At 40.8% G+C, this 144,179-nt stretch overlaps 3 protein-coding genes and 1 long non-coding RNA gene across 4 annotated transcripts in view; 3 read left to right on the top strand and 1 right to left on the bottom strand.

Moving 5' to 3' along the window:
• LOC137273644 (neuronal calcium sensor 1-like) overlaps positions 1–7,767 on the bottom strand; it is a 69,504-nt gene extending 61,737 nt beyond the window's left edge. Inside the window, exons 1-2 of the mRNA XM_067806424.1 lie at positions 7,573–7,767; positions 1,317–1,341 (exon numbers count right to left, since the gene is read on the bottom strand). Coding sequence (XP_067662525.1) covers positions 1,317–1,341; positions 7,573–7,636 — 89 coding nt within the window. The 5' untranslated portion in view covers positions 7,637–7,767. The remainder of the gene's footprint in view (positions 1–1,316; positions 1,342–7,572) is intronic.
• Positions 7,768–16,569: 8,802 nt separating this feature from the next.
• LOC137273636 (uncharacterized) lies at positions 16,570–41,799 on the top strand. Its single transcript, XM_067806402.1, has 23 exons — positions 16,570–16,651; positions 17,672–17,734; positions 19,039–19,198; positions 19,411–19,604; positions 21,403–21,612; positions 24,142–24,286; positions 25,419–25,627; positions 26,590–26,703; positions 27,612–27,695; positions 28,113–28,254; positions 28,698–28,811; positions 29,463–29,551; positions 29,822–29,878; positions 30,730–30,868; positions 32,089–32,202; positions 32,764–32,852; positions 33,025–33,228; positions 36,434–36,575; positions 37,092–37,205; positions 37,778–37,869; positions 38,076–38,774; positions 40,414–40,540; positions 41,399–41,799. Exons 1-23 carry the CDS (start codon positions 16,618–16,620, stop codon positions 41,601–41,603), a joined length of 3,540 nt encoding a protein of 1,179 aa, XP_067662503.1. The 5' UTR covers positions 16,570–16,617; the 3' UTR covers positions 41,604–41,799.
• A 9,012-nt stretch (positions 41,800–50,811) lies between these two features.
• Positions 50,812–80,929, top strand: LOC137272495 (uncharacterized). The gene is made up of 8 exons (XM_067804879.1): positions 50,812–50,986; positions 61,058–61,253; positions 68,522–68,639; positions 71,251–71,430; positions 72,077–72,163; positions 72,962–73,078; positions 78,720–78,803; positions 79,362–80,929. The coding sequence occupies exons 1-8, from the start codon at positions 50,953–50,955 to the stop codon at positions 79,458–79,460; spliced, it is 915 nt and encodes a 304-aa protein (XP_067660980.1). The 5' UTR covers positions 50,812–50,952; the 3' UTR covers positions 79,461–80,929.
• A 6,839-nt stretch (positions 80,930–87,768) lies between these two features.
• On the top strand, positions 87,769–124,994 carry LOC137273646 (uncharacterized). Its single transcript, XR_010956145.1, has 3 exons — positions 87,769–87,922; positions 118,209–118,346; positions 122,961–124,994. It is a non-coding gene; the product is annotated as an uncharacterized lncRNA (long non-coding RNA).
• The last annotated feature ends 19,185 nt before the right edge of the window (positions 124,995–144,179 follow it).

The following is a 144,179-nucleotide window of genomic DNA, read 5'->3' as shown; positions in this document are numbered from 1 at the left end:
TGTTCAAGGTTGCAAGTGTCATGTCAATGTGACTGCATATGACTGTGGAATAAAAATAATAAAACAAAAAGAAAAAAAATTATTTGCAGGCCACCACTATGTAGCAGGACAATTGTAAAGGTGGACAGGGTGTAAAACTTAACTCAGTTAATGCCCTGCCTCATAAACATTTATGGGTGTCTAAATTGAAATACTGTATGTAGAAGCAAATATCAGGGACCCCTGGAATTAGTTCTTGAACTACTCTGCAGTGTGGTGCTGTAGCCCAGTGGCTAAAGCGTTTGCTTGTCCTGTCAAAGACCCTGGTTCAATTCCCCACATGGGTATGATGAGTGAACATGGTGAAGCCTGTTTGTGGTGCTCCCCTGCCATGATATTGCTGGAAAATATTGCTTAATCAGCATACTTTGCTGGAATATTGCTGAAAGCAGCGTAATACATAGAGGATACTAAACGACCTTCCGTGTAATACCAGTTTTATTAAACGAGTTAATGATTTGGTATCAAATGAGCGAAAGCGAGTTACTAAATCTTTAAACGATTATTCACGGAAGCGAGTTTAGTATTCTGTTTATTGCTCGCCAACATAAACTGACAGAAACTGTGGCGAAGTTGCCTATAGTGTGAGGATACTCATCTTTCAAGTCAAGCAAGGTCTAGTAAAATCGCGACATCAACATTAGCATTGTGACGTCACAACTTTCAACCATTTTGATGTAATACGTCAAGCAGTATTACACTAGTGTAATTATGAAGTGAAAATATTACACTGCAGTATCTTCAACGGGCGAGTAATGATATAGTGTTCATGAATAGTGTCTGACCATCTGACAAATCCGGCAGATTTCCCAACGGTCAGACAGAAGTCCCCAACCTGCTGGCCTCAGTGTCTGAATATATCACAATAACTTTGCCTGAAGTTGTTATTTGAGGCATGTGACTTTTGTTCACTGTTCAGAAATTTATGTTTATAACGTTTGTTGTTATATAATGTTAATAATTTGCCAATTATGAAAAAAGTTAAATCTGAAATGTGTCTTTAATTTTTCTCTGTGGGTCCAGTGAATTTTCAATGGGTCAGATAGACATCTGAAACTTACAGGACCCAATGTCCAGTTACTTTGAAACACCATTCGTGAACACTGAACGAAACTCACTCAAACAACCTACTTTAGTCTTCTCCACAAAAACACCTCTAGGAGCCAAGGGACCTGCTCAGTTTCAATACTGTGAGGGTCTTATATTACTCGCCTTTAGCTCAATATCCCCAGGAAGCCCATGAATTCTTATAAATGATATTTTCCTTAAGTCCTTACCATTGCTGGAGTTCCTTTCTTTCAACTGAAACAGAAATGTTTGAAAATTGAGTGTAAAAGATTTTGCAAAAACAGCGTGTATATTTTATGTCTCAACATGTCTGCAGAAACAGGAAAGACAGGACTCCAAACAACACAAAAAAGTGTTTGCCACTAATGTGGCAATGCCCTCCGCTGCTTAAGAAGTCATCCCTCACAATAACGCGTGTCTTGGGGTCCACGGATGATCCCCCGGATTATGGTACCTATTACATGATGTGGAACAAAGGCCAAGTAAAATCCTTATTTCCAATGACATAACAAAACTGCTATTTCGTGTATTGTGCCTAGTCAAAACTATATTGTATCGTTGAAGGTGACACTAAACAAACTTTGAAAATAAAAACATATATATGTACGGGAAACTTGCAATCAGAAATTGCTAATTAATAACTTAATTGTTGTTCCTGTAATGCTGCATGTTATTCAACTAAGCCGGCAATAGCGATCAGCTGTGTACAGAAGTTTTCGTTCAATGTGCAGGTGATTCAGTTAAAATTGATGCAATAATATTACATTAAATAATTTCTATGCCATTATCAGGATATTTTATATATTAAGCAGTTATTGTAACAGATATATTATATATTGCTATCAGACTAATATATAATGCATTTTTCTGCAAACGTATTTTGCATAACAATGAACGCAGACCGTTACTTGTTTGGTTACATTTTATGTAGGAGACAATTTGACACATCACCGCTGACTTCCCGTGGTATGTGCAACTTTGCTTGTGAAAAACAAAATGTTGGCCATTTAATTGTTAAAAATGACTTCAGTGAGTCAATAACGCAGGTCTTGCAGTCCATGGATTATCACACTTAATCTGTTCGTGATTGCTAAGAATAATGTGAACTTGGTGCTATCGCAGTAGGCGCGAAAAATGGACCCTCACAATTGTGGTAAACAGAAGTTGTACGCACATGGAATGAGGTAATGCCATGGTGTCTCCGTTGTTTCTGTCAACATGTTTAGGAATAAAAATGGGATTGAATTAAATGAAAAATATGTGTTTTCTGACACCATTCATTCTCGGATGACTGTTTACATGCCCTACAGCATGGTGTGTTGCTTCACAGCAAACACTGTAAGTACTTGACTGATGTTGTGTCTTGTCCTTTTAAGTTAGATTTACTACAATATTTCGCTGTTGGTAGAATTATTATTGAGAAAACCCTGCATGTTTTAAGCATCTGAAAAAAAATGGATATGTACGATAAACAGTCAGTTGCCTTCCCCATTGAATTTCACTAGTTTACGCTATTTCCTGACATAACAGCGGATTTGTTGCTGAGGTATTTTCGATTTTGTAGAAGGGTGTGATCGCAGTTCAACTTTTTTATGGGAGCCACAGATTACCCCACGGTTTAACCAAATCCGCGGTATCGCGAAGCACGTTATTGCAAGGGATGACTGTATTTAAAACATATTCACTACTTTTCACTTTTGGTCATACAAAAGATGCACGAAATGACTGGTATCTGCATAATCACCCAATGTAGGCTGTCGACTAAATTGAAGGCATTAGTTGCAATGTTTTATGAGATATCGTGTTAACGTAACTTTGAAAAGTGAACAAAGTGTCATGGTCACATTGAAAATAAGATAAGGTCACCAAAATCAACTGAAGGCTGTGTAATCCCCCAATGTAGGCTGTCACATTGTCAATTTGAAGAATTTGGGTATAACAGTTCATGAGATGTTGAGTTAACAAGAGCTTAAAATGTGGTCAGAGTCGTGGTGACCTTGGACATAAGGTCAAGGTCACCAAAATCAACTGGTGCCTCCATACTCCCCCAATGTAGGCTGTCAAATTTGAAGACACTGGGTATAACAGTTCATGAGATATTGCATTAAGAGTCATGGTGACTTTGAAAATTAGGTCAAGGTCATCCAAGTTGATTGGTGTCTATGTAATGCCCAGTGTAGACTGTCACCAAATTTGAAGACATTGGGTACAACAGTCCATGAGATATCATGTCAATAAGAGTCTGAAATATGGTCAACAGTTCATGATATATCGTGTTAGCAAGAATCGGGACCGAGAGACGCATGGACATACAGACAATGCTGAATACATAGTACCCTGTTGCGGCAGGTGACAATAAATACCAAAATACAGACTTGAGGTCTGTATAGCAATTGTAACTGGTTAAGATCAAACATGTTTAAGGTAAAAGTTCAAATGGTATGTGCGAAAATATATCTTTCTTGATATGGTAAGCTGTGATCTCAGTGGTCAATTCAAAAGCTTAGCTGACACAACCTTCTACTAGTTCAAATAAAGGAAATGTTGTGCTTCTGATTACACCTCTTTAAAATAAAGGAAGGAATTTCTTCTTTACACCTTTTTTCACAAGTAAAGTTGAAACTGATAACACATTTATCAATGTGTAATTGTTCAAGCATGCAGCCACCAAGTTGACTTTCTCTGATAGAATGACCGATGTCCCTTAAGGTTGAAAAAAAAAGAATGGCATCTGGGAGGTTTTTTCATTCTTACCCCTTAAAGAAATTGGGTCAGTAACAGAATAAAAGGGTTGGTCAGGTAATCAGAACCACAACATTTTTTATTTTTTCTCAGGCCTTAAAGTTCGCTAGACTCTGTACAACGGTATAGAAACCAATAAGTTAAATGGTAAAAATTGTCAGGTCTTCCTGTTTTTGCTTTTTCTTTGAACACTTAAGTGTATTAGTAGCATTTCAAAAAGCTGTGAGTATTTAACTCAATATTGAAAGCAAACATTTCTATATTTTAAATAAAAATTTGAAGCAACAAATACAAATTGGGACTTTAAACCCTGAGTCTTTCTGCCTACAGTAAACGGTAGTGATGGCCTACATGACCAAGCCATCCATCATGTTTTCTCATAATCAAACACAAACAATTTTGGAACACTTGTTTGGCTTTAACAATATTTTTCACGAGGTTGTTTTTTTTCTGTAACATTTCATAAGCACAGGATTTACACCAGTATATAATTTATCGTAAAGACTCCAGGAAATATATGTTTATAACATACTACTGGCTAGTGACAAGTTATTGCCATGTACAAGTTATCACCAACACCTGGCTGTAGCGCTTGCACAGACAGCTTGACTCATACTACTGAAGCACATCACACATTGACACATTACAAAAGCGATAAAACCACTGTTAGTATTTTACATTGTAGACGTTACAAATACAAATCCCCTTGGAAGATTAGGCCCAAACACATCGGGGGATGTCACGTGATCATTAGTGTGTTGAGATGAAATTTCATAAAAGATGAGAATTGAATGAAAATCTTCCTGGCTGTGTTGTGAATCAATTACATTAAAAGTTCAGTCCATAAAAGTGCAGATCTTAATTGGTCTAGACATACCCATATTGCCAACACGCATTCTCTAAACACTGAATTGACCTACATTTCCATTTAAGGGACTCATCAGACGCCATGCAGATGATACTGACAAAATATAATTGTCCGTTTTCATCTTTCATCAGAGAAAACAAACTTTACCAAATTTGCAAAAAACTACTCAAAAATTCAAATATGATAGGTTCAACTGCGAAGTAACATATCAGCATCCATCAACATTCACAATGAAAGCAAGTTTTGTTCTTTTAAATTTCTGTTTTTACACTCAAATTAGAATCATGAAATTTCTTCAGTATGTCAAGGCTGGAAACAAATTAGTTTTCTTACCAAATTCATGTCACATTTGGTGAATAACATGAAAAATTCATAAATGGTGATAAACTGATTTGGTTAGTTGTTGGGAAAACACAACCAGGAAAATTTGATAAAAGACACTAACCAATTTTTTCAATGATTGATAGGTTGTAATGAACGAATAAGCAAATACCATCAGAGATTTTAACCAATTCCTAACACTAGTAAACCCATCTGACATCAAATGACACAACATTCTATGGAAATTATGCTAAGCTCCATGTTCAAACCAAAAGACTCGAACATTTTGCCCAGACCGTAAATACAGCAAGTTCAAATTCTGCCAACCAAATGCTTGTCTTCTGTATCATCTTTCAAAGTAACTTTCCACTCTAACTTCATATAATAGTCTATAATGAGATATGCCTTTAAGAGTAATCAGTTCAAACAAGCATAACCAGCTAGTCTAAATTCCTTCTCACCGTGAGTGTCACCAAAATGAGAGGATAGAACTCCTTTTTCTCCTTTGGTTAAAGAAAACAAATGTAACTGTTATTTTTGACTTCACAGTTGAGGAGCAGACATAAACTATGATAAAGTAAACAAGCCACCAGTGCATGAAATGCAAACAAGAGCAGCAGTGAATGCATGCATGATGACCTAGACACAAGCAGGTTTTGTCAGTCTGGCAGTGCAGTAAGTGATTCTACGATACCAATCCTCACAAGTAGGGAACATGTTTACAGTGAGACTGGAGCCTGTGATTTTTGCGATGGAAACTTTGCGATATGTACGATTCTTTGATAAATGATCATTTTATTGTGACAAATGATCCCATACAAAAAGTGTAAAGAATAATACAAAATGTTCCAGCAAGGGTTTATCTTCTTTCATCATAAGGAATATGCTGTTTTGTCTGTAAGCAGAACCTTACGTATCAATTTCCATAAATTGGTCAAACATCACAGAAATTTTACAAAATTAATGTAACAATAAATTCTTTCATTCTTACAGATAATTCACAATCCCAAAATATAGCTGACGGAGTAAGATTTGTCCAGTCTGGTCAGTGAATCGAATCTGGACATAATGTTTGTAAATTTTAATTCAACTCTCTTGTAGTACAGATTTCCTAGGTATACAGGCCAATTTTTGCCTTACTCTTCCCTTGCTGATACTAAAAATCACAAACACTCTGTGACATATCGTAAAGTTTCTGTCGCAAAAATCACAAAGACGCCACTATCACTGTAACCAAGTTCCCTACCAGTGATACTTGGCCCCATGACATTTTACTGCTGGTGGCCTTGGACAGCAAGTTGATATAATAACAGTAATTGTTTGTACATGATGTCTGGCACTAATTACTTTGAAAATGACAGCTTGTCAAAACACGTCTTGTAACAAGTCTAAAAACATGTGGTGCCATGTAGTTTATTTCGGGCAATCTGACAATCGTGAAATCTGGCTGTGTTATTTTTACGCCAAACACAATTCATCTAGACTACTTAACTGGAATTGACAAGACCTTGCAGAAGTGATTGATGAATGTACTGGCAGAAAGATGAGGAAAGGGGTGAGGGTTCTTCAATAATGATCCATGACAATGACACATATTGTACCAGAATTGACAAATATGGCCTTTTGTAATCTGCCTGACTGCCAGTATCCACACACTAGTGCATATTCATGACGCTACAATAACATCAGAGAATAGAGTACATTAAATATACAAAGTGGATTTGAAGAGTAATAGGTTCTATTGAAGAGAAAGTTTTGCAAACAAGAATCGTTTAATGTTAACAGGTAGAGAGTTTCACTAGAACTGCATGTTTGAAAGATCTCTCGACAAGAAACTGAAAGGATTTTGTCGACTGTTATATTTACAGGATCAAGATAGTGAAAAAGAAGAATAATTTGTCCAAATCGATTGATCATAAAAAATCTGTTGGAATAATCTCTATATAAGACTAATGATTACTGATGGAGTCCGTCACAGACTTTTACAAGTTTTCGCCCTTAAAACAGAGAGTGAGCGTGTTGGAGTGTATGTTAGGGTTGTGTTTCTTTTCTGATGACTAAACACTCACAACTTAAGAAAAAAAACACCTTTGAAAATTCCTGGATCCGTTTCAGACATGGTAGTATTTTCCATATTTCATAGGTTACTTCATGATGGTGTTTACCGCTGATTGCAAATGAAATACATAAGGAAAAATCATCAACACAAAGCTCTGCGCTTCTGTCAATTCTCCAGCTGACAGCGCGAACGATGATCGTGCCTTAGTCACGGATGTTAAAACCTTTGGCTTTGCCTTTGTAGACCGTATCTGTATCATAAAGCAGATACAGTTTGATGCATCTACAGCTTATTTAGGTAGATCGAGTAACGTGATTCTCAAATACTTATTATGATACAGCTGACAATCGATATGCGTCAAAGACTACACGTGCCTCGGCCATCAACACGAGCTTGTCAGAGCATCAAAACATAGAACCAGCTAACTGTCTGACAATGCGCGGCAACTTGTCACAAGCGATCAGTCGATACTTACAATATGTGCATGACATGAGATCCTTCACTTCGTTTGATGTTAGCTTGCTTCCGCGTTTACCCATGATGCTTCCAGGAAAAAGAAACGGCAGCGATTTCTTCGTCTACAGCGGCATCACCGCGACGATGTTTTGGTATCCGCCATATTCTGTGCCGCACGCGCCACACAGTCCTGAAATGAACCAGGCCCTACATCGCTGTGACGTCATGGAACTGTAGGTGACAAGGAGGCAGTGACGGCCGTGCAGTTTAGCTGCAAGTCTACATGTCATCTGATCGATATTGCAACAATAATTTGTCTGGTCTAGTTTGTGCTGGCATTGTGGTTAGAGTGAGGACATTCTGTATCAAAATGAAATATGTTTGAAAAATAATAACGTACTTTAAGAGTCATCAGGAGCAGCTATGCCAACAAGAAATATATACAAGTATACGGGTATATGTACAGTTCTCAAGAATACTTTCATTTAGCGAAGTATAATGGTAAAAACAAAGATACAACTCGATGTTGTACATGGTGTGCTTGCTGTTAATCTTTTTTTGTTTTTGCATGTTCACTTTCTTGAATGACATTAAACGGGGAAAACATTGCAGCTGTCCTGGTATTCAAGGTCAGAGATTCAAGGTCAAAACTTACCCCCAGGATATAAATCCCGCCGTGTTTTGTTTGTTTGTTTTGTGTTTAACGCCACTTTGAGCAATATTCCAGCTATATGTGGTGACAATATGTAAGTAGAGGAGTCTGGATCAGACAAGCTGTAGTGGTCAACAGCATGAGCATCAATTTGGATACTCTGACGTCTGAAGTCAGCGAGCCTGTTCACCCGATCCCGTAAATCTTGGTCAGGCCTGCATGGTTTGCTGAAGACCTATGCTGACGCGGATCTTCACGGTTGCCTCTGTCTATGAGATTGGTGGTACAGAATATTGATAAGATGGTTAAAAATGGTTTCACGCCTATGGTCTCAGTAAAATAAATGAGGAGCCCCACAATGAAGTTTGTTGACTAAAATGGTGATTGGGCGTCCATGTATACTGGTCGTATGCTGCGTTGCTTATTGTGTTTATCAACATCCTGTCTGCAGCCTAAACCAATTTAAGCTCCCTTAACTTAACTCAAGATTATTCGAGTTCGCATCCGTCTTCAGAGACCTATGCTTGTCGTAAGAGGCGACTAACGGGATCGGGTCATCGACACATTTCATTGTATCCCAATTTTGATCGATGTTCATGATGTCAGTCACTGGATTGTCTGGTCCAATTTCTATTTTTACAGACCGTGGTCATACAGCTGGTATATAATGCTATATCGGCGTTAAACAACAAGCAAACAAAACATACACATCTTTTTTTTCCTTTCGCAGAGAAAAAAATGCTTTAAACACATCCTATTCACCATCATGTTTCGTTGGTATTTCAGAATTTGACCTATTTACCGTCCATTTAAAATATTCATTTGTCGGGAAGTTGTTCACAAGTATCATTTAACGTCTCTAGTAAAACTGAGAAAGGTTGTCATATCCCTTTGAGATTACTGCAATGTTGGACTGTAAGGGTTTCTTTAACACTGATTTACGCCATGATTTGATAGATCGTTCGAAAATTTTAAAAATCAGATAAACATATATGTGTATAATTATTTTTTTTTCTAAATTCGTCTTTTTTCAGTAATTACTGGACGTTAATTTGTTTATTCCATGGGTGCCACTTTTCTTCAAACTTTACGGATCGTTTCCCTGGCAACTAATGAATTTTTAGGATGATCCAGCTCACGGCGACACTCCGTATAGCAAACCTAATTGAAATCGCGCCGGGGTAAGAACGTATAGACTTAAAGATCGTTGTCGCTGAACCTGTGATACTAGAACCAAAATCGTACCAAATTCAACCCAAACATTTCCGGTATTCGTATACGCAACGGTACCGCCTCACAGGAAGTCCGTGTAGACCAGATTGTTGTACGCTGGGGCTGTGCTGATTACGAAATCAACAACGAACAAATTCGCTATAATTTTCATCTCAAAGGAACATTTGCCTGGTTTCACATAACATACTCAATGGCGTGAAGTTAAACTCTCAAAACATTAACACAGAACTTGTATTTACTCGCATTCAGGCTTTACTCGTCCTACGGGTTAGGTGCGCTGGGGTGGTCTAGTGGTTAACGCGTGCACTCGTCACGCCGAAGACCCGGGTTCGATTTCCCACATGGGTACAATGTGTGAAGCTCGTTTCTGGTGTCTGACGCCGTGATATTGCTGGAATGTTGCTAAAAGCGACGTAAAAGTTAACAAACTCAACTACGCGTTAGCGACTAGGGTGGCTCAAGTGTCTGAGGCGCCTCAATACTCTGTTCGGAGTTGCTTCCCTAGGGAGCACCAGAATCCTATGACCGTAGGTTTGAATCCAGGTTCCAAGTTCTCACTACTGGCGCCATTAAAGGTGCACTGTCCGCTTATGGAGATTTGGAGATATTAAATAGACGATATTATGTAAGTGCCCGTGTCATCCTAATATCTTACCGACACGAGTTCCCAAATGTTGGTATTTTCCGAGCGAGAGCGAGGAATACACCGATATTTTACAGGCACGGATATAATATTTTCTTTGTTACGGAAGTCGTCAAATTGAGGAAAACACGACACCATGACAAGGCGACAGTTTGCATTGTTAGGCATCGTCTGAAAAATATTAACCCTTATATTTTGACCCTCGTACTACATATACATCTTTGACCCAATCATCACTATAGCCTTTGAGCAAAGGTAAGTTACACTTACTCACTCGTACAGGTTTATTGAGTTCAGGTTTGACATGTTTGTCAGAAATACTGTATGTAAAGTGAATGTGGACATGATAGTGTTTATTTATAGTTCAACGACAGCATAACGACGGTGTGAAAAAATATCGAGGACCAGACTATCCAGTGATTGCAAACATGAGCATCGACTTGCTCACACGGGATACGATGGTATGCATCGTCCAAGTGACCTAATCTGACCACCCCATCCCGTTGGTCAAATCACACACCAACACCGTTGCTGAAGGCAAAGTCTGATTAAGCATTCATTAGTGTGTACTTTAATTGAGACTGTCTCCGTGGTCGATTGATTAGTGTGTGGTTGGATCGATGGCCGGCAGCGTCGTACCTGAAGACGTTGCAGTGATGATTCCCAGAAATGGCGTTCTCTCTCTCTCTGTGTGTGTGTGTGTGTGTGTGTGTGTGTGTGTGATTGTGATACATATTTTGTATTTAAAAGTCAGATATTCTGCGTAGACTACCTCATGCTACCACCATAAAATCGGTGTTAGTCCGGATAATAAGCGCATGCCAAGGTGCCAAGCTAGTGATCCAGTGATTTTGGATTCTCTCTCTCTCTCTCTCTCTCTCTCTCTCTCTCTCTCTGTGTGTGTGTGTGTGTGTGTGTGTGTGTGTGTGTGTGATTGTGATACATATTTTGTATTTAAAAGTCAGATATTCTGCGTAGACTACCTCATGCTACCACCATAAAATCGGTGTTAGTCCGGATAATAAGCGCACGCCAAGGTGCCAAGCTAGTGATCCAGTGATTTTGGATTCTCTCTCTCTCCCTCTCTCTCTCTCTCTCTCTCTCTCTCTGTGTGTGTGTGTGTGTGTGTGTGTGTGTGTGTGTGTGTGTGTGATTGTGATACATATTTTGTATTTAAAAGTCAGATATTCTGCGTAGACTACCTCATGCTACCACCATAAAATCGGTGTTAGTCCGGATAATAAGCGCACGCCAAGGTGCCAAGCTAGTGATCCAGTGATTTTGGATTCTCTCTCTCTCTCCCTCTCTCTCTCCCTCGCTCTCTCTCTCTCTCTCTCTGTGTGTGTGTGTGTGTGTGTGTGTGTGATTGTGATACATATTTTGTATTTAAAAGTCAGATATTCTGCGTAGACTACCTCATGCTACCACCATAAAATCGGTGTTAGTCCGGATAATAAGCGCACGCACGCACATACACACACCCATGCGTGCACACCGCTGTATTAGTGCAATTAGCTTGAACCTTATATTTAATTAAACCCCATTTCACCTCTGTACCAATTAGAAGATACGGGTTTAAATCATCTTCCGTATCCTTTGATTGTCGTAAAATGCAACTAACGGGATAGGATGGTCACGCCATTTTACCGATGTTCATGATGTCAGTCACCGGATTGTCTTGTCGTCAAATAGCTAGAATACTGCTGAGTGCGGCGTGAATCTACAAAAAGACATTCTACACTTCCAAACAAAATGGCCTTACAGTCATGAACATAAAGACGTTTTTGCATTACATACATCTTCTTTTTATTCTTTGATGCCATGTTTCGGGGCCTGTTCCGGTCTCATCATGAGGTAAAACTTATGAACTGTGAATCGTAATGAGGCAGGTCGAAATACTAACGCGAATTCATGCAGCAACGCAAATATACAGTACTTTTGTTTTGAGATTTGTCCTGTAATGACGTCTTGCTCACATATTGCAGTATCGCACTCAGACCTCGTGTGTTTTGTCCTCCCGTATCAACACAACATCGACCTACATGCTGTTCCTGCAGGCACGGAAATGAGGCATTGACCGCGGTGAAGAGCGCTCTGTATTCCACCAGTAATTGACAATCACGACAGACAGCCTTATCTAAATAGTGAAGTTTACTGGCCATATATACACAGTCAGGTCGCTGCTTCAGATTGCGATTGCCTCAGCAGTGCAGTTTGGATGTGCAACATTTACGTGAACTTTGAATAGTCAGGACCCCGTGAATAATTATATTTTTAAAATTACAATTGAATATTTATATAGCGCACATATCCATGCAAATATAACATGCAAGCTCAAGGCATCTGATGCTATTATCAGTAAAGCATTGCGAAGGAAAAATCCACCATTATCCCAATATATGCGTGTTAACCGACGAATCAAGATTAAGCGCCCAGTTCAAAGATGGCGGCAGACCCGGGTTAGAAATGGTCTTCAGCAAACTCATGCTTGTCGTGTTAGGGGACTAAGAGAATCGGTTTGTGAGGTTCTCTGACAGTATTCTAGCCGTATGACGGCGGCCTTTATATAATCGAGTCTGGACCAAACAATCTCCATATTGTCAAGGATAGGTTCGACGTGAAGGCATACTGACACTGGACTGGCCCTTTAGGTTCATGACATATCGGGGGCGGTGGGGTAGTCTAGTGGTTAAGCGTTCACTCGTCACACCAAAGACCTAGATTCAATTCCGAACAATGTGTGAAGCCCATTTCTGCTCTCCATCGACGCGATATTAACTGCCTACAATACTGCTAAAAGCGGCGTAAAACAAATCTCACTCATTCACTCCTTCATGACATATTCCCAAGACATCATCGGCATGTTGCCAGGGTGTACGCCAGACACAGGGCAGCCTGTGGCTCAACTGTGGGTGCTCTTAAGGCATAGATCCGCGAAGGTCCAGGGTAGAATAGGCCTTCAGCAATCTATGCTTGCCATAAAAGGTGACTATGCTTGTCGTAAGAGGCGACTAACGGGATCGGGTGGTCAAGCTCGCTGACTTGGTTGACACGTCATTGGTTCCCAGTTGCGCAGATCGATGCTCATGCTGTTGATCACTGGATTGTCTTTTCCAGACTCGATTGTTTACAGACCGCCGCAATATAGCAGGAATATTGCTGAGTGTGGCGTAAAACTAAACTCACTCACTCACTCACTCACTCTCTCTTAAGGCATAATGGCGGGCATTACTAAGAGCAACCCGAGAAATGAACACTATGCCACGTGACGTCCATGCATCACCCAACCTGGTTGACACGAAATATCGACCTACGTACACGCCCGTAATTAATTTAACAGATATTTACGTCACAACATTTGCACTATCATTTCGTCCTCTCTCCTTTTTATCGGAACTAGATACAATTACCGGAAGTACGTAATGGTCTCCGTGTAAAATAACTATTCAATAAGTGATAAATGTCGGATGGGGTTTGACGTAAAGCACTCCCTGCTTCCATCTTTATGTTTTTAAGTTTAAGAGAAAAAAAATAAAATGCGTTCTATATTTGTTTTCACTTCCTTTATGTGCTTCTGATGTATTAGAAGATACTCTTTTCATTATAATTCTACCTTTTGAGGTTTCTACGTCAACATTTGTTTCTACTGTTGCTTAGTAACGTGGCTGCTAGACCATTTATGGGTGACATTGTTTGAATCTAATGAAGGAATCGGTCCAACACCAATGTTAACGAGAAAGAACAAACGATCAATAAAAATATTTTTATTTGAATGAACATAATTTGTGTGTTTATGCCAATGTAAAACCTCACTGCTATTTACTGTCGTCCGTTTGGCTCCAAAGCGGACCGATGAATTGCAGTCTATCTCGAAAACTAGTAAACATATAATACTGAAACGCTGATCATAATAAAAAAACAACATCATATCAGCTCTGTGAGGGTTTGCATAATGTTTGTGCTAAAAATATAAAAAAAAAAAACATGTGGTTTAACAAACTATCATTAAAATATGGACACAATTCACTACTGGTTACGGGAAAGGGACAGCCAAGGCCTAGATTTTCGAAGCTTTCTTAGTGCTAAGATAGTCGTAAATTAATGTTAATTATAGTACTTTCTTAGCGCTAGGAGAGCTTCGAAAATCTAGGCACATGTGTGGAAGAAAGGATAGAGAAGGCACAGAACAGGTAATGAATCAATGATATGTCGGCACCTGTGAACGTGCCTCTTTAAGACGTGGCTGTCCCTTTCTCCACGAAGTCGCTTTGGCGTGACGAGAGAACGCTTTAACCACTAGGCTACCCAAACGCCCTTTAATCAAATGGAACCAGTCTGTTAGGAATACAATTAATACTTCTGACAATCTTGGCAGACACTAAGACCATGAAACAGCATTCCACAGGTAAATGAATCAGTAACTTGTTGGTACATGTGCACGTGTTTCTCGAACGCCTGGCTGTCCCTTTCTCACAAAGGCCCTATGGCGTGACGAGTGAACGCTTTAACCACAAGGCTACCCAAACGCCCTTTAATCAAATGGAACCAGTCTGTTAGGAATACAATTAATACTTCTGACAATCTTGGCAGACACTAAGACCATGAAACAGCATTCCACAGGTAAATGAATCATTAACTTGTTGGTACATGTGCACGTGTTTCTCGAACGCCTGGCTGTCCCTTTCTCCACAAAGGCCCTATGGCGTGACGAGTGAACGCTTTAACCACAAGGCTACCCAACCGCCCTTTAGTCAAATGGAAGCATCTGTTAGGATTACAGTTTATCCTCCTGACAATCACGGCAGAAACCACGACCACGAAACAGCATTTCAAGTTCATCAAGATCTGCCAATTAATAGTGAGTTAGGGGTGAGTGAGTCAGTATTGAATATCTACCACTATCATGACTAGTCAAATGACGCTATATCACGGTGTGAGGCGACTAACGGGATCGGGTGGTCAGGCTTGCCGACTTGGTTGACACACGTCATCGTATCCCAGATCGATGCTCATGATGTTGATCACTGAATTGTTTGGCCCAAACTCGATTATTGACAAACTCTCGGGGAATAGGTGAATTATGTCTGTATGCGGCGGTAAACAATAACCAAACAAACCAGAGTAACGTCCCGTGGGTACACTAAGAACCTAAGTTCCTGGGTTTGAATCCCGATTAATCTGACTACTGTCAGCACCATACTCTTTTGGCAGGATTCTCCGATGTTTGAGACATCATTGGTTCGGGGTTTCTTCCCACACTGAATAACATCTTCAGGCTCATTTCAAGCTAATAAAATCAAAATAGACTACACTGTGCACTATTACACTGTTTATACAAAATCAATTATCGAATCCTTGACCCTAATATTTTGTAAAGACTGATGTTGACATTCGTACGCGCAAAGCGCTGAACTACCAGGAAGTGAAGCTGTAGCTTATCGTGACATGAAGAATCATGGATAATTTCCAAACGTTAATAAAGAATAAAATAAGGAAAGATTCCACCTGAAAAAGATGACAGATACTTTTACTGAAGGTCACAAGTACCTGCAAATGTTTGAAACTTTTGGCCCGATACGGCAACAACCGGCGCCTGGCCTCCGGGTCGGCGATTAATGCCGCGTAAAACTACGCTCACTCACAAAGCGGATGTAACCCAGCGCACTTGATCATGCGTTAGTCGTTAGTTGAAGCAGTCTTAAAATCACTCGATGACGAGTTCCTCCTTGTCGGTTTAGGGTTGTCAGATGAATGTGATTGCGTAAGTGGAAAGTGATTTATCAAGTGGGTGATTTTCGTTTTACGCCGCTTTTAGCAATTCTCCAGCTACATCATGGCAGGGGACACCAGAAATGAGCTATACGCATTAGACTCACGTGGGGAATCGAACCTGGACCCTCGGCGTGACGAGTGAACGCTTTAACCACAAGGCTACTCCTCGTCCCTGGCTTATCTAAACCGGCCGAAGAATTCTAACAACTAGTACTGATATATGTTCAGTTCATTCATCTAACAAACATGTTTTAGTGAAGTGTTGTATATCGCTGAGTTGGTGATTCACCGTTTTGTTGATTGATGTCGATATTTTGCTGAAAGGCGTGCAATTCAATACAAACATTTCAGAAATAAATCAAAATGAATCTGTGCCAGACCCAATGGGATAGGATCCGTGCTGTCTCTCACTGAATCCTAGAAGCCGATGTGTCTTTGTTATTTAACACACTTATTGTACTAATAAATAATGAAATCTGTATCAGACAATCCAGTGACTGACATCAGGAGCATCGATTATTTTCGGTTTGCTACGATGACGTGCATCAATAGCTCAGCGATCCTGTAAGTCGCCTCTTACGAATAACCTGAAGGACCTGAAGGAACAATGACCTGAAGAACAATGACGACAGAGGCATTATCTGGTGCCATTAGGCCATTGGTCTTACACCGTGGCGTTATCTTACGAAATGGTGATAAGCGACACTGGAATTTTCGTCACGTTTTGTCACATTACGCCTGAACGAAGCTGATCACGACACTCTATGATGATTCCAAGGATATTTGCCTGCATCCTCGGTGAGTTATGTTCATTTTATCAACATGCCACTGTCGCCGAGAGACGTTCAGTTAACCACGTGTTTTCTTAAACTGAAAATATTACATATATATGTCTAAAAAATAATAATAATAATATTCACGTTTCGAAAGGTTTGCGTTCTAATGGTAATATCTTGAAATTTTGAATTCTTGAACTGTCAGTATTTTTTTCAGTCGCATATGACATAATAGTATCGTACTTGTTTTTTATGTGAGTTTTTTACTCACGCTGAGGTCACGGTGACCATGAAACATGTCATTCAGTGCACACCGATCCTATCTTTCTGGGTACGTCAAACGCAATCTATTTGTCTTCCAACTCGAGGTTTTTTTTCGAGCACAGGCCAAAAGTAGATGTATATCCACTGTGCAAAAATGTTTTACATGTTACAGAGGTTTCAGTGTCCAAATTACCTCACTGGATTGTCTGGTTCAGACTAGACTATATACAGATTTAGCTGGAACATTGCTGAGTGCCGAGTTGAACAAGAACCAAATCTTACACCTCTGTACAACGTTATAACCACATGGCATAAACTCTGCTCTATAATTATCTCCCCTTGTCCTCGTTAATCGCCTACAGTGAAAAATCGGTACGTTGTGACTATTTCATGCTACTTGAATTAATGCGCGTTCTCATTGGTGAATCGCACACATCTTTAAGTTTGCATTTATATGTTTTTAGCTGCGTTTATTTATTTTTTTTATTTGTTCACGTTTCAACAAGGAACTATTTTGTGCACATGATGTTGATAATTGTAACGACCGAATACTTGGACAGTCGTCAGAGTCACTTTGGCATCAAGATACAAAATAAAAGCGTATTAAAGTATTTTTCACTATTTCACCTGACGAAGTCAATATTTTCATGAATCACAGAGACACAGATGTTACCTTTTCTTCTCTGTATAGCTCTGCTTAGTTCACTATTTATTATCGGTCTTAATGTAGTAATGTAGCATTGAAGATGTTGGTATATAAATACTCACCTTGTTTCAGCTTGCAATTTGATCCCCTCGGTAGATCCCTTCTTACTAGGAGGCGACCCCTTGAACACCAGAGGTAACAATATTTACATAATTATCATTGGATGTACAATGGAACCTTGTTAATCCGCGCGGTGTCCGGTCCAAGCGAACACAACTGGATTAATACATTGCCGGATACAACACTCGTCGATTGCCTGTAATCATATACAATCATTGCCGTCAGTAATCGCCCAGGTCTGAAACTTTACGTGTTAACGTCGTCCTTAAAGACACAATGTCACATGTTCGAGAATGTTTTGGCGTATATTTTATATATATTGGGAGCATATGTGTTCACTTTAGCTTTCTACTGATACAATAAAAGACATGTTATTTATTACGACTTGCCGGAAATTGATATCTGAAACATCGAGAACAGCTTCCAAACAGATAACTCGGAGCCTGTCAGTGGGACCCCGTGAAGGTTCGGGTCTTCAGCAACCCAAGCTTGTCGTAAGAATCGACTGATTTGACTGGAGGATTTCAGATGCGTAGGTCGATGTTCATGGTGTCGATCACTGGACTGTCTGGTCCAGTCCGGACTATTTACAGACCCCCACCATATAGCTGTTATATTGCTCTGTGCGGCGGTAAATAACAAACAAACATACAAACAAAACCAACACAGAGTGAGTTAGTGAGTGAGTTTAGTTTTACGCCGCACTCCAGCTATATTACGACGGACTGTAAATAATCGAGTCTGGACCAGACAATCCAGTGATCAACAACATGAGCATCGATCTGCGCAATTGGGAATCGATGACATGTGCCAACTAAGTCAACAAGCCTGACCACCCGATCCCGTTAGTCGCCTCTTCCGACAAGCACAGTCACCAACACAGATGGTTGATGGTATAGAATATTAGTGGGATTATATATCACTAACAACTTGCCGTTTTATATTGCTGGAATATCGCGGAGTGTATATGCTGCATATACAATAGGAATACATGATGACATGCATTCGTGACCATTCAAAGCATGACTGAGAAACTACTCATACATGTCGAGTATGCTTGCAGGGTACAAGCCGTAAGGGGCGGTAGGGTAGCCTAGTGGTTGAAGCGTCCGCTCGTCACGCCGATGATCTGGGCCCGATTACCCACATAGTTTCAGAATCCGTGAAGATTCGGATTAGAGCTGATTTTCAATAACCCATGCTTGTCGTATGAGGCGACTAACGGGGTAGGGCGGTCAGGCTTGCTGGCTTGGTTGACACATGCCATCGCACCCCAACTGCATAGACCGATGTTCATGATGTAGATCACCGGATTGTCTGGTCCAGGCTCGATTAATGTTAATCTTAAAGCAACAAATATATGTTCTATTACTTTCCAGCATCGTATTGCCGCATATGTGACGACAATGACCCAAGCAACATGTGCAAGATGCATAGAGACGACAGCCGTGCATCCACGATCTGTACAGTTAATAAGGGGGCCCCTTTTTGTATGAATACAATAACAGCAGATGGAGGCGGTGTAAAAATAACAAAACAGTGAGTCTGTTTCTCGTCTCTGTCAGCAGTAGAGGGTAGGCATAGTGAGCGAGATGATCGAGCTGTCTAAGGTGCCAAGCTAGTGATCCAGTGATTTTGGATTTTCTTTCTTTCTCTCTCTCTCTCTCTCTCTCTTTTCTTTCTTTCTCTCTCTCTCAGACTGAAGTCAGAAAACACTATACAATTGAAAATAAATGTCTGTTTCATTTTAGATGTGCCTCTAGAGATACCTGCCATAACCTTTGGTGGGAGAGAACGAGTCAAAATTCAGCCTGCAGCCAAACGGCTGTCGGATCTGGTCGCCTAGCAACAGGTACCACGTGCAGCATGTGTTGCGCGGGAAGACATTGTAATGATGACAACTGGCCAACAGGTCTGCTCCAGTTTCCTGACACTGTTGTCGTAGGTGAGTGAATGAGTGAATGAGTGAGTCTTAATTAACGCCACTTTCAGTAACACTCCAGTCACATCGCGGTAGGGAACACCAGAAATGTGCTTCACACATTGTACCCATGTGGGGAATCCAACCAGGGTCTTGGGAATCTAACATCATGCCTGGTGGGAAACCTGTAGTGTCCTGGTTTAGATGTTTACTACTCTGTGAAACTTTCACTCACGGTGCTTACTAAAGAAGACCAGGGCAGAATCATAGAAAGCTGTCAACTCCGAAAGGCACGGTTCTATGCTGTGAATAAATTGTTAGCCAAGATGCGTATATTCTTTGACCGATGTAACTGGGTTATGAAAATAATATTAAAATACACAACGATATAAGACGTGGCTCGATGGTAAACTGGTCACGAGGGTAACATTATATATTGTTCACTGGACACGATGTTTGTCTACGTTCCTGGAACATAAACAAATTAACATGGAGGGTACATCAACCCCTTCGCCCCGAGGGACCAGTGACAAATATATTATCTTGTCGAACACCTCAATGTTGATTTAGAAATGTTTGAAAAACGGGCACAAACCATTTTGTAACCATCGCCACATTCCAGGCGCGGTACATAGAAAATGTTACTCACTTGTAAGCGGGGTACATTGACTATAACGCACACTCCGGCGCAGCGATGACTTAGCATAACATCACTGCCACAGACTAATTTGTATATCACATGACCGGACTTTTCTCTTGTTTGTAAACAAATGCGCACATTCAGTCATATGCTGAGACTGACATAAGGTAAGCGATTCGACGAGGTTTTCATAATGTTTTACACTGTTACGTTAATATTTTTCTACAACTGCATCAGTAAGGTTTATGACAATACATATTTATATTTCAAACCGGCCGCATCGTTTGCTATCCACTAGGCTTCGATGACAGCACGTGGAGCCATACAACCCATGTGAACAAAGGGTCGCTACGCAAATCGAAATAGTGTTACAAGTTTTAGGATAATTTCACAGTGAACCTGAACCATTTTAACAAAGATGTTTAATTAGATATGTAGACTCATAAAAAATAAAACAGCTATGAAATCTGTACATTATGTTGACTGAACTGTGTAAGATATGACGAATACTCACATCTTTCTGGCCTGTGGCAGAGATACTATGCTGGCTCGCCGCATGGATCTTTGGGTAGGACAGTGACTATATATAACGTTGACTGAGGAGCGGTCAGCCAATCAAAAAAGGGCATTTATATGCGCGGTAAGATGAGAGTTTATGCTTATGTCCCCTATGTTTGTTTATGATATAGAGGGTTCATCAACCCATGGTCGCCTCAATGTTAATTTTGAAGCTCGGGTATCGGATCATAACAAGGGGTACCGGAGTAAGGCAATTAACCACTACTGACAGAAAGAAAAACGAATTTAGAGTTATCTCCCTTCGTTCGATTTGTATACGCCATCTGTAATTCACAGTAAATCTGTAACTCATACGTGACTCAGGTATTCGGCATAAAGAATTACTAACACGAAGCACCAAATGAATTTCCACAGTAATCTTGAAAATGTTACTTGTAAGCGGTTACATTGAAAGTAATAGTTGAACGCTCAGTTAATCAGAAAACGACATTATGTGTGAGGTAAGATGGTAATTATATATTGTTTTAGCCTGTAGGATTCGTTTGATAAAGTTGAAAAGAAAGTTTCCACTTCATTGTTCGTAATAGTCGGCTAAAATATTTTACTGTTGAAAAAATCACACCTAATATACTCTGAAAATGAAGTCAGTTCTCATTTTGCAAGTCCCTCAAACAACTGCTACAACGACAGTAGCGCCAACAACTTCAACAACACCAAAGCCAATATCTACAACACCGAAGACAACGTCAGCTGCAACAACAAAGCTGACAACAAGAAGTGTACCATTTACCCCGCATCATCCCGTGACGACGTACCACCCCCACTACCACCGGAGTACACATGGCGTACATCACCACACTCCACTTCCTAGCGGTGAGGATATTAATTGGTTGGTTGTTTGAGTGAGAGAGTATGGTTTTATCCCGCTTTTAAGCAATATTCCTGAAATATCATGGCGGGGGACACCACACGTGGACTTTAAACAGTGTATGTACGTGCGGAATCGAATACTGGAGTTTGGCATGACGAGCGGACGCTTTAAATTATGACGCTACCCTATCAAGCCCACGCATTAGTTGAATGTCATATAAAACAGAAACTCATTTAGCTGTTTGCTGTTTAACGCTATACTCAGTAATATTTAAGCTATTTGGCAGTCATATTCGAGTCCAGACAATCAGCGATTAACTGTACAGTGAGTCGCAGTAAAATTTCATTTATACACAGGCACAAAAGTTAAGCACCACTATTTTCATAGTGTCTTGATTCCACCACTGAAAATCAGAAATACAAACTATAAATGTTTATGACTGAATTAGCCTTCCATAGATTCTTGAACCTAAGATTGTCAAGATATGACAAGGAAAACATTCTCCATGTGCAACTCCATTTCAATACCAACTGAATCTTGAAAATCGAGTTTCGCACACTTGTTTCTCTTTAGAGTTAGAAAATCAGTCATGGTAAGGAGAAAGTTAACTACCGCTGAGAGATGGCAGATAATAGGCATGAAAAATGTTGGCGTGTCATGCAGGGCCACTGCAAGGCAAATGGGACGTCATCACACCGTCATCACCCGTTTAGGTGCCTTCCATAATCAAACCAGTGATGTCAATGACAGGCATAGATCTCGTCAGGACAGTTACCACTGAGTCTCCGTAGTAGCAGATCACAAAACTAATGGGTGGCGCTGAACTTTTGTGCATGTGTATATATCAGTTCTTTCACTCTTGATACAGTACCGACAAGGATTCTGAATCCCCGATACAAGCGAATCCTTTAGGCCGGCATATCTAAGTTTTCGAAAAAGAAATATCTAAACTTTAGTGGACCGCGACATTACACTTCAGTGGGTGTTTTATACACCTTGTCGTTTCTGACCTTCATGGCATCTTCACTTTAAGTAAACGTATTAGCTCAATCGGTATTATTCCTTACGCTGCTACACTGAGTCTAAGACCCTAGTAGACCGTCGCGTCAGGTAACCTTTGAGTGACCTATGACCGCCCAATCAAATGCGAGCAGAACGGATTTAACCAATCTGACGAAGGCTACTGTTTAAGGTTCGGCAGCACTAACAAGAATGTCCGGTCTCTGACACTGATCTCTCATCACACGAAAATCTGCATCCGCTTGTTAGACTCGGTATAAGCAGTGTAACGAATAACACTGAGCCGAAGTTCACTTCGACTGGACATCTAAATTTGTTTCAATATTAATATCTTTACACAGTAAAATACACCATGTAATCAAACTAAATCGTACAAAAACTCCAGCCTCGTGTGAATCACCCTTATGGACAGCAAATGTCAAAGGTGACTTTGTTCGTCAGGTGACTTGTAATTGTCTATCTATATATAAATAATGTCACTGATCTCAGCTAATGTAATGCAAAAAAGTGATTTATTACCAAATGCATGTCCATTATCGCACGCACTAGGTGACTGAGTATGCTTTCGCCGTTTTGTGTTTTTTGTAGATTTAAAAAGTACATCAACCATGAGGTTCACAAAATGTTTATAGTTAATGGTTTGCTATTTCACGGCGGCATGTTCACATATAATAGGATCTGAGGCAGACATACCAGTCTTTTACCTTTTATGCAAGTTCCAAGAAGCATGACATGTCTTGTGCTGTATTCTCATTAGCGTCTTGGTTGTGATTTCCGGTGAAACGTGTCGGTGCTTCCGGCGAGATATGTCGGAGCTTCCGACTGAATGTGTCGGAGCCTCCCGCGAGATATCGTCAGCCTTCCGGCGAGATGTGTCAGATCTTCAGAAGTGAGCCTGGCCCTCGGGTCAGATGTATGATTTTAAACTGAAACCCACAAGTGTCACAGAAGTGAACACTCTCGCTACAAACACATCGGAGATGATGCTGGACACAGAAATAGAATCCAATAGGGATTGGTGGTCATCCTCTGTGATCTGACTGACCACGTGTCATTGTATGCTAGCGTGGCTGCGTGTTGATCATTCTAGCAGTGGCGTATCTGTCTAACTATTCTCCAAACGTTCGTAGAACTATGAACTTCTTAAGACCATTCTCAACACATTGGCTACGATCGAAGTTAGGAATTCGTACGGCTACGAATCTTTCGAGAATAAGGGTCTTAGTCCAGACTCGATTACTATTATTGCGCCGAGATAAAGGTGTGTTTCTTGTTTAACTCCACACTCAGCATTTATGACGGCCGACTGTAAATAATCGAACCTGGACCAAACTCCAGACTTAACAGCATGAGCATAGACAGTGAGTCAGACCACCCGATCCCCTTAGTCGCCTCTTTCGACAAGCATGGGTTGCTGAAGACCAATTCTAACTCGGATCTTCACAGCTGCATATATCAAAGCAATATAAGAGATTATATGTATATTGTGCTGCTTTCACTGTTGTTCTCAGCGACGGTGTGTATGCAGTGCGTGGAGGACCCCACCAAGGGCTTGCACTGTGACCCTGGAAGTCAGCACCGGGTCTGCGGGGGGACAACGCCCTACTGTATGACGTCATACTACAGTCAGGGTAGCTCGTACAGGATTGAAAAGAGGTGAGCTGTGTCTTTAATCCGGACAACCTCGTGCAAGTTTGAAAGGAGGTGAGGTTTTCTTATTCTTTAACCCGAACTCGTGCAGGGTTAAAAACAATACGGAAAAATTCAATTCAATACGGATGGACGAATGAATGAATGAGTGAGTGAGTAAATGCTGCCTTTAGCTACAATGTTGCTGATATTCGTGGCTAGGGTTGAAATGTAGTGAGGTACTATTTTTCCAAATGAGACAAACTCATGCAGGCTTAAAAGAGGTGAGGTTTTTCTTTAAACTGAGCAGTCTCTTTGGAGGTTGAAAAGATGTATGTACTTTTTTCTTTAACTCAGACTCACACAGGGTTGAAAAGAGGTGAGTTTGGCTCTCTTTCTCGCTGATGGTTGAAAAGAAATGTGATTTTAAAGAGAAAAACAATGTAATGGATTCAAAAGAAGTGAGGTATTGCAAAAACCAGACTCACTCTATCAGAGTTGAATATAAGTGAAGTTTTCTCCAAACTGGTCAGGACAAGAACCCTTCAGATATTTTACTAACCCGAAAGAACTGATACAGATGTGATAAATGCATAACAAACGAAACGAACCGAGTGGAATTGCAACATAGCTGAAATAACGCGTATGATAAATCCACCCCACGCTTGGCTGATATAACTATTTTGGTTCACATGTATTAGATTCAGATTGGGTTGGGTTTTTAGCGCGCTTTCAACAGTGTTCCAGTTATATTACGGTGTCTGATAGTTCGGTTTGAAGGCACTCAACACCACTTTTGTTTAACCCTTCACCACCCGAACCATAAGCAGAACTTCTAAGCGCTCCCACATAACATGAAAAAACCTCCACTGATTCCTGTTAAATCAAGAACTGACGTTACCTTATTGTGCTTTGTGTACAAATGCCACAATGGCGAAGGTTCGGAATACTTTAAAGAACTTCTTACCCCATGCACTCCAAATAATTTCAAACGATTGGTCAAGATTCATTGTATATATGTAAACTATCCACCCACTTTGTTAGCGCTTTGAGCATGGGCCTTGAGCATGGAAAAGGCGTATAACACGTTCACATTCAGCATTTATTATCATTATCATCTACAAGTGACCAGTGTAGGAAATGAACGTTGTTTCCACAGCTGCGCAGACCGTAGTGAGTGCTATAAACTTTGGTGGCAACAAACATCCACAAACCAGGAGTGCTTCCGGGATGACCTTTTGACCTCTACCGGAAGTCGACCCTCTTCTTGTCACTATTGCTGCCGGGCAGTGGGCGTCAGCGCGTACTGCAACAAACTTCCGGCACTAGTACCCTCACATCTTGTCATGTTTGCTGCCCTGCCCACAGGTGAACCTTTCCCTTTTCCTTAGGCAAACACTAAGTGTATAAATTTGATAAGATATAACTTAATTTTAATCTAAAAGCTGACCTAGTGTTAGATCGGAGATTCCAGCGAATTTACACAACCTAAGCCACCATCGATAAATGAAGGTTAGTTAGTTTGGTTTCACACATTGTACCCATTTGGGGTATCTAAACGGGGCCGTCTGCGTGACAAGCGAACGTTTTAACCACAAGGCTACCTCATCGCCCCGAGTTTGGTGTTTCCTCCTAGTGATCTCAATTTAAGCATTAGGTTATTATATTATTATGTCATTGTTATATATCATGTCATTTTCCAGACGGATTCTAGTAGAACTGATACACAACTGGCAATAAGTATGGTGACTGAACTGTACAGGCAATAGGGCTTGTAAGTCTTGCGAGGTGCAACTTCCAGTACTAAACTGGTTCCCGGCTCCCTTGCGACATGCGAGACGGACCCAGCTTACTAGCGGTACCAGTTTTCCGGTGACAAGTGAACCAGTTGAACTGGTTCAAAATTGCCCCACCGCTAGATATGACCTTACAAGACCGGCCCAAGTGTACATCCATGCTTGACTGGCACAGCTGTTGACAGTCATAGTAGTTCGGGTTGGTTAGGTCTCAGGTTTGTTATACCTGCAAGAATTATCGGTTCCTTTCTGTCAGCTGACAGCCACGAAACCATTCAAAAATGTATGAAACGTTGTTTGTCAGCGGAAGTACTAAGGTTTCGCGAAGTGCTGTCGACTACTTATGGGCCCTGTATCTTAATGACAGTTTGGAAATCACGATGTGGATAATGAATCTTGAGGCCCGAAGACGTGGAACGACGACGCCGAGTGTGTGCAGATGTATTTTAATATTTGCAAGCACCGACAGTGATGCACCATAAAACGTTTACCGTTTCTATTAAACTGTTGAAAGAATAAACCTCTATTTGACAGTACCACAAACCTCCCTGACAACAACACCTTCTACACCTACAACTACCGCAACAACACCTTCTACACCTGCAACTACGACAACAACACCTTCTACATCGGCAACGTCTTCTACATGTGCGTGAGTTGTTAGGTTCAAGTACACAGGGCAGATAGGTTTTGCAAGCAGGGGAGATCTATGCCCCAAAATATAGAATTTGCTCAATATTGGGAAGCTTAAGACTAGTATAGTATAAGCAATGTAACCTTAAATATTACCTGTAACATTATGTCTTTACAATAATCAACTAGACTTTGATATAGTTGACATAATGATAAGATGACGTTAAACACGACTCTCTCACTAACCCCAGACGTGTCCTCTTGGGGATTCCAGAAAGAATGCGACTTTACTACTCCGTGGTTGTGCTCGTACAGCCCTGGCGGAATCAAGTGATTTTACGACACAATACCCTGTCACGGTGTAATCGTTCCTCGCACTATCAGTCACCAGTTTGCTAAACTCCATCATATACACTCTGCATCATTTACATTCATTCGGTTACATGCCTGAAGTGAAATCACTTCCAACCGTGAAAACTGAGTTTCTAACTAACACAATCACCTTGCATAAGGTCCTCTGCAGTGTAAATTTCAAATGTTTGAATCAAACTGTAACATTGTTCGAGGTGTCAGGTTACAGAAGCCAGACCTTGATAATGTTTATATAAATGCAAGCCTAAATTGGTGTTTCCTTTATATTATATTTATAACTCCACCCACATCAAGAATATTTAATGATGAGCCCCTTGAAGTCATTGTGAAGAGATACGTAACATGATTTTCAGTTATCCCCTTATACAATTATTCTCACCGTTTGCGTTCTGTATTAAATGCAGTCTGTTTTTGAAGGTAAACCAGACTAATTACCCTCTTGGTAGAGGTTTAATATTTTCATCTCGATGAAGAAGACATTCGTTAATCGCCATTCAAGCAGGGCAGTTAGTACAATTGAGTATACGATATGAATATTTGTTAAACCTTAGCGAGTACGACCAAGAAGAGCACATCTGAATCCACATCGACTTCACATTCAACACTGACAACTGCTGGAACAACATCATCAACAGGTGAGCAATGTGTCACTTACCCCACAGCTGCGACAGAGTGTTCATTGTAGAAAGGAAACAAAACTGGTATTTTCAGAAAAAGTGCCTATTGCATTTCATCTATATCACGATATAACTATTTAAACCACATCAGATACATACAACATATGCCATATTTGGGATTTCACTTTTTTTTAAAGTAAAGTACAAATTCTAGTACTTTTTGGGGTTGAATCCGGGATTGGAACCCGCACCTTCAGAGTTAGGCACCTAATCGTCAGCCGTCTAGCCCGCTCAGCCACCGCGAGTCATGTAACATTCAAGCATGCTAACAAATGCACTGGCTAAACAAATGGATACTATTTCGCACAATGAACGTGAAACATCAAAGCTCTCTCTCTATATATATGTACAACTGAGTGACCTTCTGTTCCTAAGGAAAGAGCCAGTGTCAAGTATGTGTAGATGACGGAGTGACAACATGTGACGTCACAGATTTAGCTGACTGCCCGGATGACAGACCCTTCTGTATGAACACGCTGGAGGTTGACGGGAAGGGGAACAGGGTTGTCACAAAAGAGTGAGTCGAGTCACAAATAAATGGTAATGTCGACTTTAGCATTACTCCAACAATACACCGTGGAGACACCCAAAGTTAGCTCCAAACATTGCAGTCATGCAGAGCTGTCGACACCAGCCTTGTTCATAAGTACATGTATACCATTCATATACTGCCTACCTAAACATAACATTAGCAGAAAGTCATCACAGATATAATAGCTTTGATCAACAATACGACAGCCGTAGGCATCACATCAAGAAAACTTCACCTCATGGCAGCAAGATTAACATCAACGTCATCACCCGTGTTTTTATGTACTCATTTCAGTCCATACGTTTATAATATGATTCACGTCGACAATCCCTCCAACATTTACCCTGCCTGTTGTTGTTGAAACTGAACACGAACTTGTGACGTGAAATCAATAAATTGCAATCAACAGTGTGATTTCTTTTACCAAGGTGTGTAAGTGACACGGTGTGTTACTCGGACTGGTGGCTCCAGACTCGAACCCAGACTGTGTGTATGGCCAACCTAACCAACATTCCCACCACTAGCCACGGGCTGCTCTGCAAGTAGGTTCAGTGAATACTGATTGTTGTTTTACATGTCAGTTAACTGTTACCACTTCACGCTTTCATTCTGCTCATTTCGCATTTCAGCCGTGGGTGCGTGAGTATGATTTTAGGCCGCTTTTAGCAATATTCCCTCAAGATCACGGCGGGGGACAGAAATGGGCTTCACACGTTGTTCCTACGTGGGGAATCGAACCCGGTCTTCAGCGTGAAGCGGACGTTTTAACCATTCTGCTACCCCACCGCGCCATTTAAGTTCTTAGTTTGGCGACAACTTCGTGTTCGTGTGTTTTTGAGACGAAGAATCAAAATTGGAAATCGAAACCCATGACTAGCACAGATCCTGGGATATAACTACTAATTAAGCTACACGTTATCATTTCCTACCTATACCGCTACGCACACATGCCACTAACACCGCCGCTATGACATTGGCTGAGTGTAGTTCTACGCCGCCTTTAAAACTCGAACTCGGGTCTTCGGCGTGAAGGGCGAACGTTTTAACCACTAGACTGACTACACTGCCCCTTACGAAAGACAAACATCATTGTTTCATGGAGCACTGTTGTTGCTGCTGCTGGTTTGTACTACTATACAAGATCTGACAATAGTGTAATTGCGTCTATCCGAGGTTTCATATCTACTCTCCAGGTGGTGCTGTAATGACACGTCAACGGGGACGACCTGCAACAGCAACGTAAAACCAGACAAACTCGTGCAGTACGACATCCCAACAACATGTAAATCTATCAATGTGTTTACACGTTCACGAAACATCATTTCATGCACTATTGCATGCCCACAAAACATTTTGAAATTTATCAACTATTTTAACGAATCAATGTAGCGAACATATTTTGGCAAGCCACGATCAAAAGAACCATTATGAAACATGATTCATAGAAACAGATGAGAAAAAGATATTGTCGGCATGATCTGGATTTCATCATTATTCAAGACAAATATTCTCCTTCTAAGGCATATCCAAAAATTGTTGTCTGTTGTTGTAGCGCCTTCTACAACCACGGCATCAACAACAACAACAACAACGACAACACCGAAGTTGGGTACGTGGTTATTTTCATAAACTCCATCTTCCCAAGGTAAGGAATTCAAGTGTCTACAAAAGACCTGTTCCCGCACTTATAGTTACACTAACCGAAGTTAGGAAATGCATTAATTCCGAGGACTTTTGCTGTACGTTATTGAAAGGCTGACATCCTAGGCGTAGAGCTCAGGTCACGAATCTCCGAGAGCTCGGAGTGTCATTGGATGACAGCTTAACTCCCGAGAGTTTCCCGGAGTTCACTCCTTCTGCACAACGAAGCACATGTGATACGTGTGATCTCACCATAGGCAAGTGCGTTTTTTTTTCAAAATGGCCTCCACTGACCCAGCAGAAAATGTCTAAACAGTTGGATGAAGACCCAGCAGAAAATGTCTAAACAGTTGGATGAAGTCAGGTGACAATAACGTTCAGGCAGCTTGGGTTATCTGGGATAATAATAATCAGATTCTGAATAGAGCGTTCAGGTAGTAACTTTTTCAGATGGCTACTATGAGGTGTGTAAAGGAATTATTATATAATAGATAAGGACAAACTTTATGGATGAACAACTTCTCTATTTAATGTTGGTACAATGCGTGAGCGAGTGAAGGAACGAATGGGATAGTATGCCGCTTTGTCAATCTTTCTTCCTCGTGAAGGGAACACAAGAAAATATATGCCCGTGTAGAGATCATACCACGAATCGACCCTGGATTCAGTTTCAGAAATTGTTCAGATTATGGAAGTTAAAACAAAACCTTAAGTTGTCCTCACAGTATATGACAAATCTGCTCTTTTTGTAAACAAAAATCGCAAAAGGTCATTAAAACAAAGGAAAATAAATAAAAATATACTAATCATAAATTTCAGTGAACCGGTGTCAGGTATGTGTGGATGACGGCGTGACGACATGTGACGTCACAGATTTTGCTGACTGCCCGGATGACAGACCCTTCTGTATGAACACGCTGGAGGTTGACGGGAAGGGGAACAGGGTTGTCACAAAAGAGTGAGAAGAGTCCAATATGCAATCAAAATTACAGTGCAAGATAAGGTTTCTAGTGACATACAGACAATAAATATATCATGTAAAATATAGCCGAAGTTCGACACACCAATAGCCAGTAAACAGCAATTAAAACAAACTCCAGAGGACCGCTAGAATTAGGTCTTAATGATCGTATTCGTTTCACACATTTCGATTGAAATATAGAGTCAGTGGCCGAGTCGATAACAAAAACCAAACAAAAGTTCGGTATATCCGTCAGTTCGTAATAAGTGTGTTAGATATATACGTAGTGTACGGTATTGGTCCCTTCCGAGAGGGTAACGAATGTATTGCTCTCTGCTATGTAGGGCTGTACATTGGCAAATAAATTGTACTACAATATTTTGCGATTCAAGCACCGTATTACGATACGTACTGCAATATATTGAGACCTAATAAGTGTTTGACAGTTAGTGACACTAATTGAACATGTCAATCCGATTTTCTACACTATAAGTCCGTAAACATACAGGTTATGGTTCTAATAAAAACAATCTCAAAGTTAGGTTGCGTAGTTATTTTATTTTTTTTATACAATTTATTGCATTACAGTATGTCGTCATTGAATAACGAAGGAAACGATTAGTTGTGAATGAAAGAGTTAGATTTTAATTCAAACCATGAAGATAATCCTCCAAACTTCATGTATGTTCTTTGAATATACCTGTTCTTAGAGTGAGTGAGTGAGTTAATATTTAACGTCACATCGGCAACATTGCAGCCATATCGTGAGTCCTGTTCTTAGAAAAAAACATAGCAATACGTATCGTCTGAAAAGCATATTGCTATATACCGGTATACCGGTAAAATCGTCCAGTCCTAGTTCTCTGTTACACAAACAGACGCATACCTTATACAGATTCATCTCTGTGTAACGAGATGCTGTATTTGTTAATAAATCTAATTATAGCTGACAGCAGTGTTGGGAGTGCTGTAAGGAGAACTTGAATGGGGCTAATAGATAACTTTGTTTACAGTTATATGTAATACTCTCATGTCAATTATAATTGGGATGAAAAAAACATTATTTCCACACCTGTAAGCTGATAAACTTTTATAAAATCTTTAAGGAACTATTACAGATAAGAAAGTTCAACACTTTCTGGTTCAGTCTACGTAGCGCTCGACATTGATATATTGTGTATATGTTTCACATGAAGACTTAAATGTTAATCATACAGGTGTGTAAGTGACACGGTGTGTTACTCGGACTGGTGGCTCCAGACTCGAACCCAGACTATGTGCATGGCCAACCTCACCAACATACACGCCAGTAGCCACGGGCTGCTTTGCAAGTATGATTACAATCATTATACATATGGCTAAATGTATTGATGCAAAATCTAACCTGAAAAGTGATAAATGGAATGTTTGATAGACTGAATACGAGGCAAACCTCTCTCATGCTCTAAATAAGAAAATAATAAAGTTATGTTAATGCTGGCATTTTATTCGAACGAACCACTGCTTACTAATCATAAAGGTATCTCGAAAAGCACTTTTTTTAAGGGCGGCGGGTTAGCCGAGCGGTTAAAGCATTCGCTTGTCACACCGAAGAACAGGGTTCGCTCCCGCATGGTACAAAGAGTCAAGACCATTTCTTGTGACACCTTTCCTAATATTTCTGGCGTGTATTAGCTCGAATATATTAAAGGGGCATAAAACCAAAGACATCCTGTGAAAGGGACTTGTGTTGTGTAGAGTTAAACATGTACTAGGTATTCGCGGATTATGTTCCTTGATGTGTCAGTATCACTGCGTCAGTATCATTTTGGACGACCTTCCCCAACTATATTCCCATTTCCCATGACAAATATGATTTGCTGATGTTTCACTGATCCACTCACTTACTCTAGATGGTGCTGCAACGATACATCTTCCGGTATTTCCTGCAACAGTGACGTTCAACCACACAGCCTCGTACAGTACGACATCACCACGACAGGTAGTGTTACATTTTCTTTGTGTTCATATTGTTAAAGTGACTGATGTCATGAGCAGGGAATAATTCACATAAGACCTTACAGTGTTTAGCGTTTAACACATGCATGTTGTACCTACAACGCCAGTGTCTACAACACACGCAACTACTACTACAGTGTCATCAACAATTACAGTGCCCTCGACCTCTACTGTGCCATCAACGACTACAGTGCCTTCAACGTCTACAGTGCCTTCAACGTCTACAGTGCCATCAACGACTACAGTGCCTTCAACGTCTACAGTGCCATCAACGTCTACAGTGCCATCAACGACTACAGTGCCATCAACGACTACAGTACCACCAACATCTACGAAAACAACAACTACGCAAAAGCTAGGTATGTCTCATGTGACAGTTTATAACAGATTTACTGAGTAATACTCAATGATGGGCAGTTTATAATAGACTTACAAAATAATACTCTACGATGGACAGTTTGTAATACACTTACTAAGTAATACTCTATGATGGACAGTTTATAATAGACTTACAAAGTAATACTCTATGATGGACAGTTTATAATAGACTTACAAAGTAATACTCTATGATGGACAGTTTATGATAGACTTACTAAGTAATACTCTATGATGGACAGTTTATGATAGACTTACTAAGTAATACTCTATGATGGACAGTTTATGATAGACTCTCTAAGTGATACTCTATGATGGACATGAGAGAACACGTATTACAAAAAATGCTTTAGTACAGGTTTAACGCACCAGACGGTATTCTGACAATGACATCCCGTAGCCGATCGGTATCACTCACACTATATTCATCAGTGTCATAAGTTAAAATCGTTTGTATACACATACACGTTTGTAACAGAATCGGGCGTTGGGATAATCTAGTAGCTAAAGCGTTCGCTCGTCACGCCGACGACGTGGGTTCGATTCCCCACATGGACACAATGTCTGAAGCCCATTTCTGGTGTGTCCCGCAGTGATATTGCTGGAATATTGCTAACAGCGGCTTAAAACTAAAGTCAGTCACTCATTTACTCATAACTGAATCGGAAGATGTCCAGGTTAAAAGAGCCCGGTTCAACGAGATTATCACAGATTAGCTATTAATAGCAACGAAGTTAAATAGCTCTCCACATGTGGCAGTTCAATAAATCCAGTTAGATGTATCTACTTCTCTTAAAGTCCTTATCTTCATCGGACCCGTGAAGATCTGGACCTAGGTTTTCGAAGCTCTCTTACCGCTAAGATAAACGTAAGTTGACGTTAACGTATGACACATACATCGTAGCGCTAACAGAGCATCGAAAGTCTAGACCCTGGTTTAGAATTGATCTTCAGTAACCCATGTTCGTCGTAGGAAGTGACTAACGGGATCGGGTGGTCAGATTCGCTGACTTGGTTGCCACGTGGCATTGTATCCCATTTGCGTAGATCGATGCGCGTTGACTGATCACGGGATTGTCTAGTCCAGACTGCCGCCATGTAGCTGGACTAAAATGAAAATAGTGATAACAGATGGTTATTCCATTGCTGTGAATTTGATACGGGGATTGCAGATTTGCGTTGGACAGCAAATTCACCTACATGTACGTGAAACAGGGCCCAGAGTTTCGGACATAGTCGTAAGTGCCATACGTTAACATTAACTTATCTTTGTACTAAGAGAGATAAGAAAATTTAGGCCCGGTCCGATGAAGTCCAATGGCAAATGAAGTCACCGTTTATCAGCATCACCAGAGATGTGATATTGCAAGGGGAATAATTCATGGTGTGTTTGTTGTGGAAATAACGCGGTAAATGGTAAAAATGTAAACCAACAATTTTATGCAAAAATACTTTTAATGTATGTATTTTGATCCTTCGAGTGATCCTGGGTAAATACCCAAAATAATAATAAAATATTTTCTATATTTTTATGTAAGTGTGTCCTTTCGTTGACAGCTTTCACACGTGTAACGTTTGCACATTTGGGTCAATGCAATTTTCAAGAGAACACTTTCTTTTGCCGTACAGTTAATAATTGTGTCCATTACCAGAATCATCAAACTAAACCACAGATAGATGTGGACATCGCTAGTGCTTGATCTATATAAGCAATCTGTGCTACCGAGGGAGTGTAAAGTTTTGTTCCTGCACATTTACAGTCAGTAACCTACGATCGTCACAGTTATGTAACACTTTCTGTGGTCGTCAAACCATTGTCGTTTATGTAAAGGGACCATACAGATCCAGGGATTCCTGTTTACTCTATCCTACAGGCATCAAGACGAACCTTATTCTAAAGTCAAGGCTGACGTGTATATAAGTCCAAACATACTGCTAAATACAGAGAACGAAATCTGAAACTGTCTTCAGAATTGTCCAAACGCGACCTCTCTGTTGAAGTGGTGACAATTTACACTTCATGGGACAGATCATTCACAATACGTGTTCGTTATGGGGCCCAACCGCACCGAATCTCCACGCGATGTCTTTTTAACATTATTCCCATGACGCATGCGTGAGAGTATGACATGTACGTACTGTTCAGATAAGTGGTACATTTTAATTCCAACTGGCATATTGACAGTCCACTTGAAAAAGTGGAGCCATATTTGAACCTGGAGAGTTTTATTTTGGACGAAAGTAATTGAAACAACAGCCTCCGCTCACATAATTCGTATCAAATCAATTTTAATTTAACAAATGCAGGGAGACTCTCATTTTCTTTCTAAAAAGAGATCGCCATTGAGTACTAACTGCCGTTTGAGCGCTGCCAACGAGAAATAGAGTAGACAAGGACCCAGTTTTACGTGACAGTTGCTCCAGTGGGAGTTTACAGACTGTTATCGCCTTCGCTTACTGCAGGCCCGTAGAGTGTTGCAAACCAAATTTTGGGTCCTTTCATAATCATATTAAAAGCTGAACTGTTTTAAAAATAATTCCGTTTCCAATACGAAAACAGACTGAGTACATTTGGAGTGTTTGCCATACAGGTTTATATTGCTTTGGCAAATTTTCAATGTCATTCTTATCGACCTCAGCCGAAAATGTTTTTTCGGGCATTTTTTGTTTTTGAGAACACTGAAAGGTGTGTTGTTCAAGATCGGATACACATTCACCGTGTTTTGCACGTGCCTAATGTTGTGTACATGTATAATATGCAGGTCCACTACCCATAACCACTGATTGCACCGGCGGGCTGTCAGTTGCATTGGGTTCGAACTAGGCACTCTTGGAATTCTTTATCCGCCGATTGGAGAGGGTCGACTTGGTTTGACTGATTTTTAACCTCGCACCAAGCACTATTCCAGCCATATGGCGTCTTGACCACACACAGCCGGTGATCAACAGTATGAGCATCGTTCTGCGCATTTGGGATGCGATGAAATGTGTCAACCAAATCATTGTGTAAAAAAGTAGAAAGTGTGACGTTAATAATTATTTTCCTTTCTACACCCAGATTGATGTTAATGCGTTCGATTCCTGGATTGTCTGATCCACATTCGATTATTTACAGATCGACGCTATATAGTTGGACTATCGCTGAATGTGGCGTATTAACTAGTCTCACTCACTGTTTCTGCTCCCTAGTAAAGACCCGGTGTCAGGTATGTGTGGATGACGGCGTCACGACATGTGACGTCACAGATTTGGCTGACTGCCCGGATGACAAGCCTTTTTGCATGAACACGCTGGAGGTTGATGTGAAGGGGAACAAGGTTGTCACTAAACAGTGAGTAGAGTTATCGCCCTTTTGTGACGCTATATGTAACTCGAAACCTCCGGGATGGGTCTATCACAGCTGACGTCAAGATGAGGTCGACCGTATGAACATTACGCAGCTGCCATGTTGTGATTTTCAGCTTTCCAGATTCTTTGAGAACAATTTACTAACCTTTACAAGTTTCGAAATTGTTTTATTTTTTTCACACTTTGTTTTGTTTGTTTAACGCCGCCATATTCCAGCTATATAGCGGCGGTCTTCAAGTATTCGAGTTAGACAATCCAGTGATCAACAGCATGAGCATCGATCAACGCAGTTGGGATACGATAGCATGTGTCAGTTAAGTCAGGACCTCATCACTAGACTGTTTTAGAGGTATTTTAGAAGTTGCTGAGCTGAATTTGTTGCGTCACCTTCACCTCACCACAAGGTCTCGTCCGTCGCTTCTAAGGACAAGCATAGGTTGCTGAAGACTGGTTCAATTCTTCTATTCTGATTATTCACGACATACTATGTTAACTTCAGATGCGTAAGTGACACTGTATGCTACTCCGACTGGTGGATCCAGACTCGAACCCAGACTGAGTGCATGGCCAACCTGACCAACATACACCCAAGTAGTCACGGGCTGCTGTGCAGGTATGTGGATCACAGATCAGTTCTGGATGTTAATGTTGATGTTATAACAAATAAAGAATACTTTTGTGACATTTTCGCTACCTTTCGGCATTATTTCATCAATGTGGCTATGGGCGGCGTAAGGAACGTTTCACGCATCGTACCCATGTGGGGAATCGATCCAGCTCCTAAATTTTCAAAGCTTGACGATACATTGCCATACATTAGCATAAACTCAAAACCATTGCCGGCTCTCTTAGCACTCTGAAAATCATGACACAGTGTCTTAATCGCAACATGACCCTGCCTCACTGTATACAGTGTACACTGTGTATGTGTCCGATAGCCGATCTCTGCCCCCGAGTGAGCGGGTGAACAAAATACCGTTTGATGTCATCAAACAATATCACGTTTGTGGACATTAGAAATGGGCTCTTAACACGGTGCTATCCCTTCACAGCCTGACTTTTGACCAAGCGTCATTCCTGTGACGACGTTGTCTGTTGGTTAAATTAATGTTTTGCCTCTTTGACTAGCTGTTTTCTTACCCTGGACTAATATGTCGTCTCCTTTACAAAATCCATCCCCCGAAGATGGTGTTGTAACAACTCGTCTCCGGCTACACCCTGTAACGAGAACACCACACCATCCAACCTCGCTCAGTACGACATCATCACGATAACAGGTAGGCCCACATATGGTTGAGTAAGTCAGTTTCGCCGCAAGAGTTTCAAGTTTTGATTAATTTTAAGTGCGTACTATTTCTTTAACAAAAACATCATACACCACACACCCACCACACACCCACCACACACACGCGCACACACGCACACGCGCAACAACGTTTCACAACGTCTCCAGTTTCATTACCTAGTAATTTCATCAACATAGCTCCTACATCACCGTCTACTTCGGCGACATCCAGTAATTCCTTCAACACAACGTCTGCGGTACCGTCTACTACGGTGACGTCCAGTAATTCCTTCAACACAACGTCTGCGGTACCGTCTACTACGGTGACGTCCAGTAATTCCTTCAACACAACGTCTGCGGTACCGTCTACTACGGTGACGTCCAGTAATTCCTTCAACACAACGTCTGCGGTACCGTCTACTACTGTGACGTCCAGTAATTCCTTCAACACAACGTCTACGGCACCGTCTACTACTATGATGTCCAGTAATTCCTTCAACACAACGTCTGCGGTACCGTCTACTACGGTGACGTCTAGGAATTCCTTCAACACAACGTCTGCGGTACCGTCTACTACGGTGACGTCTAGGAATTCCTTCAACACAACGTCTTCGGTACCGTCTACTGCGGTGACGTCCAGGAATTCCTTCAACACAACGTCTTCGGTACCGTCTACTACCGCTACATCCACAACGTCTTCGGTACCGTCTACTACACCACCTATTACAAGTGCATCAACAACACCATCACCATCTTCAACCATCCACGAAAAATCCACGAGTGTCACGACATCTAAAACGCCAAAAACGTCCACAACAACAAATGCTCCAACAAGTGTGACAGCAGCGAATACATCAATTGCAAACTCCTCGGCCAAGCCAACATCAAGTGGCAAAGGTAAGTATAATCAATAATCCGTCAAGCTGGCAAGCAGGTCATGGGTTGTTGTGCATGATATCAGCCACTGGTTTAACTGATCGGGATCGAACAAGCCTCCCACACCCGGCGACACGTTGTCATGGGACTGTCCGATACTACATGTTTACTAATCTGGGGCCCCTTTCACAAAACTCTCGTAAGCCTAAGGTCTCGTAACTTTTCTCGTAGCATTCGTACCTCCTATACTGTAACATAGGAAGTAGGAATGCTACGAGAAAAGTTACGAGACCTTAGGCTTACGAGAGTTTTGTGAAACGGGGCCCCGCCTCATAGTCCTTGTACTATATTATGTTCTGTAAAGCCAAGATCTCCCGACAATGCTAAAGCCCTAAATGAAGCAAGTCTAGATTTCTCCGAATCTCGGATCAGCCTGGGGCTCCTTTTCAGTTTAAATCGGTTTATTTGTTACAATCAAAACTGTGCGTATTCGGAGACTAAGCGTTAGTCTACGGGCATACCGGTGAACCACAATACGCTTTTAAAACGATACGTATTGCAATGATGTTTTCTGGGATGCTGTATGTTGGGTAAAAACGTATAGTAAGTAAGTACGTTTTGTAAATAAGTCAATGTCCATGGATGACGTGAAAATAATATATTTAGGTATAAGTGTCAGGAAGTACACACAATACTTCGCAGTGTGTATCACATTATAGGCACGTCAGTATGTTGCAGCTCAGTTTCCCAATATACAGTCTATTCTTTCTAAGGGTGGGTGATAATTACGGTGAACCGGTAGATCGCTATTCAAACTTCACAGTACGATATATTGCGATACACGGAACCGATCACCCGATACCATCGGTTTTTTTGTGATTTCGTCAAAACTGTGTATTTATACACTAGTAGTGTTCAGAATGTTTAGTGGTCATATGGATTGCATTTGTGTGGTTTTTAAACCCGATAAATAAAAAATACATCTACATTACTTTCAAAACTCGTTTTAAGGATAAAGAAACCAAAATGGTGGACTCCGCTGCAGATACTTTTTCTCGAGTTCCAAACTTCAAAGCAAAGTCTACAATTTGAAAAAAATATTCAATGGTTTTCTTGTGCAATTAAGTCCTGATAGTGACCAGTGGCGTTAGTTCAAAAGAAAGCAAAGGGTATATCACATATCACAATATATCGCAGTTTGAAACTTTTGGCATTACCCAACCCTAATGTTTTCCTTATAACTGATATACCGTTCCGCCATACTCAGACACAGCTCCATTCCAATCTTACGTTCGTGTTTGTGTGTGTGGATAGTCACAATATAGCACCTCAACCTTGGTGGGCTCTGCTGGAGGTTTGGAATTCATTCGACGGAGAGACTGATCTTGAAGCCGATTATTTATTTTCCAAGTACAGACCAAACAAGAGTCTCCAGAAACCTATTCTTGTCGTAGGAAGCAGCTGACGGGATCTGGTGGTCAGGATCAACTTGGCATAGATAGATGCTCATGCCGTCAATCACTGGGTTGTCTGATCCAGACATGATTGTTTGCAGACCACCGTCAAATAGCTGGAATAATGCTGAGTGTGAGTGTTAAAGGACAAGCACAATCGACCGAAGTAACATCATGACTATCACCTACCCATTCTTTGATTCTAGGTCCTACCACGTGCTGGGACTGCAGCAATGGTTGTCCCTTCATTCAGCATCCCATGACGTGTGCATCCGGGTACTGTCTGACGACGATCACAGACGACATCCAGTATACCAGGACAATTAGGAAGAGGTGAGTGCATCAGGGCCATTCTGGTTTTGGAACCCTTGTTCAGCGGATCCCAGCCGGGATATGATACATAGTGATTGATGCCGTGAAATATCACTGATCTGGGATAATCGCAGCTTTGACTAGTCTGTCAATGTCAACCAGAGCACAGTGTAACGTCAGGCATAGTGGAACCTGTATGGTGAGGACAGGCCAAGAATCAGTCTGGGGACAACTCGTGATAGTAGGGCCTGTATACCTCACGAGAGTTACTTCCGGCACTAAGCTGGTTTACGGCTCCCTTTGCGCACGTCAGCTTGCGATATGCCAGACGGGCCCAGCTTACTACCGTTACCTGACTTCCGGTGACAAGCGCATATGCAATAACCGGTTCTGGTTCAAAATTGCGCGACCGACATACATGACTTTATTAGACCGGACCAAGTGTACGAATAAAACCATATGCTGTTACTAATTCACTGTCATCATGCTATATACAGTGTCATCTACCCGTGAAGATTCCTTTTTAGAATTGATCTTCAGTAACACATGCTTGTCGTGTGAGGCGACTAACGAAATCGGGTGGTCAGGCTCGCTGACTTGGTTGACACATGTCATCGGTTCCCATTTGAGTAGATCGATGCACATGCTGTTGATCACTGGATTGTCTGGTCCAGATAATATTTAATTTAATCACTATCTGCAGATCACTGCCATATAGCTTGAATATTGCTGATTCAATAAAAATACGTTACATGTATTCACACATTATTTACCTGTGGTTTATTGATGGACCATATATGGAGATATGAAAATAGGGATGGCGTTTTAAATATTATATGATACGTACAAATATATAAAACTCACTCACTCACTATTCAGCTGTGTTGACGAGGCCACCTGCTACAGCAAGTGGTGGCTGCAGACATCAGACACGGATCTGTGTCTGAACATGCTGGACCACACGTCTGCTCCATCTGGCGCCAGCATAATCTGCAGCTTTTGTTGCGACTCGGACAACTGCAACAAGGGCGACTTCCCACCTAAGAGTACACTGTTTGATGGGAAACACAGCCAATTTGGATAGTTCTCACTGAAGACGGGTCTGTACTGAGTGCATCCAGGCTATAACTAGCCGATAGTGATTGTGTACTGTACTGCATGAGTAAGTTGTTCATAAAAATGTCTCTCTTACTCTTTAGTTGATTTATTTCTGTGAAATGGGACAGTTTCAGTGATGAGAGGCTCTAAAATGTGTTTTCAAAATAATATTTTGCGTTCTATTGATATTTGTTTTTAATACCTTAGAGAGCAGTGGGTACCCTTGTGCGTCTGCTCGTCGCCTCGAAGGCCCGGGTTCGATTCCCTTCGTGGGTACACTTGTGAAGCCCATTTCTGGTGCCAACCGAGATGACAGTGCTAGAATGTTGGTAATAGCGGCGTAAAACTATACTCACTCTCTCATGCCTGAGTTTTTGCTTTGACGATGAACTCATTAACCGAAAGGTGGCGAATCTTTCTGTCGAGATCCTACAAAACTACAAATCCTTATTTCGTTTTTAAAAAGCCGTTATGGAAGCTACAGAACGACCCGTTTGATATGTCGTTCCACGTGCGCTACAGGGTTATAAATCATAAGCAATTCTTAAGTTATTACTGAAATTTATTACCTCCAAACACTATATTTGCCTGAAAACAAACAACGACCCGTTTGTTCCACGTGTGGTACAGGGTTATAGATTATACGCAGTTTATAAGCTATTATTGAAGTCTATTACCACAAACACTATATTTTTAGTGTATTTTTAACAGATTGAATAGAAACACATACCGCTATCGCATAGTTTTTCACTTCCAAGGGACACAACTCTGCAGGGTTTCGTGGACTAACCTGAAAGGGACGAGCAGCTGCGAACTGGACTTGAGAAACATTCGTCACCACTCGACTCTCAAGATCACTATCTGGCTTGTCCCGTGAAAACACGAGTTCGTCACGAATGTTGGAGAAATAGACTTCCAAGGGACACAACTCTGCAGGGTTCCTTGACCATTCCTTTGCGAGTTGACAACTCTCAGTGGAAATGATTTCGTTTGAGTTGGGATCGACAAAACATTGACGCTATACAAGTATAGACTGGTGATGAGGTCAGTACCTGTTCTTATGGACCCGCAAAAAGCAATATTGACCGTGGACGAAGTATTTGTTTTGGCCGAATTCACCAGTCTATAATTGTTTTATTATGTAATTACAGAAAAAAAACTTCCAAAAACCAAAACATATTCATTTAGTCAAGAAAAGTTTGTTTACATTCTGCCATCTCAGCGTTACGAATGAAGCGTAGCGGGAAGTCTGTCATGCAAAGCTATCTCAATGTTTGAAGCACAGGGAAGTCCTCATCCGGGTCTCTCAAAATCTATTTTTAGTAAAAGTCAATATGACTTTTGGTCGGACCTGGGTTGCAGTCAATATGCTTTTCTGTTGACGGTCTGGACCAGGTAGCCGGAAAAATGTGCTTTCATTCGAAATCTGTGACATGCAGATCTTGGGTTTTGAGTTTAGAGATTCCAGATAATCGCAGCGATACAGCGTGAGCGGTTGGTTGGTTTGGTTTGTTTGTTTGGTTGGTTGATGTTTAACGCGGCACTCCTCCAGATAATGGTGGCTTTCTGTAAATGATCGAGGACCAGACAATCCAGTGATCAACTCTATGAGCATCGAACTTGGGATACGAAGGCATGTGTCAACCAAGTCAGCGAGCCTGACAACCCGATCCCGTTAGTCGCCTCACAAGCGTGGGTTGCTGAAGATTCTAACCAGCTGAGCCTAGATTTTCGAATCTCTCTTAGCGCTAAGATAGCCGTAAGTTAAATTTTCAAATTATGGTACTTACGACTTTCTTAGCGCTAAGAGAGCTTCGAAAATCTAGGCCCTGAATCTTCACGGGTCAGCGTGAGCCATGGTATTTGGTTCAGTATTTAGGTATTATTATAATACATCTATATAGTTGCACATTTACTAAAGCCCTTATGATGATAATAGCTCGAAAAACATTAAACATTGATGCGAAAACAGCCGATCGGCAGACATAGCCTCCAGACAGAAAGAAATATGACGTCAAGATGAATCAACCAATCATATGACGTCACAAACAGGCGACGTCACAAGTATTATGACGTTACTATATTGTTATATACAGACAAAATGCCATGGGAGGCGGTAGCAAAGTAAAGACCAAAAGGAGAAAGAAACCGCGTAGCAAGACTAAAAATAGTTGGTTAGAATATGAAAACTTTGTTGCAAGGGTGTTTCAGCATGAAGTGATCGTCGTGAAGAAACCGCTGATGGGGTAAGTGCGAAGGTTATGCATTGGAGACCATCTGGATTTGTGAATGTATGTTTACATGGGACCCGTGAAGATCCGGTTAGAATTGATCTTCAGTGACCCATGCTTGTCCTGTGTAAGCCCAGGCTTTTTTCTATGATGGTAGCTACATCCCTGACATTCCAATGATCAACAGCATGAGCATCGATCTACGCAATTTGAATACGATGAAATGTGTCAACCAAGTCAGCAAGCCTGTCCACTCGATCCCATTAGTCTCTTCGTATGACAGGCATGGGCTGCCGAAGGCCAGTTCGATCCCTGATCTTCATCGAGTCGAATATTTACACACTGCCGCCATGTAATATATATTTTTACGCGCAGAGGTAAAAAAAAACAAATAAACAAACAAACAAACAAACAAATACATTGATATTTAACGTCTTGGCAACAGCCATTTGCGCTCAGTGCCATCCAGTTGTCACCGGCATCACTCAAGTACAAACTGGCTGCACGCAAGAATTACAAGAAGCTCTCATAAAATGAAAAACGTCCGCCCAAGTGAGCCAACCAGTTATCTTCAGTCAGTTTACAGACATGTATTCATCTCTTTTCCCCATCGTACCTACTTGTAATATTTCTACAAAAAAATCTCAGAAATTCTCGCTTTATGTTCTATATAATACATATTCCTACTCTCATCCCACTCATAAAAAACACAACACACGCAAAAGAAAAATGAGCTTGGTCTTTCTTCATCTACATCAAATCATTGTTTCCGACGCAGAGCAGCTCGATCTAAACTTTAAAATATTTTGTTGAGGATGAATTTCAGAATTCCATAAATATACGTTACGTGTATCTACACATTATGTAAGTGTGATTTAATGGTGGTTCAGTTTCGAGATTTAGAAAAACGAAACATGAAAATTGGTGATTGTCCATAGGTGGGGTTAAGTAAAATGGGGTTTTAGGTCACACTTAAGAATATGTCGCTCGTATTATATGTCTCAAAATGGCATGACCACCCGTAAATGTATTATTTGTAAATTGTTATGGCATGTCGTTTACTTACCCAGTTTAATTCCCCTTAAGGATTTATCATATCTCAGCTGATATCCCAATCCCTCATCACAATCCCAACCACCGTCTACGACACCCGTCCTGGTTTTGCTTTTGAGACCACCCTTTCTACCTGCTTCTTTTCACAGTCATGGTGAGATTGCATGGTAGCTACATCCTTCATAGTTTCAGTATTAAAGTTATTATTTTCTAGCTATCGTTTAGAATTAGATTAACTTCAAAATGGACATTTAAAAAGTGTCCTTTGTGATAAGATATCATCGCACACTAATTTACATATAGCCATGGCCTGTTCCAAACAAGACGCCTTGGACTTAGAACAAACCCTGAAAGATTATTTCTGCACTAATCCCTCCTCAGTAAAGTCCTTTTTCAACGTTTCGTATCTCCCTACCACTGAGACTGTTTTTGAGGCGAACTTAGTTTATGAGATATTGCACACTTTCACAAGTTAACTACAAAATTATATATGTAAATGCGAAAACACAGTTTTATTCTATTTCCGACAATACTTTAGGCATTTTCATCTCCGTGCCGATTTGCCTTAAACAAGGCCAGTCGTGAACATAGCCACAAAAAGGGTACGAGTCTCCATGCGGCTTATAATTATAATGAAAAGTAATTACGGCTGCTCTCAGATATGTCGCAATTGATTACAACATTTTATCCCTCGGATGTCGTCTCCAGCTGGAACATAATAATCAACATTTTATAATATGACGTGTGTGTGTTAAAGAACTGCAAGTATTCACGAATCTACCTTGGTCTCGCTTTAGAATACAAGAACTCGTTTCATAAAATCAATTCGACACATGCTCGTACAACAAACTCTGTATCATGTTGTGCATGTTTTCAATAATATATATGTTTCCTCACGGAGGTTCTCAGTTGTTAACCAATTAGTCGCCCATATCCGTTTGAAGCGGTATAAAGTTTAACAGCCCCCGCCGTAAACACCCCTCCGTCTCACAGGGTAATACATCAAGACAAACGAAATGATCTATATATGAGGCAATAACCCGATAACGGCAGTTAAAGCTGTCTTTGAGGACGCACGTAATCCCCGTGCAGGGCGTGCCTGTTATTTATTTTGGGGATATCTCTTTCGCCCGTCCCGTGAAACTTGTCCGACTTGATAGAGTCAAAACATGACAATTGTTTAATATATATTTCAAACACTTGATCTAAACGTCCCTCGTCTCTTTTCTACAAAGGTTTACATTTGTGTTAGACAATGGAGGATGAACGTATTATTTATGCAAACGCAAATATGTATAGCCAAATACAACAATGGAAGTTTAGATTTACATTGCAACATCTCTATCAATTTCAATTCATTTGGAGGTTCCAAGTAATATTTATCTATATATTTCACTATGTTTGCATGGTGATCTGGACACACAAGCAAGAAATGACATTCGCCCACTATGACGTGTGCCCGATGACAAACAAAATTCACAATGTATCTCAAATTTCTATCGATGTTTTGTGACGTCTTATTTCATGACATTATGCCATGATATTCAATTCTTTGCTAGATACCGTCGTAGATTCTGTGGATTCAAATTAAGAGTCATATCCAAACACCCATTTAACCTTCGAATACAATAAAAGTTTACCAATCTTCTTTAAATCACTTCACCATTTGTACCAGTCTAAGGAAACTTAGTCTCAGTGCATTTCGTTACACTCCACCACTGAGTCCAACAAAACCTAGTAGAGGGTCGCGTCAGGTAACCTTTGGATGACCAATGACCGTCCAGTCAAACGCGAGACGGTTAAATAGATTTAACCAATCAGACAACAGCTACTATTTAGAGATCGCAGGGACTTTCAAAATATTCAGGTCACTGACACAGATCTCTCCACAGACGAAAATCCTCATATAACACAGCTATTTGACCTGGAGTTTATACGCTTTGGGGTTTCTGTTGACATGTATGCAAATTTTGAAATTATGAATGTTAATCTATTTACATAATGACATTCTGGTGAAATACCAATATGTTTAACCTATTTTGTCCAGTATATTTTGAGATACGTCCCTTATATAAAGATGAGGTGACGTGTAATGGGGTTTAACGTCGTAGTTGAGAATATTTTGCTAATATGACGACGTACACGCGTGTGTATATGTGGCTGCATGTACTAGCTCAGACTTTAGCTGGTTTTATAGCGCCAGCTCACTCAGATACCATGCCGCAGTTAATTCAGCATGAATACCCTACTCAGAAACAGTATACTGACCGTGGCGACTTGTACCCATTAAAGCTTAGCGCCAGGCGGGGACCATCAAGTATTTTAACAACTATTTATCTTTTGATATGATGCGGTCGGAGATCGAACCCAGGACCTTCCGCTCCACGGGCGGAGGCTGTAACTGCTACACCACGGCCCCATATATAAAGACTTGGCACAGACTGGTAAAATGATAATCACACTCAACATCTTAACATTTGCGACATTAAAGGAATCATTTTATTTCGTCGATTAAACGAATAATTTTATTTCAGCTTCTTCAGTGTCCTCAAACAAACAATCGTTAATGTTTATCAAAGAGCCGCAATATCTGCAGTTGTATAAAGACTGATTCATAGAATACATAGAATATTCTGTTCACTACGTAGACAATAGACAACACTGTCCTTCCGTGCCTTATATCTAGTCATCGGAACCATATAGGAAATCGATTTCCCTCGATGTAACACGGAAAAATGGAGCGTATAAATGTTTGATCATGATTCCCAAGCACCAATCCCCCTCGAAATAACGCGTTGCATCTTTACAGGAAGTGAAAACGTAGACAGTTTTGATTACAGGGGACTGAGGTGCTTAGAGGGTAAATGAAGCAGGCCAGTTTGATCGCTGTTCGTTATCACCAGACCCTGGGTGGAATATAGCTTCCAATCAGCTTTGAAAACTCTCCAATTACTGTTACCAATGTGAGGTGTATCTATGTCTGCTGGCCGTGATGATTTGGCGGTGTTCAAATATCATGACCTATGCGGCATATCTCTGACATTTCATCACAAGACATAACGGTGAAATAGTAATAGGCAAAACAGTGTGGGTCAGGTTTTGAGACTTGAATCAAGCGGGGATTCACCAAAGGGGACGGCGCCACTGTACCGGGTTTATTTTTTTAATCCTAGAAGGTGTACAGCAGGGAATGAGATACATGGACGTATATTCATCATTTGTCAATAATTTATCCACACTTTTAAGTGATCTAACAATAGTTAAATATATGCATTGGAATAAAAACTAGGATTTACTCTTCCAGGCTGGGAGAATATGCATCAGTAGGCCAATTTGTGGAGATAATCAAAATCTGACCACAACAGGCCCTCTGTCAGCAGCTGCGATAACACTTATCTGGCCTTGAAATATCGTTCCTACCGTCAGGGAACGTTTGTGACATAATGATAACAAGATGCTCACAATGACGTCATTTTTCATTACAGAATGACGTCATTTTTCATCAGACATAGATGACATTCATCTACTAAGACCTTCGTCAGCTGTATAGTACTGTCGGTCAAAAAAAAAAATAAATAAATAAAGAGAAAAAAACCCTGGATTTTTCACGTTTATATCTACAATTTGTGTAGTTGTTTTGCGACAATGTGAAATATATGCTAAATTAAGTTTAGCCTAACGTAAGTTCCAGTTAGGAAACGTTTAGGAAACGGCCTTGACGAGGAGAGATTAGTGCAGAAATGAGCCATGCGGAATTTTACCAATTCCATTTATTTGGAACAGACCATAGCTTTATGCAAATTAGTGTGCGATGATATTGTATTACACAGGGCACACTTAAAATGCCAATTTTGAAATGAGACTTAGCTTCACTATAGACGATAGCTGACGTGAAAAAATAATAATAACATAATCGATAAATTCATCATAAACAATAGCATAAAATTTAAACAACGACTTAAAAGGTCGACTTTCCAAGCACCAAGGTCGCTCTGTAGAAAGGTCCCTGTAAATGATTTGAACCAAAATTTGTACACCTAGGCTTTACAGTTTCTCAGCGTCTGGTTGTAATAGTCTTTTGTACATATATGTATTTGTTTATAGGTGAGTGAGTGAGGTTAGTAATGTTTAGACAATATCTAGGCAGGGAACTCCAGAAAATGGGCTTCACACATTATACCCATGTTGGGAATCGAACCGGGGTATTCAGTGTGGAGAGCGAACGGTTTAACAACAAGGCTACCCCACCGACCCCTTATTTGTAGATAGTGAGTAGTGACTGTTATACCGGTTCACGCCCGTCCCTTCTGCCATCCTCCCAACCCCAATCACGCTTACAAGGCCCCGACAACTGCAACACTGTTATGTGTTCAGCTTTAAGAGGCTCTCAAATAGGCTTACATATCTATAGCCCCCATATCTGTTATGAGTACATGCTCTTTAAACAATTTTGACTCCGAGCACGTTGCCCCCACTATTCGTTATAATGGGGTATACGTCAGTGGCACTTGACTTCCAGTGAAATATTTATGTGGGCTCTTCACAAAAAACAGAGCATGGAACAAGAGTATTAAAGAGTATCGTATATTTTTCTCTCAGGTTCCTATGTGTCACATGACTCATACGTCATCTTGTTCAGCAGCAGGGTGATCATGATACTAACCACTGTTGTTGTTTTTTTTGTTTTCGGACTATGTTATGTTTATGTTTATATAACGAGGCCTGGCCACCGGTCACGAAGCTGTCCCAGGCGCTGAATTTCGCTATGCAGAGTTGCGTCCCTTGGGCACTCCAGAATCCTGTGATCGTGTGTTCGAGTCACTTTCCTCCCTGATAATATTACAAGGTTTGTCCGTATTATACGTGTTTGAGGGTTTCGCAAGTGCCAAAAGGCCCTTATGGATATATGCGTGCATACGTATGTATGAATATTTAACCGTGTTCCAATTAGATTATCAAGAGGATTCTACACCCCTCCACCCCAAGCCCCCCCCCCCCCCCCACCCTTTCGAAGTCCCAAACAGCAAGCAAATAAACATTCGCCAACCCCAAGTACAAAGGATTAAAAACCCAGGGGGCAGATTCTCCGAATTACGTTTACAGCCCAAACTTGACGCCATGAAGAGTTTTTGTGAGTGTCCCTTCCCCGCCCAACACAGTTTTTGTCCAACGGTGGGTGCTCCCCGACATCTGCGGCAGCGTCGGCACAAAACATCCACAACGACGAACCATACATGCATTCAAACCAACACACATGCCCATTCACTGCAGTTCATGTGCACAAATGTATGTTTCCACTTAATTGTGCACTCGACAACAACCGAGACAAACAGTATCCCATAGTGCTAACGCAGCTTTTACCTCTTAACATACATATCTTATTACAAATAACGATTTGTGTGCCGCACTTAACATAATTCTCAGCACCTACAAAGGACTGCGCCTGGTTGCCATTCCGGCCCACGGGTGTGACATGCAAATCTCGTCTCGTCAACGACTGTGGTTGAATACAACTTCACTTTTTTTCACGACGTTGTCATCGCAGTATATTGATTATTAGACCTCGACGGGTTGACTTGAGGTTTCCTCCACAAAACGTTTAACCCTGATTGCCTACACATTTGACCCGTGTTAAACCCCAGTTTAATATGTTCAGATAATGTCTCGAGTTTCTATCCAAGTCACAAAAGATAAAATGAATTCATTTCACTTGTACCACAATTACATGCTGCGCGATATGCCAGTATATTGTCGTACCTTTCGCGTTATAGTGAGGCGCTGAACATAAACTTGGTGATTTTAATACACGATGTTGAATAAATAATAGAGCATATGGGAACTGCTTGCACTTGAAGACGTGAGATGTTCTGTGGTGTGTTTTGCTGCTCTGCTGTTGATCACTGACTGTGGGATGTTTTGGTGTGTGTGTGCTACAAGCCTACTGTCACACTCGAGCTGTTGGGGTCATAAATATTATATCAATATATCCTCTTCACTGTCGGTTGACTCAAATGCTAGGTTTGTTTTGACGATGGGCATTTCACTGATGTGATGAGCGACAGGGAAAGTGATTCTAACAGCCAGGGTATGTATTATTGATTTCAGTCTTAAGATTTGATACTTTTCCTTTGTAATCATGTTTCAGTGGTTGTTTTTAATTTAATTGCTTGGTATATATCTTAACCTGAGAGGCGTTGTTAGGACCAGGTTATGTAACTAGGTTGTATCGATGGGCGTTTTGAATCATGTCATGTCATATACCCATGTACCGTTATGGCAATGCAAGCATTGGACATTATCTTTGTCATGATGTCTTCGATGTCTTGAAGTGATTAGGTGGTGTAACATTGGCTCCTTGACCTGAAGTTCACCAGCGTTGAGCTGACGGAGTTATGTCAGATTGTGATGGGTATTACGAGAGAGTGAAATGTCAGGGGATTACAGAGGGGAAGTGGGTGGCTTGGGGGAATTGGTGTGGGAATACATGTGTGAAAATTAGTGATTGTGTTGGACTATATGGAAATGGGTTTGTGATGGCTTGTGGGGGTGGTTGAGTAGAGGCGGTGATGGAAGGGTGATGGGCAGTGCGAGGGTAAGGAAGGGTGTTGGGACCGGTGTAGAGATGGATGGGCAGGGAAGGGTGGACCGGTGTAGAGATGGAAGGGCAGGGAAGGGTGGATATTGGCACAGAGACGATATAGGCAGATGGTTGTGGGTGGGGGTGATAGTCAGGCAGGGTGGAGGGGGAAAAGGCTAAGTTGGGTGGTGGGGTGGGGTGGAGGAGGAATAGAGACATGAGGTATGCGATTGGATGGCGGAGAGAGGAGTACGGAAGGTTTGGCGAGTAATAGGAAGGTGGAGTAAGTGATGGAAAAGGTGGGAGTGTTGAGTGAGTAATAGGTAGGCCGGGTGAGAAATATGAAGGTCGGTGAGTAATGGGAATGTGGGTGAGTAATGAGAAGATGGGGTGAGTACTAGGAAGTGAGATAAATGATATAAACGCCGGATGAGTAATAAGGAGGTGGAGCGAATGTGGGTTGAGCACTAGGAAGGCGTGGTGAGCATAAGGAAGGTAGGGTTAGAACGAGGAAGGTGGGGTGAGAACTAGGAAGGTGGATTGAGAGATGGGAAATCAGAAGCACGGATGGAAGGATGGATGAGTATTGGAAAGGTGGGGTGAGTGAGGGGAAGGTTAAGTGAATGATGAGAAGGTGAGGTGATGGGCAGGTAAGGTAAGCAATGCGAAGGTGGGGTGGAAGGTGCGGTGGGTTACGGCAAGGTCTGGTGAGTGATGGTTGAGTGATGCGAAGGTGGGGTGGAAGGTGCGGTGGGTTACGGCAAGGTCTGGTGAGTGATGGTTGAGTGATGCGAAGGTGGGGTGGAAGGTGCGGTGGGTTACGGCAAGGTCTGGTGAGTGATGGTTGAGTGATGCGAAGGTGGGGTGGAAGGTGCGGTGGGTTACGGCAAGGTCTGGTGAGTGATGGTTGAGTGATGCGAAGGTGGGGTGGAAGGTGCGGTGGGTTACGGCAAGGTCTGGTGAGTGATGGTTGAGTGATGCGAAGGTGGGGTGGAAGGTGCGGTGGGTTACGGCAAGGTCTGGTGAGTGATGGTTGAGTGATGCGAAGGTGGGGTGGAAGGTGCGGTGGGTTACGGCAAGGTCTGGTGAGTGATGGTTGAGTGATGCGAAGGTGGGGTGGAAGGTGCGGTGGGTTACGGCAAGGTCTGGTGAGTGATGGTTGAGTGATGCGAAGGTGGGGTGGAAGGTGCGGTGGGTTACGGCAAGGTCTGGTGAGTGATGGTTGAGTGATGCGAAGGTGGGGTGGAAGGTGCGGTGGGTTACGGCAAGGTCTGGTGAGTGATGGTTGAGTGATGCGACGGTGGGGTGGAAGGTGCGGTGGGTTACGGCAAGGTCTGGTGAGTGATGGTTGAGTGATGCGAAGGTGGGGTGGAAGGTGCGGTGGGTTACGGCAAGGTCTGGTGAGTGATGGTTGAGTAATGCGAAGGTGGGGTGGAAGGTGCGGTGGGTGGTAGGAATAAAGCGCGAATGTTAGAAAGGATGGGTGGTGATATGGGGTGGTAGAGAGCTCTGTTGTCATGGGACGAAGGGTGGTGATTGGCAGTCGGTGAGATGAAGTAAGTTATGGAAAGGTGTACATAGTGACAGAGCGAAGGAAGATACACATAACGAACAGTTGTGTGTGAGGTCAACGAACGGTCAACTGTCACACTGATCATGCCAGTCTTAAGCTCCGAACAGCGTGTAACCAGCGTACGATGCCTGTTAACGCAGGAGACCCTTATCACGGTTAGATAACTCTGTTGCGTGTCCGCTACGCATTGAGGTGAACAAACAATTGATTAGCCTAATCTTACCTGTCCCGCCCGTGCCACCCTTGTGATAGGTATTGGAGACTTACGTAACACGCCAGAGGTCGCTACAAACCTTCCCGTAGTATGTCTCCCCGTCCCTGAACCACAATGTTTTCTCTACTGCTCATCCCCCAGCAAAGCAAAAGCCTTAAATGAAGCAGTCTAATTTCCCTCTGGTTCCCCATCTGAGTTGGGCTGCTTGCCAATTTAAATGGAATTATCCGTTACTATCAATATTATATATATTCAGAGACTAGCCTTAGTCTAACCTCGCTGCACTTGGTATTGTGTCTGCCACTCCAAGGATCTTCACTGTTTCTGTATATTTGCTTTTGGCACAATAGATCTGGTGGGGCTCATTTCACACCACAAACCACCGCACGCTGATTTATGTGGTGAAAATATGTACTTTCAGACATTACGAGCGGAATTTCAATGGACTGATTCATTTTTGCTGGGGATGACAATTTAGCTGAGGTTACTCTCCCTTTAAGGCTCAGAAGACGAGCCGAGGTCACCGCAGGGTTCCACAGACCCTCGAACGTACTGCAATATCGATAAAATATCGATAAAACTTAATAGTAGTGTATATTACTTACAGATGTTATTGGTGTTTTGTCGGAAGGGTTGTTTGCAGGGTACAACAGTATCTGTAGTGTGAGCATATTCATAACCTAACATTAAACCTCAATGTTGACGTTACACTTCAGTCCAACATTTCATGATTTAACTACGCTTTATGTGTCATTAGACATACATTTCATGTTAAACGGCAATGCGTATCTCTCCATCAGTGAAGACAGTGGGGGTAGCCTTGTGGTTACAGCTTTGGCTCGTCACACTGAAGACCCGAGTTCGATTCCCTACATGGTTACAAAGTGTGAAATTGCTGGAATACTGCTAAGGGCTGTATAAAACTATACCCACTCATTCACTCCCTCTTCGGCGACGAAAACCGTAATGTTTGTATGTATATGCTCTACATTTAAATGATATCTCTGATTGTAGAGTATACTTATTATTCCTTACTCCCCGTGCGTAATTCCCGTTTCTTATATCCTGCAAATTTATCCTTGTGGCAACTGGGCTAGGCCTTTTGTAATTTGGACAATTCAAGCCTAATTCTCTTCTTTCATGAGTATAACATGTGTGAATCAAACCCGCATGATTTACCGGTAATTACGAATCAGCTATTCTCGAAAAGGATAATTATAAATTTGATGCTGAAACAAGCTGTTTATATTATTATAAGAAAGAGCTCCAGTTAGACGTGAAAGTGCGGGAAATCTTTATCTATGTCATTTAGATTGACTGCATTATGGTTGGAGTGGGGTCTAGGGAAAATAATGCGGTTCAAGTGCAGATTACGCAGAATTCCTCTGGTACTGTTGCTATATACTTTAGCTCACAGGCATGCGTAAGAGTATCGTGGCTGTGGAAAGATTCGTACATGATAAACAATTAGACAGTGTGGTTTTGTGAATGGTAAGACAGCCTGGTTGTATAGTTCTTCCACAGCAGGAACAAATTTGATGAACTCAAGTAAGGCGTCTCTACCTGCTAAGCATAATTACGTCCCTCTGTAGAGTCAGGATACGCTGAGAGCAGATTCAAACTCCAGCATGTTCTTTGCCTGATGTGTGCCGCGTCTGGAATATACATTGTAACTATTAAATGATAGAATTTAGACCTGGCAAACAAGTTATTAAACGCACGATCAACGCTCTGGGTCCAAGAACACGAACCTGACCAAACTAATCCGATTTAATCTGTTATTATGTCCAGCTTGTCCAGGATAGATTCGTTCTTGTTCTAATTCCTTGGCTGTCAGCAAAATCAGTGTCTCCGTGGCCAAGCAGATAGAGGTCTGGCCTGAGAGGGGAAATAATTGTTTGATGATACAGAAAGACAGAAAAAGCTAGTTGCTGTTACCTTGCCTGACTCGTAGCTATAAAGGGTTTAACTGGAAGTGGTCGTCTCGGAGACGGTATACTCTGTGGGAGTTGGGCATCGAACTGAGACATGGTATCTCAGTGGGATTTAATAGGGCCATATGTCGCTGTATTAGAGCAATAACACTGAGATGCACCAGCAGCCAGTGTGTGACGTATTAGGCGACTAACGGGCCCGGGTGGTCAGGCTCGCTGACGTGGTTCACATATACCGTCGATCTACATATCATGATGCTCATGATGTTGATCACTGGGTTGTTTGGTCCAGACTTCATTATTTATATCGTATTCCAATTATGCAGGTCTATGCTCATGATGTCAATCACTGGGTTGTCTGATCACTGTCCTACCGCCGTTATATAGCTGGGATAATGCTGAGTGCGTCGTTAGAAAAACAAAACAAAACACAACACAAATTCAACAAAGTCGTCCCTTTCTACATCATATACTGCCCAAAGAGTTAATCATTCATGCATCTGAGATGCGATATTTAGCCGTTATAATGTTAAAAGACATTAAACCCAACACATGCACTCTAAAAATGCAACGTGCAATTAATACTGAACTGAAAAACCCATCGTTTCGACTGAACATTCAGAAATTACCATACAATATTTCACTGGCGTAATTGTGTTGTCAAGATTATCGCTTAGTGATATTTTTGACTGGTTAATATTTGCTTTAAAAAGCGTCCAATTTTCAACACTGTGATGAGATATTTGATGCCCCTGACAAACAGGACTAACAGTTAAGGAGCATATCATGCGGGTCTACAGTGATATATCATGTTCAAGGACAGTGTCAGAAATACGAAGAGAGAGTACATGTCAGTTTCGTCTAATTTGCTTCTTCACTCCGGTGAATTACAAAATATGACACTATTTAGTTTACAGTTATTTTCCATAAGATGACGTGTATAGTTTTTCGAAGCCTAATTACAGACTGGTAATATATCATTTGCTTGAGATGGGTGGTCGGATGAGATTATAGTGAGTGAGTTTAGTCTTACGGCACAATATTCCAACTATATGGGGGCGATCTGTAAATTACCGAGTTTGGACCAGACAATCCAGTGATCAACAGCCATCCATGAGCATACAGCTAAACAAATGTGAACCAGTGAATGCGATTATGAAGTGGCGGTGATTTGTTCATAAACAAATCAAATGCAATAATTATTATTAGCGCGATATCTGTCACAAAATGTGAAACTGTGCATGAAAAATATGTTGTTTATTTATATATGAAAATATAATTACACATTTCCTCATTATACAGAGAATGCTTATATACTGGGGTAAGAGTGAGAGTTTGGGGTTATGTTGTATGTGTGTATTTGTGAGTGTGTTTCGGCGGCTGTAAAAAAATGTTACGTAAAATGCGTCTTCTCTTATTTTGACGACGTCACGGCGATGCAACATCATTCAACGTAAAAATCACCCAGCATGATTTGAAAGACTTTGGTTGTATGTAGTCTATATTACTTACTGAACATTGAGGCTCAGTATTGATAAAATTATCTTTTGTGGCGCAAGTGGAAGATAGGCAGTGTGGGTGCTTAACATTTGAAACGCGTCATGCCCTCTCAACGCTTCGTACACCTGGTACGGTATCAGCTTCACCAACTGATCAGTGAAGCAGTGGCCATGTCTTATCAACTTATTACTTTCAAACATTTCTGAAACAATAGGAATATATGGTGAAGAATACTGTCGACTGCTCTTTAACAATTCCCATTGTCCTGAGAGTCTCCTCTGTGAGAGTGCGTTATGGCGTTGATAAATATAACCCATAAAACTGCATGTCAACATCGTGCTATCTATAGAGGGGTGGGGGACTTGAGGAGATAGTACCTCGCTATAAGAAGATATATGTGTGTCTTTTTATATGTCAAGGGACTGGTGTATTGAGAGTGAGTATTTGAAATGTAACATTTAAGGACATATTATATGACATTGTGATGTAATGTAATTATGAAATGGAACTCGCAGAGTTTGACAAAGGGATCTCTTTGGTCCACTAGAATGCATGTTAAAAATGAGAGAGTTTAGTTTTACTCTGCTGTTAGCAATATCATACAGCTAGTGATCCAGCGATGTTGAGGTGTCGGGATCGAGCCCATCTGTGATCGGGTGTAAAAACCTTGGAGTCCGCTTTGTTTGTAGACTTTTTCTGTGTTGTCAAAACCACCAGTGTGCAGTACACAACCCTGTGCACTTAAAAGAACCCATGAATCCGTTGGTAGATGACCAGGTGGTGGTCACATGAACACGTGCACACACCTAGTTGCGGGTGCAGCAACGTGCTGTAAACTTGGACAAAGTACTGTGACTATGTGTCCACCCAGATGAGAATTGGGTGTTTCGTTAGGATGAAAGAGCCGCAATAAACTTGGTGCGCCTAGTGGCAGCAAGAGTTGTATACTCCCCACGGAGTTGAGATTGCTAATGTGGCATTGAGACGGACAACCAAGGATCGAAGGAAACTAATACCAGCGCCTTGAGCACGCGATATAAAAATATCCTAAAATAATAATAAAGGAAGAAATGGCTTCATAGATTGCATCAGTTTGGGGAATCGAACCCGAGCTCTTGACGTGGCAAGCAAACACAGGCTACCACCAAGTGTATTTTAAAGTGTAATGTATTGATCGTGACTTGGCTAAAACGTAATATTTGGGTACTTATTGTGACACTGTGAAATTGATGTGGCTACGAAATGGAACGCACAAGATTTGACGGTCCCGATTTGACAACCTCGATTTGGTCTGGATATGCATGCTTAAGAAATGAGCCAACCTTATAGATATATTTAGAATGAAAACTAGACATTGTATAATTCAAACAACAAACGAATACGTTAGCTGATAATGTGGCGTTAAGGGAGTGACTGAGTGAGTGTTTTACGTCGCTTTTAGCAATATTCCAGCAATGTCACGGCGGGAGACACCAGAAATGGGCTTCACATATTGAGCCCACGTGTGTAATCAAACCCCTATCTTCGACGTGACGAGAGGGCATTTAACCACTGGGCTACCCCACCGCCTCTGCTGTGTTAAGAAGTTTGGATCTACAGTGGAAACAGGCACTATTCAAAGTCTGTCAAATGGATCATCCAGTGAACGAGTCCGAACATTTCCAGACGTTCTCCAGTGTTGAAGGTTCTAAAAAACGGAATATAACAGATACATCAGATCTTGTTGAGCTACATGGTTACAATGCATGAAGACCATTTCTGATTCCCACGTCGTGACATTGCTGGGAAATTGCTAAACACGGCGTAAAACCAAACTCGTATACGGTGTAAACTCGTCTACTCAGACATAAAAGGGAGGTAATCAAGTGGTCGAAGGGAGGTAATTAAGTGGTCGAAGGGAGGCAATCAAGTTGTCGATATATACATTTGAAGACTACTTTATTCTATATTCCCATGTGGTTATCACTGGGGTTTTTTTTGCTTTGTTTGCCAAAAACGGATCTTTTGAAGAACCTTCAGAAGCATAACATAAAGCTCTCGTTTGTAACAAGTGGTAGCAATTACACGCAAATCCAGTTATGTTCATGGGTCGTAAAATGTAATTGTTGGCCATATTGATTTGTGTAAAGGGAGATAACCGTGTTAACATAACATGATTACCTATCTTCTAACATGAGATAGCATTTGCAATAATAGCCCTTGCGTGGATGTCATGTGTATTGTGTTGTGTGTGCTAAAATAGACAAGATTTATCATATGTGGAGTTAACTGAATAATACTGACAGTAATTATATCTCGTGATCTGGACTGACACCGCCTGTGGCTGAAAGAACTGTTTCCCTTTGACTTGCGAATTAGCAGATCATTTTGCGTCACTGAGAGCGTCGTTTTACAGAAAGTGATATAAATATATTGTTTTGCAAATTCACCATGAACTGACTGAACCTGAAGTTGATCCAGTGTTGCATACGAGATATGCTGTTTAAAAACATCACGATTTATTCATAAGTTGGCCGCCATCACCCTGACAGTCCCGACACCACGCTTTCCGACCAATCACTGTTTAGAATATCTGCACGAATATAAAAGGTCACTAAGCCAAAATAAACCGTTTAAACGGGGCACCACTATATACGAGTGTGATCTCTGTTGGTTAGAGAGACGGTGGTTAAAGCGTATGCTCGTCACGCTGAAGACCCGGGTTCGATTCTCCCCATGGGCACAATGTGTGAAGCCTATTTCTGGTGTCTCTCACCGAGATATTGCTGGAATATTGCTGAAAACGGCGTAAAATTAAACTCACTTGATGTTGCTTAGACACAAGTACAAAGTCTTAAACTTAGTCGGAGTGTCAGGGTATTTGGCAGTGTTGTGGAATATGAAACGTTGTCAAAACAAATTAGAGGGTGGTTGACCTCGTTGACTTGGATGACACATGTCATCGTATCCCATAGGTCGATGATCATGATATCAATCATTGGATTGTCTGGTCCAGGCACTATGTACAAACTGCCATCATATAGTTGGAACAGACGACGTTAAACAATAAACAGACAATACATAGCAGGAAATGTTCCTGTCTCATATGTCTGTGTGTACAAATTTGCTGTAATGGAAAAAAAAATAAAACACTGAAAAGCAAAAAAAGATTTGGAAGTGGACCAACTTTTTTCGTCTTCGCACAGCGCTTTTATACTCTATATTATACTCTATATTATACACTATATAAACTATCTGAACCTTACTAGGCGATCAATGTCCTCTATTACAGCAGCGGTTACAAGATAGCGTGTTGCAGAGTATAGTTACATTAAGGTTACATTATGCGAGCTTAACAAGGTAATCAATGGCCCAGCCACAACATGTTTCACCCAGCCTAATTGTCAGGCTAGTGGAAACAGAGTCCTACAAGCAATTACATTTTATCTGAATCTGGCGAGCACGCAAGCGGAACAGATTGGCCTATTCTGGAACACTCTCCCGCGAATGTTATTAGAAACTGAAACACATATATACAGCACACTGATCAAATGTCCGCCCAATTACCGCAACATATCTAAAGCACCTGCTCAACCAGATTCACACACGGTTACTAGGTACGCCGTGTCAGTTGCTAAGGGACGCCACGCAGGATGGGTTCATTAACGTAAACTTGAAATGTTCTTAAAGTTCTTTCATCAGTTATTGGCTCGGTTGGTGAAGGATGTTTGGATGTGATGTGGACTCTGTGATATTCATTATGAGATATGGATTCTTTGGCTTGAACGTCCTGGATTCCCTGACCTGGTTCTGAAGAACAATAATTTCGAATTGATTTAAGGGCGGGGTGATAAACCATGTGTGTGAGTTTTGCAAGACAAACCTGGGATAATTGACAATAGCAGTTATCAAAATGAACCCTGTTAATCACCCATGGAACAGACCAATGTGGCAGTTCAACAACTGATTGTGATTTACTAGTTTCTGGCAGGTTGTCCTCGGGTTTGAATTTCAGGACACAGAGTGCAACATCTAGCAACAAAAATAGGAATTCCTGTTTTGACTTTGAATGATTCGCTGCCCTTAACGGCTGCAGTACTTATTTGTTTTCTTACTGTTTCTTATTCATTTTTAAGAACCCATGACTTAAAGGAAACTGTAACGCATCAACTGGCACTGTTTTGAAAGCAGTATAAAAGAATCCTTGTATTTTGCTGTGCTAATTCTGCCACGATCAGCTTGTAGATCAACAAATTGTGCAGAACTATCTGTGTAAACTGTATGTAAGGGATAGGTTGAAGTAACTACAATGTTGCGACATTCTCGAAGCCGTCTAAGACCCTCAGACGATGACGTTAAGTTGTTTGTGTCAACAACAGATATAAACAGTGACAATCCTAAAGGTCAAAAGGGGAGACAACACAGACCGGAACTACAGCGGGAGTACTCGGAACTGACTAAACAAATGCACGAGGAGGTTGTCATGAAGCTCCTGGAGGACTTCGACATTGAGGACACTAAGGACAAGTATCGGTGCAGCCGGGGGACAATTATTTATGTTCCCGGAGGGAGAGGGTGAGTTGAGAAAGTCCTGCTCTCTCTTTCTCTCTCGCTCTGCCTTTGCTTCTCTATATCACTGTCCTGAGACTATACCTGTCAAACAAACGTACATCCCGGATGCCGTTGTACAAAGCGATTATTGCGCCCAAGTGATCGTAACTGCCATACCTTGGCACAGACTTACGACTGGCGTAGGACTAAGGTTGCGACGGCAGCCGGGTCAATAATTCCCCTCTGTGCGTTTTTCCTCTGCCAATACTTTTATCTTTAATTGCCAAATTGCCTAAGAAAATCTGCTCAAATGTTTGATGGTGAAATAAGAAATGCTTGATCGATAGGGATAGTGTTATAGTTGTGATTTGAACTAAAGTATGCTGTGTTTCGGCGACAATTTTAAGGTAGATAACGCAATGATAACGTTTGTAGTTGTGGAGTCAAGTCCAATGGTTTTCAAGTGTAGATTTTCTATCGCTCGGCAGTGTATTTTAGGACAGTTTTAAGGGAGCTGCTTATAACGGTTTAACTAGGTTCATGGGCACAGTTCATACATCTTCTTTCTTTGGCCTTTTACTTCTTTTGTCCCCTTAAGCTTTCCGTTTTTCCTCGCTGATTGCGATTGCGATATTAGCTAACATGGAGATAGCAGCAGGGTATTAGATGCTTGATCTGTATAATTTTAAGAAGACAGTAATAGTCCGCTTATATGGCCATCATGTCCAGGAACACTGCGATGCGGACATTACTATCTCCGGTCATAAGACGCTTTCGTACTTTCTGATAGTTTTCAACTCCCGTGGAAGCAAACTTGCTGCATGTTACCCGTAATGAACTGAACATTGTCATTGCCACCACACCCTCACGGGTACCCATTTTACAGTTGGGTGAACTGAGACAATGTTAATCTAAAAGTATCTTGTCCAATGATACCATGCAAATGACCCCACCGAAGATGTTATTTGATGGCCAAAGAGAATTACCTGGATGTCATATTTTTTATATTCTTTTCATACAACGTTTCGGGGCCTGTTCCGGCCCCATTATCACGTAAAACTAAATGACTTTGGCATCCAGAAAATTCTTTAAATTCAGCACCAGTGTAGGTATTGTTTGTTTATTAGCACAAATACATGTGCAGTTTTAATGGTTGTGATTGTGATGATAGCCTATTTAGATACCCCGGCACAATTAACCAAGGGTAGATAAACACAGTTTAGTCCCTTCCTGACTGCATAACATTAAGCAGTTGATGTTAAGACTGGTTGGTGTTGTCAAGACTGGTTGGTGATGTCATGAATGGTTGATGATGTCAAGACTGTGAAGACTGGTTGGTGATGTCAAGACTGGTTTATGATGTCAAGACTGTGAAGACCGGTTGGTGTTGTCGAGAATAGTTGGTGATGCCAAGACTGGTTGGTGATGTTACGACTGGTAGGTGATGTCAGGCTTTGTAGGTGATGTCAAGACTGTTTGGTGATATCATGACTGGTCGGCGATGTCAAGTCTCCAAGGTGATGTCAACACTGGCTGGTGATGTCAAGACTGGTCAGTTTGTGACAGCGAGAACCAGTTGGTGATGACCAGAACAACAGGAAAGTATAATACACCACATACTGCTTCACCGCGTGCCTAGTGAAGTCTCAGTACATTATTCCTGTGTTAATGTTCAGGCTGACTAAGACTGTGAACAGACCGGTATTATGTTTCCAACAATAATCACATGCCGAAACTTATCGGTTGTGTGAAGCGGGTGTAAAATATTAATACGGATTCAATCAACTATGCACGGGAATATTCACAGTCCCTGACTTGCAGATCCAGTTCGGTTCTGAAATGTCCATTTAGCCACTGAAAACCAACTGTTCTTAAAACGACCACTGTTCTTCCATTTCGTTGCGAAATTTGAAAGTTATAATTATAACGAATCATTTCCGACATTAGAGTTATCTTTCAACTTGTCACAGCGATAGTTAACACTCCGTGACAGTGTATAACAAACGTATTTTGATTGGTTGAAATATGCAGTTGAACCGAACACACGCAGTGATTTTCCGCCTTATTTCACACACTCCTCCTAACCAGTTTTTGGAAACATACTCTAACAAAGTTTCCAAAATTAGTTAACACACAACAGAACGTGAAACATACAGATAACTCCAATATGGGTTGAAGCGCGCCAACAGATCATTTAACATTGCTTGAAATGCGCTAACAGTCCATTCAACATTGGTTGAAACGCGCCAACAGATCATTCAACATTGGTTTAAACGAGCTGACAATGGCTAATCATTGGTTAATCCAGAACATTTAGCACAGACTGTTACAAAACGACAGAACATTTAACACATCATCAGATAATCAACATATCAACGTTCTTATAACGTCACTGCCACTGCAACATCGCACACGAAGACGACATCAATTTTGTGTCACAGACTGCCATCCTATTGCAGGTGTACTGTTGAGTGGCGTAAGACTCCTGTAAATTGTGTGAACGGTGGATGCTGTCAACAGGCAGGGTGGTGAGGGTAGCCAAGTGGTTAAAACCCTCCTCGTCACGACGAACACGCCGATTCTCCACGGGTACAATGTATGGAGAGTATTTCTTGAACCCCCCGCTGTCATACTGCTGGAATGTTGCTAAAAGTGATGTAAAGTGAAACTCACTGCCAACACACCGAACGTTTTCCCCCTTTTCGTCATTGAAAAGTCATCAGTGATTTCACGTATCCATTAGTGTTAACTGTGTTGTTTAGTTACCTTCTGCGCCCGACTGAATCGAGACTGGCTATCCTCAACATAGTCGTTTCAAATCTTATTAATATCAATCCTTCTTCATTTCGTTACTATTCCAGGAAAGGCAACGTCAATGGTTTTGTTTAATTCGCTTACTTAGGTTGTGTGTATGGAGGGTTTATTGCCTTAACCCAGAATGACATTTGACATGACTCAAACAATTACCAGAACCCAAACCGGAAGTAGTCATACCACAACGATGGCTAGAAAACTCTCAGTTGTCTTTATCCGGTCAAGAGCACCAACTTGATGATCTTTAGATTCATCAGATCATCACTGCCACCATCACATCGGTTATCACATCCGCGGTTATTACATTACATTACATCATCATCATCATCATCACCATCACCACCATCATCATCATCATCACCTAAACCACCACTACCACCACCGTCGTCGTCGTTGTCATTGTAATAATCAACGCGATCATCAGTTGAATTACTTTTAACATAGCCATCACTATCGTTCTCTTCTCTTACCACGAGTAGAAAAGTATCAGGAGATGTGTGGGCGTCGGGTAGCCCCGTCACGTCGAAGATACGGGTTCGATGCTCCACATGTGTGAAACCCATTCCTGGTTTTCCCCCTCCTCGTGCTGATGCTGAAATGGGCACAAAACTAAAATAATTTACTCACTAAGGGACTTGTAGTATAACAATACTTTTTTCTTCTTAAACCCATTGGCAATTTACTATTGCCAGATATCAATGACTCTGAATTCGCTATTTTGTACACCTGCAAAACTCGAGAGCTAGATGTTAATGATAGATATTGATTTTCAGAAACTGGTCAGTACCACGTTGTTTCTGACATTAACAAACTAAATATCTCCATGCATGTATAAAGGACTTATCCGCTGCAAAGAACCGTTAAGAAATGAAGTGAAATATCTCCAGTGCTTAAATTACAAAAGAAACTGACAAATTCCTTGGTTTCTGAAATGCCAATGTACATAATTCATGTCACTAACCCAGGATGTTCCAAATATGTTACACCCGTAAGATCCGGGTTAGAGCTGGTCTTCACTAAACAGTTAACCCATGCTTGTCGAAAAGGGTAACAAACGGGATCGGGTGGTCACACTTGCTGACTTGGTTGACGCGTGTCATCGTACCCCATTTGCGTAGATCGATGCTCATGCTTTTGATCACTGGGTTATCTGGTCCAGACTCGATTATTCACAGACCGCCGCCATATAGCTGAAATATTGTGCGGCGTAAAGCTAAGCTCACTCACTCTCACAGGTTACTTGACAGGTATTTGCAGCCGTTACTATAACACGTGACCGCACTATAGGCTCCTGACTTCCTCGTATTATACATTTATTTTTACTGATCGGTAAAATGGCCGTTTATTCTGCGTTGATAACGTTGTGTACTTCCCTCGGCTTATTTCTGATTGTCTGGGCCTGATCCGATTACCGGTATTTACCGCCTCCATGTAGATGGAATGGAGTGTAGCGCAAAACTAAACTCACTCACCCACTCAGCTGGTTTTAATCTGCAACGATTATGATCTTTGGTTTGTCAGTACCATCCTCATGCCCCTGCTTTCACTAAAGTATATTTTCCACTGTAAGCATACACGTACGTCGTTAACTCATGTCGATTCCCAGCCTGAGTACAGTGTATAGAGCTAACGGCGCCGTCGTGAAATTGCTGGAATGTTGCTAAAACCGGCGTAAAACTACACTCACTCATTCACTACTAAGCGTTAAGCCCAAATCAATCACTCCCGAACACAGGACATGGCAATGTCATATGCATGTATTCAACTGTTGTGAGGCAGTCCCCGCGTAACGGTTATTAACAAACGTAAAGCTACAACCCGACATTAATCATATCACTTACAAGCTGTGTTATACAAACACATGGTGAGCGTGGCATGCAGGCACCTTATATGTACCAGAGTAATAAATGATGACGTCACTGCTTCATGAAGTTGGGATAAGATAGTAGGAGGGATCCTAGGTCAGAGTGGTTTCTTTCGAAGGTATCTCCGAGTCACAAGCAACGTTAAAGGAGTAAGGTCGAATTGTTTTTCTTTAACCATAACCGGCCTGCTGTGCACATCCGCAAGATAGACTTTTGTGTTCGGCTTCGATTATTTACAACAGTAAATTATCTTTGATTTACCGTTACCTCTAACAGCTTGACTTGACATGCTTAATCGACTAAGTTTAGCTCCGCAGACCTATATATCATTCCCGAACTCACAGGCTGTAATGGAAGAACTTACATTATGTAAACACAGAAATGTTTGGGTTTTTTTTGTAAATCTATTTTTAGCCCATACCCTGCTGGGATGGCAATGCAAAGCCGTGTTTGATGGTATTAACAGGTAGTGCAGTCAAAGATCAAATCGACATAAGCATGTCATGAAACTGACGTAACACAAGGTTCATCTGCTAGAGACTGCAAGGGTTGGCACCAAGCTGTTCCTTAAAGCTACAATATACTCATTTCATGTTTATGGTCTATGTTAAGCTGATGCCTATAAAGCAGCCCAAGTGCCTTCAGATAGCTCTGGGATTCCTCGTTTCTTTCGTCGATTTTAGATGTATGGTGAATGCATGAGTATGGTTTTAGGTCACTTTTAGCAATATTCCAGCAATGTCACGGCAGGGGACACCAGATATGGACTTCAGCATTGTGTCCTTGCGGGGAATCGAACAGGGGTGCTGCATGACTACCTGACGCTTTAACCTGGAAACTCTACCTCCTTCATTATATGTATAAAGTGACAGTGCAATTGATACTCCCTGAAATGTTTAAATTCGTGACACGACGCAATATTTGGCAAGGCTGTCTTTGATTCGCCAACTTCGTAAATAATATAAAATCAGGTAACAAAGCTGAGCTTTTTGCCATCTATAACCTATCTTTTTTTTACTCGACAGAAAACCAATACTTTGTAAGTGGGATATCAGTTTGTGTCAAATTCGCATACAGCTTTATCGTTTTGCAACCACCTCACGCGTAACGAAATTGTTGATAACATTATGCCATTCACAAAGAGACCCGGGTTAATATGTGTTTAAGCTTAGCTTTGACCTGTCATATATCATATATTTATTAAGTCCTTACCCAACTTGATATCATTTGTCAGACCCTTGAAATGTTCCACCGCGTATAGATCAAATATTTACATTTGATAAACCTGCCATAGAGCAAATTGTTACCTATACGATCTGTCAGTTAGAGATCGGCCCTGCATGCAACGCTAATAAACTTCAAGCGTCGGTTGTACTTTTCGTACCTGCTAAGCAAGCAATGACACAGGCCGAGACGACTATCAAGTACAAAACGTGAGCCTCTATAGCGACCAGGATCGGCAACGAAGCTTGGCGTGTTATAGGTGTAGTATGTATTGTGTCTATAACTGTGAGAAACCCACGGACGGCATTGTCCGCACCTGCAGTGTCGGTGTATATTAAATAACGACTGGGTAGAGTGTGTATAGCGCAAGCACGTGGGATATGGAGGTGGTCACATGGAGGCCAAGGTGGGTGAAGACGTTTCCTGGGAAGAGCTACTTAGCCCTTTGCTATTTTGTTTATCTGCATGAGTTTATTTCACGCATTCGTTGTCGTAGTTGGGTGGATTCCCATGTATATAAACAGATTCGACTGTGCTTACACTTACATACAGAAACACACAGATATACACGCACACACGCGCGCGAGCACGCACACACACTCACGCGCATATACGAAACCTTTAACGGTAAATTTATTTAATAATTTTGATAAGTTCATTCAAGTATATACTTTGGTTAGGTGCGTCTTGAGTCTGAATTCTACTCGTCTTTACGAATCCGACGATACTTTTACGCTGTCTTGAATACTACATATATCTACATACTTCCTCATGCTAAAACATATATCCAAGTGAAAAAAAACCCAGACAAACACTGACCTTGAATGCTTTGCTAAAATACTACTGACAGACTACTTGTTATGATCTGGTGAAGTTTGTGATTGAACTTTTCGTATCAGGTGTGTTTTGTTTGCTATAAATTGTTCTTAGACCAATATTATGTCTAAGGCTTTAAAGACGGGGACAACCCTGCTGACGGCTGTATAACTTTCCGTTAACCGTTGTGTTTATGTCAGCTTTTAACTGTGAAGTGACGTCACATGTTTACATGTTTATGCTTATCCTTGTAGCATATACCGTCATAACGTTCGGCATTTTCATAGATGTACTGTATGTAATTGTAGCATACGTTGTACCACACCATTACTGCAGATCATCACAGCATATTATTGTAGCATACATTGCAATATGCAATTACAGCGCTCCTTGGATATCGTAGTGGCGTGTTTTACATCATACCATCTTATCATACCATCATGTGAAACCATTACAGTATACCATTTTAGCATGGCATACCACTTGCCTCATGTTACTAAAGTGCACCGTTGCAGTATACAGCTGAGACACGAGTTTTACCACACACTGTACATATTGATGATTGTTTTACAGTCTTGCAGACCATAGGTTTCGGTCTGAACTGCGCAGACTCATGGGGTCAGACGTCATACACTTAAACGACCGGAAGTGGAACGAGAGATTCCAGCGGCGTCTTCAGGAGGAATACGAGGTAATGGCGAATAGTGTCGCCTTCCGCGTTGTAATATGACGGAAGACCATTCACATTCATAATTACCGCCCACCCAAATTCTACAAATTTGTGCTAAATGTATCATACTTCCTGTTTATTTTGATATTTTATTGGCAGCAAATGTCCAACAGAGGCCATAAAACAATTTTACGGAAGTAATAATTGAAACATATAAATATGAAAATAGATTGCATTACGTTAAGTGTCGAAAGCCGTATGTGTAGTTCAAGAGAACGGCGAGTGTTTACGACCTAGACGTAATGTTCTCTAGAATAGTAACATCAGCATCAGAGATTGGCTATTTTTGTTCATCCAGACAAGGCGGCTGATTCCATGAAAATAGCAAATTGAATCCTGATCACAAAACGCCTGAAAGAAGATAAACCTTTGATGTCTTCTTGTTCTTTTAGTTGCTGCTAACTTGCTACCTAGGATACATATATATCCACAAAATAATGACACAACACCACAGCTTTCCTCCTACACGTTTCAGCCTTAGTACATCATTTGTGTATGTATGTTTCCCGTAGCCACCAAACTGTCTGCATAGGTCTGTCGGTCGGGGAGAGAAAACATTCAACCCACTGCAACTAAAACTGTAACTATGTAACTGTAATTACTCTCTGAGGATAAAGTGGAGGGAAAATCGTGTTATTTGTTAAATACGTACGTACACACTGTAATTTGTAACAGTAATCACCCTCAGAATGTAAAGATGAAACGCAATTGGGATAATAAATTCGTGTTGTGTCATTACTCTGTATATTTACTGCTGTAACCGGTATCCTCCCAAAACGCAGACCTCCCAAAACGCAGATCTGTTAAAAGACCACTGGTCGGTTGCATCTATGATTAGTAGGCAGTACCCTTGACTAAGAAAAATGGTATCACCCATGTTCTGAGAATGTTGTGAGTAAGTGAAAGAGGGAGTGAGTCTAGTTTTACGCCGCACTTAGCAGTATAGACGATGCTAAACTGAAAAAGGCACCGAGAGACATCGGTATTTCAACAGAATGTTTAAAGACCGCACCCTATTGTTGTTAATACATATATTGTGTAAAGATCATTTCCCCGCTGCATGGGCTGCCGCTATTATAATAAAAACAAGTAATAATAAACCTGGTAACTATCATAAGCAAGATAGTTAATATCTTTGTCGAGAAGGTGTAACTGGTGAACACCAAGGGGGTTTAGAAAACATCAACAGTTTACAATATATTCATTCTTCAATCTATTGTTCAAAAGCATATAACTCGAGGAAAAAAACAGATTTTATTGTGCTTACGTAGATTTCAAGAAAGCGTTCGACATGGTTAACCGAAATAAATTACTGTATCTTCTGTTAGGAAGTGGTATCCTTGGAAAAATATTTCGTGTTCATCAACATTTATGTGACAGCATGACGTCTGCTGTAATTGTTGGCGCAGTAAGAAAGCTGTGTGCGTGTGCGTGTGCGTGTGCGCGTGCGTGTGCGTGTGCGTGTGCGTGAATGATGTGTGTGTTACCTCAACATGGGAACATGGGAATCCAACCTGTTATCAATATAAACTAGCGGTCAAAATTAACGCGACCAGAATAAGAACGACTGTAAATTGTCCATATCATTGTCAGTCTGTTTGAAAATAGAGAGAGAGAGAGAGAGTGAGAGAGAGAGAGATGTTACAAATGGAACAGATGGAGCACACACAAGAGCATGTCGCTAGGACCATGGGATCCAGCAAATCCACCGCTGGAGGACCTGTCAGACGTCTACGACAGACTGTCAGTACTACAGACAGGCCAGACGGGCCAGGCAGGCCAGACAGGCCAAGGTGGTATACTGAAGGTCACTACCCAAAAAGAGGACCGGTATTGACGGCTGTTTCACTTGAGGAATCGATGCGTGACGCTGACGTCATCAAAAGCCAACAGCATTGGACATCCAGGCAGTAGACAGAATATGGCCAGACATTCATGGTCTCCGTGCCAGTCGACCTTTCAAGGGCATGACGTTGACGTGCCAGATTGAGATGAACCAGGACATTGCGACTCCGGCAAGAGCGTAACCGGCGATGAGTGAGCTTTACTGACGAACGAAGTTCCAGCTCTTCATGATCTGTCCCCAAATTGAGCACCGAGGGGAATAACTGGGACGCCACATTCGGAAACGCCAAAACCAGCCATTGACGAGGAACGCTTTGGCAGCTGCTCTGATACCTAATCAAGTTTTTTTGAAGACTCACTTACTCTGTTCGATGCCGGGTTCGGGCCTGCATCACTGCTGGGGGTGGCCACACCCGGTATTGAACAATATGTGCAGCCCAGAAAGTTGTAAAAGCTCTCAATCGATTTTGCATTGGTCATCAAATACTGGATTATGCACTCCAATGTCCGTTCAGGTGATAGTAGATCAGGAGCTGCGTCGTTTTCCTTCTTGTTATCCATTATATACTGTCGTTGAACGATTGCCTTTTACAATAAAACATTAAAGTTACAATAGTTTGCTTACGTTTTTTTAGACCAGAAAAAATATTTGGTGGCATTTCTTTTGGACTCTAGTTTATTTATCATCTTATCAGTAAGTTATGTTATGATTCTTTATATCCACCAGAAAAGACTAGACCGGAAGGAGGACGAGTTGGCTGAAGCCGAAGAAGTGCGCATCCGGAAGTTGAAGCTTGAAGGCTTAGTTCCATTGTCAGCGGAAAATGACGCGGATGAATACGGTCACGTGACAAGAGGAAGTTGTAAAAGGAAAAAAGAAAAGACGAAAAGAGGACACAAGTCCCGGGTATGTATAGAATAGAAACTCAAAAATGCCATATTTTAGCGTTTAAGCTTTCTGTGACAAAAACAGCACATGGAGTAAGAGGAAGTGCACATTAATTCAAGACAGAATGATCCGGTTCATGAAGTATTCAAAAGGCATCGTCGAATAGTTAGTACTGGAAATATTACAAAGACGGCATGTTGACATTAATCAGCGGAGATTCTTCTGCCACCTCCGCCACGTTTCCGGTTGATGTATTCCTACGCGATGTGGATTCAGTTGAAGACCTTGTAATTAACGCTGTTCACTATATACGCCCCCTACGCATCGATATTAATCTGCTCCGTCATCAACTTGACAATGCATAGTCAGGAGTGCACTGTGTCACCTGTCGTACAATCATTCATAGACTCGCATCCAGTTTATCTGGAGCCTAGTACTGCCCCTTCGAAACTAATCCCGTATTAAATTGGTTCAAGCGAAGTGAACATTGTTGAGATTTATTGGAAAAAAGGAGCATCATCAGTAACAAGTCATGCGTTCTAAAACGGCGTTTCCAATCAGCATGTAGGTGGAATTCACATTGGTCTGTACAAATACGGTGTTTATTTAAGGTGGGATTAGTCTGAAAATAGAAACGCTATTTGTTAAACATTTTTCCATCCAGACGAAAAGATCCCCCAGTCCTTCTCCCCGTGGGAGCAGATGCCGGAGTGCACCGCCTCGGCCAGTCACGTGGTACAAACCGTCCGAGGTAAGTTCAGCTGGAGAAAACACCTGCCGAAGTGAACCCTCGTCAGTAGACCCTGTTAGCAATTAATATACATAATTGTGCAAACACACAACGACATAATTCCATGCACAGGTTGTGATAGAAATAACGTTGCTATTCCGAACCATTCCGGATTTAAAAGGTTTTAGTTAATACGATGACGACACAAGCGTTCAATAAGTGGTACTATACATCCATATATACTTGCATCTATGGTCAGCAGGGGAGGGAGTTTATAATTAACCTACATTACTCAGAAATATACGTCGGGACCGTTCCCGCTGGGCTGGCTTGTTCCCTTTACGTCAGTCCTGATTAGTGGAGAAAAATAACGCATGCGATATATATATCACGGCGTGGCGGATGATGTGGGCTGAAAGTTCGGTGTTACGTTGGTTGTAGTGAATGAGTATAGTTTTACGCCGTACTCAGCAATATTCATGTTAGAACTGATCTTCAGTAACCTGTGCGTGTCCTAAGAGTCGACTGACGGGATTAGGTGTTAGGCTTTCCGACTTGCTTGCCACGCGTCATCTTATGCCAGTTGTGTGGATCGATTTGCTTATGATATTGATCACTGCGTTTTCAAAAAAGCCAAACAAAACAAGCATTCACTCAACACTCGCTCACATAACCAAGACCTACTCGTTCTCTAACACAAACACCCATCCTTTCACTCGCCTGCCCGAAACTCATTCATTTACTCTTCCTTGTCCAAAACTCACCCCTTCGCTCGCTCTCTTAACGACACTAACTCACCCACTCATCGATCCCTTTCAGGACATCCCGACTCAGGTGGAGCTGATGAACAAACGAAGATCCGGAAAACAGACCAGGGACCGAGACCATTCAAAATCGAGAGATGCGTCATATGATAACAACAAGAGGTCCTCGAGAGTGAGTAATCCGAAAGCGAATCTAACAGTTAGAAGTTGGGGCTACGTTGATTCAGTTGTCCCCGTTTTTAATATGGGAGAATGCATGCATACTACCAGGTTGAACAACGCCCGCTTCTTTCATACTCCATAACACTCTGACACGTGTTTTCAGATCCCAAACGCAAACCTAAACGTCTCACAGCAAAATTATCTTGGTTTCCGCAATGTAGGAACCTGATGGAAAGTGGACTGAAACTTAAGTTTCCGTATAGAATACAGTGAGTTTCGGTTCTTTTACACGGAGTTTCCGCAGTAACGGAAACTTACAATTACCCCCTTTCTAATGGTTTCCGAAAGGTACCCGTTACCCACACTCCATCAGGTTTCCGCTGAGTTTCAGTCAACTTAGATCCATCAGTTTTCCAAAAGGTTTCAGCTACCAAGACTCCAATAGGCTCCGTAGAGTTTCATTTACCAACAATCCAACAATGGCTGGAGGGGAAAGGCAGATCTGCTTGTCTAATTGACGCAAGTCTATTCAGCGAATCACGACGCCAACAAACCGTGGCATTACCCACAAGGATATACATTAATCATAAATTATGTTTGAAATTCCAAAACGAAGAATATTGAGGAATGTCTCTGTTGACTGGTGGTCATACCGTTAGCACGTCGCGTCGTGGACCTGGGTTCGATTCCCCACAAGGGTACAATGTGTGAGACCCATTTCTGGTGTCCCCCGCTGTTTATTGCTGGAATATTGCTAAAAGCGGCGTAAACTCACTCACTCAGTGGACCGTGCGTGGTGTCCGAACTAATTGATCTAAGGTTGTCAAGTGTTCATATCCAACACCTTATAATAGAATGATCAAGGGATGAACCAAGGGACACATTTGCTTGGAAAAGAATGTGTTATCATATAAACACTTATTGATGGAAAGTTTCAAGGTTTCAGTTACCAAGACTCCAACAGGTTCCGTAGAGTTTCAGTTACCAACAATTTGCCTTGTTCCACGATTTTGACGCGTTGTCGTTGTTGGGGATGATGATGAACAACCAAACGTGTTTGGGATCTGAATAAAGAAAATCAACTCTTAAATGTCTGAATTAGTAAAATAAATTCGAAAAATCAATGTAACATCGTTTTCGTGCGAGTTGTGTCATATCGTCACTTTATATGGAGGAAACACTTAGTCCTTCCAAAGTTACAAAGTAGTATTCATATTAGTACCAGAACTCAGATAATCGTGAATTACTCGGCTGTGAGTGAGTTGTTTTTCACACCGCTTTTAGTAATATTCCAGCAATACCACGGTTGGGGGACACCACTTCGGTCTGACGAGCGAACGCTTTAACCACTACGCTTATCGACCCCGTCATCAAGGTCATGACGTCATAGCACTGTCAGGTCATTGCACAAAATCTACTGTCAAATCGATATCTCCTAAGAGATATGAAACGATCTCACACAAGCGATATCTCCAGTGGATAACAGTTTTGGATGATAAACCTTTTTGTAGTGATCACTGATACGCTCATGATTCCACACGTTTTGTGTTCAGGATATGCTACACGTCGTTAGTGGCAAGTAGGATTTCCAGTTTTGTGATCACCATTGATCATTCGTAAGCCGGAGTGGTTAAATCAATGTGCGATACAGTTTCCCCATTCTGCTAACCAGTCCTGCTAGGTATGCTTGAATGGTATTATGCCCACAGAATTATTCACTAGCCCGAGATTTGAATGTAGAAACTAGGAAAAGAATACAAAAATAGATGAGAATATTATATTGTCGGCATGACACGGACATGACACAGGTGTATTACAACTAGTACGTCGCGCCGTGGACCTGGGTTCGATTCCCCACAAAGGTACAATGTGTGAGACCCATTCCCCGCTGTTATATTACTGGAATATTGCTTGTTCTGCCTTGTTCCACGATTTTGACGCGTTGCCGTTGCTGGGGATGGTGATGCTTGGGGTCTGAATAAGGAAAATAAACTCTTAAATGTCTGAATTAGTAAAATATCCAAAACCTTTGAACCGAATGATCGTGACATGAACCATGGGACACATTTGCTTGGAAAAAAGTGAGTTAACTCATAGACACTTATTATCGTGGAAGCCCGACATGAGTACTTGAGTTGGCAACAGTCTGCGCAAATGTCCCAGTGAGACGCAAATAGAAACATCAAGCCTCTTTTTTATTGCAAATCATTCAACTCCTTCCCTGGAATTTTGTTAGAAGAGAACGGAAGGTTAAAATTGCATGTCAAATAAATCCGAAATGCAAATATTTCCTCTTCTTGCCTATTTCCGGCGCTCCATCGTCCCCTTTGACAGCGTCTATTATGCAGCCTGCTTGAAAGACTTCTAATCTCACCGGTTAGCCGTGTTTGTTTTTTCTTCTGGGCGTAATACGGCGTTTTGCTGAAAGAGACCAGAATCAATCACTTCTTGTCTCCACACTGGCATGTATATACAGCTACCCAGTCCCGACTCTCGTTTGTTCGCTTGTCACATTACTTGGCCGTCAAAGAAATGCAAATACCACCCCCGACCGCCATTAGATGCCGTACTCCGGTCGCTACACTATAGAAATGTCGTTAAGCCTAAGGCGAGGAAAATATTATTGTCGTAAAATTATGGTTTCTGGCTACGAGTAGAGAATGGGTTCATTTAGCGTCTTTTATGTGATGTTAATAATTTCATCTGCTATAGAAAGCTAGATTTATAATCTGCCTCAGAATTAGACAGGGATTGTAAAAACAGTCAACTAAATGCATGTAATGTACAAGCACTTTTACAAAAATAACTTTTCAGAAGAGCGGCGCTATGATAAGATAATGTCTGTCCTCTGATTTATTTCAATTTACATTGCACTAGATATTTAAAGATTTTAAGGTTTTTAACAAAATAGGAAAAAAATGAATACCTACTGCCCACTTCAGACGCCAGAAAAAGAACAAAGGCATTGGACATGAAATGGCCACGAATGACTCCTTTGAAAAGAAATCTTGTCTCGGCTCATTTTCGGTAATGGGAGAATTGCAAAGAATGTTTTGGTCTCTGAAAGTCTTTTAGCTTCAAACGCTATTTTACCAGAATAGGCGGATTGAAAGTGCATGTATTTGAGAAAGCAAGTTAACAGAAGGATAAAGACCAGTTGTCCCGGATTATTCTTGGTTGTCTAACTCTGAACTAATGTGTTTACCGGCTTAAGGGTAACTGGCGTGAATCTCATTTATCTGGGATAACTATGATCGATGACGTCACGTCAATCCATTCACTAGTCTGTAAAACTGCTGACGACATAGCTAAACCCTTTTATTGATCGGAAACATACATGATAATGATTTATTCGGCCATTTCATTGTTCATAAATAATAATGATAAATGATTCATTCAATCCTTTATAATTAAATTTTTATTGTGTTCATTAAAATTCTGACAATCCGATTGGTTCGCTGGGAACATTTCTTTTGATTTCATTTCCCAATGAATCTAAAAAGCTACTCGGATTAATACAGTTTGCACATTGGTTTTTAGTTTACCTCAATGCAACGAAAGAAACACACAGTCAATCCTTAAATGGATCAAAAACTTATGATAAGTTATTATCAACCCTTTCTTTGATCGGAAACACTGATAACTAATGAGTTATTCATACTCATTTACTGCTCAGAAACACTGATGATAATGACTTATTCAGCCCTGTGACTGTTCATCAACACTGATGATAAATGATTCATGTAATCCTTTATGGATCTAAAGCTTATGATAATTTATTTATTTAACCCTTTCTTTGATCGGAAACACTGATGATAACTCATTCATTGCTTTTAAAGATTGATAATAACTGAGTTATTCAACCCATTTACTGCTCAGAAACAGAAATGACTTATTCAACCCTATAAACAGTAATGATAGATGATTTATTCAACCCTTTCTTTGATCGGAATCACTGATGGTAAATACGTTATTCAAGCCATTCACTGCTTTTAAACAATGATGATAAATAGTGTTTCATTACTTTTACTGCTCTGAAACACTTAAGATGACTGAAAGTCTGGCGGCAACTTTTCATTGTACCAAAACCAGACTGAAACTGTGATATCAACTGGTCGTGGAAATATTTGATTGCTGTCATAAAGTCAACCTATATCAACCAAGTCAGTGAGCCAGACTACTCGATCCCGTTAGTCGCCTCTTACGACAAACATTGATTGCTGAAGTCCAGTTCTATCTGATGAAAACTGATGATTGAAAACTTACCGTCATTCCTTTCACTGAGCGGAAACGGATTATTAATAACTTAACGTCAATCCTTTCATTGTTCGGAAGCGGACGATTGATAGCTTAACATGAACCCTTTCATTGATCGGTAACGGATGACTGACAATTTAATTTCAACCCTTTCACTGATCGGAAATGGATGATTGATAATTTAACGTTAGCCCCTTCATTCATCGGAAAAACGTCAACGCTTTCACTGATTGGAAATGGATGATTGATAACTTAACCTTAGCCCCTTCATTCATCGGAAAAACGTCAACGCTTTCACTCATCGGAAACTGGGGTTTCTCGCTTTACGTCGTCACTTTCACTCATGAGAAGATTGTTGAATATTGAATTAACGTCAACCCTTTCACTGATATGGGATACTGGTGGTAAGTAAGCTTGCTAGTAACAGTAAGCTTGCTAATAAATATGGCTGGGACGGGTAGGAAACTTGTTGGAATCGAGTACCGGCTTGCTCTTGCCCGAATCAGAATCGGGTACGCGAAAATATAAGGAATACAACGCTTCTGTCCAGTTTAAGAGTATTCAATCACGATTTGACAGATATGTTTATTATAGAAAACTCGCAAGGGAGACCTTAAATATGATTTCAAGCTAATTAATTCAAGCTGTTTAACTAAAATGAAGAGTAACATAATTCCTAGTTAAAACTTTTTGTTCCTGTTGATACTGTAACTTGACTATTCACTGCTCATGTTCAGATAAATTTCAGTAGGTACTAATAATCCCCCATTAATCGGACAATACCAGTGATGTAAATGTGTGCTACGTTAATAATAAAAAGACATTTTATTAATCTTATTATCTGTGCTTGTCATTACAGAGGACCCATGAAGGTCCGGGGTAGAATAGGCCTTCAGCAACCCATGCTTGCCATAAAAGGCGACTAGGCTTGTCGTAAGAGACGACTAATGGGATCGGTTTGTCAGGCTCGCTGACTTGGTTGACATATGCCAACGGTTCCCAATTGCGCAGATCGATGCTCATGTTATTGATCACTGGATTGTCTGGTTCAGACTCGATTATTTACAATCCGCAGCCATATAGGTGGAATATTGCTGAGCGTAGCGTAAAACTTAATTCACTCACTCACTCACGCATTACAGAGTTCTCTCCCTTTCCGAGTACTCGGTTCCCAGAAATAGGACTCGATTCCAGCTGTACCTGACCTGTATTCGAGTACCCGTCCCAGTTCTACTAATATACACATACATGTATAATATATAACAGAGCTTTGACATAAATTGTTCAGAATATGACGTTTGGTAACATTGTTGACAGCAGTTATAGATCTTTTTTGTAATAGTCTTGCATGCAAAATAATCAATATTTGTATTTTATATCTGGTGTCGTTTTAGTCCCCGTCTCCGGTCGCTTCAGAGGGATGTTCTACGTCACGTCAGAAACTGCCTCAGGAAATCAAGGAATTGTACCAGGAGGAGGTAACTCTATTACCCTTTTCTTCGAGTGCTGCTTTAGTAGCCAGGTGGACGTTTTCGCTCGACACACCGAAGATCTGGGTTTGATTCTAGACGTGCTTACTATGCGTCTAACATCTCGGTCTTCCGTTAAGTTACAATATAAATGCATTACGACACCTTTTTCATTGTTATATAAAAACGGTGGGGTAGCCTAGTGGTTAAAGCATTCGTACGTCACGCAGAAGAACCGGGTACGATTCCTCATTTGTGAAGCCCATTTCTTATGTCCCCTGTCGTGATATTGCTGGAATATTGCTAAATTCGGCGTAGAACTAAATTCACTCATTCTCGTATATTCTTTGTTATGACAGCTTATCATCCCCCAGTAGATGTCGCTCAGAGGAGCGCAGCGACAATAGCGTTGAATACAGGCAAAACCTGTCGAAATTATAGTCCTTAGGAAATATTCCGCGAAGAAACAGACCATCCATATTTCGATGTTTTATTTCCCCTTAAACCTACTGGACGAGCCTATATTGAGTTACATTGTCATTAATTTTAATCCTTTTTATGTTTCAGACTGTTGATGGGCTGTATGTGATGGCTGAGCAATTGGTCTTCGTAGCAGGCAATCCGAAACACAAAGGCAAGCCAGAAATCGCTGTATCCGTGTACTGAAGCCTTACACATAGGACAAGTGTCAACCTTTCTCACTCTTCCTCAAAGCCTGACAAGATTCTATTACGTGGATATCTACCACCTGTGTCTGGAACAGATTCTAAGTGCCATTGCAATCAAACCCATAGTGCAATACTGCTGAAACCTCGTGAAAATAACACTTTAAACAATTATTGTCGCAAGCGGCATTAGCAAATGCTGCTTATGACATTGACACTTCCGTCAACGTCACTTCCGGTTTGTGTTTTATTACAATGGCAGCGGTCACCTTTCAGGATTTTGTTCAGCCATCTTACCTTACCATGAGAAATAGAACTCATGTTGTTTTTTTCTTTTATCACTGTCTTCATTAAATTCTTCACCCCCTTTATTATTAATAACGAACAAACGTATGCAATCGTCAATATACTATATACGAAGCTGGTATGTCAAAATAGTGTATTGAGCTCGCCTCTGCGTACTATTTTGACTGCCAATTTGTATGATTATAAGCTGTGTTGTGATAATGCAAAAAATACGTGCCGTTTTGATATTTCATGTATTTTATTATTGGTTATGATGCTACTGCTCTCGTTAAAATGTAGATATTATATTGTACCGGTCGTTTTCTCATCGGAAAGGTGGGTGTAGGCCGGAGAGATGGTCATGATAATGTGTTGTGCCAATTGCTTTAAAATCCTGCTCTGTTCTAATGAATGATCTTCATCACCATTGGTGAAAACATACTATTAGGTTTTAAACATATGCGTACACATATATTTTGTTTTCCATGTAGAATTGATTTTTATGTAGTTTAAAGTCAATCGCATCCTTTCAGATGTGTATGTAATCATGTATTTTCTAGCATGCCTTTTAGGCGAGCATCCATGTCTCTAATGTACATAACTGAGCTGCTTCCTTAGTTACAGATTTGATTGGCTTTCTAACTTATACATTGACATTGATGTTTTGTTACGTGTTAACTGTATTTTTTAACATTTACCAAGTTTAACGCACATATTACATTCGTTTTCTAAGGTGCAAATTTAATTAAATATCTTGGGCACATATCTAATCGATTTTCTTAGGTACGCAACTTAGATACACTCGTTTTTCTTTGGTACAATTAATTTGTTGTGCTCAGTTAGACATTCAATCAGACATTCAATCATTTTTCCAACGTACACGTACATATTCAATAGTTTTCAACGTACACATTAAACCGTTCTTTTCGGGTACACCTCGCCCACTTTTCTAAAATACACGTTGACGCCTATTGTAATCACACTTTAAATCAATTTTCTAAGTTACATTTTTAATCAGTTTTCTTACTTAAACTCAAGTATGGTTCCTTCGATGCACATTTAATTAGTTTTCCAAGGTCACACACATTAAATCACTTTAGTTAGTTGCATATTGAACGAGTTGTAAAACCGAAGCATTTCTTGTAAAGCAAAGCATTTAGTTTGAATAAAAGTCTGTTTCGAAAATCGATGGCCATGTTCTCTTTCTAAAGTATTTGTAGTGCACAGCGAGAACGAATTCCTTTGACGATGGAACCGAGCTATTTTTACGCAATGTCGTATCTCTTCGGAATTCCCTTGAAGACAGCTGCCTGGAGGTGGCCCGTTCCGGTAATGTTCAAACCCGAGGTTAATCTCAATAATCCTCACGATATACAGTTACGTATTAATTAGATTGTCGCTGCATATAATTTGTTACAATATACGGACACATTGGATAACTGAAATGTAAACGGTAATACCGATCGAGGCTGACCTTTCAGAGCGGGTGAAATGTGAAATCTCGCGAGACCTTTCCTCTTCTATATATTGAACGGTGACATGATTCACGAGATTTCTGACGTCATTGCTAAACATGACTTCAGTGTAACTACTTTATGGATTGGCATAATGACGTCATACTCACGAGACCATTTATCATTGGTCGGATGACTTCGACAGTTTTCGAGAGAAACATGCTCGTACAAGAATGTTCGAGCAAGGTGGGTTTGAAATTGAAAGCAATGTCACGATAAAAAGCCTTTTAGACAAAAATAAAATCTGAAAACAGGCTGTGAAATGAGCCTAATTTCGTCTAAAAGTGATAAAAACGCTAGAAGCTTCTTTGATCTCACCCGACGTTAATAGTAGATAAGATACAGATCTCTTTTCATTGGTCAAACGCCAGATTAAAAAAAATCTTTTTTTTTTCAATTTACCTTGGTATGACATTTATATTCCCTTTGTATTACACGATGAACTGTACATATACTAAAGTAGTGAATACGATAGTTATTTTTGGCCGCTTTTAGCAATATTCCTACAATATCACGGCGGGGGACAAATGAAATGGGCTTTGCACTATGTGCCTATGTGGAGATTCAAAACCGCGATTGTGCCGAGTAAACGTTTTAACCACTAGAAACATTCACACAAGAAGAACAGATTGTGCGTGTCTGTTTCTTAATTCGTGTGAGTAAAAGGGCTGTGGAGAGTAGCTTAGTGGTTAAAGCGTTCTGTCGTCACCTTGGTCCGATTCCCCTCGTGGGTACAATGTGTGAAGTCCACTGTGATATTGCTGGGATATTGCTAAAAGTGGGGCAAAACCATACACACTCACTTACTGTGATTAAGAATGTTTACATGGGTTTGCAAGAAGGAAACAAGATAATTTTCCCAATACGTTTAGATAAACTTTCTGTACATCTACCAACCGTTATCGTTCAGTTGAATAGCGGTTCCCTTCCTCCGATCTACCCCTGAATTTGAAATGTAAGTGACCCGTGAAACGTGTTCATGTGGTCGTGTTTAGATCCATGCATCTGTGGGTGAGTGAGTAAGTGAGTTTTACGCCACACTCAGCCATATTCAAGCTATAGGGCGAGGGTCTGTAAATAATCGAATCTGGACTAGACAATCCAGTGATCAACAGCATGAACGTCGATCTGTGCAAATGGGAACCGGTATCATGTGTCAACCAAGTCAGCGATCTTGACCACCCGATCCCATTAGTCGCCTCTTTCGACAAGCATAGTCGCCCTGATATGGCAAGCATGGGTTGCTGAAGGCCTGTTCTATCCCTCACCTTCAAGGGTTTCCATGCATCTATGAGAACCTAAACATTCAAATAGCCATAATCCTGACACCATTATACGCTGAAATCATCAGACAAGTTTTACTTCTGTAGCGCCGTACCATATTCGATCAGAATACGGAGATCGGAATGAGTGGACAGTTCCTAGTCAACTGGCGCACGGAATTCGATGGCTCTATCTTGAAAACCTACCGCGGAGGGACATTGACCCACGGGTGAGAAGGTCAGGTTTGTTTTACCCTTGATGACGTATCACTACGAATGGTGGATTGTGGGGAAAGTGCGTTGCGTCCGACATTGGTGTAATGAAGGATTTTTTATCCTGCTGTATCCGAACATCGTGGGCACTGAAAGGTCAAAGGAGTGGGAGTACTATTTTAGCATTATGGAAAGAAAGATTCTGATTTGGTGTGTTATTTTTAACTTAGAGTGGTCGTAGTACGCAGATAAATGCGCCAATGATAAATGGCCTTGGCGTCTCCGTGGCGATATTAAGATATTGAAATCTCTTGAAGCTGGTTCTTTATCCAATTAACTCTTCCGGTGTTTTATGAAGTAATAAAATATAATTTTAGAATATTAAGAATTATTTTCGCATGTTGTTGAAATTATGTCCATTCGGCGTGAATGTTTTTTCCTCCGATCATGTGCTAAAGGCGCCTTGCCGCTTCGTTAAGCCGTTTGGATGACCTTTCCAGATATTAAGTTTATTGTGAAAAGGTCTCCACCTTAAACATATGACGAACAGCTGTCTGACTGAGACTTCCGAATACGACAGCATGTCACACCGCCCGCGCTCAATCCAAGGTGGATTGGGAAGTAAACTTTTCAGAATTGACATGGATGAAACACTTCGTTTCACTACTGATGGCACGAGTTGATAGGAGGCGATGAGTGGGGAAACGATGACAGGGTCGGGTGAGTGATGACATGATTGTTTTGGAGTGGTGACATGGTGAGTAAGGGTGACTATTGGAGTGAGTGGGGAATGCTGACATGATCAGTTGGAGGTCACGACAGGATGAGTGAGAGAGACGATTGGAGTGATAAGTGATTTGGAAATGAGAACAGGGAGAATGGGATGTGGTGGCAGCATGGGTTGGGCTGGTGACAGAGGTGATGAAGGATAATGACATGAGATGGTGATGGGCTAAGGTGAGTGATGACGGGACGTGTGGTCTAACATGATTAGCAAATGTGGGGTAATTCGAGTGCAGGTTGTAAACAGAATAAGTGAGGGATGTCACAGATAACAACTGCTGCTGTCGTCAGTGAATACAGCTGATTTATGACTGTGTTGTCTTGTTTCATCAACTCATGGAACCCAAGAGGAGACTAACGTCATAGGGTGGTCATGCTAGCTGTTATGCCAGACACGTGTTACTTCAATTTTGTAGAATGATGCTCATAATGTCAACCACTGGATTGTATGGCCTCCCACTATTTGCAGATCACCGTCATATAGCAGGAATACAAACTTGTTTCTCATACACATAGGTTTAACCGCATTTAATAGGATTTGATTAGAACGCGCAGATTTTCTGCAAGAAGGACTTTCCACGTTTGTTGGGAAGCATGTGAAGGTAAACTGCGCTTATTGTGTAAATATTACTTTCAAATATGCCTACTACCAACGATTGAAACACTCTCTTTCAAATATTGGTCGTTTAAATCGGAAGTTTACTATTAAGAGTTAGAGAATAAATGAAATTAATATATATTTTAAATCTTCTTTCTTCCAATTGATCGCCAGAGTAGGCGCCAAAATGTCTTAATTCTGTGACACGCAATCAAACTAACCCTATAGAAACTAACAGATTCAGGGTTCACCATGGGCATGCCTGGAAACAGATTCAAGAGCCAGATAATTCTAATTGAGTTCTCCTCCTGTGACCACCATGGCATGCGATTGACGGAATCATTACAGTGCAGGTTGCAGAACGCTGGAGGGTGAAGTTTCGTGTTACCATTAACTGCGAGAAGTGAGCTGGGTCCCGTCAATCTGCGTATGAAGTGTGGCGTACAGGGCCGGATGTGTCAAATGCAGGAGATGGGGTGACGATATCTGCCGCCTTTCTGTTATTGCAAGATCAGAATTTGACCTTTAGAGCACTTCGGAGGTTCGCCATTATGACATCGAGACATTATGTTCTGGCCTTTAAATACCTGGGATTATGTAACATTCGGCGTGTTTGCAAGGTCGTGTTTCCATACTTTACACAACTAGCAAGAGAACGAATATGGTTTTACGCCGCTTTTAGCAATATGTCAGCAATATCACGATTTGGGACACCAGAAATACGCTTCACACATTTCACCCATGTGGCGAATAGAACCCAGGTCTTTGGCGTGACGAGCGAAGGCTTTAACCACTATGCTACCTCACGGCCTCGGTGGAATTTGTTTCTGTATGTTAGAAAACCATTGAGCGAGTACCTAGGTTTTAACCTGTGAATGAGGACGTATTCTTAAGTTAATCGCTCGTTAAGATCGGGGTTAGAATTAGCCTAGTCTTCAGCAACCTAGGCTTTTCGGAAGAGGTGACTAACGACTATCGGGATAAGGTGTTAAGGTTCGATGACTTGTTTGATGCATGTTATCGTACATCGATGTCCATTGTGTTGATCACTGGATTATGTCTGGTCCAGACTCGACTATATACAACAGCCGCCATGTATCTGGAATATTGGTGAGCGCTATGAACAAACTGACAAACTTGTTTGCGATTTGCACGCATATTTGAGTTAGCATGTATTATGAAAGATAATCATTTTGAAGACAATCTAGTAATTAAGAAAGGTGAGATCATTACTTGCTTGACATCGACCCTAGAATCCATGTTAAAACTTCGCCTCTGACAGAAACACAATTGTATATCCATAAAAAACATTTATCATTTCTCATTCTTCGACTTCTTTAGAATCTTGTGATGCGGTATTACGGTGTTACGGTGTTACGGTGTTACGGAATAAGTTCCAATAATAAAGAATTTGTCATCCATGAAGTGTCTCGACTTTAATATTCATCAGTTTTTTAAAAAATACTCGTCAAACAAATCTTATCAGTACTTCTATTTCCTTTTTTTTGCTTTTTTGTGATCAAGTTCTGCGATCAGTCTATGACTGTAAAGGCAAAACTGTCGGAGCAAATGGAATCGGAATAAGTGTCATATAGTAATTTTCATATAACAAACTCACGGTCAAAAGAAAGTGAGAGAGAGAGAGAGAGAGAGAGAGAGTGAGAGAGAGAGAGCCTGGAAGATCGTCGTCGCAGGTTACAGCGGGAAAGGAGAGTACGTCGCTGGCCGGCAGCGAGTGTTTTTCACAGACGAAAGTGGATTCACCATGTTTGATAATGATGGTCGGGTGTGCGTATTCCGTCACAGGGGAGAAAGACTGCCGTCAGGTCCTTTTGGTTGATGCGGTGTGCTGGTGTGGGCAGGAATTTGTTAACCAACGTACACGACTGGTCGTAATACGTGGAAACGTGAACGCTGAGCGGTATCATGGCAATTCCTCTGTTTTGCCAGCAACATCATGGAACATAATTTCTTCTGCATCACGACAACCCAGGTACCACACAGTGCGAACTGCTCATGGTCAGCACGTGCACCTGGCCTAAACCTCATAGAGCACTTGTGGGATAATATGAATCGCCAGGTGACCCCCAGCAAACCGACAAGAACTTGCAGACGCACTCAGGAACGAGTGGAATAGGATTCCGAATGGCGTCATTCGTCAGTTGACGACATCGATGAGACGAAGAATCTGTGCGTGTATTGCTGCGAAGGGTGGTCATCACACTCGTTACTAAGGATGTGAATGCGTGACCAGAGACTTGTAATGACTAAGACATTCCATGATTGCTTTTTGTTGTATCTGTGAACTGTGATTTTCCCACCCCTCTGTCCATTCTGTCCATTACTCTTCATCTGTGATGAGTTTCTCATAGAGACTGTTGGTGCATTATTGATCTTTAATTAGGGTGTTCACTTTCTTTTGCCCACTAGTTTACAATAATCGATGGAGAATATGGGTAATCAGCTTGGGTATTTCTAACTCTACCTTAGATCAAACTTGTGTCTACCTAACGTCCAGGGCGGTGGGGTAGCTTAGGGTTAAAGCGCTCGTCACGCCGAAGATCCTGGTTCGATTCCCCATGTGCACACACTTTCCGGTGCCATTGCCGGAATACAGCTAAAAGCGTCGTAAAACTAAACTCACTCACTGCCTAACTCCCATGGAGGCATGATGCACACCTTTCATGCAGTAGCTCTCGTTCCTTAACGTCACACACTCAACAACCGTCGATCTACGCGACGGCTGTTAAGACCAGACAAACTAGTGATTGATATCATGAGCACCAGTCTATGCAATTTGGAAACCATGACATTTATGAGCCAAAGACTTTGATTTCCCAAGCCCGTCAGTCGCCTCTTACGACAGGTATGAGTTGAAAATCCTCACTGTGTTGAGGGCGGTGAGGTAGCTTCATGGTTAAAGCGTTCGCTTGTCACGCCTATGACCCTGGTTCGAATCCCCATATGGGTGCAATACGTGAAGCCCATTTCTGGTATTCCCCGCCGAGGTATAGTTGGAATATTGCTAAAAGCGGCGTAAAACAAAACTCCATCGATCAATTAATTAATCTTCACGGTGTTGTGGCATTGGGATAAAATATACCTCACATATAACATTAATGTTAATAGATGATTAGTATTGATGATTTGCAATACCGACAAACACGCTAATAGCCTGAGAAAATAAATTAGCAAAACCTCTGCACTGAAATCACGACAAAGAAATATTCCTGACAAAAAGCCGTGCCCTGCAAATATAAAGCATACGTTTATTTCAGGAAAGGCTGTACAAATGCGTCTAAATCTCTCCGAGCTATCGCCTCGAGCTATGTGAGAAATGAGAGCATCATATCGACCAAATGCACATAGTGATTTATCGGTTAGTACTCCTAGGACAATATCAACATCTTCATTTGACGTTAGCTATTGTGTACCTCCAATCATAGCACGTTAACATCGCCGACATATCTTTCTATTAACCGTCTTAATTAACGCCCCTCAATCCGCCTTCCCCCGTCCCCCGCTCCTCGTCCCCCTTGCGCGTCACGCGTCGCCCGGCCCCCCTCCCACGCGCAAAGCAATCGGCCGTCCGCCTCAAGGAAAGGGCTCTACGCTATTTTCTGTTGCAATTCTAACGTGTCTCACGCTGCCTTCATAACTCAAAGACAACCATACCGTCTTGAAAACTTTTAGCTTCATGGAACTATTGCGAGGCAGCGGGCAATGTATGACGGTGTCATCCAGTTTCTCGTTCAGGATCTAGACTTATAGAAAGATAACAACTCTTCTCCACGACTTGATCTCACCGGTGAGTCAAAACTGAATTAAAATCCATAATTGATAGGGTTTTAAAAAGTATTTTCTATGGAATCTACTTTGTGACCATTATACACATTCATGTTAACTTGTCTTTAAAGAAAACGGTAGAATACGGGTCATATTTGTCCCGTGGGATTTGCATATTTTAGAAGTTACGAAGATATTATAAAATTCAGTGTGAGAGCGATCGGATGTGTTCAAATGAGTTTGAACTGAACTTTTTTTTCTAACACTTGCAAGCTTCTACTTCTGAACACGGGTATAACGGGTGTGTCACCTCAATTTAAATGTTTTAAGGAAATTCGTGTCGCAATTATAAAATGAGCAAGACAGTTACTAAATCTGTTGCGACGTGGTGACGAGACTTATTCGGACTGGTAAAAGTTATACCCTTTCTGCTGAAGATCGAAAAAGGTGTTTTTCAACTCATTTGAGCAATGTTTATAGTCTTCATTACGTCAGAATTGAAAACTTGCAACTGTAAGAATGAAAAAAATACAGCATTTGTTTCCTGTTTTTGAACATTGGATTGTATGTACCCCCAAATCATTTTTCCTTATCTTTAAAATTTGACGTTAGCAGGAGAGATAATTTTTCAGATATTGCAACCAGCGTAAATGCTGGTCGACTTGCGTAGATGATGGCCTCGCCGTTGTAATGTTAACTTTATTCTGAACAGAACATTGACACTTTTGACCTGCAACCTAAGTGAGTGAGTGAGTGAGTGAGTGAGTGAGTGAGTGTGTGAGTGAGTGTGTGAGTGAGTGAGTGAGTTGGGTATAACACCGCTTTGAAAAGTATTCCAGTTTTATTACGACGCGTCATCTGGGTATGGACGAAAGATTGAAGCGGGTATTGGACGTTAACTGCTTCCGTGAAACTCTCCGGTATGGTGCAGATTAGATCGGCGATTTGAACGGAGGACATTTGAAGGGCATGATCTTTACAGCCAAACAGCGTTAGCTCGATATCTCGTTTTAGACATTTTAAATGTTTTGCCAGGTTCGAATCCCAGGTTTGCCAGGTTCGAATCCCAGGTTTGCCAGGTTCTCTTCAGCGGAGAAGTTCGGCCATTGCCCATTAGAGCCCGTAGGTTCAGGCATAAGACATCGTTATTTCCAGCTATGTTCCTATATTAGACCGTAACATAACTGAAAAGCTGTATAAAAAGGTGTTAAATACAATATCTCTCAGTCCTATCGAGTCTCTTTGCCATGAAGTATGATTCATATACACTTTCCACTGTCACATGGATTTTGCGTTTTGGAGGTTTATCTGTATTTTACATCACAGCTTGTACTCAATGTCATGGAGTTAAATGTTCATCGGCTTGTTCATATTACAAGGTATAAATATTTACGCTGATTCACGTTAAACTGTGTTTACTGTAGAGTGGGCTTTGGGATAGCCAAACGGTTATACCGTTCGTTCGTCACGCTGAAGAGTGAGTGAGTTAATATTTAACGTCACATCGGCAATATTTCAGCCATATCGTGATCACGCTGAAGACTCCCATCATGGGTACAATGTTTGAAGCCCATTTCTGGTGTTCCTCGCTATGATATTGCCGGAATATTGGTGAAAGCTTCGTAACACTTTCTAGCCAGAAGGATCAGTTGGTTGCTTTCTATGAGAAATAACGCAGCTCTGACGATCAGTACTTTTCCCCGTCTTTAAGTCTTTGTTTTGAATCTATATATGACAAAGGTCTGTAAAATAACCGTGTAATTTACGTTTGGTTGTTGTTTAATGCCGCAGTCAGCAGTATTCCGGCCATATGACGGCGGTCTGTAAATAATCGAGTCTGGACCAGACAATCCAATGATCATCATCATAATCATAGACATACCCAACTAGGATGCGATGACATGAGTCAATCATGTCAGCGTGTCTGACCACCCGATTTGTCGCCTCTGGTTTGCCGATGACAAAATCCAAACTACGTAACTGGAATAGGATGTCATGCATGAACAAGTTGTGAATAGGACAACCTGATCCCGTCAGTCGTCTCTTATTGGTCAAAATGGGTTGTTGAGGATAAGTTCTATTCCGGATCTTTCCAGGATTCTATATTTAACTAAACTGACACTAACCTTAATGTAACATATATTATATTTGGGATTACTCTCTCTTAGTAAAGTACAGATTCTAGTACCGTGATTCGAACCCACATCTTCAGAGTCAGGCACCTAATCAACGTCAGCCGTCTAACCCAATCAGCCACCGAGACTAAACTGTGAGTTCGGTTAAGTGTTTCTTTGAGGAGTTTTAGTTTTAGCTTAGACCGAGCTTAATACCAGAGGAATGTTCAAAGTGACACACCTTGTACGTTTTCATGCGCATGCGCGGTCCTGTTGTTATGGGGACGGTTGGGTAACCTAGTGGTTAAAGCGCCCGTTCGTTACCCAGAAGATCAGGTTCTATTCCCCACTCGGGTACAATGTGTGAAGCCCATTTCCCGTGTCCCCCGTCGTGATATTGCTGGAATATTGCTAAAAGCGGCGTAAAACCACATTCCCTCATTCTGGCGTTATGGAACTAATGTTCACCGGATCACGACACGTCTAATTTTACATATTAATTCTGCTTTAAATGATTTAAATGACCATATGTGTCCCTTTACCAAGAAACCAACGCTACCAAAGAGCCACAGCTCAGTAAATCGAGGGAGGGTTTCGCGACGATATCTCTGGCATTCAAGTCGTCCGGTATAGCAGGGTTCAAGTGTATTCATTGTAGGTTATTCATTGTATGTTGAATGTTTGACTGTGAACGCGGATGCACAAAGGCTGTTTCATCTACTCAAGGAATGTGATTTATGATAATCATTAATCGAATTGATCAGCTCGGCAAGGAACCATCGTTAGACGTATTTATTTTCAAATTGATATTTAAGATGCTGGGAACAGCTCAGCAATGATTTTTAATCCTATTATACACATCAAATGCTGACAGTAATACTACGCATGTCAAGATAACCGAACCGTGTATGTTCGTTTAACTTCATAACACTGTCATGTGGACCAAGTTTTTTCTAGTTTTCAAGTAACATATATTCTTGAGGAAACATCTTCAAATCAAATATTTGACGTGCGATCCTTCACTTGGGTACAACGGATCTTTCAACGCTAAAACATCAGTTTTGTCAATAACTGAGTGGCGTTCATATAGCGAGAGTGGGCGTCCGAACTTGTTATTGATTACCAACCTGCCGATTTGTCATCGGAGTTGAAAGCACGTCCCGAGACAACGATTAGGCACATTTATGATATTTATCTCCGATAAAAGTCGACATGTTTGGATAGTCGTCAAGATCGTGTAAATAACCCGAAGATCATCTTACGGAAAGCTACTTGGTATCGTCACAACAAAACAGTATCGCACTGGAAAGAAAATGGTTTGACATTTAGACGCATGTAGATTTATATGAGACAGGCAGTCTTGGAGGAGCGTGGTTTACAACTTAATATGTTTTTATATCTGGCTAATCCCTTCTTGTTTGTTATGAGTACCATGCAAGAGATAGTCAAGAGCTCCTGAAATAGATAGAGCTCGTCTATGTTTACTCGGGCCTATAGACTTGATAGAATTGTACAGTTTTCTTGTATCTATTTTCGTGTTTTTCATAAGAGGCCTTGATATGAGGCACACGATGACCTTTTACAAGTACTCACTTGTAAAGGACACCACTAACAGTAGCAAGTCATAAAACTGTTAAGCTTGACTCAACATTCATTCATGCATGTATTGGGTATAAATCTCTTGGCCATCTGAACGTTCACACGAGAGGTTTATTGACAATATAGATCTGTTTGATTTCGTCATATCCCATTTGTTACAAGGAGAGATGATGTGATCAGCACTGATCATAGATGTATCATAGTATTAAAGAATGCCCAATCTTGATTTTGCGCAGAGGTTGAAATAGCTGAGGAAATTATGTGGGTATACCACTGAAAATCTGAGATGACACCGGGTGTTCCCGAATAGGCTCAAAACTATAATCTAACCTGAAAACAAATAAACAGGGACGGCCAGATTGCGAGACGGGATGGCGACGGCACAGCAGAGGTTAATGACTTGTGTCAGCACTTGTGCATGTGCTTGTCGAACACCTGTCTGTCCCTTTCTCTGCCCTCCTCCGTCGTGACAAACAGCGTTTGACTGAGTATGTTATGTTTATTAGCTTTAGAGGTAGACTGCAATTCATCGGTCCGCTTTTGAGACAAACAGGTTGGCTGGTTTGTTGTTGAATGCCGTATTCAGCAATATTCCAGTTATATGGCTGCGGTCTGTAAATAATCGAGTCCCGACAAGACCATCCAGCGATCAACATCATGAGCACTGATCTACGCAACTGGGATACGCGGACGTGTGTCAACCATATAAGCGAGCCTGATCACACGATCCCGTTAGTCGCCTCTAACGACGAGCATAGTCGCCTTTAGTGGCAAGCATGGGTTGCTGAAGATCTATTCTACCCCGGATCTTCAGGGGTCAGAATGGTAATAAGAAAAAGTAAAGATAACTTTACAATAAACATAGAGAATTTTCTGGGCTTCTGACGTTAGTCTCCTCTTACAGCAAGCATGCGTTACTGAAGGCCAATTCCTCACGGGTCTTATTACTAAGAACAACTACCAGTCATAAAGAAGAACCCAAAGAAAACATATAATTGTGTGCCGTTAATGAAAGATATTAAGCAAAACTGAGAAAGAAGGCACGTTGTTGAGTTCGGTCCGCGACTTGACAATAAGGCGGGCCGTTCCGGTAGCTCGTTAATGATTCTTTTAATTTTGAAACTTTTTATATAACCTTTATATAAACCCGTTTTATGAACTCATTAAACATATATCCCCTAAACATATGAATTATACGAATGGCCAATATAAGAACCTTATACGAAGTACGAGAAAATATCGGTTCTGATTATTTGCATTAACGTCAGAAGTGCACATCACTTAAATATGATCTACATAATTGGTGGCACCTAATTGGTGAGGATTAGGTGTGCTGATCGAAATAGTTGTGGCCTATTTTTATAGTTCATCAGTTATTACTGCTTGACAAGTATTAGATGAGCCTCGATCTGACAAATGACCTCAATTTGTATATATGGTGACGCCCGCCAGAACATTCCATTTGAAACAAGAAGGAAACAGGTTGTCGTCTAAATATTGAAAATTTCAATTTCCTCGTGCGAATCGTGTCATGATGGTGTTTGCTGAACTAAATCGCTCACGTGTTAAACAGTAGCAGTGTTGAATTCATGCCACAGTCAGCATGTATTGCACGTGCTTAATCGCCAATCTACCTGGAGCAACCAACTGTATTCGTCCACATTACTTGCCCCGCCTGCTTGTCACAAGCGTGTTCACTGCGCTGGCTAATCTAATGCTTGTCAAGCTGTACCTTTCTGATCGACGCAGATAAGCACGTAGCGTTAACTGTTTTATCATACATTTGTCTGTGGATGTGTCAATACATGTATAGGAAACATTTACAATTGTAAGTATCCGAAATCAATGTTAAAGTGATCTCAGCATTACTTGTCTATGAACCTCCCACGTCCGTCCAATTCCTTCTGAGAGTATGTTCTGCAGGAGCCATCTTGAAAATTGAATTGCGACTTGGTTCTAGTATGATTTAACTTGTTCTATGTCAATACTGATGGGAAATCACAGAATGAACAACACGTTAAAAATACATTATTTCCCTTAATGATCAAGACACGTTTACGTGCTTTAGAGAAAGTTTTGGTGACCAAACCTATTTTTGATTCCTTTAATGCAGAGATTTTCTTGATTTTTTAATATGTAGGCAGTGAAAATAATCTTGATTCTGTGAATATCCATGAAACATATTTTTGTTACTTGTAATATTCAGGCTTCAATCTCTAATTCTTTGAATCTCCAAAATCCATGTTACTGTGTCTCTGAATGCTCACGAGCCATGTTCTGGATTCTGTGGTAACCAAGGGAACATTCCCTTGATTGGTTTAATATCAAGTGAGTATGTCCTTGATCGATGTATTAATACAAAGGATTTTTTATTTTATTCTTTGAATATCCGGGATTTATCTGATTCTTTGAATAATAATGATTATTTATCTCATTCTTTGTATATCAATGGTTATTTACCTGTATCTTTGGATGCCAAGGAATAATTTCATTTGATTCTTTGAAAATCAAGGCTTATTTATCGCTTTCTTTGAATACCAAGGAATTTCTGTTTGATTTTCTGAATGTCGGGAATTAGTTATGTGATTGCTGGATTAACAAGGGATATTTAATCATTGATTCTTTGAATATCAGGGATTATTTATCTTATTCTTAGAATACAACCTTTTTTAGTTGATTCCTTGAATACATCGTTGATTGTTTGAAGCCCAGTAAACATATCCCTGATTCTTTCAATACTAAAGGAATACATCCGTGCTCCTTTAATGCTGAATCACTGACTGTCAAGCCATGTTACTCTCCTTACTGCCTTGTCCAAGAAACATTCATAGGACTCCTTCATACTCAAGAATCATTACCTAAGTATCTTTATTATTCCTGATTCCAACTACTATAACAATTATTTTTTTTAATTTTTTGTCCGTCATGAAAAGTGATTGGCTCGTTTCTTGACATTGATTCCCGTATTTCCTTTGATTATTAGAGTGAGTGAGTGAGTTAGGTCTGTCAATATGAACAGTATTTATTACCATACTATTACCATACCCCTAGCTGCTTGCTCACAGCATATCATCCTATGAGATGAAAACCTGAAGAGACTAAGGTCTTTGAAGATTCCGACTAGAATTGATAATTAAAAGTAAAAGTTCAATACAGTTATCTGCTTGACCGAGAGAAATTAAGTGCTCAGTTTGAGGCTGGATCACAAAGCTGGAAGCGCGACGTCCTAAGCGATGGTCATGATGTCAACCACTTGTTTGTCTAGTTTTGACCACGGCCATATAGCTGGAATATTGCTGCTCGGGACGTTAAACAAACAAACGGAGACTGACTATAATAAAAGACACCCAGAATAGAAAGTCTAGATCTTTGACCAACTCAACCTAACACGACCCATACGCCTTTCAGCAACGCCACGTACATTAAGACAGTTGATATAGGTCCAGCTGGTACCACACAATGAACCACCCAATGCTCTTTAGTTTTCCCTTTACAATAAGCAGGTTACACATTCTCATGCAGCCTTCCTCGCTGTGGAATAATACAAATATATACTCATGAAAACGAAAAAGGGAACATATGTGTTCCTTTATCTATTGCCAGTTTCTCACTCACAGTGTAATACAAGACTTGTGAAGAAACCTGGGAAAGAATAAAGGAACACCTGTACTTTCATGTGTTCATTTATTCTTTCCATGACTGTATGTGTGATACTCGCTCACCGACCATTTGTTGTGCATGTTTCATCAATACGACTTATAGCAAAACTTCACCGCTGAAGAAAAATGCGACAGGATCAAGCCACGAGGGACAACTAGAATAATGTAATATTTACAATAATATACCCTAATATGTATTTATATCCTATCGCGCTAATACTATTGAAAACATCAGCGCCATGAAATTGCGTCCAGTCTCGATCATCCGCCGAATCAGTTTCCATTGGTTTAATTTGCAAAATACATGAGCGGATAACTGGGAGTGAATGACAACTATAGGTTTCCATAAAGAGGGTAATAACCATTAGATGAAGCACTACTCAAACGGCAATACCGCCAAAAATATTAATTCAATTAAACTAAAAAAACTATTTGTGTTTCAAAGTTGTCATTAACTACAACATGTCATTACACGACTGAGACAGATGTCAAAACCGTTGCGTTGGAGGAATTCTTATGAATGTTAACCTTTGCATGACTTCTGATTAACAGAATGGTGTTTTTTCGTGTAAACTGTTTTATCCCTCATGCGTTGCTTATGTTTGCTGAATACTCAGGTTTCATTGGATCCGATTTGCACAGAGGCCCGGGGCAACGATTTTCGCTGTGTGGCTTTTGTTGTCAATATTGTAACTAAGAAGAAAATCATTTGGTGGACTTCTGATATTTGCATTACACAACAGAACGCTAACAAATAATTTCTGGTAATTGCTGGCCGGAGTGAGAGTGGATGACTCGATTGTCTAGCCAGGGTTGTGATTTTCTGCTGAGCTTGCAAAAACAAGAATATAGCTCTCATTAATTAAATGTAAATACAAATGTCCATGAGGGCTGATATGAATCTGTGAGGACAGTGAATAACAGGCCTTGAATACGACACCAGGTGTTTGCAAAATGGGAGATCAAATTTGTCCACATATTTCAAACACTAATTCGAAAATGTTGACGTTACTCGGCTACTTTATTGTATTGTCTCTAAACCTCTTGAACATCGGTTTTATTCCTTCTTATTTCAGCACATCAGTCTTAGCCTTGGTGGTTGCCAAAGTGATTGTTTTCTCAAATACACCTCATACGTTACGTACTTTCTAAAAGGCAGGAAATTAGTGATGTTGTCTTATTTTTATATTTAACACGATATTAGGCATATTGTCTTATTCCTAATTTGAAAACTGCAATAGGATTAAATTAAATTATATACACATTAGAAGCTATTTGTTCATAAAAAAATAAGAATGAAGTACACGAGTTCATCTGCAGAAATCTGGAAATGTTTGATTATCCATGACGCATTTAGATTCATTTTGATGGGCGTTTTGGTAGCAACCACTCAGTAGTTATCTCTGTCGTGATTGATAAAAACAAAAAAACCTAAAGAAGACATAAATAAGAATGGACAAAATTAAAATGTACATAGATAATTGGAAGAACGTAAAGTGGACATAGATAAATGAAGGAACTTATAGTGAACATAGATAAAGATGGAGGAACTTACAGTGAACATAGATAAAGATGGAGGAACTTACAGTGAACATAGATAAAGATGGAGGAACTTACAGTGAACATAGATAAAGATGGAGGAACTTACAGTGAACATAGATAAAGATGGAGGAACTTACAGTGAACATGGATAAAGATGGAGGAACCTACAGTGAACATAGATAAAGATGGAGAAACGTACAGTGAACATAGATAAAGATGGAGGAACTTACAGTGAACATAGATAAAGATGGAGGAACTTACAGTGAACATAGATAAGGAACTTACAGTGAACATAGATAAAGATGGAGGAACTTACAGTGAACATAGATAAAGATGGAGGAACTTACAGTGAACATAGATAAAGATGGAGGAACTTACAGTGAACATAGATAAAGATGGAGGAACTTACAGTGAACATAGATAAGGATGAAGGAACTTACAGTGAACATAGATAAAGATGGAGAAACGTATAGTGAACATAGATAAAGATGGAGAAACGTACAGTGAACATAGATAAAGATGGAGAAACGTATAGTGAACATAGATAAAGATGGAGAAACGTACAGTGAACATAGATAATGATGGAGGAACTTACAGTGAACATAGATAAGGAACGTATAGTGAACATAGATAAAGATGGAGGAACCTACAGTGAACATAGATAATGATGAAGGAACTTACAGTGAACATAGATAAAGATGGAGAAACGTATAGTGAACATAGATAAAGATGGAGAAACGTACAGTGAACATAGATAAAAATGGAGAAACGTATAGTGAACGTAGATAAAGATGGAGAAACGTACAGTGAACATAGATAAAGATGGAGGAACTTACAGTGAACATAGATAAAGATGGAGGAACTTACAGTGAACATAGATAAGGAACGTATAGTGAACATAGATAAAGATGGAGGAACTTACAGTGAACATAGATAAGGATGGAGGAACTTACAGTGAACATAGATAAAGATGGAGGAACTTACAGTGAACATAGATAAGGATGGAGAAACGTATAGTGAACATAGATAAAGATGGAGAAACGTACAGTGAACATAGATAATGATGGAGAAACTTACAGTGAACATAGATAAAGATGGAGGAACTTACAGTGAACATAGATAAGGAACGTATAGTGAACATAGATAAAGATGGAGGAACTTACAGTGAACATAGATAAAGATGGAGGAACTTACAGTGAACATAGATAAAGATGGAGGAACGTACAGTGAACATAGATAAAGATGGAGGAACTTACAGTGAACATAGATAAAGATGGAGGAACTTACAGTGAACATAGATAAAGATGGAGGAACTTACAGTGAACATAGATAAAGATGGAGAAACGTACAGTGGATATAGATAAATGGAAGAACTTTAAGTGGCCATAGATAAATTGACGAACTTAAAGTGGACATAGATAAATTGAGGAACTTAAAGTGGACATATGTGAAGACAAAGATCCAAACAGTTCATAAGCAGATTGACAGCGGAACAGAGGATACAGGTTAAGACAAACAGTGGACATAGATAATGATTAAAGAACGATGAGTGGAAATAATATCAACAAAGGACCAACAGTAGTTATTACGACATACGGACGGCGTAATATTAACAAATATGGGTCCGTCCTTGGCACCGACGTCATCGAGCAACGAGAACAGACAACGGGCAAAAACAAAGTGTGCGGATCCAAATACGGACATAACTCAGAAGACACACAAGTCTTAAAAACAGGGTAAGTGAAGACATACATTCACTGACAATATTAAAATGAACACATCTATCTTCATTAGAATAACATTTGCTATGGAAAAAGAACGATGAGGAGCTTTCAATTTGACAGTTAGTAAGTATTTATAGTCGCCCCAGGGAACCGAGAAAGCTTTGTAAGGCATCTTCAGTAGACGTCAACATTTTTAAGAACACGTCTAATAATAGCCAGGCATCAGACGCTACTGGTAACTAATATTTTCTGCATCTTCCTCGTTGACATGTGGTCAATATCACGTTTCCATCACGTCAGAACGAGGCTAATATGACAACAGGCGACGTGGACTTTGCCCCTAGGCGGTCTGTCTCCGGCGACGTTTGCAACGTTTTAAATGACCAAAGAATCTATTTAGCCATCGATTAGAATTTATTGAACTGCTTTCCCAATTAACTTGCAAAGCGAGGTACGCTTCTGGCTTTTAATCGACAGACAAGATTATTAATATCCAAAAATACTACAGTTATAAATGCAAGCAGGTTAATAGGTAAAAGTATGAAATAAATGTCGAAAGCCTATGTTATTCTTTAGGAGGACAAGGGTAACATGTTGTGAGGTAATTTCGTGCAAAGTGAGTCTTTCCCAGTCGTAGATATACCTTATAAGAACTAATTTTGATATCACTCACGGTCAATGCTGAACCATGTCCGTGAAATAGGACAGGCTGGTTGTAGTGTGAGTGAAAGAGTTAGTTTAGTATGACGCCGTTTTAGCAATATTCCAGCTATAACATGGCGGATGACATGGGCTTCACGTATTGTGCACGTGTTGGGAATCGAACCCGGGTCATCGGTTTGACGAGAGTACAGTTTAACCACTAGGCTATCCCACCGCTCCTTCTTGTCGTAGAGTGACGCGAATCCGAAAAATCAGATTTATCTGGCTTAACGATGCTTAGAACAATTAAGCTAACTTTCTTCAGTTTCAGTAATTTTGTACCTGATATGTTAATGAACTGGGTTGTGATGAAGAGCTTGCAAGGCGTTGATTCACCGTTCTGGACAAAATAAATAAATAAATAAATAAAATTCAAAATGATTACGGCAATTCCTGACTGGTTTGGTCTAAAAATGATAGAAAACCCCCAAACATGACGATCCAATATTTGCTGTGATTTATTATTGTTTCTAAGATGCTTCGGCGAAAGATCAAAGGCGCCAACAATACTTTATCAGACGATAATGTGCACTTTTTGCATTACGTCACAATGTGTTGACGTCACTGCGCCATTCCAGTCTGCAAGCGTCCTCGTGCTTTAACTATAATAGTTCAGGGCGAAAGTGTACTTTATTACACTATACATGGTGGTAGAACGAACTGTATTTCTTAATCAATACACAAATAATACACAAGTGTTTGGTCGATGTACTCTCTCGGGGTACACAATATTCATATTGTTAATGAATATTGGAGGAACACCATCGAAGATACGGATCAAAATTGATCTTCAGCAACCTGTGCTTGTCATAAGAGGGATCAGGCGGTCAGTTTCGCTGGCGTGGTTGACACATGTCAAAGCATCTCAGCTACACAGATCCATGGTCCTAGTGTTGATCACTGGATTGTCTGGTCCAGAAACGTCTGTTTACATACCACAGTCATATAAATGAACTACAGCTGAGTAAGGCTTTAAACAGCGAAAAGACGTGACTTGCTTAACTACGACATTACTATCTGTATAAGTCGAAACGTGACTGTCTGGACATGCTGTACAACGACATTACAAATCTGTATATGCCAGAAAGTGACTTGCATGACAACGACTTTAGAATATGTATATGTTCGAAAGTTACTTGCATGACAACGACTTTAGAATATGTATATGTTCGAAGGTGACTTGCTTGACAGCGACACCAGAATCTGCAGATGCCGGAAAGTGAGTTGCTTGACAACGACATTAGAATCTGAATGTCGAAACGTCACTTGCTTGACTTCAAAAATGCGATGTAAAGAACATCTTCCACTTTCGGGCACTAGAAAGAAGACATTCTGTGTGATGATGATGACTGACCCAAAACCAAACCAGACATGGGTACTTGAGGAAGGTGAGCTTCCTTGCGGCCAATATCGCATTTACAATACTGACAGAAACTAATCTGGCTTCATGATCGGACATTAAATCTCAGGATACTTGCTGTTGTGAAACTTAACGCTACTCAAAGCTGATTGATCAGTTCAATCGCTATGACGTCCAATTGTACATGTAAAAATAAATGACTCCAATTTTTTCATGATGCCGCATCCCTATTCACGAAAGGTCACCACAAGGATTGCTTCACATTGTGGCAGCAACACCGTTTCGTGAGTAGGCGCGGCTTTAAACGCATTCGGATCTGTCTCGCGCCATTACGCAAGGGGAATCGCTATTGTCATTGTTGCGTATGGTTCGTAAAGTTCTGTACTGTGGTACAGTAAGATTCGAGGTTTCTACCAATCGTCAGATCAGGTTTAGAATTGGTATCCACCAACCATGCTTGTAGGGTACCATCAACTCTCGGGATCTGGTGGTCACCATCGCTGACTTGTTTGACACATGCCATCGTATCCCAATTGCGTGTGTCGATGCTCATGATGATGATCACTGGATTGTCTGGCCCAGACTCGAGTACTTGCAGATTGCGTGGCGTTAAACAACAACTGAAAAGGCCAAACATTTTATTAACGCCATATTCGTCAATATTCCAGTTATGACGGCGGGGTGTACATACGAGTAGTCTAATCAGCGACCAGACATTCCAGTATTCCATAGTTATTGTTTCCAGTATCTTGGGGCTGATGGTGGCTTGTTGTAGGTGGCAGGAAGCGTATTGTCACATGTGTTGTCCCATCCCATCTAGGACAACACGACTATTTAAAACATTAATGAATTTGATCAATTAATTTGAGTCATGTCAGTTAACCAATTAGGGTATGTATACTACATGCGGTCAGTATAAGTGGCATTATAACCAGGGGAAAATGAGTTTTGTTCCAAAAGATATTGGCAAATGGCATTATCCAGCTTGGTATTATAACCAGGATATTATATAGGCAGGAAATGTGTTTTATCCAGGGTGGCATTTTATCCAGGGTGGCATTTTATCCAAGGTGGCATCACATCCAAGGTGGCATTATATCCAGTGGCATAAAAACAGCGATGTACTGTTCATAAAACACTAAGATCGCACTGGAGAACAGAAACCTTTTTCTAACCCTGAATTCTTTTCGGGTACTCTCAGTGTTGCTGGTAATTCGGGTATTTATCTCCGTCCATTGAATACTCTCATTGCTTTCGGGTGGATATGGTGGCCATGTCGTCGAAGGCTTTGCTGGCACAACGTTCGTCTCCAAGACGTGCAGGAAACAATACAATGGCCGTGAATCTACGACATTACGACATTATTGGGGTTTTCCTTCCAAATTATTTCTCTCACTTCTTTATTTAAAAAAGTAATGTTTGAAGTCAGCCCACTCAGTCAATCACTCACATATCAGCCCTCCCAAACACCGCTCACTCACCCACCAACCACCCAAACACTCACTCACTCACCCACCAACCCACCCAAACACCACTCACTCAAACACCAACTCAACCAAACACTCACTCAACCACTCATCCACCAACCCACCCAAACACTCACTCACTCGCTCACCAACCCATCCAAACACTCACTCACTCACCCACCAGCCCACCCACCCAAACACTAACTCACTCACCCACCAACTCACATACATACTCACTCACTCACTCACCCACCAACCCATCCAAATACTCACTCACTCTCACCCACCAACCCACCCAAACACTCACTCTGTCACCCACCAACCCACCCAAACACCCACTCACTCACCCACTCAGGTATAGACCGATTCGTACTTATTGTAATGTTTCCGCTTAATCAACAGTCGAGGACAATGTCGCTGGAGAACACGTCTATATTACAATATTATAACCCCGCTAATGAAACCTTCGTGTTGCTATTGAAATCACTTCAACAATTTGGAGACAATGTTTTCCTTCCACAAAGGGACTTCCCTCGTGCGTTGGCGTGTCTGGACAAAACATCCTTTCCCTTTCTTCGGAACATATTTTCTTTCAAACGCTGTTCATTCAGAATTTCTATTTTTCTGACATAACGGTTTCTGGCTGTCAATAATAATATTAAGACAAAGCCAGAGAAGGATATAATAGTAAAATATATCATAAACACACGCAAAGTCAAGTCACTTGTTCGTTTGTTCAGATCTAAGTAGGGAATTACATCTATCTATCATCATTTTGGTCGCTGATGCGGCATTCTGTTTTCTTTAATCTTGGTCCATTCAGGTTTTCTTTCAAAGTCTTTCATCCGATCACCACGCCCATAACGGTCTGAAACAGAGCAGGCATGTTTGATTGAGATCACTGAAAAAAATATAGAAAAGTCAATTACATTGTTATATTTCAGCGGAGAAAAAGAGTGGCATTTCTCGTTAATTCTTCTGTCAATAGAAAAAATGAACAGTCCTTCACATTCTGTTCAGTTGAAAGAAATATGCTTTTTTTATATAATTCTCTCTATGCAGCCTGACATTACACAGTGGCATGTTTACGTTTAGGACTGCAGAAGGATGGCGAAGTGCTGTGCAATCTCATTTGTAGAACATTCATATTGGCGATGACAGTTACTAGTTCAACATAGAACTGGCATTGACTTACAGGATTTAAATTGAAATGGAATTAAAAAAATGAGACGAAAACATGAAGAACAGATGGGCTGCATGCTAAATCTAAACAAATTGCCTGAGTATAATTGACATTTCTCTGCGTTTTGGGTAGAATTGTTTCTTCCGTTAACTGCAAGCTGTTAATCCGATTATTATGGCATCGGATATTGAATATCCTTTGAAATCGGTATCTCAGGACAAGGACACTTCTATTTTTCATGTAACAGTTCCAGCATTTCATTAATGATAATAATAAAACACATGCCAGACTGAGTGAGTGAGTGTGGTCTTATGCTGCTGTTAGCAATGTTCCAATAATATCACCGTGAGGGACACCACATTGTACCATACCCGTGTGGGCAATCGAGCGTGACGAGTGGATGCTTTAACCACTCGGCTACCCCACCGCCCCCACATGCAAGAGGACGATTTAAAAATCAAACATGTCATAAACACATGCAAAGGCAGGTCACTAATTCGTTTGTTCAAATCTAAATAGGGAATTGCATTTTGGTAGGTGAACTGTCAGTGTTTGTTTTGTAGGCAATCGCCATGTATCTGCCATAAATCTTTGTGAAAACTTTGCCCAGGCCTTGAATGCTGTAACCTTGACTTAGAAACTTAAAACCATCCTTAGCTGTTTTCAAAGCAAACTCAAAGTAAAACCATTCAAAATACTTTGAAATATGATCATTATTGTCATCGACGTTTAACGTGATAAAATACGTACTTAAGATATTTATGATCCAACTATTTTCAAAAGTTAAAGCCAATTCCATTCAGACTTTTCCTAATTGCTTGCTGTGCGCTTAGGGTTCAAGTGAGTTCGAGCAAGACATTATATTGAGCGAGTAATATAACACAAGTCGGATAAATATTTACTATGCAATAAAAATGGTCTCCTTGACGCTCTTTACGCGAACCACACCGAGGTGCGATGTCGGCGATAGAAACGTTTGATGCCGGAGCAGTAGACGTCCCGGACCACGACCTCAAATATCTCTCAGTTGTCTCGTTCTGTTAAACACTCTGATACCTCGCAAATTAATTAAAGTGCGTCATTTGCCGGTGCCTGGTCTTCAAGAGGGGAGGGTGTCAATGTCAGAAGTTCTAAATATAACTCTACGTCGATGCTTCCAAAGGTTTGCGCTTTGTAACGAAGAAGCCAACGAGACCTTCCGTTCAATAGCTGGCCCTCGTCAAAACTAAAAATAGCGTATCTCTCTGATCGACGCCTGTATTTGACCACCCCTACCCATTAAGTTTGACGGCTGCCAGAATTGATTTCCAAATATAGAGCCAGTTTAATGTCACGCGGCAAGACTGGGTTCAGTGTTGACACCTGATTGGCCCGCTTGAGGAGAGCAGCGAGCCTAAGACTTATGTCACTAACAAGACTGTATTACAAACGGTCCATTGATTCCAGGAATCTGAAGATCCGTGATTCGGAGGGGGAGGTGGGGGTGGAAGTCTGTAGATTGATTATTGGTTTTAGCGTTAAAGACACACCGTCGCTTTGTCAATAATCCTCTAACGGTTTCTGCTGTTCACAACGCGGCTTCCTATGACTTGACGTTGCTTCGTTAAAGGGGCGATTTAAGCGAGCATAAAAGGCATAGCGATTGCTCGCAAACCGTATGAAGAAAATTTAGCTTGGGAAATCACTTTTACCGCCAGTTGTAATCAAAGAAGTCATTTATCTAAAACTTTATTCTAATTATACCATTTCACTTGGTTTATACTGACACAGTTGTGGATAACTGTTGCTTTAATTTTGTTAGTGCAACGTTTAGATTCCGATCCTTGTACCGTTGTCTAATAGGAATCTGTACTGAAACATCGCGCTCACAGAACAAATAAAAAAATTGAAATAATATAAAATATATATAGTATTTGCTCGTCACGCCGAAGGCCCAGGTTTCGATTCCCCACATGAGCACGATATGTGGAACCCATTTCTGGTGTCTAGCGCCTTGATGTTGCTGGAATATTGCTAGGAGCGGCGTAAAATCACACTCCCTCACTCTGGTGTTATGAAACTAAGGTTCATCGGATCACGACACATCTAAGGGACGCAACTTCACACATTATTTCCGCTTTCGATGATTGGCTATATGTGCCCATTTACCACGAAACCAACGTTACCAAGGTGCCACAGCTCAGTTCATCGAGGAAGGTGATATTACCGGAATACTGCTAAAGGCAGCGTAACACTAAAGTCAATAACTCACAAAATATAATACGATATCATCCAGAAATCTGCAACTGTTGTACTTCCCGAATTCTAATATGCCACTCAACAACGTTTCGTGTGTTGCAAATCGTGAAGTCATTGTTTGGATAAGTGAATGAGTGAGTGAGCATGTTTTTATGCGATGTTTAACAATATGCCAGGAAAGACACCAGAAATGGGTTTCATACAGTGTACCTATATGGGGATCGATGGCTTCAGCGTGACGACCGCAGGATTGAACCATTAACTACGACAGTTTCATGTCCATGCAGGAAGCCTCCCAGTATACGACAGTTTCGTGTCCTAGTATATGATAGTTTCATGTCCCTGTATACGACAGTTTCATGTCATGCCGTTAAAAGACAGTTTCATGTCTCAGTATACCGCAGTTTCATATCCCAGTATACGACAGTTTCGTGTCGATGAGGGGAAAACTCCCGGTATACGACATTTCAATGTCCTTGTATAAGACAGTTTCACGTCTCAGTATACGACAGTTCAATGTCCCAGTATACGACAGTTTCACGTCTCAGTATACGACAGTTCAATGTCCCAGTATACGACAGTTTCATGTAAATGTGGGAAGACTGTTAGTATACGACAGTTTCATGTCCATGATCTAGAGAATGATGAGAGAAAGAATGATTGAGGGGATATAATGAGAGAGCAAGTGACATTATATATATGTTGTTTGAACACACATGAAACTGTCGTATACTAGCGGTCGTCCCACATGGAAGTGAAACTGTCGTATACTGATACATTAAACTGGTGTGTCGTAAGACGTTAGGTATTCAAGAAGACAATCAATTTTTCTTCAAATTATTCTATTCATATAAGAATGAGTGGCTGAGTTGAGTTTTACACCACTGTTAACCATATTCCAGCAATATCCCAAAGAGGGACACTAGAAATAGACTTGACTCATTGTGCCCATGTGGGGAATCAAACCCGGATCCTCAGCGTGACGAGCGAATGCTTCACCCACTGTCCCCAGTATGTAAGGTGACCCGTGAAGGTCCCGGGGTAGAATAGGCCTTCAGCGACCCATGCTTGCCATAAAAGGTGACTATGCTTGTCGTAAGAGGCGACTAACGGGATCGGGTGGTCAGACTAGCTGACTTGGTTGACACATGTCATCGGTTCCCAATTGTGCAGATCGATGCTCATGTTGTTGATCACTGGATTGTCTGGTCCAGACTTGATTATTTACAGACCGTCGCCATATAGCTGGAATATTGCTAAGTGCGACGTAAAACTAAACTCACTCACTCAGTATGTAAGGTCGAAGGTTACATGACTACTATATTCGAATTTTAGCATCATTCTGCTTTTCCTCCAATAAATACTAACTGACATTACCTTTAACGTATTTCGGTCACGTCATTTTAGGTCCTTTCAATATTTAGTTATTGCTCGGTGACATCCTTTGAGGAAGCGATCTTAACGTCGTTATTTCTTAAATCTCATCAATGTTTCATAAGATTCGTAATTGAATATAATCTCAAACCGAGTTTCTTACCGTTATCAGATTGAACACACATATAATAATTTTACCAAACTTCTGTAAAATACTTGAATGGGAACCCTCCAGCAATTCAGTACAGCGTCTATAATTACGGTGTGCTTCTCAATGAAAACAAGTCCCTAAATCTCATTACTTGCTATCAAAACTATTTTCATCTCAAAATTTGTGTGATCTTCTTACGCAGCCAATGAAAATAACACTACTTTGTCCATTTGCCCATCGGAGAATGTTAATTAAATTCTCTTCCATGTCTCCGACTGGAAACGGTAGAATGTTCCTCGTCTACAGAAACCTCTGAAGTTATTGTCCAGTGTCGATTCTGCACGCGAGGCCAAAGGTTAATGTTCGCCCCCGCAGGTTCCCGATTATTGCATACACTTAAAGGGGATCTTTAGTTATTGGCTCAGTTGAAAAGGGAACGATTTGATTTTCGCTTAATTGCTTTGCGTTAGAGAGCTGGGCAAGTGTATTCGCCCACAGCGCTTTTGTAGTTGGTGATCACATGCTATGTAGCTGGCGACAACTTTCGCTAAAGACAGGACGGGTCGGAACGATCGAATATTTCCTATTCTAGTAACAAATCCGGTTTTGAAATTCGATCTTGAATCAGGTCGACCAAATAACTGGCAGATTTATGTTACAAACTAGCTATGTTTATAACTCACTGGAATTTTAGTCGCGCAGATTACAAGGTGAGGAGGTATATTTTCATTTGGAAGCTACCATTACAAGGACGTAACTTTATTAGATTTTATGAAAACATTATTTCATTGGTAATTCAAATATTTAGCGTCCCATTTGAATAAGTTTTCAATGACATTTATCGTAATCGGGTTAAACTGTCATTGCCTTATTTGATATTCATTTAGGATTGGGGATTGAAGTGATCATTTTCGAGAGATAAAGGTTTCTTCTAGATTTAGAATGCCAGACATGACATATCGAAACCTGTGTTTTACAATGACGCTACATCTTCCACATTATTGAGTTCTTTCTATTAATATTTCATGCGTAATGCGGTAAGGCTATCATTATTTTCATACCATCCTCCGAAATTAATAATAAAGGAAGCTAAAGCGTTCTACGAGAGATTTTACGACAGATTAACCGCTTTGTATGAAATCATTTTGGGTTGGAAATAGATTGTTGCGGTTATCGATTTTATTGGCCCGCAATGAAAATACAACTAGCGCACTTTCATTAATTAGCTTTCATTAATCATACATAATTTAAAATACATTCAAAATTGTACAATCGACCATGAAAGCCTTTCTACATCCATACGAAATCTTTGATTGTACAATTCTGACTGTATCATGAGCGAACGTTTGTTTCAGCAGTATTAAAGCTGTAGGATGTTTGTAAACAACCATGTCTGGACCAAACAATCCAATCATTGTCGCCATGCGATAAGATGACAGAGCATGTGCTGATCACCAAGTGCTGATACCAGGTGTTTGCCCCAAGGTGAACTAAAGCTGATACGATAATACAAACTTTTACAGGTAATATTGCTTCCGAAACTGGTCCCTCAAAACAAACTTACGCCTCTGCGTATCTCAAAGACAAACCATCCCCATTCTTGTTGTGGTAATTGCAGTAGCTGTCGTAGCACTGCCGTGTGGGCTGTGACAGTCTACCCGCGCATATTTTTGTGCAAATTTGCGTTGACCCGGTTACCCCTTTCGCTAACACCTGGTGTTATCCCTACAGATTACATTTATATATCGCCTTTACGCTCAACTGTCTTGTCGCACAATCCAGACGCTGATGTTCTATACTTCCGTGACGGATCATTTGCAAATATAGCCTGGTCACTAACCACCACCACTGCTGCTGCTGCTGCTGTTGTTGTTGTGGACACTAGTGCTATCCTTGGAGAGTTTAAAATTATTAATGTGTCTTTAGACTAGAGAACCTTATGATTCTGTATGGCACTGAAAGATCACTGAAATGATTCGACCTTAAGGAGTCACTGTAAGCTTAACTTTCTAGACTTTTCTAGACTTACTTTAAAAAAGACCCTGCTAATCGACTCGAAATACTTTCGGAACTCATTTTTATGAGTAGGGGAATAACTCAGGGTCATTCTTTTTGTCCTTTGCTTTTCTGTTTGTCAATAAATCATTTAAGCTCACGGACACATCTTCACAGTCAAATCAGTCATCAACAGCCATGACCATTTGAGATATGATGACATGAGTCAACCAGGTCAGCAAACCTGACCACCCGATCCCGTTAGTTGTCTCGAACGGCAAGCATGGATTACGTCAGACCAATTTTAACCCGGGCTTAGATCTTTACAGTTCTTAATGAAATTATAAGTATATTTCTCAGTATGATTAAAGCGACACACCATAATCATACATTGTGAATAAAACGTAAGGATGTATTGTTAGATGCTGACATCTCGAAACTATGAAATATTTCTTGCATACGTTTGTAACCTATGCTACAAAACTAAATCATGATAAACACAGGTTAATCATGTTAAACTTTTATGCATTTACGTGTGTGAATTCACTGAAAGATACAGAACCCATTTGCAACAGGAAACGTAAAACTTGAGTATATTTTCCCGGAAGATGTTGTGTTTGAGATCTTATAAAAGGACGTCCACGTCAGTAAGTCCTATACCATGTCTGCGTTCATGGGCTGCTAACAAAATATGATCCATCGTTTGTAACACAACGTTTGTAAAACAGCGAGGATTAATACTTTTCACAGGATATGTATGACTTTAAACAGTTATGCTGAATGTGACGCTTACATTTGAACAGTGGCTTTTCTTTAAACTGCACAATGTAATGTTATCTTGAAGATCTACTTGTAAGAATAGAGTAAAGAACATTGTTATCATGAAGACTGCTTGTGACAATAATGTAAAGAACTGAAATAATGAAGGATCATAATGAAAATAGGCAGTGTTGATGCATAAATCGAAACAAATTCTTTTTTGTGGTAAAAGGCAAAATAGTTATTTTTAATAATGGATCGCTGTAAATTAGCATTGCAATCAGATGAAGAAATCTCATATGCTTCCATAAGGCAATCGATAAGTATTCTGTTGTGTGATTGATTGAGTGGGTAGGGTTCAATTCCTTACTGAGTTTCGAGAACAGAGGACAACCGGGATTCGAAATCACCATCACAGGTTTCTGACGTGCCCAAGGGAGGCAATTCTGCACAGCGAATTGCAAGAAACTACGGAGTTTTCTTGATCCTGATCGCGTTTTAAAGCAGATTTCAGTGACTCTTTTCCTGGTTACAAGATCTTTGATATCACTTTGTAAATATATCGTGTCCAAGGTACTGCTGTTATCACTACTACTACTGCTACTGTTACTGGTACTACTACTACTGCTGCTGCTGCTACTGCTGCTACTGCTGCTACAGCTACTACTGCTGCTGAAACTACTACTACTATTAAAACTACTACGACTGCTACAACAAATACTTCTACTACCCCCACCACTACTACTACTAAACTACTACTACAGCTGCCTCAACTACCAGTGCTACTACTACTACTACTACTACTACTACTACTGTATGCATTGATTGCATTTACATCTCTCTGTCTGGTTGTCTATCTACACATGCTCTATCTATGCACTTATGATTTATCTTTTTGTCTGTCTATACACTCGTGCTCTATCCGCCTATCCCTATCTGTCTGCCTGTATATCTGACCATTCGCACTAACCATAATCTCGTTATAACACAAATGATGCCACCCACGACCCACCTTCTCTCCCTCCTTGTTGACAGAACTTCAAAACTACGTTAAGGTGGCTTGTCAAACAAGATGCTCAATTCTTGATTTCACACAGAAAGCAGGGGGATTGACTCGGTGGTGTTGCATAACAATTGATCTAAAATCAATGTACATTACAACTACGTATCACACGTGTCAAATCCAGGCTTGTGTGGCCTTGGTGACTTGGCTCTGCACACCGACGGCCCAGAGCCTCTCAGTCGATCACATCTGAAATGTGGTGGGCGGATTCGCTCCAATAAAAAGGCAGCAGTGTTTGGAATAACTTCTTCGTGCTTAATTCCTGTAGTGAGAGCCAAAGCGAAGAAATACCCTGGGTTCGTCCAATTTAACAGCGGCGCACACTCAGTGCAAAATACACGAACAGTTTTCAGGGGTAGGTTTTAGAGCAGTCTAATTTTCTGCAATTGAATTTATGCATGGCATGTTTACTTCCTATGAATTACAGTTTTCGCAGATAAACAGAATGAAAGTGCGATCTGTCTCTAAACAAATAGCTGCCTAGAATCGCCCAGCTCGATAGTAGAATGTCTGCTTATTACTATTATCAAACGTAGAGATAAGTAAAAAAAAAAGTAGAATGTTTATATTCACAAATGCATCATTCTGCAATTGATTTGATATCCACTACTTGTTTAATATTTGATATTGTCAATGTCAAAATTAAAGTTCGGTAATTGTGTTTTCAAATGAAATTTCAAAATTAACAGCTTAAACATCATCAGTTAAAGGGCATCACCGGATGGTCTGATTCTCTCGCCTCTGAGGCATCTTTTTATAGGCGTGTTGCTATGTGGCGTCAGACAGTCAACGTGTAAACTCTATGCACCTGGTTCCGTCTCTTCAGCGATTTATTGATTCAATTTTCGGTATTTTCTCTTGCACGATTATGGGTTGACAATGTATATTTTAGCTAGTTAGCATATAAGAGTGACCTTGAAGTATAGAGTACATTTCAGAAACATGTTGCCAAAGAGAAGTGATAGTGTCATTGACATTGTATGTCATGTTACCTTGAGTCTGACATGTCTACCTTGCTTCAGAAGGCATCCTGTGTGTCTTGTCAACCTCAGAAATGAAGTTCAGAAATGAATGTTCTTTATTGTTCTTAGAAACGGGTCCAATCAAGTCAAACTTGTGTCCATCCTTAAAATGCCTAAAGTAACACGAATTTGTTTTGCAAATTCCTCATTATTTGTCATTAAGCTTTGGTCCATTCAGATAAGTGTTTGGCAGCTTTTTGCCCTTTACACCAAACAGCGAATAGTAGGATATTTATGAATATAATCATGACTGGGTGTTCTCTATTTCTCGTTTCTCATTAAGCTTTTTTGTCTGTACTTACAAGCTTTATTCTTGACATATTTGATTGAATGGCCCAGTCAGATGATTTTTGATAGCCTTTTGTCCTTTGCATCAAATAGATGATAGTCGGAGGATATTTCTGAGGATAGTCAAAACTGGGTGTTCTTTTGAACTGAAGTGTTGTTGCAGAGACTGTGGTGTTTCTTTATGTCTTTTAGCCAGGTAGTCTGACCAGCTGTTGGAGTATGTGGTATCGACATCAGTTCGATAAATATACTTGCTCCGTTTCTTGAACACCTGGAGCCATTACTGACTGTCCGAGATTTCATTCATGTAATGTTCACCGCAGTCTTGCTTTTCATCCCCAGTGCAATGTATTCCAGCTGATAATCGAGACTGGTTGTTCTCTGGCTTTTGCGTTTCTGTTTTGTAACATTATGAATCTAATTATGAAGTTGAAGAAGTTGACATGCATAATGTTTAGTCTTATACTTGAATACCAACTTCTATATGCCTCACAAGAAAGTAATTAACCTTTCGTTGAACAATAGATTTCTCTCCGGTCCACACGGTTTCATAAACATGACCCAGGAGTACCAATGAATTAGCGTGTGAGTTAGTTACGACAAAAACCCATGCTTTCCTTTACAATTTATTCGCTGAATTTAATATTTTAAACGTAGCGTTGTGTTTCAGTTCAATTCATTGCGTTTACAGTTTCCCATGTAATCTTGCTTTACACTGATCATGTAACATGTTTATGTCCATTGTACTGTGACAAAATTACAAGGAAACTCAAGTACAACCGTTACAAATAACGCAACATAGGCCGAATGCATTGTTTTCATTGGGCTGTCTATCTGTTTAAACATTGATTTTCACGTTATGATATGCAACTCTTTAAATGTGAAATAGTTTTAGATTTATATGCAAGTTTTATATCTATCTTTGGTAGTCTTGGTGTTTCACTGTCCTTCGTGGGCAGATTAACTTGGTGTATTATTAATATATAACCTGGTTTAATCACTATATGGCTGAAACTCTTACCTTACTCACTCGTGTAGTATTACCACTGCAATATGTAACACACCTACTCCGTAAGCCGTGTGACTTACGACGTCACAACCCTAATGTCATAAAAGCCGTTATCGTCACAACTCTCAATTGTCGCCAAAACTCCCAGCCCATTTCTGCTCGGTATTCACATACTGAGAATTGAATATTGGCTAGAATATGAAGTTTGAAAGTGATCGTATCAGTGTTCCTTTCGGCATAACTGCACTATCAGTTGATGTATTTATTAGAAGTATTGTCATTTGCCCCTAACGGAAACGTTTACTAAGCTTCACTGTGAAATTAATGCGTTCGAAATACAGATAGGTATTAAATCCCTCTAGCGTTACAAATAACGTAGATGGGACTATTTATGGAATGAAATTGAATTTGGTTCATTGTAGTAGCTATTTCACTCATTTGTTTAACAAAAAATTTATTTCTTTTATCAACAGGCCTTTGTGGAAACTCGTGGAAATATCGTTTAGCCCTTGTTTTCATAAACGGAGACATTCTCGATCAGAATTATTAATAGATGCCAGTCTTTTTAGCTGCTTTAGTAAACCTGTCACGTCAAATATGAATAAGAGAAAAATAACGTCGTCTTCAGACACCATAGTGTTTACAAATGTTGGGGTTGGTTTTCAGCTGGAACAGACAGGAACAAATATGTTTTTTTATATCATTTGTTATTTTGCTCGGGGAAATGCACAATTATATTTTGCAGAAAATTATAAATAAATTATTACTGCTTTGAATGTCTACTTTGGTGATAAGAAATACATTAACGGACATAATTTGAGGTAAGACATTGGTTGGCAGCTATCAGTCAGAGAGGAATGTGGTAACACAAGATTTGAACTTTCGTTGTTTACTCTAAATTAATAAGAGAGTTGTAGATCATTATTCGAAGTGGCCTAGCAAATACACTCTTCGAACTAAAAGAAAGAAACGCATAAACCATATTTAGAAGTATTGTCTTAGTTTAAGAACAATTGTTTCATGTAACCTCAAAAAAGTGAATGTTCACATGTCTATAGACAAAGAGTTCGCCAACACAACAGCTGCCTTTATTGCTGTGCTTCTGTTTACAAGCGTGGACAAGATGGCGTCAGAGTCAGTACATTGTGTGACCATTGAGAGCAACTGCTGCTGCTCGACATCGTCTCGGCACAGGATGCGGAAGTCGTCGATGTCACTGTCGTGGAATTCTCTCCAACTCTTTCGGCAGTGCGATGTCCAGTTGTGGAACTGTTTTCAGTTGAGACGGGTTTTGACGCTGACATACACGTCGGTCGAGTGCATCCCATAGGTGTTCCATGGGGTTTAGATCCAGTGATCGGGCAAGACACTGACGCTACAATTTGTATGTGAGCGGACCGTGACGCGTGCTTCATGTGAAGTAGTGTTGTCATGCTGGAACAACTCTCACTGTCGGTCCAAAATCGGATACTTGTGACGTGCAAGGATTTCGTTGATGTACCAGTGCTGTAAAAATTCCCCCACAAATACCACTAAATCAGACATTTGGGAGCTGGATAATGCACCCCAGACCTAGACTGTCATCTACGAATCTGTTGACTTGATGAATGCAATTTGGAGCAAAACGTTCATTTCTCCGACGATATACATTATCAATGAACCAGCCTTGCCTCCAGTTTCTAAAGTTCTAGTTCCGGCCTCTACGACACCTCTGCAAGCGAAAGTCTCTCAATACAGGGGCGACAACTGACCTTCTTGGTCGAATCCGCAAGTCACGTAATCGATTCGCGACAGTTTGGGCCAAAAGTCTTCTCACGCCAGGGATGCGCTGTGCAGTCTCCACGGCTGTTAAAAGACGATGACACAAGTGTACAACCCAGATTTAGCGGTTCTGGGATTGGTGGTAACTTCTCCACTGGTGGTAGGACGGTCGCTTTTCGCTTCTCAAATGGTTTTGGACAGATTTTGACCAAAAGCCAGATATGGTGCTCTGATGAACATCCAAATGCCAGACAACTGCAAACTTCAACTTCCCAGCTTCAAGGCGGCCAATGCCGATGTTTCGATTGGTGGCACTCAACTGTGACATGAGGATTTCCTGTTGTCCAGATAAAAACGAATGAGACACTTAAACACAACGTTTGCCGTTTATATAGTGATGAATACCGCGTGACGTTTCGCTCACTTGTACGTGGATTATCTTCAGCATGTTTTCCCCGTGACGTTTTTGCGACAACACAAGAACAAAAGGTTAAATTTGCCGCGTTATGGCGCTGAAGCTGTTTACAATCCAATATTGTCAAATAGTTTCAAAATCACCTGAGCGTTTCTTTCTTTTTTACATGTATTAATGTGTGTATACTATTTTCACACAAGTTATGAGGGTATTAATGTTTAAGAAAGAGAGTGCATAATTTGATCTCCATTTCATTAATCTCCATGTTGAGTATAACTTGCCCATTATACAAAAATCTTTACACTAGTTCATTTTTCAGTATTCGAAAGGTTAAGCAGTTATGTAAATGTCGGTTTAGAGCTGACAAGAAAAGGCTTACGGTACATTTTTTTTACATTCTCCAACCATGTGGTATCGGACGTGTCGCGGATGACACCCACTGATTATTGTTTAAAATCGCTAAGATATAACTGTATGGTTAAATTGATTTGAATTGAATTCACCGATCCCTTGGACAGGTCGATAGAGCAACACTTTGGTAATACCAAAACGATGTCAAAGGTGAGCAGGTTTTGGCAACATTCCAGAAATTTCACAGAGGGGTACAGAAATGGACGTCACTCATTGCGCCCATCTGAGGAATCGAACCTAAGTCTTCGGCGTGACGTGCTAACGCTATAACCGCTACTCCACCACCCTCAGAGGTTTGTGCCCGATTTGTTCCAACTGACAAAATGAAGGTTTCCCTGTCTTCCCCCTTGTTGTCAAATACTAGTAATCAAATACTAGTACTAGTAATCAAATATAATAGCTAGCCAGATGATGTTTATTTCAGGCAAGTGAAAGGGAACAGGATCTACACAACATAACAACAACAAATAATTGTTCAGGTCTATACGTGACAGGCCCATGAATGATTTGACATACGTGAACATTGCCGTTATGATTTATCTGGGTTCCTCAATCCGCTCCATTATATATAATGATCACTGCTTGTTACAGTTGTCGGGGTGGTTGGAAGCTTAGTGGTTAAAGCGTTCGCTCGTCACGCCGAAGACCCGGTTTCGATTCCCTACATGGGTACAATGTGTGAAGCCCATTTCTGGTGTACCCTGCTGTGATATTGCTGGAATATTGCTAACTTGGGGAGAACCAAACTCACTTACTGTTATGTATGTCACAGTCACCATACTTCTACTACTTACAAATCTGTTACAACTTTCTGAATTTATTCTGCCGCACTCAGCAATGTTCAAGCTATTTGGCGGCACTCTGTAAATGATCGAATCTGGACCAGAAATCAACAGCACGAGTATCGGTACACGTAACGATGACATATGTCAACCAAGTCGTAAGCCTGACACCTGAACTGGCTTCCGTTCTGCATTAGATCCGTGACGACTTACTGAAGGAATCTGCTAAATCTGTGTATCACATATTTTTAGACCACAAAACTACCCATCAGAACCTACTAAATCTGTGCAGCAGATATATTTCAGTCCACAGAGTCTACCCATCAGAACCTGCTAAATCTGTGTATCACACATTTCAGCCCATTGAATATGTCCAATGGTGGGTGCTACATGTTGAAGCATTTTTGTAACAGCTTTGGCTGTGTAAATGAAATAAATAAATGTTTCTCGGGCACATTTCTTTAAAAAATGACGATGGCGGTAGGACGTTTTTTCATTCTTTAAATAGAAAACACGTGACGAGGGAGGAACACATTTATATCTTTTTTCTCTCGCAGAAATACAACTTGGGAAGTTTAGCCCGTGTTAATGAGTTGTACATTCAGTCACATTCTTTCTCATAGACACGCATTATCATGGTGAACAAATGGATGATCGGGACGCGGCAATAAAAAATTATTACGCGCATAAATAGATGTGACTCGCCGATGCCCGAGAAACATTTCCCTTTTGTATTTAGCCTGGCTGAATTTATGCACCAGCCTGCTCAATCTTTACATTACATATGCTACAGACTACTCAAACGGTGGTGCATCTGGGTGCCGATCCACAATACGTTCGTAAGGCTCTACGAGTCTACGATAAACTGTAGAGTTAGGACAGGTCTTAACGTTACGAATGCTTTGTGTATCGGACCCTGTTTCAATCTCTGAAGAGCCTTTGTGGCATAAGCTGCATCATGCTGTGATTGACGTCCAACTGCATCTGTTACATCAGTTCCCGTTTGCTGCAGTTGTTTCATACATGTTACATCCTGCTGAATGTGAAATTCTTGCAGCTTGATAAATCTCTATGCTACATTTGTTACAGGCTGCTGTTGTATCTATTACAGCTATCCAAATATATCTGTTGAATTCATTACAGCTTGTTACAACTGATGAATGTACGATAATTTGTTACAGCCTGATTTTGTATGTTATGTTTTGTATGTATCTGTTACAGTCTCCTAATTATATATGTTACCGTCCTTTCAGCTTCATACAGCTGCTGAATATAGGCGTTAATTCGGTTACAGCCTTTGAATTTACTTGTTACATATGTCATTGCCTTTCAATTATACTGTTTCGTTTCAACTTCCTAAACCTTCTTTGACAGGCATTTTAGAAGTTGTAAAGGAGAAGGAAAGCTAAGTTCTGTGGATAGTCAACTTCTATATTGCAATGAATGCGACATTTCTTCGTAGGTACTACAAAGGTACTATCGAGCAAGTGATACGAAGGGTGTATCACTATGCACGTATGTATATATTCTCCTTGTTTCAACCCTTTGTATCACTTGCATCACTTTGTATCACTTTGTCGCCATGGAAATCACTGTTACATAATGTAATATGTACAATGTTATCATAGTCTGCTGAATGTCCACGTTACGTCTGTTACAATCTGTTGATTGTATCTGTTAATCTGTTACAGCCTGCAGTATGTTGAGAGAGACGTTGGTGGCGTTGGTACTGATGCTGGGCCTGACTCACGCCGCCGCTCAACACCGGAAGCGCGCAATGGAACATTTTGGACATGCGCTTTGGGGCGACATGTATGTCCGGTCTAAAGGTGAACTAGTTTCCTTGTTGGCGTCATTAGGTACTGAAAGCGATCTGCCCCTAATAATCAAGACTGATGCCGCCGGTTATTGCTGGGCAGAAAAAACATTACATGATGTAGAAATATGTTTCAGAAGACCTTGGTCCAGCATTGAAACCAGGCTGCAGGTTACACAACCTGAGGTATTTATCAGCAAGCAATAGGATAACGCCCCTACACCACTTTTGTCGATATTCCATCAAGATCACTACAGGGGACATTGGAAATGGGCTTCACACATGGTACCCATGTGGGGAATCGAACCCGGATTCCCGGGTGACGAGCGAACGCCTTAATCCATAGGTTACTCCACCGCCCCTAGTAACAGTCGTACCTTGTTACCCGGCTTGACCCGTAGTAAAATTATATATAGTCGGCTTGACCCGTAGCAAGGATCATCAAGTTAGAGTGGGTGAGTGAATTTAGTTTTACGCCGCTTCAGCAATAGTCAAGCAATATCACGTCGGACTCTAGAAATGGACTTCACACATTCAAAAAAGGGGTGTCGAACCCCTGACGAACGAACGCTATCCCAAAGTCCATAATCAAGTTGGAAGGTATGTGTCTGAGACATATTCGCTGTTTTGTGCCTCACAACATGTAGCCGATATTGCATGCGATCCAAGAGGCTGAGGAGTTACATCCACGTTCGATTCCCTATCGACATGTGTAAAGTAAGCCAAGCTCATTTCTAGAATAGGGGCCATCAACCTAAAAACTCACATACTGCTCTAAAATAATGGGGCAGTGGGATAGCTTTGCTTGTCACGCCAAAGACCGGCATGGATGCAGTCGGTCAAGACCTTTTGTGTCCCGCGCCGTGATATTGCTGGAATATTGCTAGACGCGGCGTAAAACTAAACTCACTGACATTCACGAAAACTATGACGGCGGTTCTGTACAAAGCGAGTGAAATCGCGCTGCGTCCAAGCAAAAACAATATCCCTGTTAGTTACTGTTCAAACAGCGGTAGACAGCTCTGTTGAGTCATGTGATCAGGGCAAGCTGTATATAGTGCATTATAAAACGATTAGTTATATTTTGAGACGCAAACACGTCACTGTCATAACCAGATTACAAAATCCTGCAAATCTGAACAGCCAGTAGGATGCTGTCAGTGAATTCATCAAGCAGGATCAGAATCTCGTTGTCTTGATAGATTACAGATTATACGCTGGGATGGCATGCTGTCTATTTGTGGACTGAGAGGGTAATAACGTTTACCGCTTGCCTGAATCTCCCAACAATCCCGAGGCGATGTTATTTCCGCGATCGTTCAAGTGGTTTAAACGCCGAGCAAGTCGTAAAACCTCGACTGTTTCCGTGCTCGTCTCTGCTGTGTTGCTGAACGTGAGGAAGGTGATCAACCGAATAACTAGTGCAAAAACATACATTAGGTTTGTTTCCCTTTACATTTAAGCTGACGGGAAACGGGACTAATCGGAACTCTTTATTGTGATATTGTAATAGTCTAATAACATACGTTCAACCTTAATCAATGCAAAACACAGCAAGGCAGAAAGTGATAACGTTCATGGCATCTTTGTTAAAAAGAAACTGCGAAAAATGTTTGAAACTTCGGGTAGGCGAAACGTGTGCAAACAGCGCATATGGATGATGGCAGCGTATATCAGTGATAGCAAAACATCACGAATCCAACCACAGACACCCGAAGACTGCTCTCGAAGTGAGCTGAACGTTTTGTCAGCATTGGTAGAACTGACCCCGTGTTGCTGCAACTAATAGCATGAAACCTAACAGACAGACCTTGCAGACACCAGAGAGGCAAAAAACAGACAGACCTTGGCTAACTACGCCCGCTGAAGACAGGTACTTGCGTACTTTACATCAGCGCAATCGATTCTTGAACAGGATAGAAAAGGATGCTCTCGGCCTCGTACTTAGTTCACTGACATTGGTCAGGGGACTGAGGGTTGAATTGATTCGTACTTACACACCTCACTGAGATTACACCATAGTCGTCAGAGATAAACCGGCTGTACGTGTCGGTGGCAGCGACGTGACTGGCAGAGGGACGCCTCCACTGATCATCCGCTTGTCTTCTGAGGTGATGGAATACAACGTGTTTACCATCAAAGGACAGCGAAAGTTGTGCCGTATGGTAGTAAGGGGAGTGTTGAAAAGTAGAAAGCTCAGATTACTTGAATGACATTCTTTGTCAAATTGTCCCACCGTTTTTGCAACAGCTGCCACGTGACGTCTTTTCGTATAACTACACCAGACCCCTGCCGCTTAGATAGCCCCAAGGCTTACATAGAACTTCCTTGCCACCAACAACGCCAACGTGCACCACAGACGCAGGAGGGTTTTCGAGGGTCTTGTAGTGCTAGGTGCTCAAACATGCTATTAACGTGACAAGTCATCGTTTTTATTTGTGTGGTCATTGCTATAACAGTAATAGCTTGTGTTTGCTGCCCCTCTTGGACATCGTTCAGCGTGCATATATGCAATATAAAATGTCTGGGAAATTTTACCTTATTGCATTTGCGTTAGATGTCTGAGATTAGCATGCAGAGTCGCGTCCCTTTGCAAACATAATTATGATCGAGCGACTGACCGTTTCAGCCAAAGAGCGATGATCGTTTAGAATCCTAGATCCGACCCAAACCGATTGTAATTTCTGAGCCAGCACCGCACAAGTGCTCGTGGGCAATTGTTAGGGCTTGCTTGACCACTTCTCAAAGCGGCGTTCATCAACTCACTCACATCAGTATTGATAAACGTCTGGTGGTTTCTGAAAATGTAACCCGTGTGTGTCCTTTCGACCCTTGAGGGTGGTGGGGTAGCCTAATAGTTCAAGCGTTCGCTAATTACGCCCAAGACCAAACTCTCGTCAGCCGAAGATCTCGTAACTTTTCTCGTAGCATTCTCGTGTTACAGTATAGGAGGTAGGAATGTTACGAGAAAAGGTACGAGATCTTAGGCTTACGAATTTTTTTTTAAACGGGGCGCTGGGTTCGATTCCCCACATGGGTATAATGTGTGAAGTCCATTTCTGGTGTCCCCTGTCGTGATATTGCTGGAATATTGCCGAAAACTAAACTCACTCGCAATACGTGAAACCCACTTCTGGTCCCCATTTCACGAAACAAACTTAAGTTTGAGATTTGACGTAAGCTTTTACTCAAATTTGAGAAAGCGCAGGAAAATACATTTCCCAGCATGAACTGAAATCAATATTTAACTCAAATGTAAATAGTAGATACTTTGAGTTGGTATATATAGTATTTAAATTGCCTGGGCGTCGTTTTATTTTACAAATGCAGTTGAGTTAAAAATTCAACTGTCTCAAAATATCAAACTCAAATGATAAGTTGTTCGGGGCCTTGTGTCCACCGCGGTGATACTACTAAAATTAAACTCACTCACTATAAAAGGGAGTCATCTGTAATGAATATCATCTCACCCCTTCAAGCATTTCCACTTAATTTCACGCTGTTGGTGTGGAATTAGTTGTGGAATAATCACCAACTAACATGAACAACTCATCAATGTCATATAGCTAAATGGATTATATGAGACTAATCACATGGCGCGTGGGTGTCAGGCAACTTAACGCACGCACACAACACATCGAGGTTATGTCAATGGAAATTTAGGCTTAAGTGCTAATTTTGTCACGAAGCTAATTGGGGAATTCGGTAACTTAAACACGGCATGAAAACGACTAAACTTGGACCAGGAACTGCGGTCGCTGCACTTTTAAGGGGGTTGTTTGGCCTGTCTGTCGTGTGAGTGCATATTGTTTACGCAGGTGCCCCAGGCAGCAATTCCTGCACCCGCGAGTGAGTGAGTGAGTGAGTTTAGTTTTATCCCGCACTCAGCAATATTCCAGTTATGTAGTGGCGGTCAGTATATAATCGAGCCTAGACTAGACAATCCAGTAATCAACAGCATGAGCATCGGTGTTTGCAACTGAGATACAATGACGTGTGTAAAGGCCTGACCACTGTTTCAGTTTAGGAAAATGACGAAAGTCTTTGGGCTACATTTCATTTTATGAATATGTTTTATGAACAATATTTTTCTGTACATTATGTTCAGTTCGGGGACTAGATTTTACATTAGCCTACTACTGTAGTCATTGCCTGCTTCAGTGAAGCCCAAGCGATGCGAACCAGGTAAAGCAGTGTTAAGTCTGAGTGTTGAGGTGTATACTTTATTTAGTCCGTCAAATTAGTCTGAGTAATCAAGAATTGGGAAGTTTATGCTTCTAACGATTGTTTACAACGTCATTCAAAATGATGACGTCTATTTTCATGGACCCGTGAAGGTCAGGGATAGAATAGGCCTTCAGCAACCCATGCTTGCTATAAAAGGCTACTATGCTTGTCGTAAGAGGCGACTAACGGGATCGGGTGGCCAGATTCGCTGACACATGCCATCGTTGACACATGCCATCGGCTCTCAGTTGCGCAAATATATGCTCATGCAGTTGATCACTGGATGGTCTGGTTCAGACTCGATTATTTACAGACCGCCGCCATATAGCTGGAATATTGTTGAGTGCGGCGTAAAGCTAAACTCACTCACTCACTCACTCACTCTATTTTTATGTTTCAGATATGTTCCATAGACCGAGACAACGGTCAGAGATTGTCGCCCCTCACCGCTCTTCTTTCAAGGAGTTACATAAAGACATTGAGCGTTTGACACGCATGCGCAAGTCAAACAATAGCTCCGGAAGTGGCAGCTGGTTACGTAAACTGGTTCTCATGCGTGCGCTGATGAATCAACCTGTGATTCAAAAACGACTTGAATTGAACTGTGATACAACCCGCATTACCATTCAAATAATACTGGAGTATCTGAGGAGCGGAAGAATATGTGGGTTTAGGGTAACAACAGTGCGTTTCGGACTGGGCGGGAGGAGGTAGACCGGAGGTACTATGTAGCATTGTCGAAAGCCAGCCGGATCAGATCAAAGAGTTACCTGGGACGCGCGAATATCGTTGAACTATTCAGTGAAACCTCGTTTATCCGACAAAATACCGAATTCTGTCTATTATGTTTGGAACATAAATATAACGCTACTATATAACATGACCCCGAGTTGAGATTCGTTTATCAGGAGTGTCTCAAATGGCGGATTAACGACGTTTCACTGTAACTATTTCATTGGTTCTACTGCTTCTCCAGTAACATGGGAACGATGAACATAGGAACGATGCAGTAGTCATAGAAATTGCAGCGTGAGACTTTTGTCCGCATCTCTCCTTGTGTGTAGTCAGTGTTATGAGGGCGGCGTGTCTTATGAGGCACAGGAAGCCTATCCCAGAGAAAGTAATGCTGATGACAACAATTATAAGTCAGTGAATGTGCATTCGTCGCTAGAGGGAGCTGCGGACACATGAGTTGGCCGCCAGAAGGCACTGTGGAGCCGAGGAACACAATCAGTGGGAATCTTTTGAACGCTCTTCTTGAAGAACCTGAATAGCTGCTCAAGAAGACAAATAGATGCCCCTGCATCAAAAGTGTGGATATGTTTTGTTGTTTGTGAAATTACAGTGTGACATTTGTGGTAATACGAACCTTTCGGCTTGAAGGCAACACAGCAATGTACATAGTTAGACCGTATTGTTATTTCAGTGATAGCTTGCTAGTTCAGAAACCTCGCTGGTTATGGTCACCCTCCGAATACTGCTGAGTAGGCTGTCATACACATATATGGACCTATATTAATTTGAAATATTTGAGTAAACGAATGATCTACGATTTGGCTCCGGATTGACGGGGTTCCATTGTTTCTTATAAATGAGACATCTATCCGGTTTCTAGAACATTGGCCAACATGACCTAAAGGGGCATGTGCGCTACAGAAATAAGGCTAGTCATTGTAATCAGCAAATTGTGGCAAAATCGTTGTCTATGATAACGGTATTAACAGCCAGGTTTGCATATTTAGTAGAAATCGTGAGTGAATGTTGATTCAGACTTGTTGGTTTGCCAGTTTGGCGAACTTTAATATACCTTTAAACCCCTAATATTTACGAACCGTCTTCAATTATATTTTGTTTTGTTTATAGAGCTATAAACATTATAATCCAGGGTTCAAATGACGTAAAACGAACTTGTTCGTCTGTAAATCCATAATCGCAAATCTTATAAATTCTTGATGAAACTTGATAGATTAATTTTGTAATCAATAATAGTTAACTCTTTAAGAAAACCACAGTGATGTCGTTTATCGCAATAATTTAACATATGTCCCACCAATTCTAGTATAGGCCAATCGCAAAACTGCAGACCATAGTGGTTGAATGCCATTGATTTTGGAAACCTTTACACAAAAACAATATGTTTGTTATCAGTCAGAAGCTACGGAATCACCTTAATATATAATTTTTTATTTATGAGTGTACCAATCGAATGAGGAAATGGTAAATTTAGATCATCAAACGTGAAATGAATTGCAAATTATTAGTACAAACTTATACCCCTGCGAAATTATGGCTTTAAAAACAGGTCCGCTTTACGTATGTCTTAGGCTTGCTGTAAACTGTTTTAGATGTTAGTCAGTTGTTTTGTCTCTTGTTTTGACGATCGCTCACAATCGATTGGCGTTTCTTTTATAAGAATAAAGTGGTCTCTAACGTATGGTCGTGTTTCTGTTGTTTGCTGAGTGTTTAGCAAGTCCAAAACGAGGGCGGTCAAGACTGGATCGTATATTGATTTCTGGTTCCTAAATGCAAATTTTTCTATTCTTAGTACAGCCATGGTCGTGTTTCTGTAGGTATCTGAAACCTATATGAGATATTGACCTATAAAGACTTTTGTTTTTTATGTCAATATTGTTGAGGGGTTTGCCGTACTGTTCGTATTATCATAAGAATGGTTTACGCGATGGTGAAGAAGCAAGCTATTTTGGATCTTTTTGTTCTTGGTTGGTCTTGAGATGTTACAAAATCTGTATTATAACGGACGAATATCTGCTGGGCTGCAAGTAGGCGAGATCAAATTGATTCTGGATTCACTACTCTTACATCCTTGATCATTCATTAACACGGATTACATATACTCAAAAACAAAAGAAACGCAGCTTTGTTTTTTTTTGTAGAGTTTCAAATAGAAGACATACACATGAACGCTTACTTTTATGAGATTTCACTTTGTCGAAACTTGCTTTCCTTTTGCTGTTAAGTATACATCTCCTGTGATGACTGTCCGGAAGTGACGACATCGCCTATTCATCTTTTTCGATAACTTTGTATAGTTTGATGGGTGTTTCAAGGTCGTAATACATCGAACTGAAAAATGAAGCTTTGATAGTAAACACATGTAGATCCGGAGTATTTATCAGACTGTAGCTATTATTCCTTGAACAGGCGAGGATGCAGAGAGTTCAGCTTCTGTCTGTATCGGGCATTGCTATCCTTCAAACTCCATCGGCAGGCGGAATAAAATGACACACCAATCGACAAGACTAGGATGTTACGGATATGTAACTTTAAAGGGCTAAATCCGTAAGTGGGCAATATGGGAGATTTCAAATTCCTTCCTATTACAGCCCTTGATTTTGGTTATCATACCAAGTTTTCATGTTTTATTTTTGTTGTTGCTCTATATTTCTTTTTCATTTTCATAAAGTAGTAAACGTACAAAAAATCCAATTTGGTTAGGTGATTACCTATATACATGCTATATTAATCAAGCAAAGCTGGGATTCGAGCACACGTTATATGTATCCAGGCACGGCAAAAAGCCGTAACTTTGTACACACTTCGCGGTGTCCTAGATGACCGAACTACCTGTTCCCCTTGGTCCGCTTGCACACAGCGACCACAGCCGTGCAACAAACTCCCATTCTTAGGTGAGTGAAATTTTATGCCACCTGTTGCAATATTCCAGAAATATCACAGCGGATGACACTAGAAATAGGCTTCACACATTCTACCTATGCTGAGACTCGAACCCGAATCTTCGGCGTGACGAATTAATGCTTTAACCACTAGGCTACCCCACCTCCCGACATTGTTCAAGAAGATTCAGGATGTAAAAACAGGGTGAAAAAACCCAGTTCTAAACTGCAACACGAGCACCAATTAACACACGACACAGAAACACCTTATAATGATGACCAGTACCAATTAAGGTAATGTTTATGGCCTTGGAAGTTAATCCTGAAGTCCAGTCATTGCGGCAGTATTTACGATGGCGTATACTGAACATCATTATCCTTCCTGTAAACCCAAGGGACATTACTTATTGTGTATGTTTCAATCCTGGTCTAGTCGCCTGATTTCACAGCGGAACCGTGGACTCCAATAACTATAATTACTTAGTTGACATTTAACATTTGAATAGCATACAACCTGGTATCTGTAGGTGTCATTATTCTCACAAACAGTGCGAAGCTAGTTATTTTACAGTGATGTTAACATACATAGGTCAATGTTTATTTGCATGGGTCAGCATGAGTTGGTGTGGCATATCGACCTACAGGCGGTCATTATTTAAGAAATAAATGCTACGCTGCTAAACAGATTGTTATATTCTTTTGCAATCAAATATACTTTCCCTGAAGTGAGTGATATTAGTTTTACGCCGCTTTTAGCAATATTCCAGCAATAACATGCGAGGGACACCAGAAAAATCCCTGAAGCATTTATCTTTGATATAATAATCGACAAAAATACCGGTTTACTACGCCTCGGTGTTTTTTTTTATATATCTTTAAAAAAAACAATTAAAAGAAACTAAATCACGCTAATGTACGCTTGAAAATTTGAGAACTAAGACTCTCAGGTCGACTGTGTCACTACAAAGACGTTAGTGCACCATTCAACTGTATGGAACAACTGTCGACATGTTGACGAAGCTACCGACAGATTAGCAAAAGCAAACTGAGTATGAAAAATACGTTTACTAGTGGGCGATGTGATCAATTTGAAAAAAAAGATCAAACAAGAACAAGGCAGTTTTTTAAAAGAAATATATGTTATGTTAGTGCGAGGTTATGAGTTTGAAAAACAGGAGATTAAAAAGAATACGGACTCGTTGGTATAAATCAAAGCCATGATTAGGTACACACAAGGTCGCAATTATTTAGGCGACTGACTTAGTCTAGGCAATCTAAAAATGACTCGATTGTTGTCGAAGATGAAAAACTGGCTTTTCTCACTATGGGTGTGACTGGCCGTTTCAAGTTCGAACATGTAGTAATCGGATCCTGAGACGGTTAAGGGCTGCAACCTTTCATACGACTGGCATATGTAAACCTGATTCATCTTATTCCGGTTCGTCTGTTTCCTTAAAAGAGGGGGTGACTAGGCATTGGACGTTTTAAGTTCTAACATTACTAGCCGACGTCCCTGTTCACACCATTCGGAACGACTTGAAACATTCAGGAATTCAGAAACTTTGAAACTATACACGGTGCTAATTCAACACCGCCAGGACAGAATCAACAAAATAATCCCCCAGGAAATAGTCAAATTTCATTTTTAATTCATTCAAAGCAGTGATCGGGAGCATGTGCTTCAATGTCAGTCAACGTCAACGTCAATGTCAAGGTCAACGTCAACGTTATCATGGTCGTATGCAGTCGTAACGTTTAAGAGGTGATTGGGTGGACTAGTTGTTGAAGCGACCGCCTGTCACGCCGAAGGTCCAGGTTCTATGCTCCAAATGGGAACAAGGTGTATAGCCTTGACTGTGAAGATGCGGACTAGAACTGGTCTTCATCAAGCCATGGTTGTCGTTAGACGTGGCTAACAAGCTGTAGATGGAGTATCATTTGCTGTAAGTTTGTCGTAGACAATTCTATTGACAATATTTTAGAAAGTAGCTCTCGAAGCGTTGAGTTAAGTGAGAGGTTTGAGTACTTACGTGATGAGATAAAAGAGTATTGTTCCAAGATTTGGGAATATTAACGTGGAGAGATTTGGTGCAAATGAAGATCATTGAAACAAATATTTCTTTTTTTTTTCACTCATAACAAGCAGGCCTCCATACTTCATGTATAAAACAGGATGAACTATCCATTGATTGTACAGGATGTGTACAAAGTAGAACGAATTATTGCTTGTAAGAGCAATGTTTTGGTTAAATTTAATTCCAAATGGAAACCTTGAAAAATGTATAAGAAATTGTATCATACATGGACATGACAAACATTTTCTGAGCGCTTCACATTAATGCTCTCTATTGGTAAATGTAATCAGCTGTACACCTGCTGAACTGAACTGAACGAAAGAAAGAAAGGAAAAAAACGGAAAAAAAACGAAAAAACAAAACATATTTACAAGCCATCGTCATAAATCTTGCGTTTTGATGAGCGTTGCGTAAACAACACTTTAAACAAACAGATCCATGCTGGAATCGATCACAGGCTTTCGGAATCTTGAAATTAGGACCCTTTAAGATCCGGTTTAGAATTTCAGTATAGTTTTCAGTATGAGGCGACTGACTATAACTGATCAGGCTAGCTCACTTGATTGACACATGTTGACACATAATCCCAGTTGCGTAGATCGATGCTCATGTTGTTGATCACTGGATTGTCTGGTCCAGACTCGATTATTACAAACCGTCGACATATAGCTTGAATATTGCTGCGTGTGGCGTTAAACAACCAACCAGCCCCATCATCTTGAAATTAGGAGAAAGAGAACAGGGTTGTTCGTGTATTTGTGAGGAGCTTCACTAGCAACTATCATTCACTGTGTATTTCACAAAGGGATTGGGAATGTTTGAAGCACAAGTCAGCGGTGTTACAGCTTTGTCACAATAATCTGAATACATCCGTGTGTATCAAACAAGTGGTTGATGGAATAACGAACCGTCGGGGACAGGATGAGTGAGTGAGTGAGTGAGTTTAGTTTTACGCCGCACTCAGCAATATTACAGCTATATGGCGGCGGTCTGTAAATAATCGAGTCTGGACCAGACAATCCAGTGATCAGCAACATCAGCATCGATCTGCGCAATTGGGAAACGATGACATGTGCCAACCAAGTCAAAGAGCCTGACCACCCGATCCCGTACGTCGCCTCTTACGACAAGCTGAGTCGCCTTTTATGGCAAGCATGGGTTGCTGAAGGCCTATTGTACCCTGGGACCTTCACGGGTGCTCCAGAATAAAATAGAGGCGGTTTGAAGATTTATACCAGTTTCAGACCAGTGTTTGATCTGTGCCTGACCGTCCGATACAAGACGTTGCTCCTTACTCAGTAGAAAATGGGTACCCGGTGGGATAAGTCATGTAACAATGGATGAGACAGATTTTGTAAGGTAACACATAATTTCTGTTGTCTCACACAAGCCTATGAAATGAACATATTCGCATGTTCTTGCCACATATTCTAGACTTGCTTTCCGTTCTTGGATAGATTTGTTTCTCTGACTGTCCACTCTTCAACTACTGTGTTTTTATGGGCTGCTGCTACGGGTATTCCTACCCTCATTATACAGATCAGCTGAATATTTGTAAATATATTCTTCATTCTTCATTTCGAAGGGAGCTACGATAGCCTAGTGGTTAAACTGATCGATGGCTCTTAATGCGGCAAAATTTGAGTACGATTCCTCACCAGGGTACGATGAGTGAAAACTAGTTGTGTCCCACGAAGTGATATTGTAGGTTTATTGCTAAAAGTGTAGTCACTCTTTTTCCTTGAATATCTACAATGTGTGTGTGTGTGTGTGTGTGTGTGTGTGTGTGTGTGTGTGTGTGTGTGTGTGTGTGTGTGTGTGTGTGTGTGTGTGTGTGTGTGTGTGTGTGTGTGTGTGTGTGTGTGTGTGTGTGTGTGTGTGTGTGTTTAGTGGACATATTGAAAAAAGGAGTGACTACGCTTTTAAGAATATCACTTTTATATTTGGGATAATACATTTCTTTATCGAACAAATTTCAACCAAACATTTAAAAGTTCCATTACTGACAGTGCCGTTTCCATCGACCAGCGTAGCCCTGTCCTCCTTGCTAAGGGCACCTTTAGCAATTAAGAGGATTTAATTAACGTTCCTAAAAATTATTTACACTGGTTACACGCGGCCTCGCTAGCCGTCGTGAGGAACAGCTCTTCTGCCACCGCCATCGGGGTTTGTTAATGGACAAGCGTATTCCCCTAAGTTACCTAAACAGGGGGCCCTGCGTGCTCAGATATTCGAACAGACGACAGAGGTTTCTTGCAAAATGTTTAGGGTGCTCAGATGAAACGAATGACATTGCAGGACAAATTTCACTGTGACAAGAGCGATACGACCGAGTGGGTGAGCGTAGTTTTACGCCGCAATCAGCAGTATTCCAGCCATATGGCGACTTTCTGTAAGTAATGGAGTCTGGACCAGACAATCCAGTGATCAACAGCATGAGCATCGACCTGCGCAAATGGGAACCGATGACGTGTGTCAAGCAAGTCAGCGAGCCTGACCACCCGATCTTGTTACTCGCCTCTTAAGACAATCATAGCCGCCTTTAGTGGCTTTTCTACCCCGGAACTTCACGGGTCACCTTTTGTGGCAAGCATGGGTTTGCTGAAGATCTGTTCTACCCGGAACTTCAAGGGCCACCTTTTGTGGGAAGCATGGGTTGCTGAAGACCTGTTCTACCCCGGATCTTCACGGGTCACCTTTTGTGGCAAGCATGGGTTGCTGAAGAACTTCGAAAATCTAGGCACAGAGTTGTCCGTTATTGAATGGTGTTCCTTTCTACGGACATACACAGGTTTTTGCTCATTTGATTGGCACGGAATAGGTACCAACATCCTTTCCGTCGTTTCCGTAAGTCACAGAAAGCTGTCTTAAAGCAAAAGTACAGACGTAACATTGATACATAACAGAGCTACAGAACTACAGATCACTTTTGGGGGGCCATTGAATTCTGCACTCGCTTGTGTTCATCTCAAGTGGGTATCCTAATTTTTCTTTGCGTAACCAAATACATTGTACCAACCTCACTCCAAGTGTGTATTTTGCCATTTCCCATTACTATTTCCCTATATTAGGTTTAGATGTTGGGTATGTGTTTGTTATTTATAGTTGATAGGTAATATGAGAAACGAAAAGAAAGACTGCAGGTTGCCAAGTTCACGTACAGAAATAGAACCTCTTAATATGCCTCAGTTCTTTTATCTATTTTGTGTGTAAGATGATTTTTTACAATATTTTAACAAATCTAAGCGTACCTCGACACAATAGACTTAATAGGATTGAGCTTTTTTATTTGCGTAATTTACTCAGATAAGTGATGTTCCTGAAATAGGGTAGAAAGGAGAGTTTAATAGTCTGGCTTTTCAATAGTGACTTGATACACTGGAGTATCCAAATCGCTAATCTTCAAATACCTCCGTTCTCACATAACAGAGAGTCAATAATGGGCATGATTACGCATGGATGAGTGAGTGACTTTAGTTTGACGTCACACTCAGCAATATTCCAGAACATATCCAGTGATCAGCATCATGAGCATACGTCAACAACGGCAGCGAGCCTGACCACCCGATCCCGTTAGTCTCCTCTTACGACAATCGTGGTTTGCTGAAGATCAATTCTAGTCCGGATTTTCACGGTTCTGATTAAGCAGGAACACCAGCGGCATGGCCAGTGTGACGTCTCACAGGCAGCTCTTCTTGGCATTCTCTTCCCAGGAATGAGTTCAGTCATATATTTCCGGAACATGCCGGAAGTCATAACTGCTGTCAATGTAGGACAACAGAGCCTAACGAATGTACAGATTCATCTCTTGTACAGATATCTCTGGGAATATCACACGGCAGCTGTGACAGACACTCAGTGTGCAAAATAGTTTCCAAATTTTGCAAGCCAGTCGGGACTGTGAACAGTCCACAGAGTAATTCTCAAGTCCGGAATTTGAATGTAGTGTTACGAGAGTTTCTGTAAATTGTATTATTAATTTAGTAATATTATTATTGGGCGTTTATTGTTTTGAATAATAATTATTATGGGTCACACTTCATATCATAAATGTTTGCTACTTTTAGCATTTTGGCAGCTGGCTTTCAGGAAGTGATTTAGAGTTACATACACCTTGACCTTGTGTTTTTATTAACTTTTGACTTGCGGGAGGCCGGCCGAAAGATTCGACGTTAGTGGCGATGGTCGTAAGTGCTCGAAAGTTCTTGAGTTGACGACTGAATACAGATATATATATATATATATATATATATATATATATATATATATATATATATATATATATATATATATATTATATTATATATATATATATATATATATATATATATATATATATATATATATATACATACATACATAAAAAAAACTTGTTGATTGTGGTAAGCAGTCTCTGTCACAGAGAAAGCTCAATGTCTGGTTCACTGACACCTATATGTCTGCCTGCTTGTCTGCTATCGAGAATATGCAGTACACAGCTTCAATCATTGACCACATGCAATTTGAACTTAACACCTATCAGGCTATATGCCATAAACAAAATATATTGATTTATGACTCGTGCACCAGAGTCCTGTCTCTGCCACATTATGTAATTACACAGGTGTTATACTTGCACACATGACATGTTTTTTTATGTCTTGGGGTTGCAAACAAACTACGTGTACATCCATTTTTTCTCTCGGATGACTGGATCTGACGGAAACTGGTGCAAACTCTTGTCAGTTTCAAGTCCTGATTTGTACTTGGACGAATGACATTTTCCAGCCATGCAGTAGTTCACCATTCCTACAGAGATGATTTTTGATGGAACCGAACGTAAATTCAGAGAACATGTATCTACAAAACCCAACATCTCTATATACATTCTTTATGGATAACAACTTCTTCTAGTGCATATGATTTTCTTTGACAACAGTATATGAATCCATACTGAAACGATGCAGCGAGTACAATAAAAGAATGGTACTTTCTTGTGACTCGCCACACTTCTAAAAGGCTCATCAAACGGATAATTTTTCTGTACACACAATAAGCCCCCAGCGTATCAGCAAATGAACCGGCCAATCGGAAGCCGTCGTTACACTTGAGTGCACCCCCACCCGCTATGATTGGGTTCGGTCTCCCGAAGGCTTGTTTCGAGGGAAGTAAGCCCATGTACAAAATCTTGCACCTTTGAATCGCGATTGTACGCTTATAACTTTGTTTATTTATTTTTTTACAAGCAGCAATGTATATTATATGTCATGAATAATTTATAATTGTATTTTAATTATGATTTTTGGGTTGCACGTGACCTTTATCAAGATGGAGGGATTGACAGACATATATTTACAAAATTATCCCATGAACATTTACTAGCTAGTCGGGGCAGTAACTGTGGAGATTTACCGACCCCACTAGATTCTTACTTCCCACGGGGTTGCTGGCTAGCTGCTATTTCGCACAGTGTGTGACTCCAGTGCCAATAAGATCTAGGTACGTTAAGTCACATACATCTGAACAGACCCACCCCTACCATTTCTACTTGAATATTCAGGCCATGAACAAAACGTTTGTTTTGTTACAATATCGTTATTTCTTATCAACTGATTATAATTTTGCTTGTTTATTTTTTAAATGTAAGTCAGTGATGCACAGGGATGTTTTCAGCTTTCATATTATGATATGGTCCGTTCTATATTGCCTTCTTCTGTTTTGTATATGTACCCAGAACCCTTAAATGTCTTAGGCCTTATGTCCCTCACCAAATGCACGTTCTGACATACATAATTGGGTTCCTCTTAAACATTAATGGGGAAAGACAACAGAAAAGGGCTTCACACTTTGTACCCACGTGGGGAATCGAACCCGGCGTTTCGGTTTTACAAGCGAACGTTAAACTACTAGGCTCGTGCTGTAGCTCTTATGAAATTTTTCGAGTTCTTATAGGTCCAGAATCATCTCCAGGCTCAGTTCAAAATTTCAAATTAAATCGAACTTCGTCTTTCTATCAAAAGAGGCGAAGCATTGCTGAGCGTTCATCAATATACAGGCCATGCTATATATAGATCCTTGTACTAACAGCTCATCCCGTAGTGAAGTACAGATATAAACACTGACTCGCGTGACTGATGAACTGGCTACTGTCACAACACAGCACCAATGCCAGCACGTTTGACACGACCTTCACATGACCTAGTTTGTGTACAACAAGAGCACGTGGTACTGCATTGTCATATGTCGGTGAACGAGGCCACACATGGAATTCCACATAGAAGCGGTCTGAACTGGTACTGAGCAGTTGAAGGGATCTGTACATAACCAGGACCCTCTTGTAACGCGTAATTATGTAATCATCAATTAAATTCATAATGTTTGATTAGTTAATGAAGTGTTTAAATACGGTTGTATAACACCCTTTAACCCATTAACTAAGTATGCCTCTGATGAAGGTCTTGTCATTAAACCATCATTAAGTTAGGGGAATCCCCTAATTATTATCGATGATGCATTGCGGATAAACACTAATCTGTCCTCTGCATGACGTCAGAAATCGTAGTAAATATTTTGAAAGTTGTGAAATACAACATCTAACAGACCTGGGTGACGATCATATCGATGTGTTCAACATCAAACTGACACAAAGAAGCAGATATTGGACAAAATTACGCACCAAGATCAGTAGTTAAGGGGTAAGGAATAGAATGTCCAAACAAATCAAGACAAACTGGAACAATATATTTCAAAATGCAAAACAAGGGGTTTCCGGATAGGCAGTTGATGGAACGTTATGTTGTCTGCCATGTCGATAAGACTAATGATTGGTTAATGATACCCCCAAACCTTCATTAGCATAATGATGGATTCATTTATTAAGGGTTTCATGCAATTGTAGATGAGCAATGATTAACTAATCATATTATAATTAACGATTAAAGCTTTATTCAAGATTGATGCAACCGGGTCCAGAACATTCTTGTAATCTTGTCAATAGTGGATCCTGCAGACCATGTTATACAAAAAAAAAGAAAAAAAATGGTTTTATTACTTATTCTGTTACTGTAAGTTGTCACATTAGCGAATACATTGCGTTTTTTAATGTGAAAATCTTTTCATATTTGAAAATTCAAAACGAGTAGAAGATGGGAAACAGAAGGCATTACGTTCCAGAATAGAGTGAGTGAGTTTAGTTTTACGCCGCACTCAGCAATATTACAGCTATATGGCGGCGATCTGTTAATAACCGAGTATGGACCAGACAATCCAGTGATCAACAACATGAGCATCGATTTGCGCAACTGGAATCCGATGACATGTATCAACCATGTCATTGAGTCTGACCACCCGATCCCGTTAGTGGCCTCTTACGACAAGCCCAGTCGCCTTTCATGGCAAGCATGGGTTGCTGAAGGCCTATTCTACCCCGGGACCTTCACGGGTGCTCCAGAATAGAATAGAGGCTGTTTGAAGATTTATACCAGTTTCAGACCAGTGTTTTAGCTGTGTCTGACCGTCCGATACAAGACGTTTCTCCTTACTCAGTAGAAAATGGGTACCCGGTCAGGTAAGTCAAAAGACACTTATCACCTGACGTTGTGACTCATAAAGAAGATACCAAGACATATCTGACAGTGTATTTTACAAACTTTAACCATTTACCAAGCATGAAACAGGATCACTAATGTCCATTCGATAGTAATCTGGTCATGGAATCAAGCACAAGAGGTGTGGGGTCAAAATGAAATGTTACCCAAACCCAGATGATTCACAAGATGTGTTTTCAAGTCACATTATGGAACTGTCTTCAGTAGTGTGTGTGACAACCCCTTCAATCGGTACATGCCAAAACATTTCCCCTCATTCCCCTCATGGATGACTTTAGTCATCGGATGACGTCAGCAGGAATTCTGTTTCACAGATAGAAGAGAACTTGTTCGAGAGCTGCTGTTTATCTGCTAGTGGATGTTACCCTTCTCTCAACTGTCTATTAAGTTGATCCCAGGGATGTTCTATCGGACTCACATTAAATTCATTGATTGCCAGGTAGCAGTTATAAACAAGAAACTCAGTGGGGCAACAAGAAATGTTGTTAACAATCCTCAAATTTGAAACGTTCACTAGATTCGTGTTTGCAAACTCTAATGCAAGGGTTCGCCTAGCGAACTTTTGTTTGATAGCAAATCTCGAAGAACATCGTTTGGGGGCAAATGTACATAAACCAAGTGATTTGTTCATTGAGGAATATAATCAACTGAGCAGCCAGACCATATCGTATTTGAAAGCAAGATTAAACCTATCTCGTCCTCATTCAAATGACATTTTGGGAGTAGCCCAGTGGTTAAAACGTTCAGGCCGAAGACACGGGTTCGATTCCCAGCATGGATACAACCCATTGCTGGTGTCCCCTGTTGTGGTGTTGGAATATTGATATAAGAAGCGTAAAGCTAAATTACCTCATTCAAATGACTATTTGGGAGTAGCCCAGTGGTTAAAACGTTCGCTCGTCGAGCCGGAGACACGGGTTCGATTCCTGACGTGGGTACAACGCGTGAAGTCCATTTCCCTTGTCGTGACATTGCTGTAATGTTGCAGTAAGCGGCGTAAAACTACACTCACTTGAGCTGACAATTTTGATAACAATTCCTACCTTCACCTTGATAGAGCTAAATGATGACATGAATAGTCGCCAGATGTTACGTTTGAAAATGTTGATTTCATCTGCTGATTAACAACAGAGAATCGCATGATGCGCATTGATGACCTTGGTCGTAGTGTTAACACGGTCACGTGATATAACTGACCAATCAAACGCTTAATGATGACAGGCCTCTCACCTGATCACTGTACTTGTGTCATCTTTTGACCCTCGCGTCTGTTACAAATCATAGCCAATATGTTCTAAAATCCTGATTTGCTTCAACCAATATTTCGTTTTTGTAGAAATAATCATTTGTGCTGAACAAACTCATGCTGTACACGGTTATTCAATAGTGATGCGTTTATTAAGGATATGGAACTTCTTTTTTCAATCGGAATGTTCATCAGTGCAATAATTGTTTGTAAAGCATATCCCCTTTTGCCCGCCTATCAATTTTGTCTCCTGTTGTTGGGGATCTGCTGAAACCCTAAGCTGAACCCTTGGCAGCAACCAGAGTTAAAATAGACACTCAGACAAACAGGAAGGTATCAGTTCGGAGTTGAACAGGAGTCGAACAGACTGCCATTCAAGAGGAAGTATCGAATGGATTTGAATGGAGAGGAGAAAATGGACTTGATGATTCCGACAACCGTCAGCCTCTCGGCTGAAACAGAACAATCACCACAGTATACAACGGGAAAGTGTTCGGTACTAGGAATAAGTTTTGGCAAATATATTGTATTACAATGTATTGCGATTCAAGTACCCGTATTGCGATACATATTGCGATGTTTTGAGGACAGTGAGTGACACGTATTTTCTAATTTCTAAGCACATATGTTATGGTTCTGATAACTGCAATCTCAAAGTTTGATTGCAAAATCTGGCATTATCTCTCCAATGCAATTCTTATTCTTACACTGTGTCGTTTTGTCTTTGAATAACGAAGAAAACATTTGTTGTGAATGAAAGTGTGTGTGCATGCTAATTTAAACCATATAGATAATCACCCATAACTTGTTCTTCACCCAATAAAGAGTGCGGATTCGAATCCCGTATAATAAAAGAAGCTGTTCTTCATATAATCTCTATATAAAACACATGTAACATTTGATAATCATATAAAGGGCATTCTGTATTCATCGGAATCCATAGTCAAAAGGCGAGTTACTGTAATTTGAGAAACACTTGTATGTCCTTATCTGGACAGTGTCAGATAACAGTGTTTTCCATGTAAGGAAGGATATCATGATTATTTGTCCAATTGTCCCTTTGGAACTGACCAGGCTTATCAATTAAATTGTTGACAAAAGAGTGAGGTCATTGGTAAACAGGTGTTCCCATGAACTATAGATGCACACCATCATCACACGATAGTTAAGATATACGCAGAGATATCTCCCGATATCAACTGCTGATTATTCAACAAATCTCCACTGACCGCTGTCATGGCGGAACCCCAAACTACAATGGTCATTGTGGAGGAATTTGACACCTTGTACCCGCTGGTGTGTACCGGAGTAAAACATAGGTGCAACAATACTGATACCGCTATCGTTGTTGATAGGGACAGATTGCAGATTACACACTTGAGAGTACACTGTAAACAGAATTCTCCATGTGTCTTAAATAATATACAATCCGCTATTGCACATGTTGAACATAACAGAAAGTTTACGCGTCTTTTAGCAATATTCCAGCAATATCAGGGTGAGGGACAGCACCCATGTGGGGAATCGAACATTATCCTACGCCTTGACGAGCGAACGCTTTAACCACTAGACTACCCCACTGTCATGGAAACAATATATATATATATACATGCAAAGAGGTGTTCTAAATTGCATCCACAGTTTGTTGGATTAAAAGCATTACATACACTGCCCGTACGAAACTGAAAATACTGTCTTTTCGCACTGTACAGTTTTCTTGGTCTTCTTGCTGTAAACTCTTCACATAAATTCCAATAAAAATGTGTTCTCCATACAAGGACGTTCCTATATTGTATATATGTAAGTGCACCACAAACACAAGTATTATGTATGTACCCATCATGAAGAAATAAAGTGACAAAAAGGGAGATGAGGATGGTTCTGTCGGTGAGCTATCACCCTATCACTAGGGTTCAATACACGTCCATGTCTGCTTTTATTGACTATGTATACCAGTAGTGTTATATGGGGTACGACAAGGCTGCGTTCCATTTCACATTCTTTTCATAGAGAATGTTCAGGAGATATTAGGTTCTCCTGAGGCATATAGTAGGTATTAAATTTATTCACGTGACGAAGGGACAAGGAAGTAATCCTTGTTTGCAATAAAGAAGTTGACATCAATAATTTTATGTCGAATACAAAAAAAAGTCAATAATACGATCCTTTGTCGCATGAAAGTCACAGTGGGAGGACCACACATGCACATGAAGGTATTTTTTTAAATATCGGGACGAAAATATATGTTGCGACACACGGACTTTGATGGATGTCATACACCAAATCTACCCCTTCCTCTCATGCGCGTTGGCGATTTCAGTACTCCCTGAACCGTTGTCATCCATCTCACGTGACCCTGCGACAAGATACGGCATCAGAGTTCTATATAAACCTACATCGGGTGATGAAAACACTCTTGCCAGCGGTGACAGACAGGAAGATTTGGTTTTACGTCTCAGAAGTATTCTACCCTTCCTGCTTTGACCATCAAACTGGTTGAAAATGAAGACCCTCTATTTCATACTAGTTCTAGTTGTGGTTGTCGTCAGGCTCAACAGTGCGACAGGTCAGTTGAAAATAATTGTTTGTGTGTTTCTTATGTTTATTGGCGTCGGGGTATTTTTCTATGATGGGAAAAGAACGTATACATCCAGGTTTGATGGTGGATAAGCAATAAATGGCGGTGATGTGAAACATCCCACACCGAAACTGGGCCTTACATGGTACCCATGTGTGGAATCAAACCCGGGTATTCGACGTGACGAGCGAACACTTTAACCACTAGGAAACCTCACCGCCCCTTCCAGTTATAGAGTCAGACGGAACAGTACAATACTAATTTTAGTTCGTTAAAATGGTAGTTCGTGTACACATCTCAATTCAATTATACATGCCAGTCGCTGGTATGTTTTACCTGTCAGTTCGTTATAGACGTGTTCGTTACAAAGGTAGTCGTTTACTTTAGTCACGGCGAATAGTCTTGGTGTGGCCCAAAATATCTACAAGTTGTAATTCGTTTGTAACCTTGCGAGAGTGGGTATGGTGCTGAAAAGATTATCATGACGAATGTGGGATTACAACCAACCACAAGTATCTGGCTAATTCAGTCCACTGAACTGAAACTTGATCAGTGGGGCGTCCATCCCTCCTAAAAAGCCGGAAAAGTTTCCTTTCTTTCAGTATCATATAGTTGATAAATCGTATCGACGTGATAAATCCATAGGGTCAAACTGTCAATACTGTCCAGTGAATATGCAAATGATGTACCCGTGCTCACCAAATGCCCGAAGGTGTCTTATATTAGCATCTTAGCCGATAATGGTATCGTTGCGATAAACCTGTCAACACTGTCCGATAAACATGCAGATGAGGTTCTCTTGTGGCAAATAGTGCGTGAGTGAGACTTTAAGTGCGCCTTTACACGGCCTGTAGGATAGCCACTGAAATGATACGAACAATCATGATATCTGTCCATGTTCACTCACATTCACCTGAAGAAACAGTACGACTTAACTTAATAACCTCGTGTTTAAACACTCATCACTGACATCCAAAAAAATATTTCACTACTGTTAAATGCCCTTCCAAGAACTCCTAGGAAAATGTTTATTTCACGACTGGCATGCATACTACCTCACGCAAAACAATTTCTTGATTTCTGTGAGTGGCATTTTGGAGAATGAGGAAAACCAATTTTAATGGATAATCAACGTCTTTATAGCAAGGAGTGCGACGTTTCGGTGTAGGTAAAAACATAATTACCTAACAAGCATATATATCATCGGTTTGATAACTGTGTTAGTACCTACACCGAAAGTCCACTATGCATTGAACTTAGTTTTCATTCAACGTTCCTTATTGACTGTTGGTGTGCATCATCTAAATTAACATGACCTAAATATTAAGCTTGAGTGACTTTCAATATTACTGAATCTCTCATAAGTTTGCCGTAAAAGTGAACTTCGAGTGTAAGCAGGTCCGAAACATGTCGAGATTTAAAGGGTACTGCTCGACAAGTATTAGATGAGCCAGCGCACTGAACGCGTTAGTGACAAGCAATCGAAGACACTTGGTTGCTACAGGTAGATTGGCAATTACGCACGTGCAATACATGCTGACCGCGGCTTGAAATGAAAACCGCTATCCTATAACACAAGTCTCGTAGAGTGATCTAGTTAAGCAAAACATCACGACACGATTCGCACGAGGAAATCGACCTTTCCAATATTTAGACCTGTTTCCCTCTTGTTTCAAATGTAATGTCCTAAAGGGCGTTCCAAATGGAGTCATTTGTCATGTCGTGGCTCATCTAATACTTGTCAAGCGGTAGTTGTTGAGTGACTAACGGTTAATCTAGTTACGGGTAGTTGGTCGTTCACGGATAGTTGTCTGATAAAACCACTGTGTACTAATATCGTGCCATGTTCACGCTTCTCATCGAGAGGTGACAAACGGCCAGGTGTCTTACTTCCTTTTTGTGCACTTATTCTTATTTATTTAATTTAATCAGTCACCGTTTTAATCTGAACCCAAACAAACGGTAACTGACCACACTATTTCGTTTGATCCAAGACGGAATTCTAACTGCGTGTGCTAAATGTAACCAATGGGCAATAACACTGCTAAAACGTTTGTTTACCGGTTTGGCGCCCATAGGCGGTCGCAGCAATGCAAATGAGGCTTAGAGGTGACACTTAATCATGTAAGGAAAACAATCCTGCGTATTAATTCAGTACTATTGCGATAACATAACAATATAAGATTGCCGAGGTACAGTATCGTCAACACATTATTAAAATGTGGCCGTTTCTGTTTCCTGGACAGTGTGTGATCAGGACGAGTTCCAGTGTTCAAATGGAGAGTGTATTGCAGAGAGATGGCGATGTGATGGGGATGATGATTGTCCAGGAAAGGAAGACGAGGTTGGCTGCATATGTAAGTTCACAGACTAACAATCAGCAAAATGCAAAAACATGAATTGGTGCCATTGCACTTGCACACGAGATTAAAATCTTAATAAATTGAAGCCTCAAGTGGCACCCGTTGTTTAACCCCTTTGGTGAACTCGTACGATTGCGGTACCAAGTAAATAGGTATGAATCACTCTGGGCAAATGAATTACTCACTACGGTAGTAGTATTGGTAATTGAACTACTGTTGGGTCTTTTACGAGAGCTTCCCTTATTATGTAGGTGCAAGGACTGAAAAAAAATGCACTCCCCATTTGCGTGTTGAGCTCAAACACATACTAGCCAAGTTGACAAGCAACAGTGTTCTTATTACGGTTACACGTTGAACCTCAGAAATTTCTCCTTTGAATACAAAATGCTGATAGAAATGGACGGAGGCCAAGAATACAGACGACTATTAGGGTTACGAACGAACATTTCACATTCGAGAATTTGACCTGCTGATCCACTCATTGATAAACATTGGATGGCATGAACAGATAAAATACAGATGCATGTAATTATTGAGACTGCCCGTTACGCAACTTTCAGTTTACCACTCCAATCTAAGCTTACAACACCCATATCATTTCACTCATTTATGTAATTGTTATTCTAAGAGAGGTCAGTTCCCACAGTCCACTGTCCCTTAATGATTGCCAAACAAGTGGAGTATGATTAGATTGTTTCAAGGTGGTTGTGATGCGCGTTATTGAAAGACGTAAATTTTAGAGCCACGTTATCTTTGATAGATTCTGCAACTGAACACTGCTGGGAGCTCAGTGGACCAACATTAACCGGGAGTTGGGTAGGATGGGTTGTGTAAGCTGTTGATTCTTCCAGTACTCATCTGGCTAACTTCATGGATTTATACCTTTGGTAGACACATGTGGACCAGAACGTTACGCATGCAACAACGGTCAATGCATCCCCGAGCACTGGAAATGCGACGATGACCCGGATTGCGAGGATGGCAGCGACGAAAACGGCGGTGACGTGATTCGATGCCCAGGTAGAGAATATGGCTCAGTTGTCAGGGATGGTTTGATCCTTGTTAAAAAATGTTCCATGACGTTCTACCAAAAATACGTGTTTACCTGCCTTTTTCTGTCAAGGTTCCGAAGATTCAACGCATGTATGCAAGAAAATCTAAAAATAAGGAATTTCTGCGAGTCCATGTCGAGAGAGTTGGATCTTATGTTGCTTTTAGAAACATTCCAGCAATATCAGACACTGGCTTCACATGTTGTACCCTCGACGGATTATCTGTTGAACGTTCAAGATTCAAAGCTCACATGTTTAGCAAATGTGTTATGAGTAAAAACGAATTAAGCAATCTCCGCATCAAATTTGTTTGAAGATTTGCTTGCCCCAGTCTGTACATGCGGTTTCAGATTTGTCTAGTGTTCGCAGAGGAGAATACGTATACTGCCAAGGCTAGAAAATGATCCTTTGTTCTTTGTTTCAGCTTGATCCAGACCATATGCAAGCCCTCAAAAGACCTGATGCACACTTAAACAGATCTGACCCATCTTCACAGGGAGAGACACCATTGGGCATATCCATAGTGATGGTTACACGACCGAAGTAGATAATGTGGGGTAAAAAATGTCTAAATGTTTACAAGTTTCAGACTGGGAAAAAGGGGCAAGAGAGAGGAGAGACCAGCGCCCGTGTCTATCCCTGATCCTGAATTATTCATCATTTGACACCACGATGCCTTAACTTTAAATTTCATTTGAAAGGAATGTATAATATCCAAACGATTTTTATAAATAACAAAAAAAATAAATGAAAATTATTGCTTTTGGTTCTTTAAGACTGATGATCATGTCTCATTGACTAAATGTGAACATGTGTACAGCCACGACAAACACTACATGATTGGAAAGGAACCCCTCATGCCATCACAGCTGGATGACAATCACAACGCAACAATCGTTTTCTAATTTTCATCATGGTACTACTGAAACCTCTCAGTACTCTCAGAATATACCAATCCACTCACTCAGAATGCACACTGACACTGGAGTCTCAGACTTTTAAGAGCACTTGTGCCTCCTTAGGGTGCTTGGAACCTGATAGTATGTCATAACCCTTTAGGGGTTACAAAGGTGCTTGTCAGCAT

The sequence above is a fragment of the Haliotis asinina genome, chromosome 2 (genome assembly GCF_037392515.1).
Source record: "Haliotis asinina isolate JCU_RB_2024 chromosome 2, JCU_Hal_asi_v2, whole genome shotgun sequence".
In the NCBI taxonomy this organism is placed as follows: domain Eukaryota; kingdom Metazoa; phylum Mollusca; class Gastropoda; order Lepetellida; family Haliotidae; genus Haliotis; species Haliotis asinina.
This window is presented reverse-complemented; position numbering and strand designations above follow the sequence as displayed.

Bases quoted from the DNA above. Each gene is read 5' to 3' on its own strand.
- LOC137273636 (XM_067806402.1), top strand. From the start codon at position 16,618: ATGATGATTCCAAGGATATTTGCCTGCATCCTCG. The intron at 19,199-19,410 runs GTGAGTCTGTTT...GTTTCATTTTAG, and splicing joins GGTGTAAAAATAACAAAACA to ATGTGCCTCTAGAGATACCT. The intron at 21,613-24,141 runs GTGAGGATATTA...TGTTGTTCTCAG, and splicing joins CCACACTCCACTTCCTAGCG to CGACGGTGTGTATGCAGTGC.
- LOC137272495 (XM_067804879.1), top strand. From the start codon at position 50,953: ATGAGCGACAGGGAAAGTGATTCTAACAGCCAGG. The intron at 71,431-72,076 runs GTATGTATAGAA...TTTTCCATCCAG, and splicing joins AAAGAGGACACAAGTCCCGG to ACGAAAAGATCCCCCAGTCC. The intron at 78,804-79,361 runs GTAACTCTATTA...TTTATGTTTCAG, and splicing joins AGGAATTGTACCAGGAGGAG to ACTGTTGATGGGCTGTATGT.